At 42.7% G+C, this 144,179-nt stretch overlaps 1 protein-coding gene and 1 pseudogene across 1 annotated transcript; one reads left to right on the top strand and one right to left on the bottom strand.

Annotated features, from left to right (window-relative positions):
* Positions 1-61,502: 61,502 nt before the first annotated feature.
* Positions 61,503-115,186, top strand: LOC147610976 (tobamovirus multiplication protein 2A-like). Its single transcript, XM_086785624.1, has 7 exons — positions 61,503-61,835; positions 62,213-62,592; positions 110,195-110,294; positions 110,410-110,490; positions 110,572-110,676; positions 114,349-114,558; positions 114,680-115,186. Exons 2-7 carry the CDS (start codon positions 62,255-62,257, stop codon positions 114,785-114,787), a joined length of 942 nt encoding a protein of 313 aa, XP_086641750.1. The 5' UTR covers positions 61,503-61,835; positions 62,213-62,254; the 3' UTR covers positions 114,788-115,186.
* Positions 88,655-94,110, bottom strand: LOC147610977 (uncharacterized; annotated as a pseudogene).
* Positions 115,187-144,179: the final 28,993 nt, after the last annotated feature.

Below are 144,179 nucleotides of genomic sequence, written 5' to 3'. Positions count from 1 at the left end.
CTCCTAAGATCAATATCTAAGGAGGTAGAGATCCACTTATTTCATTTACTTTCTTTATAGTAACTTTTAAATCTTTTCAAATCAAACATATTTGGTCCTATTTTGTAGCAAAGCCAGCTAGCAACCTACACTTCATTGGATGTGGAGGTATTTTACAAAGAAATGATCACAATGATATTTAACAATGTAAGGCATTGAGACAAGAGCCCAATGATGCTTTTCGGTAGAGTAGTGTATAGCCCCCTTAGTATTGTAAATATTCAATTATATGTATTGAGAAAGAGGACACAAGGAAAAGTTATTATATAAGCAACAAAACATAAGAAGCAATCTATTACTTCTTATGGTATTGAATTTTACATAGATGTTTGACTATGAATTTGCTCTAATGGAATCCAGTTTCTTCTCACACGTTGTTTTCCTTAGAGCCATTGCATCATCTTATGATGTGCTATTGAATGTTTCCACGCTTTTGGTCTCCTTTGTTTTTGAAGAAGGAAAATTGTTCTTGTTACGTGTGATGACTTGTATTGATGACTTTTTTTCAAGTTAAAGTAAATTATTCTATAGAATCATTCAAAAACTTCAAGTAAATTGTTTTCTCTATTCCTTCCTCCTCCATGGCTTGCAGTATGTCTAAAAAATGCAGTACGTGCTTGGTAATGAGACTTCTCCATGCCTTGTGTGGACCAAATGGATGGACTTCCATACTCATTGATAAAGTAAGGAATATGGTTCTATATGATATGCTAGGAAAACACAAAAAGAAGAGTTAGAAAAATGTGATTTACGAGGAAGAAAGAAAATATAATAGAAATGATATTACTATATAATGCGTGAAATGTTGATCCATCCACGTATCCTTCTCACAGATGACCTAAAAGATTATAAACAGTTTTTGAATTCTTGAAAGTCTTGCTTATTTCACTTCCTTTTGTCGCAATGTCCAAATATCTTGTCTAATTCTTTCCAAACATTTTCTTTATTCTTTCTGGCTTTTTCATCATCTGCATCATTCTTCACTACATTATGAAGTTTCTTCCATACTTCATATCTAATTGTCAACTTGGGTCTTGGGCTGTTTGATGGCCTCTGTGCTCTTCTCTTTTGTTCCTCACCAGGAAATAATAGAAACCTTCTGGATTTTACTCCACCAACTAATGGTTTGGTTGGAACATCTTTTCCATTGGTAGACTTTTTTTGTGTCTGTCTCTATATGCACATTGTTACCATGAAGTCCCATATTAGATAGTACTTTCTCTATGATTTTGATAGCTTTCACCCCTTCTTTCTTTAGTTTCAACTTCCTTGAAAATCCTATATAGAAGTACACAAGCTTCTCCATGATTCTACATCAAGCATGCAAGATGCAAATGTGGACCCTTTTAAGAGGCATGTTAAATACCTACTTAAAGTCAAGATCCTTGAGGTGTCTAAGAGGAGCCTTATTCTAATACTTCTTGTCCATGACTTTAGAAGCTTCTGTATAATATAAGCATGGAGATAGACACATTGTACATGCATTGAGTGTCTTCAAATCTCCTGCCATGTGCAACTCCACATTGAATTCTCCTATCCCATCTATATGAAGTTTTTTACCATTTGTTTGATCTGATATTGTAAGCAAGGATAGAAGTATAATAAAAAATCTAGTATAAGATATCAAAGTCTTCATTGTCCACCAATCAAAAGAATATACTTTTAGGATAAGACTTCAATATTCATTATGTTAGATAATCATATTGATAAACACAGAACTTAAAATTAAAGAAATGCTTTGCATACCTCAAATGCGGCTAACCACCAAATGTTAACACACTAACATAACATGTGTCTGCAATTGTTATATAGGGATCAAGAGCCATGTTCATAAGTGTCACTAAAACACGCTCTTGTTTCTTTCCTTTGACAATGTCACATTCGTCAAGCTTGATCACAGATTTAAGAACACCTTTAACTTCATCACGTGAGTAATATCAAAATATTTAACCATTGAAGTCTCAATCACCACAACATCGAAAAATATATATTAGTGGATTTATTAAAAATAAGGTTTTTCTTCTTTCCATGGTAGATATCCTCTATATGATATGGCTCTCCAAGATATTGCATCAGTTCTCACTAGTATTCATTGCATGATGTTCTTGTCTTAGAAATATAGGTTTAGGTAGAATATTTGCTTTGATATTTTTTTCTCTTAGCTTGCCTTGTAATGTTTTGTAAACTTAAAAATACCTGTCACGGCTTATACCCACATTATCAAGTGTTTCTTGAAATATATTTGTGTCTATGGTATTTCTTTGTAAAAACTCTTCAATGAATTTGTTCTTAAGTTTTTTAATCATTTTTTCTCACACATATTTTACATAATCAAAGCATCAATAAGCTTACTATATCCATCAGTATCTTTGCATATCAATGTTTTCTTTACATGGTGAAGTATTCTCCTGTAATTAAAAATATAATTTATTTAAAGAGACTGTAAATAAATCTTAAAAAAATAACAAATAGTTAGTATAAAAAAATACCTCGCATCTTGAACTCTTTTTTTAAGGATTCCACCACTAATCTAGAGATTATCTATATTATTGAGTTTATTCTTTCTTAAATGAACACTAGTACAAAATTCTTTCACCTTGCTTCAATAAGACTCTTTCCAAATGTTTTTGTGTTTTACCTTAGCTTTTGTATAAGCTTCTCATTTTTTGCCATTAATATCTAGAATTCAGATATGCTGAGATGTTTCTCCAAACTTTAGGACATTATTTCTTGCATGAAGATACATCGTATATCCATGGAGGCCATTTATTCCATCACCCGTAAATCAAAGAAGACTTGTGACATTTGAGAATGGAGGTATAGAATTTGTAATAGGATCCTTTGGATAATTCCTTCTCGATATATATCCATAGATCCATGATCTTCTTTCCTTGCATTCTCATATTGGTTGCCTCTAATGGAGTCAAAGTACTCACCTTGTTTCATTTCTTAAGTGTCTAGTATTCTCTATCAATCTCTACATGATAATTATAGAAATATCTTCTATTGCTCACTGTAGTTTCTATGTTTCTACTTTTCAAAATGAGACTTAGATACTATGTAGAAAATACAAAGAAGATGATTGGCGCGAAAGTTTATACTTTGCTCACCATAGTTCTTATGTTTCTACTTTTTGAAATGAGACTTAGAATGCTCTACAAAGAAGATGATTGGTGCAAAAAAATAATCATCTTATAGTGATTCATACAAAGAATATATCTAAATTCATAACGACTTATTCTATGTACGTTCTTATTCAAAATTTATAAAATAATGACTTAGTTTATATACGTCCTTGAAAATTGATATATTAATGACACGGCCATTCTTTGATACTAGCTATTTCGTAAACGATTATAAGAATTGTATTATTTTATTATTATTTATCTATTTATATTAGTGTTCTTTACTATTTTTTATGTTTCACATACTCTCTCTCTATACTAAGTTGGACTTTTTTACACTGCCCAAAAGTAACCTCCCAAATCCCCGAATGTAATTTACACCGCTCCTAGATGCTCAACATAGCAGCATCTCCTTTCTTCTCTCCTTCTACTACTCTTCTATACCATACTACTTATATATATATATATATTTCAATACTGATAATGGCATACACCATGCCTGAATAACTGGAGACAGGTTTTTTGGGGAGAGTGGAGACGATATAACTAATGATTCCAAGTCCCGACGGAATAGAAGTATGAGCCAATGGGGATGAACCTGGCATCTCTCTAGAGACTTCAGCTCTCAGCGGATGAGCTGCTCTGGGCGTTGTCTGCTGAACGCCAAAGACAACGCATGGAGGTTTACAAGAAGCTGGAGGTTGAGGATGAAGCACGAAGAGCCTTGGAGAGAAGAAGGCCCAAATCGAGAATTTGAAGCCTAGCTATAGGCCTCACATGGCTCTTCCTAAGAGCTTAAATCCTCACTGGCTCTGCTACTGTCATATAATAAGTATAGAATCTAAAAGGTATATTTCTATACTCAACGACAGGGTGGTAGAGGCTTGGGATGATGTGTCTTTGGCGAGTAACGGGATTCGAACCATATTTTTAAGACTTCTTAGATGTTTTATCCCAAGTAGTAAGATTGTAGCACCTTTAGCGGCAAGGGAACAATTGTATCGTGGAGCATGGCTTTTCAAGAACTTGAAATAAAGGGCGAGTTCTCTTTATACGAAGTTTTCCATGTCGTACCAAACCTCTTACAAGTATCCATCTCCGGAGTGGATTTTACAAATATGTACCAGAAAGAATAGAGTGTGAATTACTTATCAAATGTCAAATTCATCAAGCATCGAAAGATCTATATCGTTCAAATGAAATAATAGAAACCTTTTGGCTTTTACTCCACCAACTGATGATTTGGTTGGAACATCTTTTCCATTGGTAGACTTTTTTGTGTCTATCTCTATATGCACATTGTTTCCATGAAGTCCCATATCAGATAGTACTTTCTCTATGATTTTGATAGTTTTCACCCCTTCTTTCTTTAGCTTCAACTTCCTTGCAAATCCTATAGAGAGATACACAAGATTCTCTATGATTCTACATAAAACATGCAGGATGCAAATGTGGACCCTTTTAAGAGGAATATTAAATACCTACTTATAGTCAAGATCCTTGAGGTGTCTAACAAGAGCCTTATTCCAATACTTCTTGTCCATGACTTTAGAAGCTTCTATATAATATAAGAAGGGAGATAGACACATTTTACATGCATTGAGTATCTTCAAAGCTCCTACCAGTTGCCAAGATGGCAACGGTGAGAGTTGTGATAGCAGTGGCTGCGTCAAAGAAATGGTCTTTACATCAGATGGATGTAAAGAATGCATTCTTGCATGGGGATTTGCAAGAAGAGGTGTATATGTTGCAGCCACCTGGATATGAGGATGTGGGTCACCCCGAGCATGTTTGCAGGTTGAAGAAAGCCTTGTATGGCTTAAAACAAGCACCAAGAGCATGGTCTGACAAGATTTCTAAATATCTTGTCACTATTGGCTTTCATGTAGCCAATGCAGATTTCTCGCTGTATGTGAGACATGGTGATAGAGGAGTTGTGCTTGTTGTCATCTATGTAGATGACTTGATCATTACGGGGGACCATGATGCAGAGATCTTTGATGTAAAGATCTTGCTAAGACAGAAGTTTGAGATGAAGGATCTGGGGGAGCTCAGATATTTCTTGGGCATTGAGGTGATTAGGTCACCACATGGTATTGGGTTACTGCAGAGACAGTATGGCTTGGACATGTTGTCCAAGTATGGTATGACAGGCTGCAAGCCTATTTCTGTGCCATTGGATCAAAATGGCAAGTTGAGTGCAGATTCAGGAGCGATCTTGGAGGATCCTACTATGTACAGGAGCATAGTAGGAAGTTTTGATCTACATGACGATCACCAGACCAGATTTGAGCTATGCTGTTGGGTTGGTGAGTCAGTTTATGCAGGTTCCACGGAAACCGCATTTGGATGCTGTGAGACGCATACTGAGGTATGTGAAGTCTACTTTACATTGTGGACTATTCTATGAGACTGGGATAGAGATATGTGTACATGGGTACACAGATGCTGATTGGGCTGGTAGTATCTCAGACAGAAGATCTACCAGTGGATTCATGTTTTCTTTGGGGAGTGCTGCTGTGACTTGGAGCATTAAGAAGCAGCCTACGGTTGCTCTATCGAGTACAGAGGCCGAGTACAGAGGAGCTGCTATGGCAGCATGTGAGGTAGCTTGGTTGAGAAAGCTACTTGCAGATTTGGGTCTATCAGTGGATAGACAAGTTGTCATTTTCTGTGACAACATTAGCAGTATACAGTTGGCCAGGAACCCAGTCTTTCATGCTCGTACAAAGCACATAGAGGTCCACTACCACTTCGTCAGAGAGAGGGTCTTGGCAGGAGACCTTGACCTTGTTTATGTCAGCACAGAGGATCAGGTAGCTGACATCTTCACCAAAGCATTGGGTACAGAGAAGCTCCGCAGATTCAGGGCTTCGCTTGGTGTACATGAGATGGAGTTGAGCTCGAGGGGGAGTGTTGAGATATCGAGCTCTAGTGAGGCGGTGGACACTGATGACCCGCCTGGGGGATAGGCCCCACACTTACACCACTGGCATGGTTGGTGAGATCATGGGAGATATGCGGCCAGTGGGATGAGAGGCTGTGTGACAGCCACTCTAGAGACTGGCATAGTTATAGCGCCAGCTCATTTAGTCGGGTTCACACTATAGAGAACCCGTGTATGTATTTGGTTGAGTACCTTTCATATTGTGTGTACTCTTATTCTTGTATATGGTGTGTTGAGTGTTGAGAAGAGAAGAAGAAGATTTTCAGCCTCTCACCTTGTGTGTTCTCTATTAGGGTTTTGTGAGTGTGTGTGTGTGCTTGCAAGAGCTCAAGCTCTCTTCCCCCCTGCATCTTTTCAGCATATTGTGTAATTACCTCCACAGCACTTAAACTTTCTTAACAGACCTGTATCTACAATATTGCAGCTAAGTATCTACATAGAATATTCATATTATTAATATTACAAAGATTAAACCGCTTACAATTTCATAGTTCCATGAAATCCCATATCATAATTAGTGTAGTAGCAATTTTTGGTGATCATATCAATAATTACCAATCTCCAATGCAAGCTACAAAAACCTATCTTTCATTAGACAATAGTATGATTGCTTAACTTATGACAACGAGTATATAGAGACATTTAACTTACCTTTCATTATAAGCCAAGGGAAAAAATAATGCTGTGTCAAAGTCCACTCGATTTAGGATCTCTAGGAAGCTCTTATCCTTATGGTGCAAAAAACTGGAGATGGTAGGGTCAAGAATAAAGATCTTTTGTTGCATATATTTTGGAAGGCCACTTATGATCATACTAAACACCATATACACATGTAAGTCACAAGGAAATACAAAATATGTCAATATATGTATAACATAACACTAAAGTCAAAACTTACCTAAGAAGAGTAATCATAATTGTGTCATTCATTTCACTCCTTGAGTTTTGGAAAATGTCAATTTATCTTTCATGTAGACTAAATTGTTGTGGTTCACTATGAAAAACTACCCTCACAATAAATTGGGGTCTAAGTTATTGTAGAGTAGTACTGTTTGCATGACCTACTTCCTTATAAAACATTTGCCTCTCCGATCTCTTTGCTCTTTTTCTTGTGCCTTTTTCTTGTTAGCCATGGTCTGTATTTTTTTCTCCTTCTTTGCATCACATAATCGAGTTTGTCTTTTATGAGTTAATTATTCCATCTTAACTTTGCCTTTAGGCTTTCGAGCAGGGGGCTTCTAAGATTTCATGCATTTTTTGATCTCTAATGTATGCAAGCTCTAGTGTTGAATCTCTGTGATATCTAATGCGGCACAAAGAATGCATATCCTTGTCCATGATAGTAACTCTATGTGCATGGGCCACCAAGATAAATCTATCTTGAAAAAATTCAACGTGTGAGTCTTCCACAGCCTCATGCAAGCATGCTGATGATTGCCACCTCATTGCTATGTTGTACTGCTTGCAAATTTACCTGACCGGTATCTGGAAAGGAAGCTTCGGCATAGCCATATTTGTGCATTTCTAGGCTCTTTTGAGAGTCTTCAATTCCTTCTTGAATTAAGGCTATCCATTGATTTCTCCTTTCCTACTTTCCTTTCCTAGGTGTCTTCGATAACTTTCTCATGGATGTCATCTTCTTAGCAACCTTTGGGTCCCCATTAACTTTTCCTATAGTTCTCTTGGTACGTGCTATCTCCATTAGATGCAATATAATGCGATTAGTTGGATAGACATAAGATGCATCAACCATTTTCGTTGTGATGAAATAGCATATGGGAAAGAATCACATGCATTACAATGCGATATGGTCGACAAACATGAGATGCATCAACCATATCATGTTATGATGAACTAGCACATGGAAACGAATCATAAGCAATAAAACATGATATGTTTGATAGGCATAAGATGAATCAACCATTTCATGTTGTGATGAACAAAAATGAAAATTGATTTTGAATGGATGATAGGAGAAACTCATTGAGATTTACAGACCAGATATAGCTTTAATGAGTGACATCACATTGTATCGTGCCATGACATGAAACAAAATCAGAAGCAATACAACTAACACATGAAGTAGAATCAGATGCAATAAAACACGATGAGGTGAACATACAATAGATACATCGTCCATACTATGTTGTGACAAAATAGCACATGTAAAAGAATCACATGAAATACAATGCGATATGTTTGACAAACATGAGATGCATCAATCATATCACGTTGTGATGAACTAGTTCATCACGTTGTGTGATGAACTAGTACATGGAAAAGAATTGCATGTAATACAATGTGATATATTTGACAGACATGAGATGAATCAACCATATCACGTTGTGATGAATGAAAATAAAAATTGATTTCGAATAGTGTTAGGAAATGTGGTGCCATATAGAGCATAAGAGATAGGGAGTGAGAATAAGTAGCCAAGAAAGTGCAAAATCTAGCATGAAGCCATCAGCAAGGGAATTATCCCACATTGATGTACAAGCCCAAGGGTGTACTTGCTCATATAAAAGGGGGCCATTTCAAGTAATGAACACAATCACTTGCACTTATCTCAAGTCTCTATCCAAGCTAATTCATCTTGGTGTCTAATTATACTTGAGTGCGTCTTAATTAGCACACACTCATTATGAGTTTTATTTATTTATATCTAACTTATATTAGTGTTGTTATTATTGTAGGATTAGTTAATGATTAGGTAGATGTCTTATAATTAGGAAAGCTTGATCCATACTTCTCAACTTGGTATCAGAGCTTAGGTATTGTTCTCTTAGCTTAGTATTTTTTTCTTCACTTCATTAGGGTTTAGGAAATTAGTTTTGTATTATTTTAGGTAATTAGGAAATGCATTAATCACCCTTGCAATGTAAACCGCCCATATGAACCTTCGCCTATCAATGCATTTGCTCCAAACTTTTTAGTTGCCTCTTTCAATTCATCCAATGATATAGCTGGTGCTTCTGGATTGCCATTGGGTATAGTACTGATGCTTCTGGATTGCCATTAGGTGTAGTAATGTAAGGATTGTCTGAAGGCTTCAAGTTCTTTTCTTCAGCAGGGTAGTAGAAACTATTGCCATTTCAAGAGGTTAACAATTCAGAATCTTGCATTTCATGAACATAACTAGTTTTAGAACAAGCATGGAGAGCGAAAGGGGAGAGCAGTAGTGCCTGCCACTGCTCGAAAGACAAAGTATTGTCGAGTTCATCACTACGGAGACCAGAGAAAGGCTACCTGCAGAGAAGAGGAGAAAACAACTAACTCTTGACACAGCTGTGAGAGAAAGCTTTGGGAGCAGCCTTTAGCACAAATGCCAAAACCTGAAAGGCGTCGACCTCCATGTGTTAAGTGGATATTTTCTGTTTTGAAAAAATTAAAAAAAAGAATTTTCAAAGTTTGAAAACCTTATCCCCTCTAAGCAGGTGTTCACATGGTGATTATCGTCTCATGAGCCTTATCAACCTTTCGAGAGGCAATCATATGGGCTTCCATGATTGGATCTTCATCCTTTTTCACAAGTTATCATCAACAAAATCTTCACCAAAATCAAACATTTGCAAAATCCTTCACAAAGTAGTAATTAAACCAATGTTCAAGCGGACCAAAGAAGCCAAAAATGATGAAGAAGACATCATTGACAAGAAAAACAAAAAGTGGAGTCAAGGTCATAGCAACCAAGAGGCTACCATGACATCGACACACATCGAAAAGAAGCAACAAACGAGCTACCAAAACCACTACCCATTTCTTAAACAAAAATTTGTTGTAAAAAATCATACTTCCTTTAAAAGTACTTGTAACTAGCCTCTGGGACCGCTAACATACCTAAGCTAGAAATTCATCCCTCACCTATGGCCAAAGTACCATTAAGGGGGGGAAGTGCCAAAGTTACTCATAGCACCTAGGGGAAGTGCTGCAAATGTAAAACTCTCGACCACGAGAGAGTAGCCAAAGCAACACCCTAGGGGAGTGAAAATCAACTTGACTATCTCTAAAATATCCTCTAAGCTAGAGAGTGACAAAGCTAAAGAGCCTCTGAGTTACCCAACCAAGTTAGAAATTAGAAGGGGTGAAAATATGTTGTGAAACTCACGTTTTGACCACCTTGCAATAGCCTAAGAAATTGGCACCAAGGGGGGTGTTGAGAAACGTGGTGCCATATCCTTGCGCCATAGAGCACAAGGAATACCTCCTCATATAAAAGGGGGCCATTTCAAGTAATGAACTTAATCACTTGCACTTATTTGAAGTCTTTATATGTATCGAAGCTAATTCATCTTGGTGTCTAATTATACTTGAGTGCATCACACTTATTATGAGCTTCTTTAATTTTATCCACCTTAGATTAATATTATTATTAGTGTAATATTAGTTAATGATTAGGTAGATATCTTGTAATCAAGAGAGCTCGTTCCATACTTCTCAACAAATAGATGATATGAGCAACACACTATGTTATACAGACCATATATAACTTTAATGAGAGACATTGCGTTGTATCATGCCATGACATGAAAAAGAATCAAATGTAATATAACTCAGAATCTAGATGTAATACAACACAATGAGTTGTATTACAACTCATAATCCAGATGCAATACAAAACAATGAACTATAGGGAGCATAGAGAGAGGAAACCATAGAGAGAGAGAGAGAGAGAGAGAGAGAGAGAGAGAGAGAGAATCGTATTGCATTTCAGGGAACACAAATCATTTTAAAAAACATTGCCTAGATTAGAGTAAAGTAAGCAAAGGACATAGTGCATACAAAAACTAGAATATGTCCCATAGAAAGTGATGCATGGTGTAGACATAAGCAACACAATGTATCGTGTCTCAGGGGAGGATGTGATACCTCACAAAGGTTGTTGAAACTGATGCACAAGATGGTGGAAAACTAATCACAAGATGCAATATACCTCACACAACTCGTTGAAATTGATACTGGGCACAGTGGAAAACTGAAAAGAAGATGTGACACAGAGTTTGCTAAAATTAATGCTCGAGGGTGGATACCCTTACACGAGATTAGGAGATGATGTGAATGATTAGTAAGGGTTACAATTCATTAGTGGTGCACTCTTCGAGAAAAAGTGGTGTGACAATATGTGAATTAATGGCCTCCTTTCCATGTGGCTTTCGTTGATTCAACTGGCAGTCGCTAATTCGGATGTACACCCATTTCTCAAGAACCGTCCTCGTTGATAGTAACCACCTTGATAATAGAAATCATTTTGTGTGATTTCACACGCACTTTTTACCCATCATTTTTGCCCATTTTTCCCTTGATATTTCGAATATTCCATTCGTTTTGGCCGTCTTCAAATACTTGATCTCACAGATATCACGCCACACTCGAGTTTTGACCTTTCCATTTTTTCCTTAAAACTCTACTCCGCACTCGCATTTGCTAATTGAAAGTCTGCTTTAGCATTCTAAAGCATGCAAGTACATGCCATATGGCTTTCAATCTCTTCATTGCCATTGATAGCAAAACTTTGTTAGGCTTTCAATTTAAGTTTGTTATCATGCATGTTTCAATACAAATCAATACCATTGTTTCATTTATATAGATTCGTCCATATCGCGTTGCTATACATCCATGTGAGCCTCCCTTTTCAGTCAACTCATTCTTAGATATAGATTCATTTTTTCTCCTCATCAATGTAATACAATGTGATACCGTTGTTTCATTTATATAGGTTCATTCACATGACGTTGTTATGCATATCCCTATGAAGCTCCCTTCTCGGTCAACTTAATCTTAAATATAGATACATGTTTTTTCCTCATTAGTGCAATACAAAGTGATACTATTGTTTTATTTATATAAGTTCTTCCATATCACATTGTTATGCATCCTTGTGAAGCTCCCTCCCTTCTTGGTCACCTTATTCTTAAATATAGATACATGTTTTCTCCTCATCCATGCAATACAAAGCGATACAATTATTTTGTTTATATAGGTTTGTCCATATCACGTTGTTATGCATCCTATGAGGCTCCCTTTTCAGTCAACTTATTCTTAGATATAGATTCATTTTTTCTCCTCATCATCAATGCTATATACAAAGTGATACTATTGTATAGGCTCATTTGTATCGTGTTGTTATGCATCCCTATGAAGCTCCCTTCTCAGTTAATTGTTGGTGTCCGGTCGATACCCGACAATTACGTGGTTCCAGACCACCTAGTGAGTTCCAGAGGAGATGCTACTAATGTAACTGTGCCCAATGCGATAAGCTAACGCTAGTGCATCGTGCTGCTGATTTGCCTAAGCTAGGGGAGTCAGCCACCATGACAGCGCAGAAGTTAGTTCCTATGTTTGACATGATTCCTGACCTCGAGGGGTTCCCCTAAAAATATGTAAGTGTAGCACGTGAGTTCATCAAGTGGGGTATATTAATTCAAAAAAGTTACAGAATTACATTTATAGGAGGGGTTTTTAAACCAATTTTGAAAAAAAAAATCGAAAGTTCATGAAGAAAATGGGGTCATTTTATTCATAAAAGTATGTAAGTGTAAGGGGGGTTTTAAATAGCCCTTCAATGCACGTGATACATAAAATTTCTTAGAGGTGAACCTCCAAGTTTCACGTCTAGATAGGAATGACTCTGGATCCAGATTCTAGTTAGAAGACATATTTCGACAAGAAGGTACTTAACATAGACTAGGAAACAAATAGACTTATACAGTATTGAAAATGGATAATTTCACAGATATATTTTTGTATCACTAGAGTGGAGGCTTAGCCCAATAGTACAATGTAGTACCACCTTACTTGTCACTCACTTCTCTCTTCTTCATCTCCCGTATCTCTTTAACTTTGGATAATTTCCCTTTCCTCTTTTACATCTACCCAGGTACTGCTCGTTGGCAAGATTAGTTACAAGGTTATTTACAAGAAAGAAGATTCATGCCCGAGAGTTTGTTGCCCACCAATGGATACACTAGGCGCAGCGATAAGGCTGGGCAGCGGGGCCAACGGTTGGATGGCCACCAACACCTGGCGATCACGGTGGACGTTGCACCAGAGCAACAAAGCCCATAATGGCATATTGTCATTGCTATCCACTTTGAAGATTCTCTAATCCTGAAGTTTGAGTGAGGAGATGAATGATCCTAGCCTTAATCCTATGCTATTAGAACCACTTCCTTTTTGAATGATCAAAATGTTTTTGTATTCAGAATCCGGATCCAAACTCTGTAGTCCAATCATCTAAGGCCTCTATTCTAGTCTCCCTCTGTGGGGGCAAGACCTCGTGAAACAAACTTTATGGGCTTGTCCTGGGCATATCTAGGCTTGTAAGCCCTCTTCTTGCTACTTACCCAGCATGCCCAAGCCTAGTCTTCTCATCTGCATGATGGAATTGCACATCAATGGGCTTGGCATATGGATACCTTTTTCTAGCCCTTTCCATTACATTGATGGCCATACCCACTGCAAAAGCATGTGGCTCTATTTGTTCTGGGATGATGTAAAGAGAATGTGGGGGAGAAAGAGAGCTTGAGTTCCTTGCAAGCAAACACACACACACAAAAGAGTGCAATTTAACACAAGAGAGATGGATGGCTGAATTTTCTTCTATCTTCTTCTCTTCTCTACAACAACATAACTAAAAGATAAGAGTACATAAATAAAGGGAAAGTAATATCCTACAACATACAAAGTGGTCGGTCTATATTGTGAACCTGACTTTATGAGCTGGCGCTATAACTATGCCATAACTCTAGTACTCTAAAGTGGCTGTCACATAGCTTGTCATCCACTAGTGGCATATCAACCATAATCTCACCAACCATAACAATGACATAAGTGTAGAAGCTTTCACCGAGGCGGGTCATCAATGTCCGTTAGCACTAGTTGAGCTCAATATCTTAACCTCATCTTAACACTCCCCCTCGAGCTCAACTCCACACACTGCACCCCAAGCAAACTCGTAAACCTGTGGAGCTTCTCTATGCCTAATGCCTTCGTGAATATGTCAGCCACTTGATCCTCTATGCTAACATATACTAGATCTACATCACGTGCTAGAATCTTCTCCCTAATAAAGTGATAGTGCAGCTCAATTTGCTTTATTCTGGCATGGTATACTAGGTTATTGGCCAACTAGTTACAATAAATGACAATTGTCCTATCCATGGGGTCACCCATATCACCAAGTAGCTCTTGAAACCAATCTACCTCACAAGCTGCCATAGCAGCACCCCTGTACTCTACCTCTGTACTCGGACAAGGCAATTATTGGTTACTTCTTACTACTCCAATTCACAACAACACTCCCAAATGAGAACATAAAACCACTGGTAGATCTCTTGTCTGCAACACTACCAACCCAATTAGCATCTGTGTATCCATGTAGGTGTATCGCTATACTAGCCTCATAGAAAAGTCCATAATCAACTATGGACTTTATGTACTTGAGAATCCATCTAGCCACATCCAAGTGTGTCTTCCTAGGGGTCTGCATAAATTGACTCACAAGTCCAACAACATAACTCAAGTCTGGCCTAGTAATGGTCATGTAGATCAAGCTACCCACTATGTGCATGTATATGTAGTCGGGTCCTCCAAAAGTTCGCGGATTGTGTTCTGCTTCAATGGCACTGAAATAGGCTTATAACCTGTCATACCATACTTGGATAGCATGTCCAAGCCATATTTCCTCTGCAATAACAAAATGCCATGAAGTGATCTCACCATCTCTATGCCCAAGAAATACTTCAGCTCACCCAAATCCTTCATCTCAAAATTTTGCTTCTGTTTTATGGCTCACCCTAACCCTCCTTGAAACATATCTAAAAAGAGATTACGTGGTGAACAGCAACTGTCATGAGGATCTTTCCAATGGCCGAGCTCATAACCCTTGAGGTCTCCAAGCTCTACAACTCCTTGAGAAGCAATTCCACCGCGTCTCCTGCACGAGCGTTGTCACATTACCGTGTTGCACTACGGATCCTCATCCCTCCTCTCACCTCACTTCACTCACACACACTCATTATTAGCATGCATTAGGGAGAGAGATTAGCAAGAGCAAGACTCAATTGCACAATGGGAGAGTATGTTGTATTATGAGAGAAATTCACTTATATACATGACCATAAGTGTTCACACTCACTTAAACTGTGGTCGGTCAGGCGCTTTAGGCTCATAAGAGGCCTAATGCTATTACAATGACTACTCTCATAAGAGGCCTAATGCTATTACAATGACTACTCTCATAATATATCCATGAAGTACATCACTTAGGACTTCATCCTATCTTGCTACCACTTGCTCTTGAATTAGGAATCGCCATAAATACTCCGTCACACCATTACGGGCACCTGTCCTCCAAGTTGTAGCTTTGGGTGCTATTGCTTCATATCTTGAATGTATGACCCTTTGATGTATCTACCATGACTCCTTGATGTAAGATAATGGCACTAGCTCTTGTTAATCCTAGAATTGGATTAACGTTCCCCCCTTCCTGATGGCGATCGTGTCCTTGTGATCGCATTGAAGATCTTTGTGTGGGGAGAACGAACAAGCTTTGGCGATGGCTTTAATGTTGAATGACGTTCAATGGTCTTTGTTCCTCTGGAAGAAATACGAAAAGCTAGTTAATGAATGAAGAGGTTAGTGGTTTATTGGAAATTCCTAAGGAGGTTAGTGGTTTATTGGAAATTCCTCACGGGGTGGTGGGTGGATTTTTTTACGAATGATTGCATTTTTACATTTGTGTGAGTCCCCCCTTTTTTTGGGCGCTCCATTTGTTTTTGGTAATCATCGTCAAGGTTACATGTGATTTTTGTTAGTGGGGACACTAAGAGATGTTAATAATGGGAGAGAAGAGAGAGAAGGATCCGGAGGAACATAGACTTAATCATCAAAACGAGATGGTGATTCTCAGTTTCTCATTTGATTCATTGAAGCGACATTCATCATTTGAAGTAATTGGCTTGTGATGATGTCCCTTTGTGTGGCAAGATTCTTGTGAAATGTTGTTGAGTAGGACCTGATCTTGTCTTCTTTTTTCCATGTGATTTTTATGTTTTAATGCATATTTAAGTGCTCTTATGAAGCAGATTTACATGAAGTACAAGAATTGAGTCATATAGACTCTTATTGAACTGCTCTGTGTTGAAGTAGCCACTTGTTGGTGAGGATTGAAAGAATTACGTGACTTGCGAGGCTAATATAGATATCTTCACTAAGGATTGAAGATCATTGATTTGTGAAGATGGTGGTGTCATTTGGAGAGGTTTGTAATTTGAAGGAAAATTCTAAGCGATGGGTTGTACCATTGACCAGGCTTTCATCCACCATGGCTCCTCCATCCACCAGAGATGTACTTGGAAGTTGTTGATGGTGAGGCTTTGGTGCAAATGTTCTCCAGTGCATGAGTATGGATATGTACTCATGGAGCAGCCGCTACATTAATTCAACCAAAAGAATAGTAAGCAATAAACTTAACAAATATATAATGGCTATTGCGTGATATGGCTTAATCCGAGATGAGGCTTAAATCATGAAAGTGCAGGTTCTTAAGCCGTGAGATGGAACTCCATGAATTGTAATTCTGTGAGATGGAATCCATGAATTTGCAGGTTTTGACCTCATGAGGTGCATGCTTTGACCTTGATTTTTATTTTTTTGGTCAGCTAGGTCATGACTTGCGAGCAACTGCTTCTTATGCAATTATTTCTCACATCTAGAGGGGTGACAAAAGCATTGTTATTTTGTCCTTGATGCGCTCATAAGTCTCTATGTTGTAGATGTGGGTATAGATGAAAAACAGGTAGAGGGAGAAGAGACACACACACACAGGAGCAAACCCTAATGTATATTACAAACCCTAACCATAGAGGGAAGCCATCTCCCTTCTCACACAATGCATAAAGCCATAATCCATAATACACAAGACACACTATGTGTTGTGTCCACACACTGCTAACCCTAGCTAATGTCCACACACTATGACCAGCTAGACGCGGTCATTTATGTCTCACACATGTTCCTACCTAACATGCCAGCACATAGCACAGCTGGCACACACTGACATCAAGCTTGAATCTCAATAGCCCCTCTCAAGCTCATGATGTACTGCCATAGATGAAGATGTAGATGAGCTTGGGCTATCAAAGCTCTCAACACTCCCCCTCAAGCTCATCCCACATACTCCCAACATGGTACGGAAGTACTCAAACTTATCCCTGCTGCTAAGTGGCTTTGTAAAGATGTCAGCCACGTGCTCTTGCCGCATCTGTGGCGTACTTCCATGTATGGCTGCCGTGGGTGTCTTATTAAGTATATACACTGCAGTAGCACATGCTTCTGCCCAATAATAATCTGGCATGCTCTTTTCATTGAGCATTGCCCTGGCCACTTCACAAATGACTCCACCTCTTTCTCTCTTGTTCCTCGGGTCATATTATGTTGTAACAAAAAATTAGGTGATAGTAGCATCACATTCACTGGCAATACACAGTCTTCTCCATACACCAAATGATATGGGGTATACCCAATAGCATTCTTTTCAGACACCCTGAATGCCCATACTGCTCTTTCTAGGTACATGTCCCAATCATTGGGATGGTCTTCCACTAATTTGAATAACAACTTCTGCAAAATTCCATTAAAGCTTTCAACCAGTCCATTGCATATTGGGGAATCTCATCTTAATACAAAACTCTTCTCACAAAATAGCATCATTTCCTTTATGATACAATATGTCTCCAATCAATACATATTTCAAAGCTCTTCTGACAACTTCCCTCCTTTTTGAAGCATCCAACTCTCTTTTTGCAAAAAAGGACCTACACTTCCTCATAGAGGGTTTCTCTACCTTGATATAATAGTCCTTGGATTGTCATAGCATGTAAATCCTTGAAGAAAACCTACTCTACCAATTCATGGGCTCTCATGTTGTCTTCCTTGGATACATGCCATATCTGAAAGGCCTGGAAACAATTTAGGAGCCTCCTCACCTTAAAAAACCAGGTCTTCATCTCATCTTTGTTAACTTTCCAAGTACTTTATACCTACCTTATAACTTTCCAAGTACCTTATACCTACCTTATAACAAGTAGAGAGTCACCCGTTATAACCAGTCTTCTAACCTTAAAAAACCAGGTCTTCATCTCATCTTTGCTAAATTTCCAAGTACCTTATACCTACCTTATAACAAGTAGAGAGTCACCCTTTATAACCAGTCTTCTAACCTTTCTTTGTTTACACTCCTCAAGACCCAAATTGAGGCTAGAATACTCAGCCTCATTGTTGCTTTTAACCCCTGACTGCCAGACCATAGCTCGACCTTGTTTGCTCACAAAAACAAACCCAGCATCCCAGATTTCTTTTAAAAGTACCATCAAAGAATAGAATCCCATCTACATCCTGCAATTCTTCATGCAACCTATGATCAAGAACCACTTTTCAACATCTCTAATGGGCTTAGGTTTAACCTAAACCTCTTTATAGGTTAGCATGTCTGCCATACGGGCCCTCACACTGTCTTTATAGGTTAGCATGTCTGCTAACCTATAAAGAGGTTTAACCTAAACCTCTTTATAGGTTAGCATGTCTGCCATACGGGCCCTCACACTGTCTTCCTTAATAAAGCTCATATCAAACGGGCATGTCTGCCATACGGGCATTATAAGAGTTTGATATGAGCTTTGGGTTGTCCCTAGGATATTTTATCACATGAGGTAGAAGATTACAAGAGGTAAGCACAACAAAAGGTCTATAAATCAAATAGGACTTCAGCCTTTTTGTGGCATATACAAGTGTCCAGACCAGCAGCTCAACCTCATGCCAGGCCTTCTCAATCTCACCGTCGTTTACCCTACTGATGTAAAAAACCAACTCATATATGATTGCTTTGCGCCTTTTTGTGTCAACATTGTTCCCACTACATGCTTCCCAACACTGGGACTTATATAAAAGGGTTAGCCCCAATCTGGGGGCATTATTGTTGGTAGGGTAGACAACTTATCTTTAAGGCTTTCAAAATCATCCTCTTATACCTGACTCCACTTAAAAGGATCTTGAGCCCCTCTACATGCAACAACCTATCACTCTATAAGCATAGAAATCATCCATGAATATTGTGTAAAAGTTTCCAAATATGGTGAAAGGATCTTATCCACCCAGCTTTGAAAACTGGCATATGCATTAAGAAATCCAAAAGGCATCACTCTGTAGCAGAACACTCCCCATGGAGTAATAAAACTAGTCTTCTTCTGGTCCTCAAGAGCTATTCTAATCTGATAGTATCCACTAAAACCATCACAAACTGAGTACCTTTCATGCCATGCACTTGATCCAAAATTTCATCCTAAAAGGGAAGAGGGTAGTGATGCCTTTTTGTTGCAGCATTCAGTGGTTTATAATCTACACAGATTCTCTACTTATTACCCTTCTTAGGAAAAATAACAATAGGAGACACCCACTAAGCATCATCAATTGGATAAATAAAACCAGCCTGTAGAGCAGCTTGGTAACCTCTATCTCTAAAATCTGCCTCTGTATTGTACCTAATCTCTAAAATCTACCTCTGTATTGTACCTAATCTCCTTAGTTTTTGAGCTATTGGCTTAGCTCCTTCCTTCAACTTGATCTCATGAATAACACTAGTGGTACCCCTCATCTAAGTATAATCCTTCGTAAAAAGCTTGAGATACCTGTCAAGCAGCTCTTCATATTGCTCTTTTTCCTCTTTGGTCAAATCTTTTGCTAGTATCTACATTAATTCATCCTTTGGAACATTTGGCTTCATAGCTTGAGCACAAGCTGACTCTGTTGTATGGTTAATCATCTGTACACCACAAATATCTACCTCTAACTCTAACAAACTCTGGTCCAATCCTAATTCCCCATCTTTTTCAGATGAACTAATAGAATAATCATCATAACTGTCAATAGAAGCTGAATCAGCTCCTCTCTCTATTTCCAACTTCTCTCCAATCTCTAGAATCTTATCTGTTTTCAGATCATATATTATCCTTTCCTTGGGTCTATCAACAAACAAGTCTATACACCCTCATTGCAATAAATAAGCCAAGGCCTTCCCTGTATGATGGGATATGCCCCAACCCCTGCTAGCATTACATGCATGCCAATCACTACCTTTTGCCCAAGTACATTCAACTCCATGGCCTCAATCACACCCAGGCATTTGAATCTAGTTGGCCATCTTAACACTGAATATGGATTTTCTTATCACTTTCAAACCCAAGTCATGAATTGCTTCCTATGTCATAACACACACTTGAGCCCCACCATTTATATACTCCTTGCTTACTTTCCTGCCCTAAATCCAGACATCTACTATAGGCAGAATGTAGACACTCTACTCAGCTCAACTACATTAGCTTAAGGTGTCTTAACCTTGACCCGTCTGACACTAGCCAACTTATGCCACTGTCTTCTTATGCGTGAGTTCAACTACAAAAGCTGACCATATGTATATTAAGAGACTAAGATCAAGTAAAAGGGTAGGAGAAGGGTGTGTGTGTGTGAATGGACCTATGGTCCACTAGCTCACCTATTTAAAGGCAAAAGCTAGAAGGTGTTTGTAGCCAAGTTGTGTGTGTAAGCAACTCAATAAGCAATATTTTTTCTTGTATTTTGTGTCTCTCTCCTCCACACTTTTTGAATCTAGAATGAGCACCACAAAATCTCAACATGGTATCACAGCTCTGGGTGAGGGTCTCTAGGTCACTGCCTTTTTTGCATGGAACTCTTGGTGCACTATGATTTTCTTTGCTCAATGCCAAGTGGTTGCTATCACCTCAGCTGAGTTTAAACAGCTAGTCGTGAAGGGAAAATCTAAGCAAATCTATGAGGTGGAGCTCATCTGTGAGTCAATCCCTTCCTTTGAGAAAATAGCACCGACTAAAGTCTTTGCGACTGTGGAGCCAAGCGGTGGCAGTTTTTTCTCTGTCGCATCTTATTCGCCTTCTACCATGTACGAGCTTGAAGGATAAGCAGCAGACTATATCATTAAAGCCCACCATACCAAGCAAGCTTGTGGGTGTGAAGCCTTGGTCATAGTGGACAAGGTGTTCTGCTCGATAAGCTGGAAGCCGTGTAATGTGACGGGTCTGAGGCTGAGTGGTGGAGATTTCTCACAGGTGCTCTAAGAGTGTTCTTAAACACTAATGGTGCACCTAATCACCAATGAAAGTGTCATTTGACACTAAAAAAAGGTGCTCTTAAGCACTAATAGTGTTCTTAAACACTAATGGTGATCATAATCACCAAAGAAAGTGTTCTTTGACACTAATGAAGCACATCTTCTTCAGAATTTGAGGACGAGCACACACCATAAGTGTCACACCATAAGCTTCACCAACATAATCATCTTTTATGCGACATCCTTGGCTTGATTAAGGGTTGCTGCACTCTCATAAGCCATTCCTTTTCTACTTAAGCCAAAATCTCAAAAAAAATTTGGTTTTCTTCTTCATAAATCAGCCCATTAATAATCATATAATCTCTCTTCAATACCCAATGTCAAAGGAAAACACCCAAATTAGCCCATTAATAATCATATAATCCCTCTTCAATACCCAATGTCAAAGGAAAACACCCAAATTAAGAAGTTCTCAGGAGAGGGCTTCCACACTTGGCAAGTTCAAGCTTGTCAAGCACAAGATGATGTCCAAAGGTTTTTGGCCATTCATTTTTGGCACTAAGTTTATTCATCTCACTAAGGCTGAAGACATTGAAGATGATGAGAGGGCACAAGCCATCATCATGCTCCATCTTGATAAGGCTCTTATTCATCATGTGGACCAGCTTCTGAGACTACAAAGGAGAAATGGGATGAGCTTGATAAGCTCTATGGAGCTCATGGTAAGAACTCCAAGATCTCTCTTAAAATTGAATTTTTCAGCTTGGAGCTCAAAGAGGAAGAGGGCATTGGAGCTTTCATCTCTCATTTGAAGGGCCTTATGGCTCAACTTGCATCAGTGAATGCAAGAGTGGATGAAGATGATGCAGTGGCTGTTTTGTTAAAAGCAATCAAGAAGGTGTACCCCACCTTAGTCACCACCCTCCTGAAGAACATACCTAATCCCACCCTTGAAGGAGTCATTCAATCTTGTCTTGAGATGAAGAAAAGAGGCCAAAGGGAGGGGTTGAATCTTCAAGTGCAACCACTTCATCGAATATCGAACAAGCTTTGTCACATCAAGTGAGCAAAGTAAGGCGTGCCCATTGCAAAAAGATGGATCATTTGGCAAAATAAGTGTTGGATCAAATATCCCAACAAGATGAAATGTAATAAGTGTAAACAAATGGGGCATATCACTTCTAAATGTCCTAACAAAGAGTCAGAGGCTAGCTTTGCATCAGCCTCTAACTCTACTGAGAAATTGTTTTAAATCTCAATGTAACAACACCTATATTCCTAGCCTTATAAGCCTAATGTTACAAAGGCAACCTATGACCAATACCACCTATTCTAATTTTTTTCATAGTTGGTATTGAGGGGGGCTATTAAGAGACTAAGGTCAAGTTAAAGGGTAGGAGAAGGGTGTGTGTGTGAATGGACCTATGGTCCACTAGCTCACCTATTTAAAGGCAAAAGCGAAGGTGTTTATAGCCAAGTTGTATGTGTAAGCAACTCAATAAGCAAGATTTTTTCTTGTATCTTGTGTCTCTCTCCTCCACACTTCTCGAATCTAGAATGAGCACCACGAAATCTCAACAATGTAACATCTGCCTTCTTACGCTTCACATTTAACAGGAGACTACAAGGGGTTTCCCTGTCACCCACTTGAAAGTCATCCATACCTATTTTCCTTCTTCTGGCTCTAGCTCTCCCTTGTTTGCTAGACTCTGGTTTCTCCATAGCTGACTTTCCTTTTTCTCTCTTCTTCTTAGCCCTTGTTTCCTTTCCATCACCTTTTTCTCTCTTCTTCTTAGCCCTTGTTTCCTTTCCATCACCTTTTGACTCCAACCTCTACAGCCTGGTTCTTTTATTAGCCAACATGTCCACTTCATCTTCCTCCTCTTCTTCAATGGCCTCAAGCATGTGTACATTCCCCAAAGGGCCTTGAGGCGGTACCTGCCCTTGTACCAGTTCTGATTTCCATTATTCACTTCCCTGCTTTTGACTCCTCTATTCCCTTCATGCTTAATTATTGGGTATACTCCTCCTAGCTCCCTCCTTGACTAGGTACAGTGTGGAGCTATATGCCCTCTCTCCCCATAGTTAAAGCACTGGAAGTTCTCCATTCTATTTCTCTGTGGTCTTTCCCCCTGTGGTCTTTTGACCTAATTTCTTATGACCTGCACAACAAGATTCAAATTCCCAACCTGCTCAATCAGCCTCTGAATCTTTGATGTGCACACTCAGCAAGCCTTGGAATTTTAGCATGACGATCTCTTTCTACATGAACTTCAACTGACAATGGCTCAACAACATGTCCACAAGTACCATGATCATATCTGGCTGACAAACCTAACTCCATTCTTTTTGGGCCAGCTCTTGTTTCCATAGCTTCTTCCTCCATTGTGTTCTGTTTACCAGTTTGACTATCTCGGCATAGGTATCTGGGTCTTTGGGCTCCACCTTATCCTTTATAACTCCATGTAGCAATCCTATAAACCTATCCTTCTTTAAAAAATTAGGTGATACCTGATTTTCCCCTAACACCCTCACAATCTTCCTCCAAACTCCTTAAAATCTATTCATAAAAGCAACAATCTCCTCTTCCTTCCCTTGGTACAACCTACTAAGCTCCTTCCAAAGCTCCTCTGGACTTTAGTCCTCCCATACTTCCTCCTTAATGCATTTCTTAAATAATCCCAATTTCCCCTTTGTTCCTCTATCAGACATCTTCATACCATTCCCTAGCTACTCCCTCTGAAATCAGTCCCATTATCCGAGCTTTATATGCATCATCATCCCTACTATTTCTCAACGCTGTCAACTCAACCCTCCTCGTTGGAACTAGGTGACATGTTCCCCTCTCTCACCTTTGAAAATATCATATGCAAGATTAACCATAAGTCTCGAGTTGATCTACAAGTGGTTTCTAACATGCAAATCAAAGCATTAAGCAAGATCATTCTGATCCTCAGTGGGGCACCAAAGCATGTGTGGTGGTTGGGTGATGGCCTCTACTACACCACCCAGCATGCACACAAGAAGAAAATGTATAAGGATCAAAATTTGGGGACACTAGGATCCCAGACCAAAATGCACTAATCAACTATGAATCAATCCTCTGACCTTCGAGACTGACACAAACAGACACCTCTACACCCCCAACTCAACTCGGCGGTTGTTTCATCCAACTATCCTCTCAGGTCAGATCAAACTACCAAGACCTCTGATTTTTAACCTAAATGCCTTGGCTGACTTCCTCTGATATAAAAAGATAATCTGAAACCCTCACAGGTAGCTGACACATAAATGATCTAATCCTGATTGTAGTCTAGAACGGATGCTTGCAACAAATTCTAGAAAAAAACACGTTCGCCTGACTCCAGAATGTCCTCCACATCAGCCAACTACAAATACTTGACCTAGAACTTCTCATAATCTATCAGTCCTCTTTTGCTGACACCATGTCGATACAAGTCTCATCTAGTTGTTTTGTAAACTAACTTGAAATACTAATGCATAATCCGATCCAAAATGCGTCCTCCCAGCTCTCTTATTGTCCTCCAGGTTCCGCTAACCTCAATCTCTCAAACTAACTTGAAAGACTAATGCATAATCCGATCCAAAATGCATCCTCCCAGCTCTCTTATTGTCCTCCAGGTTCCGCTAACCTCAATCTCTCAAACCCAGGTCCACGCTAAACATTCCCCTTATGCTTTGCGGATCTTCTGCTCTATGACATCAATCCGATGGGACTTGACGACTACTGATTTCAATAGAGACAAAACCAACCAACTCAGAAGCCTTACTTGGATTAGGAACTTTCTCTTACTTGTCCATTGAATCCTCCTAACCCTTAGACTACCCCAAGATATGATACCAAAGACACTTTGCTATCCACAGTCGACTTACTATCGCGGCTGATCTGGCTGATTTGATTGTTGATTCCTGATTGCTGACTTAATTGGATCAGACTTCCTTAGCCCTGTGTCCTACACCTCTAAACCCTCTAAACACTTTAAACACTCAAACCACACAAAGATTCAACTCTATAGACATCTAGCTGATTACAATCAACTCACAACTAACTCTGAATAACCAACCAACCCATAAACCTGGTTGTATAACTGCAGACTTTTGTCAAACTTTTGACTGCTAGACTCAACTCAAAACAACTTCCCTTGAATCCAAAAAGATCAAAACAACCCTTTTACCTCAATAGAGCTGACCCCCTAGAAGCACAATTGCCTATAGCTGACACTCTTCTGACCCTATCTGACTATATTCTCTTGACAGAAGATGACTACTTCAACTATGAGACAGCTCTGACTCCTAGGACATTAGACATACCTTCATAATTGTTTTATCTCAACAAAGTCAATCAGCACAACACATATCAAGCTCCATATCACAAATTCTCATCAATCTTAACATAAATTCAAGCTTTGAACTCTCAGCTTTCTTCACGAAAATAAAGACTAACTCTATCTCAACACCCTTGAGACAATGAGTCCAAACATATTAGAACATCACACTAAAAACTTGGGGATTTTCCACTGATAGAACCCAATGACTATTCAAGCTACAATGAATTTACAACCACAAACTGTAGGCCTTCCCTAAATAGATCCAATTCAGCACTCAACTGACTCATAATAGCAACAACAAAGGAAGAATTGGACTAAACCATGTTTCTAACAGAGTCGCCACACATAGAAAAGAAAGGGAATCATCTTCTAGTATGATTCCATGGCCCTCGGTGCATTCCCTGCTTTGATTTATTCAAATTTGCCTCCGCTGCATAGAACTTCACTCTGCAACCATCGAATTCTGTAAGACCTTCAATCTACAAGTAGTCTCTTCACTGTAGTCACTCACTTCTTCCACTCTTCACTCTCTTGCGTCTCTCTTCTATGCTCTTTCAACTATCCTCGTCTACTACTATGAAAATCTTCTTAATTTCTTGTTCCACGGGAACACTCACGGGAACATGGATTATGGAAGGAGGCCGGAAGCAATTAACGCGAGAGAGCAGGATTGTAGCCATGGGAACATAAAGACGCACATAATTTTTCCATATTTTTGTGCCAAAGTGCAGCCTCTAGATTGTTGTGTCACCAGCTTCCCTCAATCACCTATACACCTTCTGTTTTTGCTTCCCACATACCATGTTTGTTTTCTGCTCTAGGCTCCTCTCACAACATCACGCGTGTACAGGGATAGACAACAATTGTTGCACATGTATATAATCCAAGGTACAATATGATCTTGTAAAATTCCTAAAAATTGTGAACTTCATTGCATTTGTTTTACAACTACCATATGGTGGCATGCAGCTTGCAAAAGCTTATGACAGTTACTTCTTGTAAAATGATAAAAGAAGACAGAGTGTCACAAGTTCTATTCTAGGAGATGATTAACGATGTTGTGGTGCATTAAGGCTTTCCCAAACAAGATTTTTATGGCTTTATGGCTCATGAGGCAGGAACTAATTAGAGGGCATTAAGGACAGTCTATAACAATGGACCGGAGAATATATTGGAAGGTCTTGAGTGGTCGAGTCTTTTTTATTTGGGAATAAAGCTTGAACATCCATACAATCCAATACGTAGTTAAGAATTTTTAAGAAGAGCACAAGTGACTTTGCCATTTGTGGCATTGCATTGAGTGAAGAAGAGGCACTTTTAAAGTAGAGACACATTAGATCATGGGGGGATGAACGGTAAAGTCATTGATGTGAACTTGCCAGCTATAGATTGCTAGCTTAGTTGGTGACATACTAGATATCCCCATTGGAGGAAGCACCTTGTAGGGGTAAGTATTACTCTCTGGGTTTTCAAAACTCATAGCTTGCACTTTGGATTCTCAATTGTTAAGTTAATCTTTTATTATGGGTTGTGGTTGGAGCTTACAACTTGGATTCTCCATAAGTTAATTTAATCTCTTGTTATAGAATGTGGACGATGCCACTTTGTCACACATGCCAACCACCAATTTAGCTGGAATAAAACATGCAAATGAGTTGGCAGGAGAGGGTTTCAAGGGAACTATCAGTTTATATGATGTTATTGTTTCAGATCTCGCTAATACCCTCTTGCAATCCACAAAGAAGCATGCATTCATGCAAGTTGGCAGGAGAGGGCTTCAAGGGAACTATCAGTTTATATGATGCTATTGTTTCAGATCTCGCTAATGCCCTCTTGCAATCCACAAAGAAGCATGCATTCATGCAAGGCAAATATCACGAAGGTGGGCCCTATAATAACAAAGTTAATGGAGAAGGCTAGATCATCAAAAGCTCTAAGCCTGTCAACCACTAGCATTATCCATTTCCACATTGTCAAGAGTGTGCACGACTCGTATTAGGGGAAGCTTCACACATTTGTTGGCTATGCCGCTCTTACTTTCGACGATATGGCATGGGCCTAATGAAACAAATTGTGGGAATTACACCCCAACACCATAACCTTCTTGATGTGAGAGTACCAGAGAGAGGACCAAATCAACGTAGATTACCTGAGGAGGTTCAAGCACAATGGAGGGATACATGCATAAAGACTTGCAACCACCTATCTTGCAAGCCCTTCTTCCCCCAGCCTCAACATGTCAATTTTGGATCACTATGAGCACCTATATTGAGCAATTCCAAAATCGAAATTGTCTGCTTAACCTTCCCATAGAACCAATGCCATATTTTAGCAAGAAAGCACTCCTTCCTCTACCACCTTCTCCAGGCCACAGGGTTGTCCTTGCATCCTGAAGTGATTGATACCATCTTTCCAGCAGAAGTGGACACGGATCCACCGCCAGTGCAAGGGTAAGCTCATCAACTCCACAATAAGAGCAACAAGCCAGGGCACTTTTCTCCCACTGGGTTTTTCCCCTCGGCTATATTCGGTGATTGGCACCAATAATAAATTTTTATTCTTTTCTTTTCTTGTTTGTTAATAAGACATTTTGCAGAGATCTCAGCTAAACAAGAGCATACAGACACGCCCCAATAGTCCACCTACCGTGCACACAAATTAGGAAGGGGGGAGACATGCAATGCCTACAAAGAGCAAACAGAAGCAATCTGCACATCAGCAATGCATCAAGACAAACGAAAACATCAACGAGCACTACAACAGGTGTATTTAAATCATACTCTTTTGTTCTTTATGTGCTTTTCACTTTTGCATATATTGTTTGCATGTTCACACACAGTTGGCTGGTTTAAGTTTTAAATTAGTTGTTACCATGTGGTGAGTGATTTCTAGATTCTTAGAGGACTTAGTAGAAGGTATTTCTATTTAAAGACGGTGTAAGATATATGCCAACAGAGTATGCTAAGTTCTTATGCTCTCTCGAAGTATATTAGTTATCCCTAGTGGTAGCTACCTCTTAGGTATGGGCTAGGTGCTACGATTAATAAAAAAATTACGAAAATCATGCCCTAAAAAATATATACAAGTGAATCGAGACATGACGTGTCTACAGCCATGTGGAATGCTTGGTAGGACCTTGGGTTGCCTTAGCACCTTGGGGCCGATGACTTGGTTTCCATGGGGTGAACACTGACATCTAAAAGATTAAGAAGAAGACCTTCAAGGACTCTATCGCCTTGATAGATGCTGGTAGGACTCTGGGGTACATTATGGGCCCTCGAGACCGATGCCCTCATCTTCATGGGGTACTCCTTATGTCAGAAAGAAAGAAAAGGGTCTGTCACCCTTGAGATACTTAGCGACTTCTAGATTCTCTTGGCGGAGGACTCTTGGCCATTGCTTGGGTCTCATTAGGATGGAACCTTCCTCTTTATCATCTTTTACACACACACACACACACACACACACACACAAAAGAAAGAAAGAAAGAAAGAAAGAAAGAAAGAAAGGTCCAATCACCATTGCTCATATTTAGGAGTAGGGTTGCCACTTAGGAATAACTTAAACACTTATAGGACATTGAGACTACGGTCATAACCTACCGTGTACAAGCACACTTGCCTTTGCATAGCACTATCTACCACTTAGTCTCACTTTGTCTAGTCTTTACTCACTTCTTTTATCACTCTTTAAAACTCTAATCGGCCTTTCACTTGCATGCTCACGTGTGAGATTATCATTGCTGGTTTTTTTTTCAATAAAAGGCTTTACTTGTCTTCCATTGTTTTTTGTAGCTTTTGCTTCTACCGCGCCCGAGAATGCACCCAAAAAAAAAAATCCCGCTTGATTCGATTAAATTCTCCAAGCTTCTCCACTATGTTGTCAGATTCGAAGATAGAAAGCTTATCCAAATCTTCTTCCAACTTAGCCATCTTAACCGTTGAAAGTCTTCCATATTGCATTTGTATAGCGTGCCATAATTGTTGAGCCGTACTCCTTGTAGAAAGAAATTGAGACACAACCGGAATTATAGCCATGGGAACATAAAGACGCACATAATTTTTCCATATTTTTGTGCCGAAGTGCAATGTAAATCGTTTTAGGCCAATGTGGGTTCTAAATGAGAGTTCTAAGTGTATTAAGCAAGGCTCACTTATGGGGTTGTCCGCCCATGTGTGAAAGAGGCCTAGGGTTAGTGACATCTCTACAAAAGAGATGTTAGCTAAAGAAAGTGGACGTTTTTGGCCATTCTCATAAGCTATTGAGTGAAGCTCTTGAGTGAAGCTCTTGAGCTCTCAAGCTATGGCAACTCTCTAACTCTCTCTATTGTACTCTAATGAGCATCAAGCTCCAATGAGTATAGCTCCACTTCTTTCTCTTAATCTATTTTTGCATCATTGAAGTAGATTAATCTATGATTAGTTAATTGCTTCTTTCTTTCTCTTGTGTATGCTGCATGCTTGTAGTGTGTGTGTGTAGTCTCCATTGATGCAAGCTCTTGCCCACTTCATTGGCAATGAGTTATTCATGGATAGACTCTCTCTATGAGCTTGTGGGTTTGTGAATGTTACATTCTATGCTTGCTTAAGCTTGTGGGTTAGTAGATGCAAGCTTATGGATTTGCACGCATTAGGGAAAGCTAAGATTTAATCAATGTTTGAATGGAATTAAGAGATTGCCATGCATTGCTTATTCTCTTGATTAGTGTAGTGGATTTAAGAGATTGAGAGATTGATTGAGGTGTTGAATGGTTGAATCGTCAAGTGGTGGTTCGTGTATGTGAGCTCTCCCTCATGGGATAAGCCTTCATGCACTAATCGGGTCGAGTCCTCGGATTGACAATGTGTTTCTTAACACATTTGTTGATCGATAGTACTCTATGAGCACTATATTGCACGGTAGAGAGAACCGCTCTACAATGGCGCCGCTGTCAGGGACCGAGTGCCTACATTAGTTGAGCACCATACACACACTACCACTCCTTGTTAATCGGTTGCAAAACTGTTGGATAGGAGAGCAGGATTTGGGACTAATTTTGGTACTTATTTAAGACTAATCTGTTGGTAAATTCTCTTTAATTGTCTTGCAATTCGAGTGTGATTGGCTAGCTACGCTTCTCCCTTGAGGTCAAGACAAGGATTCAACACACGGGAAGGATTGGAGGTAGGAGCTAAACCTGCCAATTTCAATTAGTGTGTGAAAGAGAGAGACCTGTTTTGCATTTCTGTCATTCTGTCTATCATTCTGTTTGAGGATAATTTTTACAGTTTTAATTTTCTGCATGTTCATTTTATTTTCTGTTCTTAGCTTAGTTTAGTTTTCTGCATCTTAAATTTTGTGCATTTTAGTTCTCTGTTAAACCTGCATTTTAGTTCTGTGTTAAACCTGCACTTGTAGAGAAACTGAAATCTATACACACGCGTTGAGTTCCCTGCACACACGCATTGAATTCGTTGCAAATCTCACAGCTGCACATGCATTGAGTTCACTGCACACACACTTCAAAAAAGAAAAATAATAATAATAATAAAAGAAGGCGGCTGTGCATGAACAGCGCACTGCGCGAAGAGACCCACACACCGCACCATAAAGACCGCCACCGTACCAGATAAAGGGGTGCCAAAAAAAAAGAGTGGAAAATTTTTCATTCTCTACTGCAAAAAATTGGGAGGTTATCTAACTTTTCGAGAGGAGTTAGAAAACACCCATCGTCGAAATTTCGGTCCCGGAACCATTTTCCCATAGTGAGTCAGTATGGGAAACTGGTAAATTTTAGGCTATTTTGATCCGAAAAAATACGCTATTTTTTTGGCCTAATGTGTTTGAGGGGGTTCAAAATGGGTTCTGGCAAAGTTTGAGCCAACTTGAAAATTTTTGGATTTTTTTGAAAAAATTTAAAAAAACCTTAAAATTTGACCTTATGCACTTGCCGTCGGGACGTCATATAGACACTGCCATAGGGTCTAGGGCACCTTCTAGAGTACCTACGCAGGAAAGTGGGACCCAATCGGTAGGAAATTTGGCAGATATTGCTGAAACCTTTTCCGAATCCCAATCTGATACCCTTTCCAGGACAACTAGCTCATTGTCTATGAACAATCTAGGGCCGTCAAATAGTCATCCCTTAGCCCCAAATAGGACACCCACAAGATCTTTTAATCCATTTGAAGCCGACACCATGGGGTTACCACTCAATGTGAGACTTCAATATGTCTACACGAATGCTCAAGGAGCTGAGATCTTTAGGGATCCACAACAACGGTATCTCGTTAAGATCGCAGACTTTTTCTCAGAGCTTGATAGAGCACCTCTAGTCAATGACCAGGGTAACATGTACATGGGTGGAGATGGTGTTCGCTACTACGAAGTCACCTCTCTTCCAGAGAATGTAGACAAATTAGGGGAGCTCTCTAAAAGTGAGTTCTTAGACTTATCAAAGCCTTCCAGAGCAAGGGAGTCTAGAGATGATTGGCTCATTGAGCCGGACATGCCTGGACCATCCAATGCCCAGTCCTTAAAGCCATCCATAAATGATTTACTTTTTGTAGATCTAAATTTGGAAAGGGACAGGAAAGGCAAGAGCAAAATGGATCAGGGGGCTGAGAACCAATGGGAGTTTGTACAACAAATTCCAGTGACAAAGGTCTTTCAGGATGACCCACTTCAAGAGGTCTATAAGGACTCTTTAGAAGGATATTATGCCACAACTAGATTGCCAGAGCTAGATCTTCCTCTAGCACTTGTGGTGGTAGTCGAGAAGCTTGCAGGATACAAGAACCGAATCGTTGTTGATAAATGGGCCAATGAATACCGAACCTTAGATTGGAAGGAAATTCGTGAGCTCACGTGGAGAGGACAACCATTATTCATGGAAGTGTTCTCAACTAATACAGCTAAACCAGGAGAGACAGCCTTTCTTGGAGAAATTGTTGCTCCTCCCCTACGAGAGTTCACTAGAGAGGGACCCTCAACATCAAAGTGGACCACTGCAAGTAGTCCAACTCTAGCACCAAGATATTATCTTACACCAAAAGTGCGACCACAGACCACACCACAACAACGTTTCTCTCACTATGACAATCGGAGGGTAGGGGAGCCAACTCGGCCTCCCATAAATGCACCTCTTGAAATGTGGGTAACAAGATCTTTGGAGGGGGTTGGTGAGGCAGGTAATAGTGGACCCACACCAATTTGGGATGCATGTGGACCATCTTACCAAAGAGAGGAACAGTTCCCACTGAGAGTGAGAGGCCGTAGGCCCGATGATGATGAGTATTCAAGACGAGTAAGGCCATCAACTCTTTAGAAACTGGTAAAGAAGTACGAAGGATCGAGAGATCCATATGACCATGTCGCAGCATTTAGGCAAGCAGTTCGAGCTGAGCAAGTGACAAGCATATGCAAATCGAAGGATTTGGGCTCACTCTTGAGGGAAAGGCCCTTGCTTGGTTTCAGGCACTAGAGGCTTCAGACAAATCTTCTTTACGAGTTTTGGAAGAGAGATTCATTGCTGCTTTTTCCTTGATGGGGATTCAGCATGACACAGTAGCAAACATCTACTCTTTCAAGCAAGGCGAGACTGAGAGTGTTAGAGATTGTGTAAATAGGATGAAGCAGTACATTAATCGTTGCCCAGAAGATGAGAAGCCTGTTGAGATTCAAGCTCGATGTCAGTATGAGCCAGCTATGCTATGTGCTGGCAGATTAGGTAGGAACATGTGTGAGACATAAATGACCGCGTGTCCAGCTGGTCATAGTGTGTGGACATTAGCTAGGGTTAGTAGAGTGTGGACACAACTCATTGTGTGTAGTGTGGATTATGGATTAGTGCATTATGCTTTGTGTGAGAGTGGACATGGCTTCCCTCTATGGTTAGGGTTTGGAATATACATTAGGGTTTGCTCCTGTGTGTGTGTCTCCTCCTCCTCTACCGTTCTTTCAACATGGTATCAGAGCCTTGTGCTGTCTATTAGGGTTTATGAGGGAGTGAGTGAAGAGGGAGAAGAAGAAGCTGTGAAAAGAAGCTGTGAAGCTGCCATTGGAGCTGTGAAGCTTGGAGCACACCAAATACTATCAGATCTGAAAGCTAGGCCTATCGGGTAAGGTCTTCTAAACATCCTTGAGCGGATTGCAGGTGAAACAGGCAAAAGCAAAGCATTTTAGAGCAAATCAAAGTAAAGCAAAATTCTGGGTTTTGAAGCTTTCCATTAAAGCTTGGGAACATTGATGTATGGTGGAAATATGTGTGATTCTGGCAAAGCAAACATGTATCTGACAATGAGAGATGTATTGGCAACTTCTATGCAAGCCCTACTGTGATTTTGGAGCAATTTACATGCATTTAATTGAGTGAAATTACTGGTTTTTTGAGCTCTCACAAAACAAAGAAAAGAAAGTCAAAAATTGATGCATTTGGAGCCTATTTTTGGTGAAAATCAAAGCATTGGTGGATTGCACACATGCCTAGGTGTCTTGGGCACTTGTAGCACTAATCAATTAGCATCATAAAGCTTCCCAAAGGGCTCTACAGCAGGCGGCGCAGACTGCAACAGAGAAACAGAGCACATTTTGGTCATTTTGACTACGAGGAGGCCATTTACTCATTGGATGCTTGACATATTTCAAGTTTGTTTTAGCAATTGGATGCTTTATACATTGGAGAAGAGGGCTATATGATTTGTTTGGTCAATGATGCCTAATTGAGCTGGGAATGAGCTGATTAAAACAGGCTGTCCACTGGTTGCAGAGAAACACAGCATTTTAATCGAGCAATTAATCTTTGGTGTTTTATAATTGGACAAATTCCTCTTACATGGAGTTGATGGACACTATTGCTAAGCCAATGAATGCCTGGTTGCTCAATTTGGTGAAATATTGAAGAAATTAGAGCAAATTTTCTACTGGTTTTTCTGGTTTTTTCAAAAACAGAGAAAGGGGTTTTCAAAAATTGATAATTACACATGTCAAATGGAGTTGATACTCAACATTGAGGTTCATTAGGTGTAAATGCAAGTTGCCTATACTTGATTGCACCATTACATTGCGATCTGGAGCCTTGGAAGGCGTGTCAATACAGGGTATCCCGCACTGAGTGAGACAGTTCATCTTGGATGATTACAGGTTGATTTTCTACATCAAATTTGGAGTTTGTTGGCTATCTTGGAGTATCTGGAACATTAATTGGAGTGTGGTTGAGCTGAGGAAGGCTCATTTACAGATTTGAAGTGTGCGGAAGGTGTATGCATTGAGCAACATGTCGGACAATCCAGTTCAGATTGTTGGTGAAAAGCTGGATAGGAAGAACTTCCAAGCATGGAAGTACAGGATAAAGAGTTTCTTGAAAGGAAAAGGATTTTGGAATCTCATTACAGGTGCTGAGCCCGAGCCTGAGCTACCTCGGCAACCTACACAGCAGCAGCTTATTGCTCATAAGCAATGGTCAGAGAGAGCATTCAAAGTGCTGCATTATTTGTCTATATGCATTTCTGATGCTATGCTCATACACATTCAGGATGCTGAGAATCCCAAAGATGCATGGGATACTTTGGTCAAGATGTTTGATACAGATACGAGTGCTCGCAAGTCTCAATTGCGACAGCAGATACACAATGTGAAAAGGAATAAAAGGAGCATACATGATTATGTGCAAGAAATCAAGAAGTTTGCAGATGCATTGGCCACAATAAATGCCCCCATGCCTGATGATGATTTGGTGGATATTACCTTGCGTGGTCTTGGCAAGGAATACAAATCCTTTGATACATCTATCTCAGTGAGGAGTACAGGTCTACCCGACTTTGATGAGTTGGTTTCACTCTTATTGGTTGAGGAAATCAAGCTCAGTGATTCATTTTTGGATGCATCTACTAGCCATGATGATGGCAGAAATCAGGCATTTTACTCGCAGAGAGGTTTTAGAGGCAGGGGGAGATTTGCATCACGTGGACGTGGTGGTAATGGTCGTGGATGGCAGGATAGACCTCCACAACAGAATTTTCAGCCTTCTTATGGTGCTCGAGGTGGTCGTGGTTATGCACCTCAGCGAGGCAGAGGTACCCCCCGTGGTCGAGGACGTTGGCAAGGCCAACAAAATTCTATGCAAGATGTTGAATGCCATTATTGTGGCAAATATGGTCATATGGCGAGAGATTGCTTTCGCAAACAGAATGATTTGAGAGGGGGAAGAGCACAACGTGGTGGTCATTATGGTGGAAACTATGCACAACATGGTGGCAACTATGCATCAAGTAGCAATGATGGAACTGCAAATCATTTGTTTGCCATGAAGCATGTTGTGGGTTCTATGACGACAAATGCTGAGAATGATAATACATGGTATATGGACTCAGGAGCATCAAATCATATGACATGCCATGGTGAATGGTTTGAGCACATGAAGCCAATGGATGTCAAAGGCTATGTGGAAACAGGTGATAATACCCAGCGTGTCATTACACATGTTGGAAGTGTACCATTGGTCATGCATAATGGTCAGACAAAGTCTATGTCAGATGTGCTGTATGTGCCTTCAATCACTAAAAGCTTGGCCTTAGTTGGTCAAATGGTGGAACAGGGATTACAGGTTCGATTCAATGAGCATGGATGCTTCGTTGAAGACTTTAAACATGGATGTAGAGTGATTGCTAAAGGCAAGAAAGAAGGAAGACTGTTTAAGCTGGATGCTGGAATTCCTGAGCTAAAATCAGCCATGTTCTCAAATAGCAGGAATGTGGTACAGGATATTGATATGTGGCACAAGAGGATTGGCCATGTAAATATACAGAGATTAAAGAACATGCAAACAAGAGGCATTGTCAATGGATTGCCTAGGTTCAAATATGATGGACATATGCATGTTTGTGAAGCCTGTCAGTTTGGGAAGCAGGCAAGGTTGAGATTTCCTAGAGAAGGAAATATGAGTAACAAGCCACTTGAGATAGTACACAGTGATGTATGGGGTCCTGCACAAAATCCATCTATCAAAGGCAGCTTATACTATGTTACATTCATTGATGACTTTAGCAGGATGACATGGATATATTTTCTCAGGGAGAAGAGTGAAGTATTGGAAAAATTCATGGATTTCAAAGCTTTTGCAGAAAAGCAGTATGGCTGTTGGATTAAATGTCTGAGGACAGATGGAGGTGGTGAATACACCTCAAAAGCTTTTGAGCATTTCTTGAGGAAGCATGGAATAAGGAGACAGCTGACTTGCAGGTATACACCTCAGCAAAATGGTGTGGCTGAGAGAAAGAATAGAGTTATATGTGAAGTGGCAAGGGCAATGCTTAATGAAAAGAGCATGCCAGATTACTATTGGGCAGAAGCATGTGCTACTGCAGTTTATATATTGAACAAAACACCTACAGCAGCCATTCATGGAAGCACGCCAGAGATGCGGCTCACAGGTTACAGGCCAGACATTGGACATCTTAAAGTTTTTGGATGCATAGCTTATGTGCATGTGCCTGATGAAAGAAGAAGGAAGTTGGATCCTAAAGCAGAGAAATGTATATTTGTGGGATATGCACAGGATCGAAAGGCCTACAAGTGTTATAATCCACAAACTAGACAAGTGGTCATCTCACGTGATGTGGTGTTTGATGAGCTTGCTAGTTGGTATAAGGCAAAAGATGAAAGTGTTATTGAGTCACTTGAGGCTGATGTACATGTGAACTTGCCATCACAAGCAAGTTCTAGTTCTACTACTATGTCTGGGCCAGCAGCAGAAGCTGAGAGTAGCAGTGTACGTCCATGGTCAGGACGTTTGAGGCATGAGAGTGTAAGCACTGGGAGTAGTGCTATGGATAAAGGCAAAAAGAAAGTCGAAGGAATTGGAATCACAGGATATGAGTCATCCAGTTCTGAAAGTTTGGATGAGGAGCTTGGCATACCTGTTTTACGCACACCTGGTGCTAGGCAGGACAGATATGTGCCACCACATGCTAGAGTTACAGGTGTACAGAGTGACCCGCATGCATTGCGGAGATCCCAGAGGGTCAGATATCCTGTTGACAGGTTGACATACAGAGATTTTGCTATGCACTATGCATACATGACATCTATGGTGAAGCATGTGGAACCTACATGCTATACAGAGGCTATTGGAGAGCATGTATGGGAAAAAGCAATGGATGCAGAGATGGACGCATTGGTCCATAATGATACATGGGACTTGGTTGCACTACCAAAGGACAAGAATGTTATTGGATGTAAATGGGTTTACAAAGTAAAGTGCAAATCTGATGGTTCTATTGAGAGACATAAAGCAAGATTGGTAGCAAAGGGTTATGCACAGACCCAAGGATTGGATTATGATGAGACGTTTAGCCCAGTGGCTAAGATGGGCATAGTGAGAGCAGTCATTGCTATGGCTGCAGCTAATGGCTGGGAAATGCATCAGATGGATGTCAAGAATGCATTTCTGAATGGAGATCTACAAGAGGAAGTATACATGGCACAGCCAGAAGGGTATGTACACCCTAGATATCCCACTCACGTATGCAGGTTGAAAAAGGCATTATATGGTCTGAAGCAAGCACCACGTGCTTGGAGTGATAAGATGAGCAGATATCTTATCTCACTTGGTTTTTAGATTTCTACAGCAGATTCTTCACTGTATGTGAAGAAGACACAGCATGGGATTGTTTTACTAGTCATCTATGTGGATGACTTGATTATCACAGGTGATCATGGTGCAGATGTGATGCATGTCAAGAAAGCCTTGAGTGGGCAATTTGACATGAAAGATCTTGGTGAGTTGAGATATTTCCTTGGCATTGAAGTGGTGAAAGATCATGCAGGTACTTGGTTAGTACAGCGCCAATATGCATTGGATATGTTGGCAAAGTATGGCATGACAGGGTGTAAGCCTATGAGTACACCATTGGAGCAAAATGTGAAGTTGCGGGCTGATTATGGCGAGGAATTGGATGATCCTTCTATGTACAGGAAGATGGTTGGTAGTCTCATATATATGACTATCACACGCCCAGATTTGAGTTATGCAGTGGGGCTAGTCAGTCAGTTTATGCAGAGCCCCAGGAAACCACATTTGGATGCAGTGAGACGCATCATGAGATATGTGAAAACCACAGCACATTATGGTTTATTCTATGAGAGTGGTAAAAGCTTGGACATACATGGCTACACAGATGCTGATTGGGCAGGTAGCGCATATGACAGGAGGTCTACTAGTGGATATGCTTTTACACTTGGAAGTGCTGTGGTGAGTTGGAGTAGCAAAAAGCAACCTACAGTTGCTTTATCCAATACAGAGGCTGAGTACAGAGGAGCAGCCATTGCTACTTGCGAGGCTATATGGTTAAAGAGTCTCTTGGCAGATTTATGTGAGCCTCTTGATGGGAAAGTTGTCATTCATTGTGACAACATGAGCAGTATACAGTTGGCAAAGAATCCAGTGTTTCATGCGAGGACCAAACACATAGAGGTCCATTATCACTTTGTCAGAGAGAAGGTGCTGGATGGTACAGTTGATCTTCACTATGTGAAGACTGATGAGCAGGTGGCTGATATCTTCACGAAGCCACTTAGCAGGGAGAAGTTTGAGTACTTCCGGACTATGTTGGGAGTACATGGGATGAGCTTGAGGGGGAGTGTTGAGAGTCTTGATATCCCAAGCTCATCTACATCTTCATCGGCAGTACATCATGAGCTTAAGAGGGGCTGTTGAGATTCAAGCTCGATGTCAGTGTGAGCCAGCTATGCTGTGCTGGCAGATTAGGTAGGAACATGTGTGAGACATAAATGACCGCGTGTCCAGCTGGTCATAGTGTGTGGACATTAGCTAGGGTTAGTAGAGTGTGGACACAACTCATTGTGTGTAGTGTGGATTATGGATTAGTGCATTATGCTTTGTGTGAGAGTGGACATGGCTTCCCTCTATGGTTAGGGTTTGGAATATACATTAGGGTTTGCTCCTGTGTGTGTGTCTCCTCCTCCTCTACCGTTCTTTCAACAAAGCCCACCCAGAGCCGATTAATTTCTCTCTTCTTAAAAGGACTCAAAAATTCAACACTACACACACATCTCTATGCAAAGAAGCATACAAATTTCAATGAGTGCTGCCATGATGCTATGGATTTCACAAATAACTTCAAATTCTAAGATGGTACTGGCCCTGAGTTGCAACCTAGAGATCAGTGGGGTGATGACCAAAGTTCAGGGTCTAGAGCACTAGTAAATCCAGACCACATAGCTAACCTAGTACTAAGGAGATTGGGACAAACCTATCGCCCACCCATGCAGCCACAACAACAGCAGTAGGCGAATGAGGAGTGTACTACCTACAGGTCCTCATCTTTGTGGAGCATGTGGCAGTAACCATAAAACCGAAGAATATAATACCTTTTCTCCTCTAGTCACAAACCAACCCACAAAGAAGTGGTGCCAGGCCTATGCTTGGAATTATACCCACACCGCACTGGAATTATACCCACACCGCACTGGAATGTACTCGCATTGCAAGAATGAGACAGGAGCGTGAGTAGCAAAGGGGTGCAGTGGCTCCACAAATGCATCAATAGTATATTAATTTTGAACGTAAGCCACCGATGGCACAAGAGCAAGCACGACCTGTACTTGGAGCTGAACCTCCTGCTCCTAGGACTGCTCCTGTGAGGTTTGTTGACTACGACAATTCAAATATATGTAGAGACTTGGTAAACCCAAGCTATGTGGAGGAGGAATATGCTTCATATTCATCCAAGGAAAATCTCTTTGAAAGTGCCGCATATCCAAGCCAAGCACTGGAGCCTCAATTGGGGGAACAAAATTCTTTGATATTGCTAGGCGGCTACCAACCTAGGACTTCAGGCCGCTCAGGTCAATGGCAGCAAAGGAAAGTAGAAGCCAAAATACTGGGCCCCTGTTATGAGTGCGGAGAAGCCCATTGGGCTCGAGATTGTCCACATCGCCAAAGACAAGTAGCTCGATCCAATACAATAGTACCACAGTTTCCACCAATTGAAAGATATTGTCTAGGGTGTTGTGTAGAACACTTTCCAAAGGATTGTTTGCTGAAACCACATGAGGAAGGCACCTCTCAACCAAAGGTCTCACTCAACTTTGTAGAGCCACTTCCATCGCCACCTTCATCAGAGAATGAGGATGTCGTGCCACTTAGAGTCATGACTAGATCACAGACACAAAATGCCGAAATGCAGACTGATGAGACACCTCGAACTAGGGATGAAAAGGCAAATCTAGTGGACAAGACCCTACATTCCAATAGAAAAAGGACCACTAGGAGGAAAAAGAACTGCAACAACCAAACTAAGAGTGCATCCAGTAGTTCTCAAGAAGTCTCTAAACAAAACATGAAGGATCAAGCTTTTACATCCCAAGAAGTGCATGAGGAGCATCAACCTCAACCTGGGCCTAGTGCTAAACAAGATGAGTCTAGTACAACCGAGGATAGTTTTGGGGGTTCTATTTTTGTGGATAAGGTTAAGGAGACTCTAGATGCCATCATTGATGCTCATAGAAGTCGCATTGCAGCTTTATCTGAGCTACCCAAGAAGCTTCAAGAGTACCAAACCCTCGTGAGGAGAAGATCAATCTAGCTGTACATCAGCAACTCATTAAGGAAGCTCAATCAATACTTGAGGGCCCACCTCCACCTATCCCTCGAGGCCCAACCTCTCTTAAGCCAACATTAGAAACCATACCAGAAGTGTCATCAAGTTGGGAAATGAAAAGTGAGCTGATCTCACAAGCTCATAGCTCATAGCGAGAAGTCTGCTCCAATTGACACCCCATTGAAAGAAGGCATTCTACCACCACCTAGTCTTGCCTTCCCATGAATGATGAAGTTATTGATGCTAACGAGGACATGGCAAATGAGATGTGGGTAGCAGTTCATGAGAAAGTTAATGAGAATATGTCCTCTATTATTTCACCTCTATTCTCTGAAGTGGATTTTACTAGGGGCACAGAAAATAACTTTAGACACCCAAGCATCTAGGAGGAAGTTCAAACAATTGTTTCTCCTAGAAGTAAGCATACAATGAAAACCTTACCATCTTATTTGGGAGAATATGAGAACTGTTCTCAAACCTTGAGGATACCCTCCATGCATAGAAGGTTGACAAAGGAGATGGATATGGGTATCGTGCAAGCTATTTTGTCAGCACCAGTGGCTTGTACCTTACCTTTGCTTCATTTGATAAAGCTTCAACTTGTGTTGTGGAATGATATTGCCACATGTTTGTCAGAGCAGGTATTGCTACAAAAGGGTCACCATCATTGTACTATACACCCTGAGACAAAGCATGTTATGCCAGTCCCTATCTCAACAAAGTAGGAAAATTTTGTGAGGACGATCAGGGAAATGCTACCCTCCCATTAGAAGTGCGAAAAGTAGCTTCAACTGCAATACTTGACAGTGGTGCAGGAGTGGGCATTGTGACAAGGTGCATTTGGGAAAAGTGGGGCAAACCAGCTATTAGGAGTACCAGAATGCGCTTTCAGCTAGCGGATGGAAGCTTAGAACATCCCATTGGGCTGCTAGAGAACATATTGGTCACCACATGTGGGATTGAATATGAGCACACATTTGCAGTAGTGGATTTTGGAAAGCATCCAAACTATGAAGTGATATTGGGTAGACCATTCATGCGACAATTTCAAATGATTCAAGATTGGGGATACAATTATTTGTACCTCCGACATGATTCTGTCATCACAAGGGTCAACCTAAAGAATCACTCATATCGTGATGTAACGCGGTCTCCAATAGATGAGTTTGATTTTGCTTCATCTGAGGGCTCAAGAGTTACATTGTCAGATGGGTGAGAAGATCTGTGGATGTGTGGAGCCTGATGTAAGGATTTCAACACTGAGAGACTTAAGGGTAATCGAAGTGTATCAGATGAGGCATACATTCCACAACCCTTCCCTGAGCACTTAATTGATCCCCTAGAATGGAGTCATGTCCTTGCAACATTATCGACATGTGCTTTACCTAAGCCAATTCAATTTTGTGACTCGGATGGATATGACATTATTCCTATACGAATGGTACAACCACGTGACCTTCTAGATAATTTGTACTATGGGGTTGCATCCACAGCACTGTATGTAGAGGAAGTCTCAGTGGAGGATTTAACACTCGAATCGGCTAATGATGCTGATAAGGAAGACGGATGGGACTCTGATTTTGATGATGATGTGATAAGGAAGACGGATGGAAGAGTTAGGAAAGGCACACCTACTCTTGAGAGGAAGGGAGGTTCAAATAGAGATCCCTCGAAGCCGACCCAAACATAAATGCTGTAAGAGCCATAAGAGAATCCGTAAACAAGAGAGGGAATGACGTGAGAGAATACAAAAAGAAAACGAGGAGTTTAAGAATGAACACTCTCGACCACCACCTCACTTCTCAGGAAAGAATGGATATCTATACTATATCCAAGCACAAGATAGTATCAAAGACCAAGTAAAACGATCAGATGGATTCCAACCAGAAGAAAAGCTAAAAACTGTTAGCAAAAATCATAAAAAAACAAAGAGACCAAAACAAAAACTCAAGTCTCAAACCGAATCAAAAGAGAGTGTCGGAAGTGCAAAGATAATGGTTGAACAAAAAACTCTGATGCAAAATTGCAAAAGAGAGCTCAAAACCGCATGGTCTTCAATTAGTGATGACTCAAGTGGACAAGAACAAGGTCTCAATGTTCCTCCCAACTTCACACAGTACACTCTTTAAGATCGGAAGATTGTTCTTTAACAGCCCATGCGACAAAAGCCAAGCATGCCAGGGGTTTCATATGATGGTCCAGAAGATGCAAAAAATTTTGATATCGCTAAGCCAGGAGAAGAGCCTCGCTATGTGTGGATTGCCATAGACTTGTCCTTAGATGAGAAGAAGTTATTAATTCAAACAATAAAGGAGTATCGCGATGCTTTTGCTTGGAGTTATAAAGACCTCAAAGGAGTTGATCCAAGCATATGTCAGCATACAATTCCATTGCGAGAGGATGCAAAGCCTTCCAAGCAACGTCCTTATACTTACAACAATGAGAATTTTACATGAAAGATAAAAGAAGAAATAGACAAGCTCTTAGAGGCAAAATTTATCTATGAGATTGAACACACTGAATGAGTCTCCCCTATTGTAGTGGTGCCCAAGAAAAATAGAAAACTTTGAGTATGTGTAAACCTCAAGAAGGTAAATGCAGCTACTGTACGTGATCATTACCCACTTCCAATCACGGATCATGTTTTGGAAGAACGAGTTACAGGAAAAAAGGCATATAGTTTCTTGGATGGATTCTCTGGTTACAATCAAGTGTCAATTGATCCAAAGGATCAACACAAGACAGCCTTTGCTACTGAAGATGGCATCTTTGCCTATCGTGTTATGCCATTTGGTCTAACAAATGCACCACCAACCTTTCAGCGGTTAATGAGTCATGTATTCAAGGAGTACCTTAGGCTATTTCTTGAGATCTTCATGGATGATTTATGTGTTCACTCACAACAGCGTGATGATCATATAGAACACCTCAGACTTGTGTTTCAAAAGTGTCAAGTTTATCGTATATGCTTGAATCCTGACAAGTGCAAATTCATGGTAAGACAAGGGAAAATTTTAGGCCATATTGTTTCTCACAATGGGATTTCAACAGACATGGATAAAATTGATGTCATTGTCTCATTACCTCGGCCTATCAATCCTAAAGGGGTACAAATATTCATGGGACATTGTGGCTATTATCGTCGATTCATCTACATGTACGCTATCCTAGCCAGACCATTATATGCTCTTCTTGTAAAGTTTAATTGGACTGACGAGTGTGAGGAATCCTTTGAAAAGTTGAAGCAAGCATTAGTGTCTGCACCCATCTTACGGGCACCAGACTCGAACCAAATCTTTCATGTCCATATTGATGCTTCAAACTTTGCAATTGGATGTATTTTGGCTCAATCGGGAGAACATAATAAGGATTTTCCAATCTCATATGCTAGTCGACAGTTGAACAATGCTGAGAAGAATTATACCACAACAAAAAGAGAAGGTTTGTCCATGATATATGCAGTGAAAAAGATTCGCCATTACCTTTTGGCAAACAAATTTATATTTTTTGTGGACCATCAAGCACTGCTATATTTGGTGAATAAGCCTTGTGCAATTGGAAGGATTGTGAGGTGGTTTGTCATCCTTCTTGAGTTTGATTTTGAAGTGGCAGTCCGAAAAGGAACAACTTATCTTAGGACAGATCATTTGTCTCGAATCACCTCTGGAGAAGCTCCTGTGGGTGTGGATGATGATATGTTAGATTCAACACTTTTCCTTGTAGAGACAGCTCCTAAATGGTCTAAACCCATCTTAGAAATTTTGACAAGTAGGCAGATACAACTAGCGGGTCCTAATGTGGACCTATGGCGACTATTCAAGTTAATCTCAGGGAGATTATATCGTCAACGTAATGATGGAGTGTTGCGGCTTATACCTAACCCTAACCAATATGAGGAGATCTTGGAATGGGCACATGAGGGTATTGGTGGAATCCATGCATCAGCTACTACTTGTGTGCGACGTATAACTCAGGATGGGCAATGGTGGCCTACCATGCATGCGGATGCTGAAAAATTTGTTCGTAATTGTGCTTCATGTCAAATTCAACAACCAATTCATAAAGGCACATTATTCCAAATTTCAACTACACCAAGTTGGAGTAAGTATATTGTGGACTATCTTCAGCATGGTCATACTGATCGAACAATTCCTAAACATTGAAAGCATGCTATTGAAGTTGAAGCAGCCAAATATATGCTGATAGAGGGCCAACTCTACAAGAGGGGCAAGGATGGCAACTTGCGCATGTGTGTATGTGAAGCTGACTACTTGAAAATCTTGACTCATGCACATGCAGGTGTTGGGGGTGGACACTTTGCGGGCAATACCACAGCTAAGTTAATTAGGTGGTCTGGGCTTTGGTGGCCAACCTTACAAATGGATGCCAACGAATATGTGAAACGTTGTGACGATTGTCAAAGGACCAAACCTCCCATCACAAAGGACAATATGCCATTGCGGCCTATGTTAAGCACACGTGTGTTTGCCAAATGGGGTATTGAATTTGTCGGTCCCATTAAACCTCCAGCTCATCACATTTGTGAATGAGGTTATAGAGTTTTTACTTCAAGAATTTATGGTAATTCACAAGCGTTCTGCACCTTGTCATCCCCAAACCAATGGTCCCCAAAGTTGAGAGTACTAACAAGATTCTCTGCACAGCACTCACAAAGATTGTTGAGAGACATAGGACTGATTGGGAGCAAAAGTTGCACTCAGTTCTTTGGGCATATAGAACAGCCTATAAAACATCTGTGGGCACAACCCCATTTGAGCTTGCTTTTGGGCTAAATGCAATTCTTCCCATTGAATTTCTTGTACCTACTCTACGAGTTGCTAAACAATTGGACTGGACTAGTCATGAGTATTCTCAACGCATTAATGACTTGGAAAAGCTTGATGAGACCCGCTTATTGGCAGTAATGGGGATGTATGCCAAGAAGAGGAGACAAAAGCAATGGTATGATTGAAATGTAACAACTGGCCGATTCAAAAAGGGGGACCTTGTGCTCTTGTACACACTTAAGGGTGGTTGCAAGATCAGGGTGCCCAATTTTGTCCACTCAGGCACCCTTTAAAAAGTAAAAAAACAGGCATTTGTTTTCCTTTAGTGGCTAATCTCTCCTAGCTAACAAAGGTTTCCTTTCAAGTTCTTTTGTTAGAACATCACATGCAAAGTTTGGAATATAGTTGCATAATCTGATTAAGCATTAAATAGCCAAACGTCCTCATTTTCTTAGTTACAACATCAATGTATACACCCTGTCCCAAATTTGGACGGATTTCATAAAATACTAATATCTTTTACATATAAACTCATATGAGATTCCCACTTTGGACATTAGATCTTCACATAATATAGAGATTAACTTGATTTTTTGAAAAAAATTTAAGCTATTTGTCTATTTTCTTTAAATATTTCAAGGTCTTTTAAGTGTTATAATATATGGCACTTTTTGTACCCACAATATCTACTACTTAAAATGCTCAATTGTGTAGATCAAAAGAGTGTTAGATAAAGAGACATGAGTAGAATGTGGTAGTTAGTCAAAATTTCAAATCCAATGGTTGGATTTTTAATGATATCTTTTTCAAAATTCTTCCAGGCTATCAGAAGGCCTGCAAATATTAATAATCTAATTAGTAAAATTATATTTCTGAAGTAAATAATCTAAAACCTATAGGGAATAGCGTACTTGTAATGGTGCATCTATGGAAAAAAAATTGGATCACTCTAAGTATGAAAAGATTAAATTTTTATAATTTCAACATATTTTTGATAAATTTTCATTAATTAGACTAATTTATATTAATTTAAGTTTTATTGGGTCAATTTTAGTGCATGTGTATTTTCTATTAGTTTCTTGATCTCATTTGAATTACCCTGCCTCCCCGAATTTTCTCTCCAAGCATTGTCCCAATCCAGCATAAACTGGACAAAACTGGATACCCTGATCTTGCAACAACCTTTAAGAAGCATAAGCGAAAGCTCAAGAAACATGGCCTAGGACCGTTTGTGATTAATGAGCTTACTCCTAGTGGTGCAGTGCGTTTAGAGACATTAGAAGGTGAGAAAATGCCTAACTTCATTAATGGAAGTCGTCTCAAGAAATACAATGAACCACTAACTGAAGCCATGCTTCAACAAATGCATGCTGCCAACACACGGAAAGAAGCACATGACCTACTTAAACGTCAGGCTCAAGAAGAGACTAAAGCTAGAGTTGCAAAAGCCAAGGAGCGTCGCAAGGCTTCTGTGATGACCTTTCAGTTGGCTACTGATGAACAATATGTCGATCCTTTCAATATTCACGTGTGTCTTCATCTTCATGAGACTACCTACTTTGTCTCTGCCTTAATTCTCTGGTGCAGATTATAATGTTCTCTCATTTGACACATGGGTAGCCTTGGGACAACCAACACTTGTGCACATTCCTATTGACTTACGAAGCTTCTCAGATGAAGATAACCCTATAGAGGAAAAATGTGTCATTATGATGTCCATTCAGGGTCACCAAATGTCAGTTCCCTTTTATGTGGCTAGTAAGTCCAAGGCAGTGGTAGAGGTTGTTCTTGGTCGATCATGGTTAAGTGCTACCAATTGTTCATTAGATTGGAAGAATAGAAAATACAAATTGCAAATTGATTTTGATTGCATCTCGGGATCTGCTGCTCCACGAGTTTTATCATGTCAAAAGGGTGGTAGTTCTACCTTACCCAACCCAATTTCAACATCTGCTCTTCAAGCTCCAAGACAAATGATGTGGATAACTGATGAGTCCTCAATTGAGGGCCGTGGCTGGTATGTTCCAACTACTCTAGTCACTGCTCAAAAAAGGCCAGGTAAGAAGGAATTGTCAATTTGGCTACCCAAAGATGCGTACAAACTTGTACCATTTAGCCTAGTTGCTAAACCTCCTAAAAAGCATATCTTTTCCAAGCCTAAACCTCATATTGTTACTCATTGGGTCCCAAAGCATGTTCTTAAAGCACAAGGCTATTATGAGGGTGCAATAGTACTTTGGCTTCCCAAATGCCATGGTTTGCTAGAGCCAGAAGAGTGTATCAATAAGATTCCAAAAGCCACTCTTGGTTTTTCATATCAGAGGGTGCAAAGGAAATCAACACAACCTCTTCAAGATAGGATAGGTGGTTGTGATAGCACCTACAAATCTACTTGTGTTGACCTTCCCCAAACATGTATTGAATCACCAGCAGTTGTCCCAACTTCTCCTTGTTACACAATTCCACCACCCATCAACTTGTGTACCTAAGACAAATCCAACTTTACATGAGTCTTCTTTGAGCATAGATTCTAGCACTTCACTGCCTAAATCCTCCTATCTTGCTCAAATTCCTCGTCAATTGCTATCCTTCCCACCTCTTAAGGACATACCCAAAACCAAAGGTAAGGCATTAACACTACAATTGAAGCTCTTTGGTAGATCAGTGTGTTTGAATAGTCTCACTTTTACTAATGTGGTTCCTTATGCCTTTACAGGATTGTGTTCTTTTTGAAATGATCTTATCTACATTGTTTTTTATAGGGATTGTAATGATGGATATGAGTGTATAAAGTTTGAAGTTTCTAAATTTCATTGTTCTACGCCCAGATACCTCCTGATAAATACTTGGCAAGATACATGTCCACCATGCATTCACCCTAATAGTACTCAACCTGATCATCGCGGGGGTTATAGTGCTCCTCCTTTTCAAACTCATTCTAGGTACTTTTATGCTCCCTTAGGTGAAATTTGCTGTGGGCATCACTTTGTCACTTTATTCTATGAACAGCATTATCCATTTCCACATTGTCAAGAGTGTGCACGACTCGTATTAGGGGAAGCTTCACACATTTGTTGGCTATGCCGCTCTTACTTTCGACGATATGGCACGGGCCTAATGAAACAAATTGTGGGAATTACACCCCAACGCCATAACCTTCTTGATGTGAGAGTACCAGAGAGAGGACCAAATTAACGTAGATTACCTGAGGAGGTTCAAGCACAATGGAGGGATACATGCATAAATGACTTGCAACCACCTATCTTGCAAGCCCTTCTTCCCCCAGCCTCAACATGTCAATTTTGGATCACTATGAGCACCTATATTGAGCAATTCCAAAATCGGAATTGTCTGCTTAACCTTCCCATAGAACCAGAGCCATATTTTAGCGAGGAAGCACTCCTTCCTCTACCACCTCCAGAGGCCGGCTTTTGTACAGGGTTGTCCTTGCATCCTAAAGTGATTGATACCATCATTCCAGTAGAAGTGGACACGGATCCACCGCCAGTGCAAGGGTAAGCTCATCAACTCCACAATAAGAGCAACAAGCCAGGGCACTTTTCTCCCACTGGGTTTTTCCCCTCGGCTATATTCGGTGATTGGCACCAATAATAAATTTTATTCTTTTCTTTTCTTGTTTGTTAATAAGACATTTTGTAGAGATCTCAGCTAAACAAGAGCATACAGACACGCCCCAATAGTTCACCTACCGTGCACACAAATTAGGAAGGGGGGAGACATGCAATGCCTACAAAGAGAAAACAGAAGCAATCTGCACATCAGCAATGCATCAAGACAAACGAAAACATCAACGAGCACTACAACAGGTGTATTTAAATCATACTCTTTTGTTCTTTATGTGCTTTTCACTTTTGCATATATTGTTTGCATGTTCACACACAGTTGGCTGGTTTAAGTTTTAAATTAGTTGTTACCATGCGGTGAGTGATTTCTAGATTCTTAGAGGACTTAGTAGAAGGTATTTCTATTTAAAGACGGTGTAAGATATATGCCAACAGAGTATGCTAAGTTCTTATGCTCTCTCGAAGTATATTAGTTATCCCTAGTGGTAGCTACCTCTTAGGTATGGGCTAGGTGCTACGATCAATAAAAAATTTACAAAAATCATGCCCTAAAAAATATATACAAGTGAATCGAGACATGACGTGTCTACAGCCATGTGGAATGCTTGGTAGGACCTTGGGTTGCCTTAGCACCTTGGGGCCGATGACTTGGTTTCCATGGGGTGAACACTGACATCTAAAAGATTAAGAAGAAGACCTTCAAGGACTCTATCGCCTTGATAGATGCTGGTAGGACTCTGGGGTCTATTATGGGCTCTCGAGACCGATGCCCTCATCTTCATGGGGTACTCCTTATGTCAAAAAGAAAGAAAAGGGTCTGTCACCCTTGAGATACTTAGCGGCCTTTAGATTCTCTTGGCGGAGGACTCTTGGCCATTGCTTGGGTCTCATTGGGATGGAACCTTCCTCTTTATCATCTTTTACACACACACACACACACACACACACACACACAAAAAGAAAGAAAGAAAGAAAGGTCCAATCACCATTGCTCATATTTAGGAGTAGGGTTGCCACTTAGGAATAACTTAAACACTTATAGGACATTGAGACTGCGGTGTACAAGCACACTTGCCTTTGCATAGCACTATCTACCACTTAGTCTCACTTTGACTAGTCTTTACTCACTTCTTTTATCACTCTTTAAAACTCTAATCGGCCTTTCACTTGCATGCTCATGTGTGAGATTATCATTGCTGGTTTTTTTTTTCAATAAAAGGCTTTACTTGTCTTCCATTGTTTTTTGCAGCTTTTGCTTCTACCGCGCCCAAGAATGCACCCAAAAAAAAAAATCCCGCTTGGTTCGATTAAATTCTCCAAGCTTCTCCACTATGTTGTCGGATTCGAAGATAGAAAGCTTATCCAAATCTTCTTCCAACTTAGCCATCTTAACCGTTGAAAGTCTTCCATACTGCATTTATATAGCGTGCCATAATTGTTGAGCCATACTCCTTGTAGAAAGAAATTGAGACACAACCGGAATTATAGCCATGGGAACATAAAGACGCACATAATTTTTCCATATTTTTGTGCCGAAGTGCAATGTAAATCGTTTTAGGCCAATGTGGGTTCTAAATGAGAGTTCTAAGTGTATTAAGCAAGGCTCACTTATGGGGTTGTCCGCCCATGTGTGAAAGAGGCCTAGGGTTAGGGTTAGTGACATCTCTACAAAAGAGATGTTAGCTAAAGAAAGTGGACGTTTTTGGCCATTCTCATAAGCTCTTGAGTGAAGCTCTTGAGCTCTCAAGCTATGGCAACTCTCTAACTCTCTCTATTGTACTCTAATGAGCATCAAGCTCCAATGAGTATAGCTCCACTTCTTTCTCTTAATCTGTTTTTGCATCATTGAAGTAGATTAATCTATGATTAGTTGAATGCTTCTTTCTTTCTCTTGTGTATGCTGCATGCTTGTAGTGTGTGTGTGTGTGTAGTCTCCATTAATGCAAGCTCTTGCCCACTTCATTGGCAATGAGTTATTCATGGATAGACTCTCTCTATGAGCTTGTGGGTTTGTGAATGTTACATTCTATGCTTGCTTAAGCTTGTGGGTTAGTAGATGCACGCTTATGGATTTGCACGCATTAGGGAAAGCTAAGATTTAATCAATGTTTGAATGGGATTAAGAGATTGCCATGCATTGCTTGTTCTCTTGATTAGTGTAGTGGATTTAAGGGATTGAGAGATTGATTGAGGTGTTGAATGGTTGAATCGTCAAGTGGTGGTTCGTGTATGTGAGCTCTCCCTCATGGGATAAGCCTTCATGCACTAATCGGGTCGAGTCCGGATTGACAATGTGTTTCTTAACACATTTGTTGATCGGTAGTACTCTATGAGCACTATATTGCATGGAAGAGAGAACCGCTCTACTTTTCCCCAATGCTCGTCATTTCCTCGCCTCTAGATTGTTGTGTCACCAGCTTCCCTCAATCACCTATACACCTTCTGTTTTTGTTTTTTCTGCACATGCACTATCCACTCTAGTTGCCACGCGTTGTTTTGCCATCTAGGATCCATGTCATCCATCTTATGTACATTGAATGTTCCCACATACCATGTTTGTTTTCTGCTCTAGACTCCTCTCACAACATCACGCGTGTACAGGGATAGACAATAATTGTTGCACATGTATATAATCCAAGGTACAATATGATCTTGTAAAATTCCTAAAAATTGTGAACTTCGTTGCATTTGTTTTACAACTACCATATGATGGCATGCAGCTTGGAACTATCAGTTTATATGATGCTATTGTTTCAGATCTCGCTAATGCCCTCTTGCAATCCACAAAGAAGCATGTATTCATGCAAGGCAAATATCACGAAGGTGGGCCCTATAATAACAAAGTTGATGGAGAAGGCTAGATCATCAAAAGCTCTAAGCCTGTCAACCACTAGCATATTGGTGGAAGAAGTAGTGTGACCAACACACCAATGTATGTGCAACCAAACTATATTGGTGATAACATTATAGTTAGCTAGTGTCGAAAACCCACAATTATAAACCCTTGAGGATGATAACTCATCACATCTTCCAGAGTATATCACATAAAACTAACCATGTAAGAAACAGGGTCGGAGGTTAAACTTCCACCCGCTATTCCTATAGCTACACAAGGTGATCATCACAATGCAGAGGGATTTGCAAATTGAAGTTAAGGTGCAAGAAATTGGCCACCTAACCATCCTTGGCATACACGACTCAATGTGGGGGCTATACGTCAATAAACACCTCTACACAGCAAGATCACCTGCCAAGGATGGTTTAGTGGCCAAGATAAAGTGTTAGAGGAGCATCAAGAACTATGGGAAGGTGTTCCCGCTCCATCTTTCTATGGTATGAGAGAGTGGTCAAGGAGACATAGAAGTCAGTTCATGTGGTTTTGTAACAACAGTGTGGATCACACATGGAGAGTATATAATACTATCTGTAAATCACTTGCTAGACCCCCAGTTGTATGGTAAGTTGGATGAGGTACAAACCTTATTGTGGATGAGATCCAAGCATTGGAGACTGGAGGATTTGTGTTACAAAAGGGACTATACCAAGAAGCAAATAATGTAGCCCATCAGTCTCAACAAAGTATAGAAGTGGAATATCGAATATGGCGGCTAATAGAATAGATTTAGTAATTTCAAATATAGCTACGGTCTTCGAGAATTTAGTCATTAAGGCTAGGCAGATGGAAGTGTTTGGAATTAAGACCAAGAAAACACTACTACGTAATGAAAAATACAAGGATGGGAAAGAATCCATCAGGCACATGTTCTGATTTTCAAATCAGAGTAGGAGCTAATAGACCATATTACGCATACAAGCACCTTTATTCTGTATATTTGCACAATTTTGGGTTGGATACAAACCATTATATGTTTATACATCAACCCACTCTAAAAATGAGGACCTAATGAGAATATTCAACATTAGGAGAATAATTTGAAAAGGACCTCTAGGTTGATGACAATGTACTGCTGTTTTGAAAATGTCCTTAATTTTGCTAGTATAAAATTTCCTTGATATTATGGTTATATTAACTCTCTATGAAGGACTATTTACTATTCATTTTTTTAATGTCTTAGAGCAGGACAACCGATATGGTTGTATGTTGATGGTGGTTGGAATATCTTCATTCATTTATTATTTTAAGTTCTTTTTAATGTTGATGTCAACAGCATTTTATACATTATCAATTATTGGAATAACTTTCCTTAAATATAGCATTTATCCATGCAATTACTTTTCCTACTCAAAGTATGTATCCATGCAATTACTTTTCTAACTTTAGGAAATATCCATGCAAATTACTTTTTACTTTTAGCATGTTCTATCTATATAGATAACCCCATGGTTCTTACTCTAGCCCTCACTCCCATATCTCATTGCCTCCCTCTCTCTCACTATCATTCTCTTCCTCCCTATTTATCCTTATTTCCTTCTCTCTCTCTCACCATCATTCTCTACCTCACCTATCCTCATTCTCACCCTCACTTTCTCCCTCATTCTCACCCTCACCTTCTCCCTCATTCTTTATCTTCCCTAACTCATCATGTCTTCGTCAAATACCCCCAATTCTACTCTCAAGGATACCCTTGAAGCTGTTTACAAGGATTTGTGCAAGAAGTTGTTAAAATTACAGCAATGTGATGAGCTATGGTGGATCAAATGCTAGAATCAACATCATTAACAAAGTGATTAGTAAATAATTAAGACGTGATTAGTGAGTAATTAACAAATAGCTTAATGTAGGCATGGATAATAAAAAACCAGCGAATTCTCATTAGGCTAATGCCTCAATTTATAGAGTTCACATCCAAGCATCTAATCCCACTGATTTCTCCTTGATTCACTCCACCTCTTTTGCTTGATTCTCTCCACCTCTCCCAGAATATCTCCACACTTCCTAAATCTTCTCATGCTACCCTTTATTCTCTCCCAGTAGATTCTTCTCACCTTTTCACAGGTTCTTTCACATTTACAGATTCTCTTTTACAGCCTCTAACCAAGGGCTTGTTCCCGCACACACCCTATTCACTTGTATATTTCAACACCTCCCCTCAAGTGAATACTTCCTAACACACCTGGACCCTATACCAAGTTTCCCTCTCACTTGATAGTCAGCGGCCAGTGCCTAGCACACCTCCCCTCAAGTGAACTTAGCACGCCTGGACCCTATACCAAGTTTCTCTCTTACTTGATAGTCCGCGAGACGAGTGCCTCAAGTCCCTAAACTCATAGTCCTTGACACTCTCTCTCTCTATGTGTCCAAGGCTACTACAGGTGCCCACGACCTTGACTAAAGTTCTCACACATATATCTACCACATGGCCTACATCATCGATGGCTCAGAGGTGGTTTTACTTTGTTGGGGCAGGTTACATTGGGTTGTGGGGTCTCTCTCTCTCTCTCTCTCTCTCTCTCTCTCTCTCTCTCTCTCTCTCTCTCAAATTTTCACATGGCTCCTCACTCTTTGGAGCCTCACATCTTCTCTTGTCTTCAGTCTTCTTCTTGTGGGGCAGCTTCTCTTCACGCGTCCATGTCTTCCTCTTCTTTCAGTCTTCTTGTTGTGGCAGCTTCTCTTCTCGTATCCATGTCTTCTAGATCTTCTTGGTGTGGATCTTCCTCTTGGAAAGAGATGTTCTTCTTCTTTCATTACTGGGGCCATGAGCTGGTCCGTCAGGTCTTCTTGCTCCATGTGAGCAACATGTTTAAATGTTTGTTTGACAGTTCTTTTGGGCTTTTGATATTTATCTTGTGTCATTATGCAATGCAAACCCAAATCTATGTGGGAGGTCTTGCCTCTTGCCTTATTCTGGACAAGGGCAGTGTCTGATCCCATTTTTACACTAATGTAATGTTCCCAATACATAATGCATATAGCATTCATTCTTATGTACATTCCCAAATGCAACTCTGGCTGTGAATAATCTTGAATTTGAGTGTGATTTGCAGGTATTAACCAAGGGTTAAATGCAAAATGATGATTACCACAAATTTATCAGCATAATTTTACCAAAAATTACATTAAATCAAGGGTAACCAATTTGTACACGGAATGGTTGGAGTATCAAACCAACTCCGAATTGCAATCCGAAGTTATAGGGATCTGTATCAGATACCTAATGGTTAATTTGAACCCTCAATTGCACCAAAATACAGTGATTAGCACTGATTAATCACTGATTAGCAAATTAATCCTCTATTTTGCGTGCAGAAAACAAAGTATGCGGGGAGCCCAGATCTGAGGCCTTAGAGTTCAAATGAGCTCAAATCCTTTCAAGGCCATCAATAGCAATTAGTCTAGTAGAGGATTAAGCCAAGAAACACAAGATTTGACCAAACATTGAATGCTTAATCTCTATTTTACCAAAGTCACCTGTGCAGATTTGATGAAGAGCTTGGATCTCACTGTAGACTTGATCAAATCAATTTTTGACTTCACCAGCTTATAGAGCATGCTTGAAAACACTTGGGGCTAAGAGGAATTAGACCCATTTGATCTGGAGTAGCTGAAATGTCAAATTCTCTCAGAAAAAACAGCGCTGTAGAAAAAACGCTCCTGAATCCGCCGATGGTTTGCGCTTCTGATTCGATGAGCTGAATCGTGGAGAGGCTGGCTATGTTGAGCTAGAAGGGTTTAGGCTAATTTTGAGTGTGCAAGGAGAGGGAGCTCCTCCACTGGCTGGGGGTACAGAGGTTAGTTGAAAATAACTAAAATTTTTGGTTATTTTCTAATTATCTACTAATCTTAATTAACTAGATAATGGGCTCTTAAACTTGATGGATTCTAAGCTTGGCTCTGATACCATGTTAAACTTACATCAATGTGATGAGCTATGGTGGATCAAATGCTAGAATCAATATCATTAACAAAGTGATTAGTAAATAATTAAGATGTGATTAGTGAGTAATTAACAAATAGCTTAATGTAGGCATGGATAATCAAAAACCAGCAAATTCTCATTAGGCCAATGCGTCAATTTATAGAGTTTACATCCAAGCATCTAATCCCACTGATTTCTCCTTGATTCACTCCACCTCTTTTGCTTGATTCTCTCCACCTCTCCCACCTCTTTTGCTTGATTCTCTCCACCTCTCCCAGAATATCTCCACACTTCCTAAAGCTTCCCATGCTACCCTTTATTCTCTCCCAGTAGATTCTTCTCACCTTTTCACAGGTTCTTTCACATTTATAGATTCTCTTTTACAGCCTCTAACCAAGGGCTTGTTCCCGCACACACCCTATTCACTTGTATATTTCAACAGAAGTCGGGTGGAGTTATGCAAGAACATCTAAAAATTACAATAGAGGCTTGTAATCTTTGGACCAAGATTCTAGCGGATGAGCCCATCAATTCTAGAGATCTATATGTGTGGAACATGAAGATTTGTACCACCATCAGCTCTTGGTGGAGTTATAACTACATTGGTAAAGAAAAGGAGGAGCCCCTCCAAGATGAATTGAACAATAGAGTAGCTCGTAAAAGCACTTAGGTGTAGGAACCCTTGTGTAGTTATATACTTAGGTGTAGGAACCCTTATGTAGTTATGTCATGTTGTCTTTAGGAAATAATATTTAAGGCTGTAGCCCTTAAAAGTACTTAGTTGTAGGAATCCTTATGTAGTTACATGAGGGTGTAATGTTGTCTTTAGTAAACAGTATGTAAGGATGATGTTGTCTTTAGTAAACAGTATGTAAGGATGATGTAATAACGCTTTTGTTATTTTAACTATAATTCGCCTTGTCAACTTTATTATTCACCTTGTCAAATTTTACATTATTTGTTGTTTTTGGGAAACATTATGTAATCTGGATGTAATTTATTTTGTGGAAAAAAATTATATTTTTCCCACAATTGGCTACAATATTATCCTTTACAATTTTGCATTGCTCTTTGTTTTTTATGACATGAAGTCACATGCAAAGGCATCCAATGACGTCATATGCAAACACATCCAATGATATGTGCAGGCATGCAATGACGTGCAATACTTCTCAAGTACATGTAATGACATGAAATCACATGCATCACTATGCGTTATAAAGTAGTACCATGCAATGACATGCAATACTTCTCAAGTACATTTAATGACATGAAATCACATGCATCACTATGCGTTATAAAGTAGTACCATGCAATGACATGCAATACTTCTCAAGTACATGTAATGACATGAAATCACATGCATTACTGTGCGTTATAAAGTAGTACCATGCAATGACATGCACATGTAATAACATCTCAATGCTATGCCATGCCATGCAATGCATACATGCATTGGCATGCGAGAGAGAGTAAGTAGAGAGAGAGATAAGTGAGAGAAATTAAGACAAAGAGAAAGAGAGAAGGAGGATGGGAGAGTGAGAGGGAGTAAAAGAGGAGAGTGGGAGTGTGAGAGGGAGAGGGAAGAGGGTGGGAAAGAGAGAGAAAATGTTGGGAGATAAGGAGAGAGAGGAAAGAACAAAGAGTGAGAGGGAGGGTGGGACAAGGAGAAAGAGAGAGAAAGGGAAGGAGAGATTATGCATAGGGAGGGTGCAAGAGGGAAAGGGCAAGGAAGGAGTGAGGGAAGAGGATGGGAAAGGAAGGATAGAGGGTGGGAGAGGGAGAGAGAGGGAGATAGAAAGGGAAGAGGGGGGGAGAGGCAGGGAGAGGGAGGGAGGGAGGGTGCGAAAAGGAGAAAGAGTGAGAGAGAGGGAAGGGGAGATTGTGCATAGGGAGGGTGGGAGAAGGGGAGGGATAGGGCAAGCAAGGAGAGAGAGAAGAGGGTGGGAGAGGAAGAAGGAGAGAGAGAGGGAGAGGGAGAAAGAAAGGGACGAGGTTGGGAGAGAGAGGGGAGGAGAGATTATGCATAGGGAGGGTGGGAGAGGGAAGAGGGTGCAAGAGGGAGAAGGAGAGGGAGAGGGAGAGGGAGAGGGAGAGGGAGAGAGAAAGGAAAGAGGTTGGGAGAGAGAGAGAGAGAGAGAGATAGAGGGAAGGAGAGAGATAGAGGGAGGGTGGATAAGGAAGAAAGAGTGAGAAAGGGAAGAGGGTGGGAGAGGGAGAGAGAGAGGGTGGGAGAGAGAGAGAGAGAGAGGGAAGAGGGTGGGAGAGAGAGAGAGAGAGGGAGAGAGAGAGGGAAGAGGGTGGGAGAGAGAGAGAGAGAGGGAAGAGGGTGGGAGAGAGAGAGAGAGAGAGAGGAGCTAAGTTGGGCTAGAGTGGAGAAAGGGAAGAGAGAGGGAAGAGGGTGGGAGAGGGAGAGAGAGAGAGAGAGAGAGGGAAGAGGGTGGGAGAGAGAGAGAGAGAGAGAGAGAGAGAGAGGAGCTAAGTTGGGCTAGAGTGGAGAAAGTGGGCAGGGCTGAGGGGTGGTGGAGGTTGTAGGAGGAGATGGGAGGAGGTACTGGTGGAGGTTGTCCACATTTTTAAGAGAGATGGGAGGAGGTATTGGTTGTAGGATGAGATATTGGTGGAGGGAATGTTCACATTTTTAAGAGAGAAGAGTTGCCAACAAAAGTTCCCTCCACCAAGCTCCCTCAAAAAACACACTCGGCAAGGCGAGTTGTTTTGGTATGCTGATGTTGCTTGTCTTTGTCCCTTGGGTAAGACCTAACCTCTAAGTCTTTCACAAAGACCATGCTTGTTTAGCCTCGAGCCATGCTTGTTGAGTTCTGAGCCTTTTGAGCCATGCTCATTGGCCTTTGAGCCATGCTTTTACTGGCCTTTGAGTTTGAAGCGGGACCATGTCTTGTGTCTTTACTTGTGTTGGTGTACAGGACTATTAAAGGTAATGCATGAAACTTCACCATCAAAGGAGGGTTTGTTGGATATTTCAGAGTTAGTCTGGAGTCTAGTCATGTGGTATGAACACCCTCTTATTTTATTTTAGAAGTTAGGCTGGAGTCTAGTCATGTGTCCTTAGGAGTATGAACATGCTAGGTGTGAACACTCTCTTATTTCAAAGTTAGTATGGAGTCTAGTGAAGTGTCCTTAGGGGTATGAACACGCTAGGTGTAACACCCTCTTAATTAGGGTCAAAAGATAAGGAAAAAGCAATGTATATGGTAGAAGTATTCATATAATTCATTCATCATTGTGTTGTGCAATCTTGCTCTCTCTCACACTTGAGATGTACTATCTCTCTCTCTCTCTCTCTCTCTCTCTCTCTCTCTCTCTCTAGCCTTGGTCATATAACCTTCACCATGGATTGAGTTCCCATCTCCTTCACCACTCTCACCTCCCTATTATCTTGTCACCATGTTTCTAACAGACATTAGCATTTTGGTTGTGTCTTTTATTTTAAGATGTTGTTTATGTATGATCTCAAAAATCTAAAAGACACATTTTGGGCACTTAAACTCTCACGTCCTCAATCTGTCATCTTCATTCCCTCATCCTTGGCACTCTTTGCATCACCATTAGTCATATTAGAACCTTTTTTGTCAAAGAGTCATAACCGTCATCATTATCATCAACCATCATCGCAAGCATCATTGATCGATCGTCATTGTCATTTACATCCGGCATGCAAGTACTACACACACTTCTTGATAGCTTCTTTTCTCTAATGAGAGAAAAATACATATTATGCAAACATTGGCTATCCTCTTGTCCAATGAGAAAAGTGCACACCCATGCTAGAAGGAACTCTCATCCACCAGTGAGACTGTGTTAAAGCCTAAACAATCCAAACATGAAGAAGAGAGCTTTGGAGCTCTATGTGGATTTCATTGTCAACTTTGCAAGTTGTCGTTGACTTTGGAACACGTGTGTGAAAGGTTTATTGATGCCATCATTTTGTCTTGATTTTCTTATGCTTATCATTTTAAGGAAAATAGTCACACAACTCTTGCTAGAAGCAACACACCATAATCACATCAAAATTTTAATTAGCATTTGATTAGTTAGTGACAAGCATCACCAACTGAAGGTAACCAGTGGTGTAGTTAACATTTTTGTGGATACCTTAAAATTGAGGAATTTCAAGAAGTTTGTAATCTATTGGGGTAGGTAGCATTGTTATGGATATAGATACCTTAGTGACAAGAATCATGCTTGTAAATTGTTGGGGTAGTTAAAATTTTAGGGGATATATATACCTTAAAATTGAGAAATTTTAAGAAGTTTGTAGTGCTTATTGTAGCACCTCCGTAGTTGAAGGCAAAATACCCAAGCTATTACAAAGCAAGCGGCTCTTTGGTTAGCACCTTCTTGTAGTCCCACTAACACCATACTATAGGGTACCTTTCCCACGGCCCAGTTACTTGAGTCTTGCAAGGGACACGGGAATTGAATGCAATTTGTAGCCTCACTTTCTCACACTACAATGCTTGCATCAACCTTACCCAAATATGGCAAGTCTCAAGAGAAAAGCTAAATGTTGCGTTTTCAGCCAGTTAAGGATTTGAATGTTGAAAAGTGTGTTGCCTTCCCGTATTTATGCTTAAATGCATCATGGGAAAGCCCTAAAACAAGTCCTGTTGTTTCACTTGTAGCACTCTTGCCTCTCTAAGGAGGAGAGGTTCTAGGCCTCTAGAGCATCACAAAAAAGATAAAAAGAAAAATATTTTTTTTCTCGAGAAGAGCCTTAAAATTATATTAAAAGTAAAAAAATAGTACTGTTCGATTTTACAGAAAGTCTATGCAAGGCACCATTCTGTTACAAACAACTTATTTAAAAAGCTTAACTTAGTCATCTAATTCAGTTTGAAGCTGAACAAGTTACAAGATGTGCTTGTCCAACTTCCTATCTTTTACAGAGGATGCAACCACCTCTTTCTTCTTAGCTAGGATAACTGCTTCCAGAGAGTCTTCATCATTGGAGTTATTAGATACTCCACCGCGTGTAATTTCAGTACTCGGAAAAGAAAAATAAAAAAAATAAAAAAATAAAAATAAAAACCATGCCCCACGGCTGAGCGGGCGTCGTGTGTTGTCGAGCCGCCCAATTAGCTTTTCAATGGGCACGCACCTTCAATAAAGTGAAGCGAACATGCCACTGATGCCAGGATCGCGTGTTGTTTGCGAATACCAGACTGGTCGATGAAAGTAAGAGAAGGTTTGCCGTATCAGCTGTCAATAAAACTCTAGAAGCGCAGGTTTTTGAACCCTAGCCTTTTGAACAAGAAGAAAGCAACACGCCAGCAAACCCTAGCTCGGTCCGGCAAACCCTAGAAGTGCAGGCTCTCTCTCAGCAATACGCTGATATATTAAACACAGATCTGAAGTGGAAGACTTAACAGAGAACGGGATAAGCAGGGGCTCTCACGCAGAAGGTCTCTGTTTTCTGTCATACTGGTGAGTACAGAAGAATTTATATCTGGTTTTCTTTGCATGTGTCAGATTGTTTATCCTAGGGGTTTAGCGGAGTTCGAAACACATTACGAGGGATTTTTCCTGACGTACTGTAATGATGTACAGTATAGTTGTTTACCCTTCTCTAGTCACCCTGCCCCTATAGTTGCTTTGTTCTTTTCCAATATTTCCTGTAAATTTTTGCTTTTTCATCCACGGCCTTCTGCTTTTCCTTGATGTAACCATACTTCAGGGTGCTTTGATTCACCTGTAGCACATCTAGTGTATTGATGGTAGTCGTTTTAGCTACCTTTTTTCAAGCAGTCCTTTCTCATATGATTTGGCTTTTTTTTTTTTTTTTGTTTTTCTTTTACAAACAGCTAGAACAAACAGAGATTTTTGTACATATCCCATTAGATAAGATGGCTTGCAGAGGCTTCATTCAATTTTTACTGAAAGTCATAAACTTCCTTTTCACCCTGGTTGGGCTAGCCATGATTGGCTATGGCATATACATGGTTGTCATATGGAGTAATACTTCTCCGTCGCCTCCACCACCACCACCACCACCACCGCCTCCCTCTCCGCCCCCGCCGACTGGTTTTCGTTATCGTTCGCCACCAGCTCTTCTCTCTGTCAAGGATTTCAACACAGGTGGTGCCATCAGTGTCTTGCAGCCCAGGAGAGTTCTACTTCAAAAAGTTCCAAAATCTGAGTTTACCCGCTTGTCATCATTCTGGAGCCGCATTCCTTCGGCATGGTAAGTTTTTTAATTCTGCCAGCGTCTCTGAGGCTTAAATGACATTAAACTACAGAATGTGTAGGGATACATTTCAATATATGAGAATCGACCGTCTGTAAGTGTTTGTTCACTCACGTACCAGCTTGAGTCCAGGACTATAGATATGGAAGGATTTTAATGGTAATGATGAAGAATGGATACTTAAGCTAGGATAACACACACGGGAATTTCACCCGGCTACACACACACACACACCATACTAACCACACAGACACCTTAGTACCACAAGGGGAAGGGACGGGGGATGGGGACAGGGACGGGACGGGACGGGGGACGGCCATAAGTAGGGAATGGGGACGGGGGAGGGAACGGCACTCAAAAAATACTTTTTTTAAAAAATTTTCCAGTAACATAAAATGCTGTCAATATCCCTCTAGAGAGTTGGTCGGCCAGTTGTAGCGGGTCAATAGCTGTCTAGTAGCATAAAATGCCTAAAAAATGGTAGAAAAATCCCAAATAATATCTGCTAAAATATTCAAATGCAGGGTCTCATAAAATGACCAGTACAAGCATGAAACGGTGACGTAGACCCTCTCGAGGTGATATATTCCAACACCTCCTCTTCAGTACCAAAGGGGCGGTCCAATACCATTACGTTGAAGTAACACCTCCAAAGTAGCTCTCGGAAGTGGTTTGGTGAAGAGATAAGCCACATTGTCCTTGGTAAAACAGTAGGCCAGCCGAAGAAGTCCCAACTCGATCTAGTCACGTACAAAATGATAATGCACCACGATATGCTTGGATTGTCCTCGTATCACATGATTCTGATGTTACGTGCATCCCGCACTTGGATGCCACGTAGACATTTCTGTACAGAAGGTGCAGGACCTGGGATGGTGAACTGGTCCCATGTGAGCCCAGTCCGGGACGAGTCAGCCAGGGATCCATCTCAGATGTCCGAGGTCAGGTGTGCATTGTCCTGCACAGGAGTCTAAGGTCAGGTGTGCACTGTCCTGCACATGAAACAGTGCCAGCCCGCGCTGTGAGTCTCCCTCTAGAATGATGTCAGTGATTCTGTGTATCTGGTATGGTACTGGATGCCAGATCACTGAGTAGTTAGTGTTTAGGACAAGGGGCTAGTCCATAGGGCTACCCCGGATCTTAGTGTGGGCATGGGAATGGTGTGGAACCACCCCCATGAGGGCCAGGAAGGCCCAGGCTGAAACCACCAGCCATGGAGGGGCTGTAGGACAGCCCTAGGGCAAGAATAAGGCAGATTCCAGGAGTTTACAGCCTTTATATGGCTGTAGGGCAAGTATGGGGCAGCCCATACAGGCTGCCCAGCCCTTGGAATGTGGGCAAAGGCTGTGCCTAGCACTCTGGAAGCAGGCGCATCACCTCCTAGCCAGTTTGGAATAATGCGCCGCATTTTAGGTGATTTATTTTAGCATTTATTGTTGAATTTTCACAAGTCGTGGGATATTTGTGCTGGCCATCTGGTTCTATGCTAGCCGATTGCTGTAGTTGGGCTAGTATAAAAGGGAGAGCCCATGTTCCCATTCATTCATCTCATTATTCACCAAGAGCTCAAGCAAATCAAGGGCTAGACAAGCCAAGGGAGTTGCTAAGCAAAGGGGTGGAGAACTGAAGGTCAAGGGCAGGGATTTTCCCAGCCAAGAAAGGTCAAGAGTTCTGTATTTTCTTTTCAGATTCACATCATTCTAATAAAGCAAAGACACCATCCGTGGTGGAGGCCCTACAGAGGGTAATTGGGACCCAATACTGTGTCCTCTCCATCTCTCCCTCTCTCTCTATTTTCTGCACATCTCCTTTCAGTTTGTGCGTTAATTTCTGTCGCGAAAAGAGTGCTGAATTGTGGGTATTGAAGTTACCGATTCTTCTGTAAAGCTTCCGCATGTTACAGTGGCATCAGAGCCTACTTCAAGTACAAAGATTCAGCAAAGAAACCAGAATTTTTTCTCGCTCATGTGGTTGGTTTTTAGACGCCGGTGGATTACCCCTTTCAGAGTGACTCTTGTCCCTCGAAGGACGGTTGGTTTTCAGCCTCCGGAAGCCTCCGGATGTCTCCCACACAGATAGTGGATGGTCGGATTGCGTTCCGGAAAGGAAGTGCATTTTCCTGCTATGGCGAGCTTCGATGACGAGAGAGACCAAGAACCATGGGACGAGAGTGCACCAGGCAGCCCAGCTTGGGCACCAGGCTTGAGTGTCACAGACATGTTCCAGTAGATGATGCGAGCAATCGCAAAACAGACAGCCAAGTTGGATGAGCAGAAGGCGTAGATCTTGGCTCTAGAGGAGCGTACCCGCTCTCCAGTGTCGCATTTTCCATCTCCTCCTCCCTCTCCTTCTGTATCCTAGATACCAGATACTCGACACAGGAACCCTCTCACAGGGTCACAGCCGCAGCCAATCTCTTTGCTTGAGTTGCAGATGCGTGCATTGGAGATCCGACAACGAGAAGACGAAGCCATGCGACGCGTGGAACACGAGCGTTACCTCAAAGCATTGGACGCCAGATTGACACCGGCGGCGCCCTCGAATCATTTTCCTGAGAAAATGAATTTCAGTAAGTATAATGGTAAACTTGATCCCACAACTCTCTATTCATGGTTGCATCAGTTTCAAGCTTACTTTGCTGCAGTTAGAAAGACAGATACTGACAGAGTGATCTTAGCCAGTTGGTACTTGGAAGATGAGGCCATTCCTTGGTGGACTCAGTCGGCTCAGGCCCACACCAGATTAGGTATGGCAGCTTATGTGTGGGACGAGTTTGTCCGCGACCTTAAGTAGCGGTTTCTACCACCCCACTACCTTGAGTGACTCGAAGATGAGTTCAAGGGAGCGCGCTACCAGTCCTTCAGTTTGCCAATAGAATTTTGACTTTATGTTTGCAATTGGGCTTATCTGATTCAGACAAGAAAGGGTAGTTTTTGTATGGCCTTGACACGCAAATCCAATGGGAGGTGCGTATGTTTAGGCCTGCCACCTTCGAAGACGCACTCTCTCTTGCGCATAGTGCAGAAATGAAGCATAATGGTGGCAAGTCCAAGACTTCCCAGCCGGCTTCTCCCAGGGCTATCGCCTCGGGGGGCAAAGGCCAGAACTAGACGGGGTCTTTCCCCGGTCAAAGCCCGGGAGCCTCTGGCTCCAAGAACTTGAACAATGCGTCTCAAGCTTACTCTAGACCAAAAAGCGGAGGCAGGCAAGACAGGTGGCAAGTTGAGTGCTCAGGAGCTTTCTCAGTACAAGGAGGAGGATAGATGTTTCTTTTGTCATACAAAAGAACATACTTCTTGGGAGTGTCCTAAGAAGCCTCCAAAGCCCGCCACCGCTACCTCCACAGCTTCCGTGGTGAGCTCAGCTCCCACACAGACCCCAGTGGCTGTCCCTAGTTTTTCAAATCTCGGTGCTTTAGTTGGAGCAATTATTAGCCGGGAGCTTGAAGATAAGCAGAAGGGTGCCCATGACTAGGAGTATGAGCGCAACGAATTGCTCAAGTCCTTTGGCTACATAGGTGGCCAAAGAGTCGTTGTCTTGTTTGACAGCGGCAGCACGGAGGATGTGGTCATGGAACAGGCCGCTAGGCGTGCCCGTTTCGAGCTGACTTCAGTGGACAAACAAGTCGAGGGTTTTAGCACAGACATGACAACGAGCGTCAAGTATGAAGCTCTAGGTGCTAAGTTAGTGATTCAGGGCATAGAGTTTGTGCGTGACTTTATGGTTGCCCCTCTTGTCGGAGCAGACATAATTTTGGGTATTCAGTGGTTTCACAAGTTTCTTCCTGATGTCAAGTGGGACAAGCACACGTTCCAGATCAATCGGAATGTGTCAAACGCCCCAGTGACCATTAAGTGTGAGCCAGGAATTCCGAACTTTCCGCTCATAAGTCACTTGCAGGCTAAGCGAGGAGTCAGGAAAGGCGCACAGTGTGCGATGATATACATCCAGACAGCCTAGACGTGGCGAGTGCTTCCGAGAAGTACTCAGCTCTCCATGAAAAGTTCAAGAAGATTTTTCTTCGAGACAGTCTCCCTCCCAGCTCCCCCCGTCCAGACCGGAGGACCACAAGATTGACCTCCTCCCAGGCTCGGAATCCCCGAGCAAGTTTCCGTACCGCTTTTCCAAGGCAATGGGATCGGAGTTGGACCGCCAACTCCAAGAATTGTTGCAATCTGGCTCCATCCGCTCCAGCGTGTCGCCATTTGCAGCACCGATTTTATTTGTCAAGAAGAAAGATGGGTCTTCCCGTTTGTGTGTCGATTATTGTGCACTGAACAAGCTGACTATCAAGAGCAGATTCCCGATGCCTCGAATTGATTATATTCTCGAAAGGCTGAATGGAGCAAAGGTGTTATCGAAACTTGATTTAAAGAGTGGGTACCACGAGGTGCAGATTGTGGAGGGGGACATCCCCAAGACAACCTTCTGTATGGAACGGGCCCACTATGAATTTGTGGTCATGCCATTTGGCTTGACGAACGCCCCAACTACATTTAACCGCATGATGATGCGTGTTTTTCGGGATTTGATTGGAAAGTGTGTTCATTTTTCTGGACGACATATTGGTATTTTCAGCTACGGTTGAGCAGCATGACATTGATGTGGAGAAAGTTCTTAAGTTGCTGGAAAGCAACGAGCTCTATGTCAATGAAAAGAAGTCGGAATTTTATGTGTTCCAGGTACATTACGTGGGACACATAATTAGTGGAGAAGGCATTCGACTTGATTTGGCTAAAGTGGCCGAGATTGTCAACTGGGAAGTACCTCAGACAGCCTACGACATTAGGTCCTTTGTGGGTATATGCCAGGCATACTCCACCCACATAGACAAGTTTTCTGATCTCTCGGCGGATCTCACCGATTTGCAAAAGGGTGTGAAGATAAGAAGGCAAAAGATTCGACCAACTCCACGACCGTTGGAGGCATTCAAGAACCTCAAGGTGGCTTTATCAGAAGCGCCTTGTTTAGCACTTGCCTCGTGGGACGAACCATTTAAGGTGATCAGCGATGCGAGCAACATCGCAATTGGAGGTGTGTTACAACAGAATGGTCATCCAGTAGCTTACATGTCTCGTAAGTTACTGTCCGCAGACAAAAACTACTCAGTCCACGATCGTGAACTCCTTGCAGTTATACAGGCCTTGAAACATTGGAAACATTTTTTGTATGGCCGTGACTTTGAGGTTCGCACTGACCATCAGGCATTATGCTGGATTCAGACACAATGCCAAGTGCACAGTGGAGTGATCGACAACACCGTTGGAGTCGGATATTCCAGCAATTCGGTGGTATGATTGAGTACCTTCCAGGAAAGGCTAATCCAGTGGCCGATGCTTTGAGCATGAAGGGACAAGTGACTTCGATTCAGACCACTACACTCGATCTTGTTGGTACAGGACTAGACGACATGAAGAATACGTACGCGGATTCCGAGGAATTTGGTACACAATGGGAACATGCATTGGATACCACAGGACCATGCCACTTTCTGATACGCGATGGTTGGCTTTTCTACAAAGGCCGATTGTGTGTCATGAAGTCGTTCAGGGCAGCTCTTCTCCATAATGCCCATGATGCCATTACAGGTGGTCATAGGGGCATGAATTCGACTCTGGAGAAATTAGAACGGCAATATTATTGGCCAAAGATGAGGCGGGATGTGTTTACATATGTACAACATTGTGATATTTGTCAAAAGGTGAAAGCTCCTCGTGGAAAGAAGATAGGGTTGTTACAGCCCTTGCCAATTCCTGAGGGTCCTTTCCAAGATATTTCAATGGACTTTGCCGCGAATCTGCCTCCCAGTCCGGGTAAGCGTAATACGCAGTGCTTAACTATTGTTGATAGATTTAGCAAAATTGTTATGCTTATTCCTTGCAAGGTCAATGTGACCGTTGAGGATGTTACCCAGTTGTTCATTCGGCATTGGTACTCGATTGGCGGGATTCCTAGGACCATAGTGTCAGACCGAGATGCCAAGTTTACCAGTCATTTTTGGAGGGCATTGTCTGATAACTTTGGTACTGAAGTGTTATGTCCACGATCAGCAAGGTAAGTGGGAATCTTATTTGCCTTTAGTTCAAGCTGTTTTGAATGATTCTTTTTCTGCAGTTATTGGCAGGACTCCATATGAGGCAGCATTTGGAAGACCTTTCGAGTCATTGTTGACCAGGACCTCGTCTTCAGTACCTGAAGCGAACAGAGTGACGGAGTCTTACCAGGAGATTTTAGAGTCAGTCAAGCACAGGTTGGCTAAAGCGCAAGAGGCCTACACTCGACAAGCCAATAAAGACCAAAGGGATATGAAGTTTTCGGAAGGGGATTGGGTTTATTCGGATTATGAAGCAAAGGTTGAAACAGGTGGGCAAGCGATGCCCAAAGTTGTCTTTCAGGAGCTTCGGACCTTTTTCCATCAGGAAGAAGATTAATGAGGTGTCTATGCAGTTAAAGCTACCTTGGAGTTGGACTATGTACGATGTGTTTCACGTCAGTTGGTTAAAGCCATATGCAGGTCCTATCCCTTCAGAAGTTAAAGATGAGGCGGAACCAGATATTGTTGATGAAGCAGAAGTTATGGTTCCAGAACAGATCCTTCTGCACCGTTTCAAACATGGCTTAGGCCGAAGACAAAGACAGTTCCTCACGGAGTTTCAGGACCGAGGGACCCATGAAGCGGTATGGCTTGACAAAGAGTTTTTCGAAGACTATCCGGCGTTATTGACGGATTATTTGGAGGCTATGCAGCTTCCGTCAAGTTAAGCAGAAGGGGATGTCACGTGCATCCCGCACTTGGATGCCACGTAGACATATCTGTACAGAAGGTGCAGGACCTGGGATGGTAAACTAGTCCCACGTGAGCTCAATCTGGGACGAGTCAGCCAAGGATCCATGTCAGTCGTCCGAGGTCAGGTGTCCATTGTCCTGCACAGGAGTCCAAGGTCTGGTGTGCACTGTCCTGCATATTAAACAGTGCCAGTCTGCGCTGTGAGTCTCCCTTTGGAATGATGTCAGTGATTCTATGTATTTGGTATGGTATCGGATGCCAGATCATTTTGTAGATAGTTAGGGTTTGCTTTTAGGAATAGGGGCCAGCCCATAGGGCTACCCCAAGTCTTAGTGTGGGCATGGGAATACTGTGAAACCACCCCCATGAGGGCCAGGAAGGCCTTGGCTGAACCCACCAGCCATGGAGAGGCTGTAGGACAACCCTAGGGCATGGCAGGGGCAGCCAACAACACATCTAGTGTTACGAGGGCTGTAGGGCAAGTTTGGGGCAGCCTATACAGGCTGCCCATGTCAAAATACGCAACGGAGATGATAACAAAATCTGAGACCACAAGAGCAAGTAGAGTGCAGAAAATAGACAGCACAAGAGGAGATAGATAGGCGTGTAACTCTTCTCTATACACAAGATCCCGCAATGAAAACAAGATACAATGAGTAGGGGGGCCATGGGGCCATTTTATATGGTCCCATATATGCAGTCGGCCTGCAATAGGAACAGTCGATAGGACTTAAAATGTCCACGACCAGTGAAAATCACCAGTCGGCAACCTTCTTAGGGTCGGCCCTCACACGTGTGGAGTCGGCCAGCAACAGAGAGAATCTGGGACTGCATGTGACCACTTGGCCAGCATCTGGTACAGCCGACAGGTCCTACACTGCCTCCCATACCCTGGAAAAATAGGGCAAAATGGAAAAAAAATACGGGGAGTGAGGAAAAATGATAAAACACCTACAAAGGGTGGGCACACCCACAACAGAGGCCCTGGTGTCTGATAAAGACAGGAGATGACTTCTAACACTCCCTCTCAGCTCTTGGCTGGGAAATCAACCCTAGGGAGCTGGAGTGCCGCCTGAGCGTAGCCTGAGGTAGAGACTTCGTGAAGAGCTCCGCCGCATTGTCCTCCGTCGAACAATAAAGTAGCAAGATGTCACCAGCCTAGATCTTCTCACGTACAAAGTGATACCGTATCTCTATGTGCTTGGTTCGGGCATGGGGGCATGGAAGACCGGGTTCCGAGCAATAGCTATACAACTCTGGTTATCACACTGGATGACTGTGGGCTCCTTCTGTGGAAACCCAATCTCGCCTAGCAGCCTCCGCAGCCACACAACCTCGCAAGCAGCACCACAAGCAGCCCAGTACTCTGCCTCTGTCGAAGATAGGGCAATAGTTGGCTGCCTCTTACTGCTCCAAGAAACTGCTTCTGAGCCGAGAGTAAAACTGTAACCAGAAGTAGATCTCCTCGTGTCTTGATCTCCTCCCCAATCTGAGTCACTCCAACCTTGGAGTCCGACTCCTTCCCCTCCTGTGTAAAAGAGTCCTAGATCCTTCGTACTCTGCAGATACCGTTAGATCTGCAATCCTGCGTCCCAATGAGACTTCAATGGCGTCTGCATAAAAGAGCTCAACAGCCCCACGGAGAAGCTCAAGTCCAATCTGGTGTTCAGCAACCAGATCAATGAACCAACCAACTTCCGATAGTGCGAGGCATCAATTGGCTCACAAGGATCATTAACAGTTAACTTTGTGTTTGGGTCCATCGGCGAAGTAATAGGCTTGCAATTCTCCATCCCAAAGGCCTCAAGCAACTCATGAACATACTGCTGCTGAGAGACAAAAAACCCCCTCTGGGTCTGCCAGATCTCCAATCCCAAAAAGAAATGTAGTAAGCCTATGTCGGTCATCTCAAACTCCTTTGACAAGGCAGCCTTCGTCACGCTAATGTGCTCCACATGACCGCCGGTGAGAATGAGATCATCCACATAAAGGATGATAATTGTAACCATGCCGCGTTCCTGAAAGAGATACAGGTTGGGATCTGCAACCGATCTTTGAAAACCAGTCCGAACAAAGAAAGAATCAATCTTTTGATTCCAAGCCTTGGGAGCCTGCTTAAGACCATACAACGCCTTACGTAACCTGTAAACCATTCCTTGTGATCTTGGAACAACAAGCCTGGAGGCTTCTCAACATACACCTCCTCCTGCAGGTCACCATTAAGGAACGCAGATTTTACATCCATTTGATACACTGGCCACCTCTGAGAAGAAGCAAGGGTCATCCGTGCTGTCAGTGCAAATGTATCCTCGTAGTCGATGCCTGGTCGTTGAGCATAACCTTTAGCCACAAGTCTGGCTTTGTGTTTGTCCACCGACCCATCTGACGCATGTTTGGTCTTAAAGACCCATTTGACACCAATGACTGACTGTTTCGACGGCCTCGGTACGAACTCCCATGTTTTGTTCTTCTCGATGGCATCAAGTTCCACCTGCATGGCTTTCCTCCAAGTATCCTGTGAAAGGGCTTTCTTAATGGAAGTGGGCTCCTTGTTCCGCATAATACGAGACATCAAAGCATAGTTTACTTGAAGAAGCTTCGTTGTATTGCTTTTGTCGCGGACTCTGTGCGATTTTCGAGGGCCGTCTGTTGTGGTCCACTCGGAGGGTAACTCCGTGACACCTGACTCCCGAAGGGTGTCCAACAACCACATGGGTACTCGAACAGATCGTGGAGCCTCCTGTCGTTGTGGGGGCTCTACTCTAGCTACGGGCTCAACCTCCTGTACTGACTGAGGTTGATCAACCAGAACAATGGTCTGGGAATCATCATCAGACTCTTCTGGATCTCCAAGAAGTGGCGGCTCCTCGACAGTGGATACTGGAACATGCTCATCAAAAACCACATCCCGGAAGACAACAATCTCATTCCTATTTGGATCTTACAATCTGTATTCCTTGGAAAGAGAATTATACCCCACAAATATAAGCTTGCGGGATTTGGAGTCAAGCTTCCCCCTCTGCTTCTTCGAAATATGTACATACGCATCACTCCCAAAAACACGGAAGTGCGAGACATTAGGTTTTCTGCCAAAGTATGCCTCAAACGGAGTCATATTAGGTACTGAAGTCGTTGGAGACCGATTGAGGGTATGGACAGCTGTTGCCACAGCCTCTCCCCAAAGTGGACGAGAAAGATCACGATGCTCCAGCATGGTCGTCGCCATCTCCACCACAGTCCTGTTTTTGCGTTCTACAACTCCATTCTCTAAAGGTGATCCTGTATTGGTCAGTTCCCTCTTGATGCCATGATCTGCACAAAATCTGAGAAATACATTCGAGGAGAATTCACCCCCTCTGTCAGCCCTGAGAGTCTTTACCTGCAATCCAGACTCTTTTTTCCACCATCACGTGCCAATCCTTGAACCGTGCAAAAGCTTGGTCCTTCTGTGAAAGAAAGTAGACCCACGTGAATCTGGTACAGTCATCAACAAGCAGCATAAAATAGAGAGATCCTCCCAGTGATGGTGTCTACTGAGGTCCACACAAGTCAGTGTATATCAACTCCAATGGTTTTGAAGCCCGCTTGGAAGACTGCTTCGGAAAGGATTCCCTATGCTGCTTACCATGTATGCAAGAACTGCAACGTCCTTGCTTGCTGCCAACATCTGGCAAGCCAACCACCATCTGGTCCCAGAAAGCTCGCCGCAGTGCATCCACATTTAAGTGGCCAAAACGAAAGTGCCACAGATCTCCGACCTGAGAACCTGTCAATGAGGAGAGTGCAGAGAGCTTGTAGATACCATTCTCCACACTGCCTTCCCAAACAACCTGGCCAGTCTCACGGTCCCGTAGAGCAACTGAGTGCTCCTCAAATTCCACCCGAAAGCCAGTCTTGCATACTTCATGCATTGACAGAAGATGAAAACCAAGAGCAGGGACGTAAAGCCCCCCCTTGCCATCGGGAATAATCTCCATCCGGCCCTCACTGTGTATCGGAATGGTAGAGTTGTCACCAATGAAAATGTGACCTGACTGCTGTTTCAGATCCAGAAAGAAGTCACGAGACGGAGTCATGTGCCTGGAAGCACCACTGGTAAGAAGCCATTCCCGAGTATCCTTTGCGGCGAAGCCAACTGCCTCCTCGCTCGAAGACGATGAAGCATCTGAGTCCATCATCTCTAAGTACACAAATGCTGGAGTCTTTGGAGCGAAGGCTGAAGAATCAGCACTCTTCCCAGTCCGCTTAGGACACTTCCTCTAGTAGTGGCCTTTCTCGCCACAATCATTGCAGGACCGCTCGGCCTTCAGTTTCTCTCGTTCTGTTTCAGGCTTCTTCTCAAAAGACTTCTCCGATGAAGCCTTCCCTTTGCCCTTGTTGTTATTCCGGCCTTTCAGCCGCCGTTGGCCAGTTAAGGCCTCGGAACCTCCGCTGTGAGGAGGGTTCGTGAAACATTCCTCCTGGTCCAAGACCATGGGCACAAGCTCCTCCCAGGTAATGGTGCTGAGCCTGCTACTAGTAATCAAAGAGGAGTAGAAAGCGGAATAATGAGCAGGCAAGTGGGACATCAAAGTAATGGCCATATCTTCTGATGATATCTCCTTCCCAGCTTGGAGGACTTCCTGCTGGAGGGCCTGCAGCTTGTTAATGTGCTCCCGCATCATCGATGACTTTGCAGGGTTCATAACCCGCATCTGCACTTCCAAGGAAATCCTCTTCATGGGTGATATCCTGCTATAAAGAGAAGCCAACTGCTGCCATATGCCTCTGGCTAGCGTCATATGCTTTACGTGATTGATTACTTGTGGTGTGCAGTTGAGGAAGATAAATGACCGGACCCTGGCGTTGACACGATCCCACATTTGTGCCTGTGCCTCGCGGTCCTTTTTCATTGATAGTAATTCCCCTTCCTCTGCTTCTGGCCGTGGAACCCCGATAACGATGAAATCAGCAAGGCCATATGACTCCAGCACAGACTCCATCATCACCTTCCAGATCTGTAATTGTTCCCGTCCAACTGACGGTCCGCTGGGAACATGGGGAGAGTTGGGATCTTCACATGCTTCTCAGCCAGCTCTAACAAATCTGCCATCGCGGGGATGTAACTGAAAAGGGTGGGTGGGTGGGAAAAAAAAAAACTTTAAACCTGCAAGTGGCTGTCCAGCAACTTAGCCCGCCTTCCTCTTGCTACTTCTCTTCCCGAACAGTCCCGAACAGTCCACCAATCAGCAACGCAACAATCCCCCTCTTGCTTAGAAAACTCCCAAGATCTTTCAAGAGCCTAGGGCTTTGATACCATGTCAAAATACGCAGCGGAGATGATAACAAAATTTGAGACCACAAGAGCAAGTAGAATGCAGAAAATAGATAGCACAAGAGAAGGAGAGAGATCCCACACTCTTCTCTATACACAAGATCCCCCAATGAAAACAAGATACAATGAGTAGGGGGCCATTTTATATGGCCCCATATATGCAGTCGGCTTGCAGTAGGAACAGTCGACAGGACATAAAATGCCCACGACAAGTGAAAATCACCAGTCGGCCAGCTTCTCAGGGTCGGCCCTCACACGTGTGGAGTCGGCCAGCAGCAGCAGAGAGAATCTGGGACTGCTTGTGACCAGTCGGCCAGCATCTGGTATAGCCGACAGGTCCTACACTGCCTCCCATACCCTGGAAAAATAGGAAAAAATGGGGAAAAAATACGGGGAGTGAGGAAAAATGATAAAACACCTACAAAGGGCGGGCACACCCACAACAGAGGCCCTGATGTCTGATAAAGACAAAAGATGACTTCTAACAGCCCAGTCCCCAAAACAGCATAGATTCAGTGCCCAGCCCCTAGATTCAGCCATGGGACAAAAAGGTGCTGGCCGCCTGGATAAGAGCTGGCCGACTGCTATTTATTGGGAGTATAAATAGGTGAGCCCACAAGTCATTGTGTTATCTCATATTTCACCAAGAGCCAAGGCAAACAAGGGCCAGACAAGCCAAGGAGTTGCTAAAGCAAAGGGGTGGAGGACTGCACGTCAAGGGCAGAGATTTCTCAGCCAAGAAAGGTCAAGATTTTTGTATTTTCTTTTCAGATTTACATCATTCTAATAAAGCAAATACACCATCCGTGGTGGGGGCCCTACAGAGGGTATTTGGGACCCAATACTGTGTCCTCTCCATCTCTCCCTCTCTCTCTCTCTCTCTCTCTATTTTTTGCACATCTTCATTCAGTTTTGTGCGTTAATTCCGTCGCGAAAAGAGTGCTGATTTCTGAGCATTGAAGTTAACCGATCTTCTCCGAAGCTTCTGCATGTTACACTTTGCGAGTGAAATCATCACAAAGAGAAGAAAATATTGAGGCCCTCCAAGGGACTCAATCTCCATGGGTCCAGCAAGATGCTCATCCTGCCCATGATGGGCAAGCATCATTGAGATGCATTTCCAGAGGAGGCCACTTATCGAGCAACCCGACGATTAGAGCTTATACATGCAAAGATGTGTGAAAGAGACCTGAGTTGAGGTAGTCCGTTGACAACGTGTTGAGAATGGAACTTCTGTAAGGCAGCAATGGGAACATGACCGAAGCGTGAATGCCACAGAGAAGTATCTGCCTTAGAAACCAAAGCCATCAAGAGGAGAAAACTGATGAATATGAGTCAATGAGGGATCCGGGAAGAAAAGTTGGTCATCTTGTAGAGAACTCCATTGGCAACAACCGAGAGAGTTTTCCTGTCGATCACTTCAATGACATCATCATCAAAGTATACACCAAGTCCCTTATGAGAAGCTTTGTATACAAAAAATTGATTTTTGGAAATCCATGGTACATATAAAACATCATGTAAGGTGGCAGAGGAACCCAAAGAAACATTACCAACACTGGTGATAGGAAGCGAAGAGTTGTCGTGGATACGAATTGAAAAAGAGAGAGTCTGGTAGTCCTCCAAGATATGGGCTTGATTGGTCACGTGGGCAGAAGCACCACTATCACCAACCCATTTCACCGCTTCAGGTTTGTCACTGACCTCTTCTGGAGAAGTCATCGCTGTGATCACGAGGAGTGCCTTGTATGCAACTTTGGCAAATCCCGCCTCTGAAACTTTGTCCTTGCCCTTGTTTTTGTTGTTGTTCTTGTCAGATGCTTTGGAAGCATCTTGGGCTTTATACTTGGCTTTGGCTGCTTGAGAGTCATCACGACGAGCAAAGCAACGAGCCTCAATATGACCTGTCCTGCCACTACAGTAATCACATTCATTGCTTTTGTCCTTTGTTGTTGGAGGTCCCTTTTTCGCCTTTGCCTTTACCTCTGTCAGAGACAACAAAAGTAGACTCCTTCTTTCCTTTTCCACAAAGCATGCACTTGTCGTGGAGATAACTCATAACTTCCTCAAAAGGGGGGAGAGGATCACGGAAATAAATATTATCCTTAAAAGAATCAAAGGAAGCAAGCAATTTACCAATAAGTTTATGGATGGGATTGTTGATGGTGCTCCCGTACTCCTCAAGCTGCAGCTTGATATGGGTGAACTCTCCAATCTTCACAATCAAGTTATCTGACTCATTGATTGTAAGCTTCTCCAGATCTGACTCCAATTTGGCAATTTTCACTGTCGAAACTCTCCCATACCTCCTTTCGATCTCTGCCCACATCTGATGAGCATTACTTTAGGTAGAGACAAACTGTGCCTGTATAGATGGAGTCATGCAATGGATGATGATAAGACGAGCCTGAGCATCCAATATGCTGGGTCCACCCGGAGATAGCCATCCACACACCGGCTCATAGTCACAAGGGACAGGGGACGGTAACGGGGATGGGGACGGGGACGGGACGGGGGACTGCCATAAGCAGGGAACGGGGATGAGGGAGGGAACGACACTTAAAAAATACTTCTTTTAAAAGTTTTTCTACTATGTACTTATTCTATTTGGAAGTACATCAAAATGAGCACAAATTTACACTAAAATACTAAGCTTTTGAGTCATGTTAACAAAATACGTCGATCAAAGAGTGAAGGCGTTGATGGTTGATTGTATTAAGTAGATACAAAATGAGTCATGACTCAAGAGTCAAGACTAAGCCTTAAGGAGGCACAATACATGGAAGGACAAAAAACTTAAAAAGGCTAAAGCATGGAAAGACTCAAAAGTGCTAAAGCCTAGAGCTAAGTAGTAAGGCCCATTAATCATGATCCATGAATGATCATCCACGTGAAGAGCTCACCTCATGGTCATGGGTAGCTTGTGCCAAAGGAACATCAAGCTCATCTTCACTGGCATGTTGCTATTGCACCTCATCCTCTTGTTGCTCTTCTTGTTGAGACTCCCTAGTATTCGACCCAACCGACTAATCGGCTATTCCAAATAGCCTCCAATTCTATGTAACGAGATGTCTTTATTCATTCTTCAATGATAGGAAGAGCAGGTTCGAGGAAGGATCCTAGAGTGTATAGGGTTGAGCGGCGAGGATCTCTCGACGCCTTTCTCTCTCTCTCGTCCATTGAAGTATCTTTCCAGCCGCTCCGCCCTTGGCTACCCAGTATTTACCGTGGGCACGATAACTGGTACACCAGAGGTGCGTCCTTCCCGATCCTCTCGCACGCATTGAGACTTAAAAAGAGTCGAGCAAAAGAGGGAAAGGGCAAACGCTCTTGCAAAGCATTCGCAAGTTCGCGTTGACGAAGACAAGGTCATTGGCACGCTCTACCCCGAGTTGGTTCCTCTTCCTCGAGGCAACGTGGCTGTAGGTACTAGGTGCTCCAAAGTTGCTCCAAGCAAGAGGAGTTGACCGTCTGGCTAAGTATGCGAATGGCCAGCTGCTGTAGCTCCAGTCCATCCGAACCAAAGTCCTCGCGCCATAGAGTAGCACCAACTTTGGAGCGGTCGATCTGTGCATCATGACAACCATAGGAGCCATGAAATGACCCGTACATGGAAAGCTGTTTTCTAATCTTGCGCCTAACTGATGCATCAGTTACAAGACGGTCCAAGATGATCCTCCACCCAACGCTCACCTCTCAGTCGCTCTCTTGCTTGTTGCAAGAGTAGTAGGAATTCCACCTTCCTAGACACAAGGCATGTATCTTGTATTTGTCTTCGTTAGGCACAAAGTCTTTCAACTTTTGTATCATGCGATCCATGGCCTCGTAGACCTTGCCTATGCATGGTTGCATAGCGTCTACAATCCTCAATAGGTGGACTATGGGCCTCACCATAGCATCCGTGGTCTTTACACTCTCCCACCAAGAGGCGTCATTCGCCCGTAACCTACTCTCTCGGCCGATGTTTGTACGGGACTCTTGCATGTCGACAAACTCATCGCTAAGGAAAAGCCCCCTCAAAGCACCACTACAATCCTTCAACTGGCCCAACACGAGGAAGTTGTAGGCAAATCGGGTGTCGTGAGGAGAGAGAGAGAGAGAGAGAGAGAGAGAGAGAGAGAGAGAGAGAGAGGACCTCTTGTTGAACTCATGCCGAAGTTGTTGGTGTTTGAGGACAAAGGAGACCATGGTGTTGGCCTCCTCAATGAGTGGGCTGATCCATGGCAATGCCCCTATGTCCTTGAGGAGGTTATTTAGGCAATGGCCAGGCGTTTCATGAAACGTGTTTCATAAACGTTTCATTCATTTTCCAGAAGTTTCAAAAACGTTTCATTCATTTTCCAGAAGTTTCAAAAACGTTTCATACAAAAAGGAGGGGTACAGGCCTCAAAATTTATATACAGGTTTATAATATGTTAAAAATATGTTGCCTTCCTTGCAAAACAATATTAAACATGCATCATTTACACATTAAAACATGTTTGCAAGCTAAAACTAAAGAATCTGGGTGACCCAATTAGAGTGGGCACCCAACTGAGTCACTGACCAATTGGCATAAATAAACTGGCAACATCAAGAATCAAGATCTGGATTTCATCATCAATAATGGCAACTACTCAATAATGGCACTCAAAGTGATCACAAAAAGTTTGAATCCTGAGTTGTTACAAAAAAAGTAAACTGAAGTCTGAAATACACAAAGTAAAGCATGTTGAAGCCTGATAGACGCAATCATGCATGAATGATGACAATAGTAAACTAGAGGAGTTGATTTGTGCAAGGCAGGAGTTCCTTCAATCAGTTTCCCAGTCACTTGTAGACGTTTTTTTTTCTCCCCAAAAACGTGCTCTCTGGATAGAAAACGTTGAAAAACGTAGGTTTTCCCAGGCAACATTGCAACTATGGCAATGAGCCATACAAAGGACATCGTGACATATCCATACATACCTTGGAAGATAGCTCTCATCGCCCTATTCGAAGGCTCCCCATCCGCAACAAAGCCCATTACATGCTCGGGGCCAATGATCTCCATGGTGGTAGGCTGGTAGCCCACTCTATTGCAAGCACATCCGCGCTCTTCTCGGTGCGGGATGCATCATGAGATGAGATGAAGTACATCTATCCGCAGTAATATGCAACCACACCATGAATACTTCTCTTGCGGGTGTCGCTCCATCCATCCACAATGAGGGAGACTCCGCTCCTCTCCCATTGCCGCTTTGTGTTGTCGGCTGCTTGCTCTACAATGCGCTTTTCCTTCTCGAGTAATGTAGTGTGCAAGCTCTTGGACGAGGGGGCGTATAGGTTGAGCCAGCCATACTCCTCAATCTTCTTAACCATGGCCTTGAAGTATTCTGATGAAACTCGCAGCAGGTGCCCGGGGGACTAGGGCCTTTGACACACTTGTTGATACCATCAATGCATATTAAAACATTTAAACATGGCCACAGCCTTAACACATATCCATCATCACTTTGTATAAAACATAAAGCTGGACAAAACATCCACAAATGCTGAAAATGGAGCTTGCACATGTGACACCGCATAGAGGCCGGAATGGGCCGACTCCTCCCTTGGAGTATTTTATTACCCAAGGAGAATAATATCATGTACAAGCTTTGAGGGCCTTACTCTCCCCACGGGAGATGCCGGATTATCCATATACAAATGCCATAACACAGCCCAACACGAGGCAACCAAGCCGGAACGTAGGCTGTAGAAATGTCGAGCCAACAATATAATCCATATACCTCCGTGTGGGTACTGATTCTTTCCCAAAAACCACCGGTCTTCATGCAATAGAGCTGGTACAACAAGTACAACTCTCCATTCAGTCGGTACAGCCGGTACAGTGGTTGGTACAGTCGGTACAGTGGCTGGTACAGCCAGTATGGTGGCTGGTATAGCAAGTACAAATGTTGGTACATCATGTATAGTGACTAGTACAGCAGGTACAATGGCTGGTACAGCAAGTACAAAAGCTGGTACAGTCGGTACAATGGGTGGTACAACAAGTACAAGGACTGGTACAGCCAGTACAATGGCTGGTTTAAATACCCTTGCCTTCAGTATTTCTTCGCGATGGAAGCCTCCAAAACAGTCCCCAACAGCCGGTATTCTTCATGGGCAGCCTTAAAGAGAGAGAGAAAGTGAGTAGCCATCATTAGGGCAGCCTGTAACGGTGGCAGGGGCTAGTGTGCAGCAAGAGAGAGCCTCTATTAATGAAGAGAGAGGACTCCAATTTATAGATTTGGGCCTCCCATGAGCTAAAATGGCAAGAGAAGGCTACAATGTACACAATAGCTGAAGTGACAAGTGTGAGGCCATTTGTCTCACTTTGATCCACTTTCTAACAAGTGTCAGGCCACTTGTCTCACTTTGGTCACTTTCTTGCCACATGTCCCAATCTAAGAGATGGATGCTTCCATGAACTTTATCTCTAAAAATATCCCAACTGGTAGACATTCTGTCATAGGCACTTTGCCAACTCTTAGTATTTGCTCAATTCCAGATGTAATGACGCGAACAGAATTTCCATCGGAGACGGGCCAAAAATAGCAACTCTCCTAAATTTTAGGAGTGTGGTCCTTTGTAATTTAGGATAATCCCCCATTCCCAAAGCTTGTACTTTCCAAATATTTAGACATCCTGGAGTCCACTAGACTCCTTTCATACTGGGAAATGTCCAGGCTGGTGACATCCTTCCCAACTTCTTAAAAGTTGTCCGCAACTTTAAGGTTCAAGCCATATATTCAAGATATAATCATGTCTGATCAAGTGGGCGAGACGAGACAGTCTCAAAAATCTAATATAATTGAAGAATCCATGTCCCAAAGAAATGGGTGAGACTAAATAAGTCTCCATAATACCAATATCAAAATCATGTCCCAAAGTAAATGGGCGAGAATTCCATGGAAGATATGCTAGACACAGGCACAAGAGCCAATTGTGTCTCAATCACCAATATCAATGAGATAATCATATGCCAATGAGAATCACGAACCAGGTGCTAAGACACTTAAATAAGTGCCATGCACAAGAAACTAGTGCCTCGCACAGAAACATGTGCTATGCACACAAACTGGTGTCATTCAAGAGCACAAACCATGGTGACAAAAAAGCTGGTTCTCCATAGTTCTGGCAATCCTTTCTCCCAATCCCAACAGTTCCCAAGTTCTCCCATACAATCCTAACTCTGATCAACAAGCATGGTGTGGAAACAATGAAACGCTCACTCCACAATCGCAACACGAATCCCCGTGTATGGTGGAGTGTTCATTGAATTGCCCTCTCACAATCCCAACATGAATCCACATGCATGGTGAGATGAACAATGAACCTCTTGGCCTCTGTATGGGGAGATAGTGATTCTAATATGGCTTTAAAAAATAAATAAATCGATGTCCCAAATAAATGGGCGAGACAAAACAGTCCCATAAGGCCAGATATCATAATCATGTCCCAAGTAAATGGGCGAGACATATCAGTCCCATAAGTCCAGATATCATAATCCATGTCCCGGGCGAGACAAAAGAAGTCTCCTGCCAACAAGGCATCGGTCCACATGACCCTGGGCATAGACATAAGTCCCGTGCCAACCAGGCATCATGTCCACTTTACCACTTGCACTCCGTGTTGGTACTCTGACCACAGACCTTGGATGAGAGGTGGGCACAAGTAACAAGATAAAACAATCACTCGCAGGCATAGATAGCCTGGTGTTCCATAAGCATTTCTGCTACCAATAGTTTGTAGGCATTTCGGCCACCAACTCACACTACCCTCTCAAGTGCCCATGTTCCCTTCCATCTGCTCTCTATTGTTCCACCCAGATATGGTAGAAACAATCTTCAAGAGAGTACGTAGGACAAGAGAACACTACACACGGTATGTTGTGCTCGACACTACCCTCTGAAGTGCCCTTGTTCCCTTCCATCTGCTCTCTATTGTTCCACCCACACATGGCAGAAACAATCTTTAAGAGAGCACGTAGGACAAGAGAACACTACACAGGGTATGTGAACAATGAGTTTCATAAGTCCAATGCATCCCAAATTAAGGGAGCCAAAAAGAATAATCCGTAAACCATAAACCTGAGGATAGATCCAAATCCCTAGAAAAGAAGTCCAGGAATCCATAGACCTGTATACCATAACTCTTACCACATACTCTGTGCTAAACACACACCTTGGAGTAGAGGTGGACTTTTATCCATAAAAGCATTATATTATCCAAATATTTCTTCTCTATAAACTGGGACAGATTCGTCCATAATCTTGTCCAAGAAAGAAATCTCCATATTTATAATCCATCCCAATAAAGGGAGCCATAAACAATGTTTTCCTGAAACCATCTCAAGGCAAACAACACCACCTTTCTCCTTGCATGGCTACACAAGTATTAGTGAACATAAAAAATACTTCATAGTAAATAGCCAAAGCACCAACTTTGCAAACTCAAAGTATACTTAGCTTTTCTTTGCCAGGTTGGTCATGAAGCCAAAAGAAATATCTCGTCACCATATCCTTAAGATATCTTGAGATATATCTCCATATAGCTTGCTTGTAAGCTTGATAATATAATCCACAATATCCATATGGAAAGAGTGCTAAACGTGTGCACATAAAGCCAACTCCATACTTCCAAGATAAATTTTATTAATTCATAAATCCTTAAATCAACAAGCTGTCTACTGCTCATGCTCTTGTTTCATAAGCTATGAAGTGGCTAGCCATGCTTAACAGCAATGATGGTAAGTGTGGTCCCCACTTGAGATTTTTTCTCTTTCTTATTGATAGAAGGAAGCCTCCGCTTCCAAGAAAGCCTATGCTCTGATACCAATGTAACTCGTGGCGGGTGCCCGGGGGACTAGGGCCTTTGACACACTTGTTGATACCATCAATGCATATTAAAACATTTAAACATGGCCACAGCCTTAACACATATCCATCATCACTTTGCATAAAACATAAAGCTGGACAAAACATCCACAAATGTTGAAAATGGAGCTTGCACATGTGACACCGCATAGAGGCCGGAATGGGCCGACCCCCCCTTGGAGTATTTTATTACCCAAGGAGAATAATATCATGTACAAGCTTTGAGAGCCTTACTCTCCCCACGGGAGATGCCGGATTATCTATATACAAATGCCATAACACAGCCCAACATGAGGCAACCAAGCCGGAACATAGGCTGTAGAAATGCCGAGCCAACAATATAATCCATATACCCCGTGTGGGTACTGATTCTTCCCCAAAAACCACGGGTCTTCATGCAATAGAGGTGGTACAGCAAGTACAACTCTCCATTCAGCCGGTACAATAGGTACAATGGTTGGTACAGCCGGTACAGTGGTTGGTATAGCCGGTACAGTGGTTGGTACAATAGGTACAGCAAGTACAAATGTTGGTACAACATGTACAGTGACTAGTACAGCAGGTACAGTGGTTGGTACAGCAAGTACAAAAGTTGGTACAGTCGATACAATGGGTGGTACATCAAGTACAACAAGTACAAGGATTGGTACAGCCAGTGCAATGGCTGGTTTAAATACCCTTGCCTTCAATATTTCTTTGCGATGGAAGCCTCCAAAACAGTCCCCAACAGCCGGTATTCTTCATGGGCAGCCTTCAAGAGAGAGAGAAAGTGAGTAGCCATCATTAGACCATGTCATCATTGCCACGTGGCAATGCAACGTGTCATGTCCTGCGGAACATACTCTCAAGTAGTACATCCGCTGAGACACTGAAGTCTTCAAGGGCTCTATGGAGAGCTAATGATGTGTACTAACACAACATGTAAAAACAGTAAATTTTTGGATGGGGCATATACTCTTTGTTTTAGGGCTGTTGAAGTACTGTTGAAAATGAAAAATTGCCTATAAAATGACCAAAACTAACCTGATTTTAACGTTCTTTAGCTTGTTGGGATTGTCTTAGCAAGTACTATCATCTTCCCAAAAGGTTTGACCGAAGTCAAAGTGAAAGTCAACTCTGTTTTGTCTTTTGCCAAAAAGTCAACTATGTCACTTTGACGTAGCAAACGATGTCGGAATCGGAAGGGTAAAGGCTTGTTTGGAAGGTCTAATGGAGTACTAAGAGGATGTGTAAAGATACAACACAATCTAGGGTTTATGACTGAATTAGGGTTTGGCAATTTTTGATAAAAGCAGTCACATGGGATGGGGACAGGGAACAGTCAAAGGCAGGGAACGGGGGGACGGGGATGGCATATGGAATATGCAATTTATTGAAGTATTCTTACATAGACTACAAATCACACTAAATAAAAGAACATTTATGTTTTTACACTTTGAACTTTGAAGGCATCACTTTAAAGTTTAAAGTTTTGAGTTATTTAGTAAATGCGCATTGCACAATGCAAACACCGTACATGCGCTAATAAGGACACCGACAAACCAATATATAAGCATGGAATGATGATCACTATCAAATAACAAAAGAATAGTGTCTACAATGCACATAAAGTACTGAGTCAAGACTCAAAAGTCAAAACAATGAAACATAGCTAAATGATCAATCATACAGCCTGCAATGCTCAATCGGAGGTTGGAGCGTGAGAAGTACTAGTCTCATGATCATGGCTGCCTACATGACCAGTCTGAAAGGTAGTGGCATCGACCTTTGGGCTCTGTTGTGTTGCCGCCTGCTCATTTCTCTCCTCTTGCTCCATCTCCCACTGGGTAAAGGGATCTGCCTTTGCACTCGCACCCTTGCAAAGCATTTGCAAGTTTGCACTTACAAAGTTAAGATCATTGGCCTTTTCTACACCAAGGCAGCTCCTCTTCTTTGATGCAATATGGCTGTAAAGACTCCAAAGGTGCTCCAAACAAGAGGAGCTTACAGCTTGGCTGAGAATGCGGATAGCCAAGTGTTGCAGCTCAGATTCATCTGAACCATAGTCTTCCCACCACAAAGCAGCCCCATTCTCCTGTGCATCCGAAAGGATCTGTATGTAGCAAGCTGGTCTCTAATTTTGCGCCTAATGCCTCCATCCGGCACTAGACGATCCAATATGCGTCTCCAGCCACTACTGACCTCTCTGTCACTCTCCTGTCCATTACCCTGAAACTCAGGGTCCACCACATATGTAGCTGCATGCAAGGGAGAGGTATAGGAGTTTCACCTCGTCACACATAAGGAACGAATCTCCTCGTATCTGTCCTCATCGGGCTTTAACTCTTGCAACTTCTGTATCATTCTATCCATCGCCTCATACACCTTCCCGATGCATGGCTGCATAGCATCTACAAGCCTCAACAAGTGGACGATAGGCCTCACCATAGCATCAATGCGTTTCACATCCTCACAAGAGGAAGTACTCTCTGCATGCTCCTTGCATAATCTGCCTATGGCTGTCGAAGCCAATGTAGAAGTGGTGAACTCGTCGTTGATGAAGAGCTGCCTCAATGCACCATTGTACTCCTTCAAGCGGTCCAGCATCAAGAAGTTGACGGGTGTCAGAGTATTTGAGAAGTGAGAGCCTTGATTTCTTGGAGAACTTGTGGCGGAGGAACTAATGGTTCAGGACAAAAGTTACCATTTGATTGGCCTCTTGAATGATAAGCTCAATCCATGACATCTTTCCAATATTCTTTAAAAGATTGTTCAAACAATGTGCCATACAATATGACATAGTCATGTGTGGATACATGCCCTCAATGATAGCTCCAGCTGCCCTATTTGCAGCCTTACCTTTTGCAACAAAACCCACCACACATTCTGGGTCCATGAGCTCAATGCCACTTGCCCACTCCGTTGCAAGCACGTCTACACTCTTCCCTGTCCCTGAGGCATCATGTGAAGCAATAAAGTACATCTCGCCATGGGAATATGCAACGAGGCCATGGATGGACCGCTTTCGTGTGTCACTCCATCCATGTGCAATGAGTGACACTCCATTCTTTGCCCATAGCCGCTTTGTGTCCTCTGCAGCTTGCTCAACAAGGCACTTCTCCTTGTTGAGCAATGTGGTGTGCAAAGACTCCTATGATGGGGGGGTGTAGTTTGGACCATACTCCCCAATCCTCTTCACTATAGCCTTGAAGTACTCGGATCTGAACACACAAAGAAACAAGTGTCAACTTTCAAGAATGAAACTTGGAAAAATCATGTGAGTCGTGACATGGAGAAGAGGGAAGAGTCAAGTCTTACCTAGCAGTATGGTCATGGAAGAAGAGGCGAGCCACAAGTGTATCAACCTCTTCCTTCTTCTTAGGATCCCAGCTTCCCTCAAGTGTACTCTGTCGCTGCGTGGGTGTGGGCATCGTAAAGGAACCTACACCATGTGGCCGTGGTGTAGAGGTTGACTCTGAAAATAGATCCCTCGGGCGGTGTCACAAATGCTGTAGGATCCACAGCCACACGTGCCGGCCTTGCAGCCCTCAAAGCCTCATGCTCGGCAATGCGCTCAAGAAGCTCTCTTCTCTTCTCCGATGTAATTCCTGTGCAAAATCGAACCTCGTGCCCGGACTCATGCATAAGGTGGGCTCTCACTTTGTCTGACCCACTCATTCGCCTATAGGGGCAAAGCTTGCAAGACCACGGGCGTGAACCTTCTCCACTTCCAGGGCGATTGGCATTAACCTCTTCCCACCATGACCAACCGTCGGTTCTTCTAGCACCACCATGACCATGGTCACCATGAAACTCGTTTCGGTGGCTTTGAAACTCGTTTCACGTTTCAGTGTTGAAACGTTTCGTGTACACATTGAAACCATATCGTTTCATGTGGGGAAAAAGGCTGTGATTTTGTGTGCTTTTTAGCTTTTATAATTCTCACTCTTTCCTTCTTTCATCCTATTTGTTCTTTTCTCTTCTCTTTTGTACGTCTTCTTTGTTTATTGATGACAAATATGCTAATATCATCTTATAATTATTGGCCAGTACCTTCACATTTTATGTATATGATCGTTTCGGTCCAACGTTTCATCGTCCACCTACCTGGTGTTGAAATGTTTTGTTCCAAAATAAATCGTTTCAGCATGTTTCGTTTCGATAGTGAAATGTTTCACGGTGACCGTGACCACGACGTGCGGAGCCGAGGCTGCTTGTGAAGAAGATGCCATGAGAGGGTGAAAGTTGAGAGAGAGAGAGAGAGAGAGAGAGAGAGAGAGAGAGAGAGCTTAAGGCTTCAGTGGCAAGTACCTTTGAGAGAGAGAGAGAAAGAAAGAAAGCTGTATTAACGTCTACTAGAGGCCGAACTCGACCTATGAGACAAATCAATGTACAACTGTCAATGTCCTCTGGATGTCCAGAAAAAAGGACAAAATAAACATGAAATAAATAAGAAAGTACTGAGCTAGTGGGGGGGTGTGATGGATGGAGCACTACTGCTAAAGGCTCAGTATGCAACCTATATGCAATGCAGATCTGTCTAGCTCCAACCAATACCATAATGGGAGTGTAATATGCAATACATAGGCGATGGTGAGGCAAAAATCCCTTGGAGCATGATCTCCGGGTGTGAGTGTAAGTGAGCTAGCCGCTCCTGGATATGGTGTTGATGTTGAGCCCGTATCTCTGTAATCTCCCTCTGACGTAGTCTGGGAGTCTGGTAACCTGGTGCTCTCGGTCTCCTTCTGGCTTGGAGGTCCGCAGCATGCTAAAGTGTAATCCCCTCTTGTGTCAGGGTAGGCACAAGAGAGCGCTTAAGCGACGACATGCAAGCCGCTTGTGTGTGTGTGAGAAAGAAAGAAAGAAAGAAAGAAAGAAAGCTGTATTAACGTCTACTAGAGGCCGAACTCGACCTATGAGACAAATCAATGTACAACTGTCAATGTCCTCTAGATGTCCAGAAAAAAGGGACAATAAACATGAAATAAACTATGAAAGTACTGAGCTAGTGGGGGGGGGGTGATGGATGGAGCACTACTGCTAAAGGCTTAGTATGCAACCTATATGCGTAGGGTATACAAGAATGCAATGCAGATTTGTCTAGCTCCAACTAGTACCATAATGAGGGTGTAATATGCGATACATAGGCGATGGCAAGGCAAAAATCCCTTGGAGCATGATCTCCGGGTGTGAGTATAAGTGAGATAGCCACTCTTGGATATGGTGCTGATGTCGAGCCCATATCTCTGTAATCTCCCTCTGATGTAGTCTGGGAGTGTGGTAGCCTGGTGCTCTTGGTCTCCGTCTGGCTCGGAGGTCCGCAGCGCGTTGAAGTGTAACCCCCTCCTGTGTTAGGGTAGGCATTGGGATAGATCTCTGGAAGAAATCAGTGAGTTGGAGCTCTCGCCCACCTCTCCCTATGGTATGAATCTGTAGCAGTGCCTCTCTGTGGCGCTGTGTCTCTAGCAAGAACTGGCCAAATCTGCACTGGTCTGCGGATTCCATGATCTGGTGGAGTGAGGGATGTCCACTAAAGATGGTGGTGTATCTCTCTCTAATGTCACTATATGCTCTGCATCTGCATACATAATGCTCCTCACTCTCAATCTCCTCCTGGCATAGTGTGCATATCCTCTTTGCTCTAGGGATCCGTGTTGCCCTACCTGCCTCAATCTCAAGCTGGTGTGATGACACTCTGAGCTGGCCAATCGCCACTCGGGCACTGTGAGGCATGTACACATCCATTTATCCGGGTCGCTGAATAAATCCATCCTCAGAGATGCTCATAAAATAATCTCTGTAGTATAGCATCTTCGTAGGCAGGGGCTGGTGGGGTGTGATCCATGTCCGCCTCATATAGCGCTGCAATAAGTCCTGTCGCATAACTCTGTTCCTCTCACTGTGTGAGAGCTGCATATGTGGAGCATTAAGATCATACTGAAGAGGTGGTAAGTGATCTATGTCCTACCCACACTGGGTCAATAACTGTATCATCTGTGCATACCATGATCCTGTGTCACCAGCCTCAGCTAATTGTCTGGATGCCTCAAAAGGTCTATGTGACAATCTGTCTGGAGCCATGGCTCGCACTCGATGTCGATGAATAAAGCAAACCACTTGGAAGAGAGCCTCTACTAGCATGGGTGGTGCAGCAAACTCTGCTCTGACAATGTCATGTGGTACAGATGGTTTGTTGCGAATCATCCGTGAGAGCATCAGAACCTGAGGTCTTTCGATCTGTGTCCAAGAGGAGGCCGAGAGTCTGGGTGCCCATACTGCATCTGCGTACATCAGTGCGGGTGTGACCAGAGTGTTGAATAGCCACCCCTTCGTGCGGGGCTCCTGAAAGTGTGCCTAGTGGCACTGTCGCTCAAGCATGGCCAGGGCAGCATATACAGTCACAGGGGACGGAGGGGACGGAGCCTTGCAACGCCGGGACGGCGAAACGGGACGGGGACGGACAGACGTCCCCCGATGGACGTTTCTCACAGGGGACGGCGCTGTGCGGGGACGGCAGAGAGCCGTTGCGCCTGCCGTTGCTGCCGTTTTTGGCCGTTGCGCTTGCCTGCCGGGTGCCCCTTTCTAGCCGTTTATGGCTGTTGGGCCTTGGCTCTTTGAGGCTTGGCCCTCTCTCTCTCTCTCTTGCCCTTGAGGCTTTCCTCTCTCTCTCTCTCTTGCCTATCTATATAAGAACAAGCCTCTACAAGGCTACAAGCACACACAACTTCACAACTCTCAAGGCTCATTGCTCAAGCTTTCAAGGCTCAAGCTTCTTGAATCTTCTCTCTTCCAACTTCCAAGTTCCAAGCTCTAGGGCCTAGGCTCTCACCTCCCCCTCAAGCCTCTTGAGTCTTGACTCTTCGAGTCTTCCAACTTCCAAGCCTCTAGGGCCTAGGCTCTCTCTCTCTCTCTCTCTCTCTCTCTCTCATTCCTCAAGGCCCAAGAGTCAAGCCATCTTCAACCATGGCATCCTCCTCACGTGCCGGGGCTTCTCGTAGAAGGACAACGGGATGGACATGGTGGGAGGAGGTTAACTACACCACATCCGTTCATGGAGGCGGTTCTCGGCCATGGGTATGCAAGCTTTGCCCGTACCGGCGAACGGGTGGCGTCGACAAAGTGCGAGCCCACCTCTTGCATGAGAGTGGGCATGAGGTGAGGTTTTGCACGAATGTCACGCCCGAGAAGAGATGGGAACTTCTTGACAAGCTTAGCGTCTACGAAGCGGTCGAAGTGACAAGGACACCACGAGTGGCCGTGGATCCCGCGACGATGGGGAGAGGAACTCAAGCCTCTACAATGGAGTCATGTGGTGGATCGGGATCATGCACACCATCAAGTCGGAATGTTACTCCATCCACGACACCGGCACCCTCCATCTCCACGGCCTCTCAATCATTACGTGGCCCACGGCGACAATCTACACTTGGGGAGAATTGGAACCCCAAGTTGAAGGAGGAGGTGGATATGGCGGTGGCCCGCTTCTTCTTCCACGACCACATTGCCTTTCAAGCGGCTAGGTAAGTGCAATCGATCATTGCCAATTCATCATTCATGTTTTCATCATCCTAGTTCCCTTCTCATTAGTAAATTACTTTCTTGAATAGATCGGAATACTTCAAGGTCATGGTTAAGAAGATTGGGGAGTATGGCTCAACCTCTACGCCCCCCTCATCCGAGAGCTTGCGCACTACATTGCTCGACAAGGAGAAGCGCATTGTAGAGCAAGCGGCTGACAACACAAAGCGACAATGGGAGAGGAATCGAGTCTCCCTCATTGTGGATGGATGGAGTGACACCTGCAAGAGGAGTATTCACGGCATGGTTGCATATTCCCGCGGAGAGATGTACTTCATCTCATCTCATGATGCGTCCGGCACTGGGAAGAGCGCGGATGTGCTTGCGGCGGAGTGGGCTACCACCATGGAGATCGTTGGCCCCGAGCATGTAGTGGGCTTTGTTGCGGATGGGGAGCCTTCCAATAGGGCGGCGGGAGCTATTCTCCAAAGTATGTATGGACATGTCACGGTGTTCTTTTGTATGGCTCATTGCCTAAACAACCTCCTCAAGGACATCGGGGCATTACCATGGATCAGCCCGCTTATTGAGGAGGCCAACACCATGGTCTCCTTTGTCCTCAACCACCAAAGACTTCGGCATGAGTTCAACAAGAGGTCCTGTCTCTCTCTCCTCAAATATTCCGACACCCGGTTTGCCTACAACTTTCTCATGTTGGGCCGGTTGAAGGATTGTAGCGGTGCTTTGAGGGGGCTTTTCCTTAGCGACGAGTTTGTCGCCATGCAAGAGTCCCATACAAACACTGGCCAAGAGTGTAGGCTACAGGCGGATGACGCCTCTTGGTGGGAGCGTGTGAAGACCACAGATGCTATGGTGAGGCCCATAGTCCACCTATTGAGGATTGTAGATGCTATGCAACCATGCATAGGCAAGGTCTACGAGGCCATGGATCGCATGATAGAGAAGTTGAAAGACTTCGTGCCTGACGAAGACAGATACGAGGAGATCCATGCCTTGTGTCTAGGAAGGTGGAATTCCTACTACTCTCCATTGCATGCAGCAGCTTATGTGGTGGACCCAGAATTCCAAGGCAACAAGCAGGAGAGCGACCGGGAGGTGAGCGCTAGATGGAGGATCATCTTGGATCGTCTTGTGCCTGATGCATCGGTTAGGCGCAAGATCAGGGACCAGCTTTCGATGTACAGGTCATTTCATGGCTCCTATGGCTGTCATGATGCACAGGTTGACCGCTCCAAAGTTGGTGTTGCTCTATGGTGGGAGGACTTTGGTTCAGATGGACCGGAGCTGCAGCAGCTTGCCATCCGCATACTTAGCCAGGCCGTCAGCTCCTCTTGCTTGGAGCAACTTTGGAGTACCTACAGCCACATTGCCTCTAGGAAGAGGAACCGACTCGGGGTAGAGCATGCCAATGACCTTGTCTTCGTCAGCGCGAACTTGCGAATGCTTTGCAAGAGCGTGACCAAGAAGGCAGATTGCTTCACCGAGTGGGAGATGAGTCAACAAGAAGAGCAACAAGAGGATGAGGTGCAGGAGCCGCATGCCAGTGAGGATGAGACTGAGGATGAGCTTGATGCTTCTTTGGCACAAGCTACCCATGACCATGAGGCGAGCACTTCACGTGGATGATCATTCATGGATCATGATTCATGGGCCTTACTACTTAGCTCTAGCCTCTAGCCTCTAGTCTTCAGCACTTTTTTGTCATTGACTCATTTGAGTCCGTCCATGTATTTTGCCTCCTTAAGGCTTAGTCCTGACTCCTGAGTCATGACTCATTTTGTATCTACTTAATTATTAATATGACTCAAAAGCTTACCATTTTAGTGTAAATTTGTGCTCATTTTGATGTACTTCCAAAGTAGAATAAGTGTAGAGTAGAAAAATAAAAAAAAAAGTATTTTTTGAGTGCCGTTCCCTCCCCCGTCCCCGTTCCCTACTTATGGCCGTCCCCCGTCCCCGTCCCCGTCCCCCGTCACCGTCCCCCGTCCCTTGTGACTATGGCAGCATATCCTCGTGTCAATTTGTCTCTGGCTGCTCGTATCATAGAGAAGCGCCCTGCTGTACTAGCAAATGTAATCCCCAGGTATACATATGAGTCCACCATCTCAACCTGGCCTCTTGCAAGAGCGAAGACCGCCTGTCGTCGGATCTGCCCCAACGTATGGAATATCATAACCTTGGTTTTCCCAAGGTTCACTGTCAGCCCTCTCTGTGTACAGAAATCATCTGAAGCCTGTAGATGTAGCTGTAGTCCCTCCTGTGACTTAGACACTAGAATGATGTCATCAGCATATAGCATAATGTGGACGGGTGTACCTGAGATCTCGATCCCGCCTCCTCCTCCGCGTAGAATGAAATTAGCCACCTCATCGATGTAGAGCCCAAGGAGAGTAGGGGAGAGTGGGCATCCTTGCTTCACACCAATGGTGCCAGCAATGGTCTCAGATAAGCCTTTTGGGCATCGTACCCGTCCCAGTACTTACCTGCTCATATAATGCATAGATGCCCCATGTCATCTTTGTGGCTATCCCCAAGGACTGAAGTCGTTGGAAGAGTCGCTCTCGTGGCACTGTATCAAAGGCTTTGCGGAAATCCACAAAGCAGCAGTAAAGCCTCCTCTTCCGCGCCTTCGCTTGATCAATCAGGCAACGCAGAGTGAAGATGTGGTCGATAGTAGAGAAGGCCCGTCTAAAGCTTGCCTGACCAGGAGCGTGTAGCCCCTTGCTCTCCACATATGTACTCAGCTCTGCCTCCAGCACTGCTCCAAATAGTTTGGCCAGTGTGTGGCCAATCATTATCGTCCTATAGTTGCCGGGATCTGTCATGTCCCCAGCTTTGTGGATAGGCGCTATAGTGTGCATGGTCCACTCAGCTGGGAGACCCTTTGCTAGTGCCCTGTTAAACAAGTGAGCAATAAAAGGAGCAAGTGTGTCAACTGCATATATAAGGTGCTCACTCTATATACCTGTATGATCCGACGATCTCCCATGCTGTAGACGTCGAATGGCTCTCTCTACCATGGAGTCAGTAAAGAAGGTCGATGTAGTGGGGTGTGATATTGATGGCTGGGGTATTGGTGGATGGTGAGTTACATGGTAGAGACTCTCGGCATAAGTGTGCCATATATGCGGGTCCTCTATGGGGGTAGAGGGGCGAGGCTTCCTAATCCTGCGCCAAGCTGTGGCGGCATCTCGGCTCATAAGTAGATGATAGAGATCCCAGTATTGAGCCTCCTCATATGCTCTCCGTTTGCGGCGTGTAAGGGACCGCATCTGCCGTCTGGCCTCTCTCTGAGTGATCTCTCCCAATGCCTGTTGTGTGCGGAGGTGCCTGTAAAGCTTCCTTCACTCATCATCATACCATCGGTTCTGGGGCATAGTCCCAGATCTCACTGTGTGGCCTGTTTATGTGTGGTGGGGGAAACTACTAATGGCTGCTGTGTGTAGCAATGAGGAGAGATGTGTAGTGAGTGTACTCATAGGTGCTGTGGGATCCATCTGAAGTAAGCCATCGTAAACATGGTGCTCATATACGTCAGCGAGATCATGTGTGAAGTAGACAGTGGTGTGAGGTGTAGCTCTGGGTGGGGTAGGTGTATATGATGAGCTTGCTAGAGATAGTGAAAGGTATGTGTGGTCTGCTCCAATCGGCAGTGTTGTCTCTCTGGATCCAAGGACATAATCTGCTGTGCTACCTCCTCCTCCCAGTGGGAAGCATGTCAGTGTGCCGGAACCAGGCCACTGTGTCATCCCGTTATAAATAACGAGATGGTGTCGGGCGCCTAGCTCTAGCAAGTGGTGTCCGTATCTGGTGCTATCTGGTCCTGTGTCAGCAGAAAGCCGAGTGGCACCTCTATCCTGTTGAGCTACCTTATGTGAGGGATGTATTCTTGGTAAAATGCATCGTAATGCTTTCCCAAAAGAGGGTTCAATGAGGGCTGTTTGGAAATTACAGCTCGAACACAGCGAGGTGTGTGGTCTCGAAAATCTGAGGTGTTTGTGTTTTCAGCATTATGTTGCAAGGGCTGAAAATCAGACAGGTTACAAAGTGGAGACCCTTTGTATAGATCGAGGGGGGGAATATATGTTTGATGTTGTTAAAGCATACTTGGTTGAAAAAGGCATTAAGCATCAATATACCATGCCATACACACCACATCAGAATGATGCGCAAAAAGAAAGAATAGGTCTCTAATGGAGATGGTTTGATGTATGGTCAAAAGCAAGGGTTTAACTCATAAGTTCTGGATGGAGGCAAGCATGTGTGCCACAAATGTTTTGAATAGGTACCCTACAAAAGCCTTGAAAACCATTACTCCGTTTGAGGCTTGGTACGGTAGAAAACCTAAGGTTGAATACCTCGGGACATTTGAATGCCTTGCCATATGCACATGTGCCTTTGCAGTTGCGAGGCAAATTGGATGACAAGGTTGTAAATACATATTTGTGGGCTATAGCAAGTGGCAGCAAAGGATACCATCTCTACAATCCCCGCACACATAGGATTTTTGAGAGCATAGATGTAGTTTTTGCTGAAAATTCAGCACAACCATTGGCTGAATTCAGTAGAGACTTCAAAAATGGCTCACAGGATATGTTTGAGGGACTATGTCCATTGGATATAGATGTTAGACGTGACCAGCCACTAGAAATGCCTAATGGACAGCATGTAGGTGCTGAAAATCAGGCCCTAAACCAGCCCATTGCAGATCATGACATAGAGGATGCAGTTCATGAAGAGCGGGCAGCTTTGGAAGAGGCAAGAACAATGCCTTATTGGCTGGTGCATACTTTGGATGAATTTTTGAGTATCCAAATGAGGGAAAAGGGAATGTAAGATAAGAGCTATGGTTATGATGGTTAATGGGGATCACCCTGCAGTTAAGTGTATCTTCCGGTATCTTTAGGGTACCGTGGATCTTGGCTTGTTTTATCCCAAGGGGGGCAGCTTGCAGTATTGGGCTGCAGACTATGACACCCGGTAATCAACGAGTGGGGATTGTTTTTTTTCTTGGCAACTCATGCATATCTTGGTTGGGTAAGAAACAACTCAACGTTGCCACATCTACCTGTGAGGCTAAGTTTACGGTAGCCTTCACTACTACAGTAGATTGTGTATGGCTATGGAGGGCACCTGCAGATCTTTGTGCGTGTCAATAGACACCCACCACCATACTCATTGACAGCCTGTCATGACCCTGTGAAAGTGGAACAGCATAAGTGTGAGCATGGTGGTTGGTGAGCAAGATAAATGCCAGATAAATTTTTAAAGATGCATACTTGGGTGTCTGAACAAAAGTAATATGTGTGAACAGCCCCAAGTGTGAAAGGGGACCAAGGTTTTTAACTTTCTAAGGTTAACAAATCTTGGGTGGCCCTTAGAAAGTTTAATAAACTTTAAAGGGCCACTAGGATATTTATGGAGAGAGGGCTACTCCACTTTTGGAGTACACGCCTCCCTCTCTCTCTCTCTCTCTCTCTCTCTCTCTCTCTCTCTCTCTCGCTTTTTGGAGAAGGAGTCGACTGGCTGCGTGGAGAACAAGTGGAACTGGTCGCCTGCAAGAAACCGTACACACGTGTGCTGCAGGTACAGACCTGTACGGACAGGTACAGGCGGGTACAGACAGTTCTGTCCAGTAGGTATAGGCGGGTGCAGTTCAGTCCTGTCTAGCTGGTACAGGCGGCGCATCACAAGGGCGGCTGCAAGTGCATACGGGTATAGACAGGTTCAGTTCGGCTGCTGCAGACTGGCTGACGTAGGCGGCTACAGGTACAGTTTTGAGGCGGTTGTAGGTGCAGTTCTGTACAGACGGGTACAGACGGGTACAGTCCAGCCCAGTCCAACAGAATAGGCGGCGCATCAGTCAAGCGGCTGCAGGGTGAATAGTATAGACAGGTACACATGTGTGCTGCAAGCACAAATCTGTACGGACAGGTGCACACGTGTGCTGCAGAGTTGTTGACACAGGCGGCTGCGAGTACGGACTGGTACGGTCAATCCATCCGGTGCAGAATTGTGCATAATAGTTGGTAAACTCTGAACATATCTTTCTCTCTTTCTTTCCACTGGCTTATGTCTGCTACAGAGTTGTTTCTTCTGGCCCTTTGTGAGAGGAGGGGTATGGTAGTTTGAAGGGTGGAAACAGAGTTGGACAGTGGATTTGTACTTGAATCCATGAACATGGAACAACCAGATGCGTGCTCAAGGTTGCCTTGTTGTATTGTCTTGGTTGATTAGAGGAGAGCACAGTATTGCTTTTGTGGGACACAAATCTGTATGTGAATCCTCTATGCTAAGAGGTCTTGAGGGCTGCCAAATTGGACATGCAGGTTCACTTTCCTTGATTGGCTTTGTTGTACTCAGTTAAACTTTCCATTGAATTTGAATAAAGAAATACCGAAAGGGGCGCCAAGCTTTGGGGCCAACAGGTGTCGTTTTCCTTTTGTTTTGGAGCATTCTAGCTCCTGTTCATTTGTTATTTGTCTGGATTACAATTGGATTGGTGACTGCTAGTCTACCGCACTTTGGTTTCTACCAGAGGCCGGTTTCATAGCCAGAGTGCTATGGCCGTGGCATGGAATCCAATTTTCCATGCACGCACAAAGCACGTAGAGATACATTATTACTTTGTCAGGGAGAGGCTTGTGCAAAGGAGATCACTTTGACCTACTGCTCTACACAGGATAACATTATAGATTTAGATACCAAGGCATTGCCTTGAGAGAAGTTTGAAGCTCTCCGCAAAGCTTTGGATGTACTCTTCTACAGAGGAGTGATCTGCATCCTTTGTACATGTTCACATTATCACTACAGGGGGGGATTTGAAGCATATGCTTATATGTAGTGTTGCATATGAACATGCACTAACTCGAGGGGCACTTTTGTCCTATGGGTTTTTCTCCCTGGACATTTGGTGCGAAAGGACACCTAGATTAGGTTTTATTATTATCACTTATACTTGTCTCTTATCTTCGTTGTGTGAATATACGTGCAAGAACTTCTCCCACTCTTGCTTTGAACCATCAAGCGGACTGAAGACAATTGTGAAGCCACTTCAAAAGCCTTTATGCACACCCAGATTTGCTGAGGGAGATGCAAGACTGAAGGTTGAATATTGAAGAAGACTTCGGGATGCCGTGGACTAAAGCACAATGGAAAAGTATGTATGCACAAGTCAAGAGACCAAGCACACATAATTCTTCTCTTGATCATTGCTGAATTGTGAAGGAATGAGATGATTTTAGCATGGGACTGAAGACGCCTTACCAATTTTTCATTGCCAATAGGCCCTTAATTATCCACTCGTAGGTGATGCCGTTGAGGAAGCACTGAGGGGGGTTTTGAACCCAAGACCTCTTGGTCCTAGGCAAACACCTTCAACCACTTGAGCTATCACCTCATTGGCATGCTATCCATTGCTTCTACATGCTTGCTATTGACTCCTATGCTAGGATGACCTACATGGACTGATTGTTCTCCAAGTGGGGACTCTGGCACGCTTGGAAAGATCTATGTAGCTTGTGCCTGACATGTCCCTGGACTAGGGCTCACAATGGGGTCATGGCCTATGACAAATAATCCCTAAAAAGGTACTAATTCTGTACAAGTATAGCACTGCTGTTGAGTTAGTGTCACATGGCACCTCAGTACAGGGGTGCATGTGACACGAGCTCCTCATGAGGTGGCCAATGGGGCCTGGGCTAGTGCCTTGCACATGTGGAGTCATTTGGGATTGAGCATGCCCTTTTTGAAAGCCAACCGACTTTGCTCTCTGAGATCCAGCTCTTTTGCTTGCTAGCTCTAGATTTGGGATAGCAGCACTATCCCTAATGGTTGACATTGGTTCCATGCATACTTTATTCGAGGAGGATGACACATGATGAGTTCCATTGGTCTCACTTGCCTGTACATGTAGGGCCTGCGTACTACGTGTGCTTTTTACCTTTTGGAACTTTTTTGTTTCCACATTTATGATTTCTCATAGACTCAGTGGGTCTTTAGAAAATGTTAATAAAATCTCTCTTAGAGAGAGCAGTGTTTAGACCCAGGACATCTCACAGCTAACCATCACTAGCTTCTTTTAGGTACAAGATGACATTAGGAGATGACGATCTCCTGAGGTGCTTAGCTCTGTTAACCCATCTAGGAGGTGCTGACACCACACCATGTTGCTTTGTGGGAGCGGCTTGACCCTCTGGAGTCACATTGGACTACACTTGTTAGCTTCAACGCACTCGGTGTGCACGGGCTCTTTGGCCATTGGGCCATGATTGCCTCGGAACAATACACAGACACCTCAGATGCCAAACTAAGATATGAACACACAGCGGAAATAACCATAAACAATGCTAAAGGGAACACAACACTGAGCTGGAATGGTCGGCCCCCTGTAGGAATTGCTTTATTCCAACAAACAGGTTACAATCAAACCAAGGTGCGGGTGCAATACTGCACCGGATTTTCCACAACCTTCCTTAGCAAACACTTGCACAGGAATCAAAGCACAAACCGCTCCAAGAAGTAATACGAATCAACCGCTCGGTGCGGTGTCAAGCCCAACACCGAACTCTGTGCCAAAACAGCCCTGAAAAGGCTCTCAAACAGTACCAGGTCTCTCCAAAAACAGTCCCTGATTCCTCCAAACACAGCCCCTAAACCAATGATCCTAAGGGAGTGGTGAAGAGAGAAAAAATGGCCCAGCTGCTGTACCACTGTACAACCTAAGCAAAAAAAAAGGAGAGAAGAATCCACCCGACCACTGTAGCACTGTACGGTCTGCACTTCAAGAACGAGAGAGAGAGAGAGAGAGAGAGAGAGAGAGAGAGAGAGAGAATGTCAAAACTGCTGCCCACCAGTCGCCCAAAAGAGGGAGAAGGTGGCTGTCCATGCTGTACCATGCTGCTGTACTTGCCATACAGCGCTGCTGTACCTGCTGTACCGCCTGTACCAGTGCAAGAGAGAGAAGGTGAGTTGGCTGGCCTGCTGTCCACAATACAACCAGCGCAAGAGGAGGAAGGAGCTGACCGCAACTGTACCTGCTGTACGGCCAGTCCCTTAGGAGGGAGAAACAGAGTAGGTCGGCTTGTACAGAGAGAGAAAGCGCTTGCAATTGAAGGTCCTGTATGGCCAGCAAATTCAGAGAAAAGCACTGCTGTTCCCCTTCCCTTTTGATGCGCATCCCTTCTCCCCCTTTTCATAGAGTCGACCTCCTCTATTTCAAGCATATGCTTGCTTTGCCCTTAGCTAAAAGTGGCCTTCCGTGCTAAAAATATCCAAGTTTGTGCTTTATATAGCCAATCACTCTATAAATGACCAAACTTGCCATCTTTAGTGTTGAGACTATAAAAATATGTCATAAAAGGTGGGCGCCTAGCTTTTTATCGACTTTTTGGGCTACAAGCTGTGCCGCATGTCCATAAATCCATGCCCAAATAATAATATGTCTGGCCAAACTTTAATGATGTGTGAACACACCGACTTGTAAACATTATAAGTCATTTTATTGAATAAATTCTCATGCTGCTCATGCTGTATGGCCATCTTTCAGGCCAAGCTTTGCCAGTAAGTGCTCTAGCTTTCTTTCGTGGAAAATCGCTGTTCACACCTTGGTTCCGTTCAATGTGTGAATCATTGGTCAAGACTGGTGAAGGGACCAAATGGTGACACCCCTCCATCTTATAAAGCAGTTGTCCGCAACTGCATAAAGCTGATACCATTGAGATATCGTCCAAGTATAGCAGATCCATTGCCACTCCATAATATTTCATAATCCATGCATTAAAGCTATAAATCCAGATTCCACAATGTGAATCCAGATACGGGTACAAGAGCCAACCGTATCAAGAAAAAAAACTTTATCCATATCTTGAGTCAACAATTCTGATAATAAGTAGACATAGGCACAATAGCCGACCGTGTCTCAAATATCCATAAATCCATAAATCCATAAACCACTTTTTTGAATGTTCAGGGATGTTGAATCCTTCCCAAAACATAAGTATGAAGTGAGCACCGGGGTTGCTAGCCTTGAGAAAGATCACACCATGTCAGGCTGCATTTGCCATACATGTACTGTAAGTCAAACACAGCATGTAATGTTATATTTGCCATACGTGTACTGTCATGTCAGGTTCTATAAGCCACATATGTTTTGTCATGTCAAGTTTCACAAGCCACGCATGTCTTGTCATGTCAAGCCACACATGTCCTGTCATGTCAAGCCTCAGAAGCCATACATATTCTGTCATGTCAAGCCTCACAAGCCACACATGTCCTGTCATGTCAAGCCTTAGAAGCCATAGGCCATACATGTCCTGTCATGTCAAGCCTCACAAGCCACACATGTCTTGTCATGTCAAGCCTCAGAAGCCACACATGTTTTGTTATGTCAAGCCTAACAAGCCACACGTCCTGTCATGTCAAGTCTTAGAAGCCATATGTTCTGTCATGTCAAGCCTCACAAGCCATACATGTTCTGTTGCCATGTTAGTGGGCTCACACCAGAGTCCTTCATGGGAGATCCATCCACATACATGCAAAAGACATAAACTCCTGTTGACATGTGAGTGGGCTCACACCGGAGTCTTTCCGGGGATCCATCCACATACATGCAAAAGGAATGTGCCATGGCATGATCGATGTGAGAAAATCCTTCTCCGCAAAGTTGCCAAAATAAGCACATGTTCACATAAGCCAGGGAAGCTTAACTGGCACACTGTTGTCCGACAGTCTTGCATATCTTTGACCAACCATACGAGCGCATAATACTTGCCATGTTGGGTTCAAAATAGCTCATAGACTAGAATCAGCCAATCCATGATACTGATAAATAATTCACAAGTTTGTAACCGCATATGCGACATATTCTAGCATCCCACACCCCTAGAATATTTCCCATATGAGATCCTTGTATAGGTGACAATTCTAGCATCCCATACTGCTAGGAGCCTCCAATACACAAGACCAAAACCATAAACTATTTATCAAAACCATAGAAAAGCGTTTTCCAGAATCAGAATGTTTTCCGATGCCTTTCAGAAAAATAAATTTCTTGAAACACATCTAAAGATAGACATGAGAAACATTCTCCACTTGTGTCAGCCAAGGAGTTCAACATGTACAAATTTCCAAATATTGGCAAAAAGCATCAACTTGGTAAAACTCAAAGTATACTTAGCTTTTCTTTGACAGGTTCGTCATGAAGCCAAAATAAATATCTCCTTAGCATACACATAAGATACCTTGAGATATAGCTCCATATAATTCGCTTAAACAAAATTTGATTTAAAATCCAGAATAGTCCATATGGAACAAGTGCTGAACATGGGCACATAAGACCAACTCCATACTTTGAGGATAAATTCTGTGAATCCATAAATCCTTATGCCAAGCTGTCTACTGCTCATGCTCTGGATATATGACTGCTTCCATAAGCCCAATAGCCAAATAGTTGATCACTGTAGTCCCCACTTTTGATCTTTTCTCTTTCTCATTGTTGGAAGGAAGCCTTTGCTTTTGAGAAAGCCTAAGCTTTGATACCAATGAAACCGAATGGGAACCCGGAACAATACACAGACACCTCAGATGCCAAACTTAGATATGAAAACACAGTGGAAATAACCATAAACAATGCTAAAGGGAACACAACATTGAGCCGGAACGGCCAGCCCCCCATAGGAATTGCTTTATTCCAACAAACAGGATACAATCAAACCAAGGTGCGGATGCAATACTTCTCCGGATTTTCCACAAGCTTCCTCACCAAACACTTGCACAGGAATCAAAGCACAAACCACTCCAAGAACCAATACGAATCAACAGCCCGATGCGGTGTCAAACCCAACACCGAACTCTTTGCCAAAACAGCCCTCAAAAGGCTCTCAAACAGTACCATGTCTCTCCAAAAACAGTCCCTGATTCCTCCAAACACAACCCCTGAACCAATGCCCATAAGGGAGTGGTGAAGAGGGAAAAAATGGCCCAGTTGCTGTACCACTGTACAACCTGAGAAAAAAAAAAAGGAGAGAAGAATCCGCCCGACCACTGGACAACTGTACGGTCTGCACTTCGAGAGAGCGAGAGAGAGAGAGAGAGAGAGAGAGAGAGAGAGAGAGCAGCCCCCTCCTCTGCTCCGCCTGCTGTTTGCACACAGAGAGAACAGTTTCTCCGCCAGTTTCTCAACACATGTAGCCAGAGCAAGGAAATACGCCGGAGCAGGATGTGGTGCAACTAGAGCAAAGCAAATCGGGTTTGAGCACTCGCCATCCACTGTGCAAGGTTCCGGCTCTAGGGTTTCAGGCAGCAGTGGAAGAAGATTAAAAAAAAAATAAAAAATTTCAGGTTTGCAGGTTTTCTCAAGGGTGCAGCAATGGTTCAAGCAACTATTTAAGGGTTTGCAGGTGCTGAATTAGGGTTTTCAGGTGCTGAATTAGGGTTTGAGAGAAAGGGTTTTCTTTGCTTTTGTACATGGATTTGGATGACCTGGTTGCTGTTGTTGGTGGCATGGCCGCCAATAGCCTTAACATGGATCTTATTGAGGAGATGATCGAGAAGGATGTAGGTTATGCTTCAGATGCCTCGGAGCAACAAAAACGTCAAAGGCTTGATGTTGATGCAAGTTACGCTCTGGTGAATGTTGGAGAGAATGCAGAGGAAAGTTCTCAGGTACCTTCTCCAGAGTTTGCACGTTTGCTCTGCAGATCACTGGTGAGCTTCTGCAAGAATATGTGAAGGCAAATAGCGTGCAAATGGCTGCAGTAGATAATGATAGTGTGGCTGATGTATGCATGGAGACTCCTTTGTTGCTACAACAGCTAGCAGATTTTCATGATCGTGCTGCTATCTTCTTCTTTATTGGGCGTATTCCGTTGTTGCCTCGTCTTAGAGCATGGTTGGGCCGCTTGGTGTCGCCTGAGGCACTTGAGGAGATTTATGATGGTCCGAGAGGCTTTTATGAAATACTTTTTCGTACTTTGGAAGCCCGTAGGGCAGTCTTGGAGCAGGTGCCACTCTTTTTGGATGGGCAGTTGGTTCATGTGGTTCCGTGGAAGCCTATGGCAGAGTACCAAGATATGTTGCGCCAGGCTTGCCCAGTTTGGGTTGAAGTGAAACAATTCCCACCAATGTTTTGGCGTGTTTTACCAGATCTCATGCGAGGTATCGGTGATGTCTTGGTGGTACCTCGAATGACATCTAGAAACCGAAATCGTCTATGCATGTTATGGGATACTGGGAGACCTAGGCCGACACATTTGCGTGTCAATATGGCTGGGCTGCAACCTTCAATGTATCAATTGAGGTGGGATACATTTGCTGGCCACTGTTTCAAATGTGGTAAGATGGGCCACTTTGTCTCCGAATGTCCTAAGAAAGAACAAGTTGTTGCTACCAAGGATATCGTTGACGGGCAGTTGCCCGTGGAAGATGAGCATGATGCTCCTTTACATGATGCCCAGTACATGGATGTACATGTGGATGTTCAGAATGAGGTTGAGCAGCCATGGGTGGAAGTACGTGGTAAAAAGACATGATTTGTTGTCCCGTGGGGGAATTTCTCAGATGCCGTTTGGCGGGGGCCTTTGCGTACTCATCAGGGGCCCTTACATACATATGCTCGTCGCCCTTTGGGTTCAGGTGCCCAGCAAAAAACAGACCAGGATTGAGAGGCCGGAGGCCAACTTTCTCAGGGTTCAGGGGCTCTTGGGGTGGATAGAGTAGAACGCTATCCTATTAGAAATCGCCTAACAAAAGAAGCACAACAACAATTGCCTCTTATGTTTGGTTCGAAGGGTGAGGTCATCTCGCCATGGGATGGTCATTACCCTTTGGCACGTGCTCGGGAACTCCAAGGGCAGTCTGAGATCACAAATACCATGTCTAAAAATGCAATGCTTCAAAAGGTTCGTGATTTGGCAGATTGTCCTGGGCCTAGTACACGGCCTTGTTGATTCCTTTTTTGGGAAGGCTTATGAAAATTGTACAATGGAATGTAAAGGGTATTTCTTCGCGCCAAAAGCAGTTCAGGCCTTGGCGTACAACTTTTTATCATGGTTGGGATGTTTTGTGTGCAGTTGAACATAAGCAGCATAAGTTGGCTGGCAAAGCCTATGTATATAAGGGGTTTCATGTTTTCTACAGCGGACATCCTGCTTCGCAGTCAGGTGTTATGTTTGCTGTTCGTTCGCAGTTTCAGCCTTCTCTTGTGATTCAAGATGTTCATGGAAGATTTCTAGTGATACAGATTGTTTGGGATGATACGCCTTTATGGTTATTAGGGGTGTATGCTCCAAATAATGCTCGTGCACGCCGTTTGCTGTGGAATGACTTGTGTGCTCTTTCAATCTCTCATCTTGGCTTTGTGATGGGAGACTTTAATATGTGTGTCTCCGGGGAGCAAGCCACGTCGCATCATTCTATAATGGATGGCCTGGAGAGAATGGCGTGGGAAGCTTTTGCAGCAAGGTCGCTAAAACAAGACATGTGGTCTTGGTTGCATCTAGATGAAAGGGGTTACACTTATGCCTCACAACAGTTTCGGGGCACTTATGCTAGATTGGATAGGATGTATATTTTACATCAAGATCTCTTTTTGCCAGAGGTTCTTACTATGATGGTTGACTAGCAACAGGTTTTGTCGGGTCATTGGCCGCTTGTGTTTGAAATGGTCTATCATCCTGTGGATGCATATAAAGGCTTGTTGGGACGCTTGCCTTTGCGCTTAAATCACACTTTTTTGGAGCATGAAGTTTTTGATGTTTATATGCGTCAATTGATACGACATTTCTCCACAAGAGTGTCCATGGCTGATTATCATGCTTGGCCAGTGTTCCTTACCAACACTCGGAAATTGGCGCGGCATTATGGTCTTGCTAATGCCTGTATACAAAAACAGCATGTGGCTCTTCTTGAGCCGCTTTTAAAGGGCTTGCAGGCGTTTATGTTTACTGACTCTATGGATGCTGAAGTTGTGGATGCCATAGAATGGCTGAAAAAGGAGCTATCTAGGGTGCAGGAAGCACAATATGTTCGCTTTAAACTACTTGCACGTCTTGATGCTTTGCGGGATGCTAACTGTCAATCTCATCGCTTCTATGATAAGTTGCATCAAAAACATATGCGTGAGAATATTGTTAGGCTGATGGATGCCCAAGGCAACCTTGTTACTCAACCTTCTGAGGTTATTCAGCATTGCATCAGGTTTTATGAAGATTTGCTTGCCCCTCTAGAGGATGTTTCGCCGGCTGTCCTGGCTGCAAGGGAGTCATTGTTTGCTGAAGTACGATATCAAGTTGACCCTGATGTGGCGGTTCAGCTTGATGCTCCCGTTACTCAAGGGGAAGTGGAAGCTGTTCTCTCCAAACTTCCCATGGGAAAGAGCCCTGGTTGGGATGGTTTGACAAATGAGTTTTTTCGAAAATATGCTGATCAGCTTGCAGAGCCTTTGACACTTATTTGTCAAAGGGTTTGGGATGAGGGATAAATGCTTGCCGATTGGAAGTTGGGCATACTTCGTTTGTTGCCCAAAGTCCCTTCGCCTACTTCTTTGGCTCAATGGCGCCCAATCTCACTTATGGGTATTATGTATAAAATCTTTACAAAGATTTTTGCCAATCGCTTGCAGAAGGTGCTTCCTACTCTTATTCATCCATATCAATATGGATTTGTGCATGGCAGGAATATTTTGCATAATATTCTTAATGTTCAAATTGGAGTGGATTATGCCAAGGCAAAGAAGCAAGAGATTGTGATGGTGCAGTTGGATCTTGAAAAAGCTTTTGATCATGTCAGCTGGTCTTTCCTTTCTCAGTTAATGACAGCCATGGGCTTTGGTCCCAAAATGGCTAATTTGGTGCATTTACTTGGCTCTGGCTCTATCACGCGGATTATGCTCAATGGAGGACTTTCGGATGGTATTTCTCTCACCCGTTCTCTCCAGCAGGGCTGTCCTCTTAGCCCTCTTTTCTTTGCCATTGCCACTCATCCTATGTTATCTCGCCTAGATGCTATGGCATCGCATGGTGAAGTGGTTGGTTAGCATCTCCCTCATGGCAAGCAATTGGTTGCTCAAGCCCTTGCGGATGACACTTTTATGTTTCTCAGGGCCGAAAAAGCCAATATAGATCCAGCAATGGAAGCTTGGAATAATTTTGCATTGGCTTCTGGGCTGAAAATAAATTCAACAAAATCAGCCCTCATTGTATGCACGGAATTTGATCTTGAGGCATTAGGGTGGCAAGGCCGTGTGGTGCATACAGGAGACATTGTTCGTCATCTTGGGTATCCGGTGGTTGTGGATGTGGACCCTCAAGCGCTTCTTGCTTGGATTTGTACTCGGATCTCGGATAAATTTATGTATTGGAAAGCTCAAGGGTGGCCTATGCACGTGAGGGTTAAGGTAGCTCAGGTTATTATGCTTAGCATGATTTCCTATTTTTTGCCTTTGCTACCTTGGACGCACAAATCTCTTCTCCGTTTGGTTGCTCCCATTCGGGTTATGCTGTGGAAGAGGCAAGGAAATATTATGGATCAAACATGGATAGCTTGGAATCACATTACGATGCCCAAAAGAATGGGTGGGGCTGCTTTACTGGATGTCCGCTTGCATATGGTGGCGCGTAGGTGGGCGCTTTTTCAGGATATGTGTTTGCAGGAGCAGCCTTGGGTATTCATGGCTCGTGACTTGATTGAGTTGGAGGGATTGGACGGACACGTGTGCAGGCTTCATGGTGGGACATTGTGAATGCGGCTCATCCTGTCCGTATTCGCTCATCTCACATTTTATCGCATATTCTCCTTTCTTGGCATGAAGTTCTACTATTGGCTCGGTGGGATCCTGGTCATGAAAGACTACTTTTGAACTCTTTGTAGTTCGAAACATTTGTGGAGTCACGTGTCATTGTTTGGCCAGACAGAGATGCTTCACGCATACGACTCAACCGCATGGTCAGGTTAGGCTTGGTTAGAATCCGAGATGCTGTGATACCTCGTCGTGACAGGCCATATTCGTTTTGTCGTATTTGGCAGCACTTTAGGGTTCCTCGGACATTTCAGCCACTATGGGTTGACATCATGCATGCAGTTGAGCCTTTTACTCCATTGCCTCGGCCATCTGCAGATCAGCCTTGGCTTGATTGGGCACTATGTAAATCTGGTGACTTGATATCACTTTCAGCTAACCAGGTCTATCATAAGCTCGTATCAGAGAAAGATTGGGTTTCAGCCAAGGCCAATAAGGTGTGGGGATTGCACAAGTCTAAATCATGGTGGCAGAAAACTCTTATGCGTGGTTGGCAGTCTAAACTCCCTTACCAAGGTAAGGTTTTCATTTGGAGGATGTTGGTGGGAGGGTTACCTACACGGGATCAGCTCAGCCGTCGTAAAATTACATTGGCCTCTTGCTTCTTCTGCACGACATGCAGTGAAACAGTTATGCATCTATTCATGAGTTGTCCAGTGGCCCGTCAGATTTGGTCTTTTGTCTCTCGCGTTTGGGAGGTAGTAGAGAGGTCTACTGTTTCGGCTCATCCGTGGATATTTGGGATTTGTCCTCAAGTCATTACTTCGGACAGTCACCTTGTGATATTCCATTTCCTTAGATGGACAGGACTTTGGCATATTTGGACTACACGGAATGGGTTCATCTTTGATTCCTTGTCTGGAATACATGGGCACATTCTACGTATCCGCAGTTTGCTGCTTTGGCAGTTTTCTTCTCTTCTCTCAGCTCAGCTACTGGATGCAGATGTTATTTCGTTATGGTCTAAGGCGGCTCGGCTGGCTCATCTTTGATGCTTTTATCTGGGATGCTTATTTGGCTAGGAGGCTTTCTTATTAGTGTACAGGTTTGCATGGTCATAATCCTTTAGAGGATCTTTTGTGGGGGGTTTTTTGGGGCCATAGGTTCTGTGTGAGCCATGTGGCTGATGTACATTTTTACATATAATATAAAACACCATTTCACGGAAAAAAAAAGAAGAAGAGAGAGAGAGAGAATGTCAAACTGATGCCTGATAGTCGCCAAGATGAGGGAGAAGGTGGCTGTCCATGCTGCTGTACTTGCTGTACAGTGCTGCTGTCCCTGCTGTACGGCCTGTACCAGTCCAAGAGAGAGAAGGTGAGTTGGCTTGCTTGCTGTCCACAGTGGGACCAGCACAAGAGTGAACTGGCTGGCCTGCTGTCCACAGTATGACTAGTGCAAGAGGAGGAAGGAGCTGCCCGCAACTGTACTTGTTGTACGGCCAGATCATAGGAGAGGATCTGTTGCTGTACGGCCAGTCCCTAAGGAGGGAGAAACAAAGTAGGTCGGCCTGTAGAGAGAGAAAGCGCTTGCAACTGAAGGTCGTCTCCAAACTTGCCATCTCATAAAAGGTGGGCGCTAGCTTTTTATAGAATTTTTGGGCTGCAAGCTGTCCCGCATGTCCATAAATCCACGCCCAAATAATAATAATGTTTGGCCAAAATTTAATGATGTGTGAACACACCGGCTTATAAACATTATAAGTCATTTTATTGAATAAAATCCTATGTTGCTCATGCTGTATGAAGTGCTCCAGCTTTCTTCCGTGGAAAATCCCCTTTCACGCCTTGGTTCCGCTCAGTGTGTGAATCAATGGTCAAGATTGGTGAAGGGACCAAATGGTGACAACTTGTGAGTCATTGACTCACCTATGTTGGACGTTGTGGATGGATGACCCTTCGGATCTTTTGAAGACATTTAATAGAAATTTCTCTCTCTCTCTCTCTCTCTCTCTCCCAGCACCTTGCCTCCATAAGAAGTTTTGGGCATCACAATTTGTAACATTTTAAGTTTTCTTATGTTATGTATTTTCATTTTATGCCTTGGAAGCTCCTCAGTTTTTTCGTGAACTGAAAACCTAATATTACTCGCATGAATATTTTGCCATTTGTCTGCTTGTCTAGACAAGTGTACATAGCATAATGGAGGTATTGATGGTGAATAAAATTGGATATACCAAAGACGTAGCATACTCATAGTTTATGGAAATAGCTGAAAAGAAATTGCAAGATGATAAGGAAGTGAGGAGCATGGATCATTGATTGCTTTGGCATACCTTTTGACTCGCATCGAACTTGATTTTACAGGTTCTTGTACGTGTTTATTGCTGTTGGGGTCGTGATTACTTTTATCACATGTTCTGGTTATATTGCAGCCGCTACAACAAATGGGTGTTGTCTTTCTTGTGTATCCACTATTTAGGCTAATGCTGGGTTGTTTTGTTATGTTCCTTGGAGCTTTTCATTTCAAGAATTTCTTCATTCTTTATCTGAGCTTTGTTTTCTTTAAAACTAGAAAACAGTATTCTGTTTTTGTTGGGCTTTTCATGATCTTAGAATTGGCCCTAGCTGGGTTTATTTTCTTTGATCACAACTGGCAAGAGGTAATATCTAGTGGTTTAGTCCTATTTGCTAGTTTTTGTAATCTATCATTATTGGTCTAAGAATACAATTTTTAATCGCAGATAATACCGGATGACACAACTGGGGAACTGGACAGCATAGAGGAATTCATTGAAGATAGAATCGATATTTTTAGGTGGGTGGCTTTGGCGGCAATTATTGTGCAGGTATGTGTCAAAAATCAACGTAGTAGACATTTTGTGATGTTGTATTTTGCTTTTAATATTAAGCAGAATTGTTTGTGAGTTGACTTGCCTTTAATATTAAGCAGAATTGTTTGTGAGTTGAAGTGGGGAATGGCAGTTAGGCCCCCCAATTCCTGGCCAGAAAGGGGTGGTGGGAGCTGAGCAATTCTACGACCTCAATTCATGCCGAGTCATTCTGTGACCTGGAATTGGGTGGCCTACCTGTGATTCCTGGTCGTCATGTGCACAGAGGCCAGCCGTAGGAGATTCCAGCAATCCCATTTGTGCCACGTATAAAGCGCTTCAATTATGTTGGTTTGTAGTTGCCTGCTTCCTGATTGGCTGGAGTGTATGGGCTGTGCACATGACGGGGTTGCCAGTGAAGAAAAGAGAAACATTATCAAGGAAGAGCTTAACTTCTGGATAGTTGAAATTTCTTATTACTCTAGGTTTTCAACATGCAAAGTGTTCTTGTGCAGTGGGCTTTTCAGTTGCTTGCTTTTCTTTATAAAAAAGAGCTGATTATAGATAGCTCTCTAGCTGGCAACAAGAAAAAAGGGATGTGTTAAGGAAACCTGGTCAAAAATCAACTGTGAAGATGTGAGGTTTGGAACATGAGATTCTGTGCTATAGGATTTGGTTATGCAAGTCGAAGGAGTGTAAAGTGAATATCACAATGCTCCTTTGGAAGCTGGCAAGCTTTCTTTTGAATAATCCACTTTGGATCAGATTTTGAGGTCCTTTGGATGTTGGCAAGCTTTCAGGGGAGTATTGCCTTTGTTGATCATTTTAGACCACTCACATGCTTTTACTAAAAATCAGCATGATGGTGCTTCTTTTTATAATTAATGTTAGGTTTTGCTCGAGAACAGGATAAAAAGCCATTATTTGCTGGGCATTTTGATTTGTTATATGCCGGCTATTTACAATTTGTCTCAGTATATGCATTACTGCCCCGTGTAATAGTATGGGAAGAGGCCCTGTCCATAGTGAAAGATGCGGAGAATCCGTTGCCAAATCTGCCGAGCCTTCGGGCATTCCCAAAGACAATGTCGCAGAGACTCCTGGGGACGGCCACATCTCGAGCATGCTGCTGGTCTACTTCCAATGGCCAACCACGTGCCAACAATCAAACTCCTTTGTGCCAACATCCACAACAAGAGAGTGATCTTCTGAGGTCGAAAGTTGTCCTAGAGCCTCTTCCAGAAATCTAAGAGAAAGTGGGGTGAGAGGCCTTGTGATTGCCAGTGTCTTGCTGCGGCCAGAGTGCCCTCGACTTTGGCCATCTGGATCCTACGGCCAAGCCATATAGTGTATGCAAAAAATGGGGTGCCCGGAGTCTCCTCGTTTGCAGGATCACACCAAGTCCACTCCCTCGGGTCCCACTGAAGGGGCGTGATGGGCCGGCTCTCCCAAATCCATACACACTTGAGTCTCTCCTTGGCCACCTTGGCCGGTGGTGGGTCAATGTGCCGCTCATGTGCATGGAATCTGATCACCCTCACCCTATATAGCATGCATCCCCTGAAGTCCTCCAAGGGGAGATCTGATCTCACTAATCTGCCATTAAGTCCAATTGTTAAAGTGAGCAAGGCGAAGCTCTCATCCGTGCCATGAATTGCCAGGAGAATATCATGTCTGGTAAACACTCCCAGCCATTGCAGGGGAATAGGGTCAGGTATTGGGATCAGCCACTCCGGAGGAATGGCAGAGTTGATGTCGAGGCTGAGACTGTCTCTGCCTTAGATCCAAGTCAAGCCTCTCTCTTGAGCCACTGGGGGGAGCTGTCGGAATGTAACCCCGGCAACAAATAGAAAGAGATAACATGCTAGAGGGCAGCCATGCTGGACCGAGCGACAAAAGGGGAAATCTATCACCTCTGGCTCCTTGAATGAGAACGTGGCTGTGAGAGGCCGAGTAAAGTCCGGAAACACCATGGATCCACTCTAGAAATTCAATCTGGCCCATCGTCCCCTCTAGAAAGCCCCAATGAACTCTATCATAGGTTTTCTCAAAATCTAGGAGCACAATGAGATCTTGCTAGCGGATCTTGGCCAAAGTTGGCGCCTCCTAGAAAGTGAAGATGTCCAAAATGCTCCGATCATGAACAAAACCTATATGAGTATCATGAATCAAGTCGGGGAGGAAGGGCAGAAGTCTCCGGTGATGGCCCTGACCAAAATCTTGTAGGCGGTCCATGGGTCTCCATTGCCGATCTCCAATCTGTCACCACCCTCCTTAGGAATCAAGTGTATCAGACCCTCTGATAGCCTCTTTGGCATGGCACCCGGAGTCATAATCTTGTTGAAGGCTGCTCTATTTCACCTTCCATGAAGTCCCAATGAAGAAGCAGGAGTATTTGCTTGTATTACTTTGGAGAACTTTGTACAATGATGTGAATGATGATCGAGGATTGCCAAACGCAAGGACGAGGAAGACTGAACGCAGGCTGAACCATATGCTGACCCAATAGCACTGTAGAAGACTCTATGAAGCCACTTATGCAAGTCTAAAAGTGCTGAGGATATGCACTATATGCTGGCTGAGGATGAGAGCATCTTCTATGCTGCCTGGGGGATGAAGCACGGGGTGCTTGAAGGCTGATTGTATGCTCTAGAAAACCCGGAGGCGTTTAGGCACACATGCACTTTCTACTTGATGGAACATCTGTGAAATGAGATGATTTATGCAAGGGATCTATGGGCTGCTTATATAGTACCACATGCTGCTGGTTGGCTGAGCTTTACTGTTGTCGGCCAGGAGAAAAAGTCCCACGACTTGATAAATAAGCATGTAATGCTGTTATTTGCTGCGCCTAGTTCACATGCGTGATGTGATTTATCACGAGGCTGGCCGACTGGTGTTTATGTGAAGCCCATGCTGGCCGACTGCACTAGGGGCTGCCCCATGGGCTGGCCAATGGCCTGAGCCATATACCCATGCATCTACATGCCTTAATGTGGTTTATTTTATGCAACTAATGGACTGATTTAACATGCCTAGCCTTAGATGACTTAAATGCTTGTTCTCCAAGTGGGTTAAGGGACCGACCTGACACCGAAGGCTGAGATACTGAACTATGTAGCTCGTGCCTAACATGTCCCGGACTGGAGCTCACAATGGGGCCATGGCATATGACAAATTCCTAAAAAAGGGTACTAATGATGTCTAGTTACATTGAATGCTAAGCCAGTGTGTCACATAGCACCACTGTGCAGGGTGCATGTGACATAGATGAACCTGAACCTCTAGGCTATGTACTTGGTGAGTGAACATCTCTGCTATCACATCAATAGAATCTATCATGGAGTTGTGCAACATTTCTCCTTCTCACCTTCTTCCATGGACATCATAGATAATCCTTTCTGATCCTGCAGCCCTAACCAAGACTATTACTGTTGCCTTTAGCTGTCCACCAAGTAAGCCAGTGTGGAGGATTATACCCTCGATCTTACCAGATTGACTTACAATTTCTCTGTGGTGGCACAATTTCTGCAAGACATCACAATGGTGTTGCAGTCTCTTTGGATATCTGAGAAAGTGGTAAGAGCACTACATTTTATGCAGCAGCAGCAAACGAAAATCAGCTTGAGAGAGAGAGAGAGAGAGAGAGAGAGAGAGAGAGAGATTCCATATGATGTGTTATTTGGACAGGCCTTTGCTTTACTTCTGGCTGTCATTTTGCGTGCATTGGGAGCAAAACGGGAAAAAGATTATGACAGTGATGATGATTATCTAGCTCCGAGAGCAAGCCGGCAACCTTTATTGAACAGGCAAACGACGTCAGGAACTGGTACTTCTGCTGCTAGTGCTGAAAATCGTCCTGCTCGCACTGATGCATGGAGTACAAGGATGAGAGAAAAAGTACGTGATCCCTCGTAGTGGTGTTTGAGGCACTTTTTTGTTGATTGTTGGTCAGCTATGTTTTTTTCTTACATCACACATTCATAGCCTTATAATTTCATACATGTGTTCTACCTTGCAGTATGGACTGGACACCACAGAATTTTCATACAATCCATCAGAATCAAACAGGTTTTCACAGCAGCCTGTAGCTGCGGAAGGGAAGAAAAGCTTCTGCACGATCATGTAGAATGCAGTTTTGCCAAGATTGGTTTATTATTTTAGTATATAATCAGAGTGTTGTAATATGTCTGGGAGGTAGGCACAAGCGTTGTGAGGACGCCTAACAAGTTGGCCATATGAAATGGGCTGCTGTAGGTTCTCCTGTTTGCTCATTATTTTGTAGTTTTAAGCTTGACCCATAGCAAGGACTTTGGGGAATGGTTCAGAAAGGATCTAGCAACTTGTTTGTGCTTGGTGAGGCACTGACTGCAGTTTGGTGCTATATCCTATCGTCGGCTTCATCTAGAAGCCAGTTGAAGCAGTCCTTTGATTACTTACATGTTTGTAGGCTTGCAATGCACCATGGAACAGACTTGTAACTCACATGTTTTGGAGTGTTTCCGTAAATATGTTATTTATGTTTGTATGGATACTATATTCCTCAGCAGATGGGATAGACCAGGCAATCATGTGCTGAAAGCAGTACTTTTCCATGTCGAACCCTAAGCAATCAAGCGCTGCCCCCCCCCCCCCCCCCCCCCCCCCCCCACACACACACACACTTCTCTAAAAGAAAAAGAAAAAAAAACCAAAATCCCACCCCCTCCCAACCAAAACCCAAAAAGAAAAAAACCAAACCTTTGCCTTTGAAGTGGATCACGCAGCTTTTAAAAACTTGTGTTTTAACTATCCAATAATTCATGCATGGGAGAGACAAGTTAGTCCACCAATTGCACAATTATATCTTTGAACTAAGACCTGCAATTGTTCCTCTTTGAAGACCCAGTTCATTGTGCACAAGACCGCTTATGCCTGGTGCACTGCATTTTTAACAAAAAGGTTTATATTCTTTTTCTCGGTGCTTTTGTTTGTAAGGCTAGGTTTGATGGAAAAAGGCGACTCAACTAGATGTGAATACAACATTATAGGTTGGAGACCTTTGATGCTTTGTAGAGTTGGGAGTAACAAACAGGAGTTTTGGAGTCTCCTTAGCTTGATAATGCCAATAAATGCTGGTGCTATGAAGTCTCTCTTGGAGAATCAACCAATTGTGGTGGTGCTCTTAGTCTTCGGATTGTGAATGCAGCTTTTTTCTTGGAAAGTCTTCTCTCAACTTAATCACCAATTATTATTATTTTGGTAGTAATGAGTGCAACAACTGCGGCCCTAAAAGCAATGATATATTTGTACCCATCTGAAAACTTAAGCTGTGCTCACCTGCTCTCAAAAGATTCAAAGCTAAAATATTAGGAAACTTTTACTAAAAAAAAAAAACTTCACCTTAAAGGAGGCTGGCTCCCAACATCAGGAATATTTTGAGGTTAATTTTGAGCAATTGAAAGCATGTGTGTTGTTGAAATTACCCAAAAGAGATGGAGGTGTCAATTGTGGGTGTTACTGATAAATTGACATTCAAGTCAGACGTGTGTGTTTGAATTTGTCGTTCTATTTTGTTGCAAGATACTCTAGGCTGATATGATAAATGTAAATGAGCTGATGCATATACATATGCTATTGGTAGACAGACACGAAGTATGTTTTTTCTATATATATATATATATATATATATATATTTGGGTTGCTCAATGGAGACCATGATGGGAAAGCGGGCTATGTAGAGAAGGGTTTGATGGATATGGTATGGGGTGTGTGCATGGTGGACATGTCATGCTTTGAGTTGATTGTCACCTGATGTCGGTTTTAGTTTAAAATTCCTACATTTTTAGAGGTTTTAGTTTAAATGCCTTACACTCATTTAAAACTAGTAAGAGGTTTGCCTTCAAATCATTTGAAATTAGGTGATAAAAAACTCACATTCTTTGTATTGCAAGACTTGGTACAAAATTACATGCCATCACTTAGAAGGTGCCGTTACCATTGGGTTATAGCCCTCGAGGCAAAACCTCACATTCAAGGGGCCTAGACAGTCATATTTTATCTTTCAAGCCACTTGAGGGTCCACACAAGAATGATTAGGAAGTACAAGCATACTGCCTTTCTCTTGCAAAAACATTCGTCATTCGATCCAAAAGCTGAAGGGTACGCTTCAAATGCCTTAGCCTTGGCTTTCACGGAACCTTGCAACATCATCTGTAAGCTTGCCTTTTATCAATACAGAAGACAATTTCCATCTGCATGTGCTTTCTTTCCAATTAATAGCAAGAAAACAAGGTGGTTATGAGTCGAATTGATGCGTGCCAATCTAATGAACATTCTATAAAAAGCATGACGAGATAAATTAGACCCAAACTATCTATAGAGGTAAACAAATCAACTTAGTTCATTGCATACAGTGGTCATAACCACCGTTAGCAGTAGTAGAGCTCTTGCAAACCATCTCCAAGTTGGGTGCCACATGATTGGAACGAGCGTGCGCTCGTCTCTCTCTCTCTCTCTCTCTCTCTCTCTCTCGTACATTTATTTAGAGGGATGAGAGTAATTCCAAGTTTTTGTTTTAATTCATCTCTCCCTGTCTCTGTCGCACTCTCACACAGACACACAAGAGAGAAAGAGAGATTGAGAGATTACAAGATAATTTTAAGTATCTTTGCCTCTACTTAAGTTTGAGCACTCACTCACCCACCCACACACAAGAGAGGGAGAGAGAGATTAGAAGAGAATTTAAAATATCTCTGTCTCCACTGAAGATTGAGAGAGACACAGAGAGGAGAGAGACGTCATGAGTGGTAGGCTGAGGAGTTAGAGGCTTGTAGCATGGGGAATGTTGGGGCAGTCGGTGGGAGAGTTGGGGCACCGCCACAGTAAATGTGCATCCCTGTACACGCTTAGTAATCTCACATTGAGCCGAGCTTCGAGATACTGCTTCCGTGTGGTTGTTCCAATCCCTTAGTTGACTCTGTTGGCATGCTCCCCTTCTTGAAGGAGGTTTTCTCTTCGAAGCCTTGATGATGGTGGGCTGTAGTAGACAATGCTGTGTAGAAATCAATGTAGTGGCACAATTTGCTGGTGCTCCCTGATGTTCTTATGAAAAGTGGTGGGCAGTGGAGAAGTTATTCATGTGAGACCTCCTTCTACTTGTGGACAGTGCCATGTGGAGATGGCATGGACCCTTCTAAATTAGATAGTTGGTAGAAGCAGACCACACCTTATGATTTGGAAGAATGAGTGCCAGAACCCTCATGGAATGATTTGCATGGGTAGATGACGGTCTGGGTCTTCTTGGCATAATATGACAGTATGTCTCAAACTCATAGCATGGTGCCTAAAGATTAGGTGGCTTCATTACGAATACGTCAGCCAGGTTGGGTTGTGTTGGTGTTTAAGTGGAGTCAAAAAAGCAGAGGTTATACGCATTGAAGATCTTTGGAGGTTCCTGCAAGGTTGAGGATTCTTGACCTTACAGGTACCACCGCCTCGAGGGTTCTCGAGGCGATGGGTTATTTCATGGGCCAAGCTTCGCTCGCCATGGTCTCCCCATCGAGAGATGTTTCTAAAGATTGGCATTGACAAAGGTTAGTTACAAGTGCACGTCTGCATGCATAGGTGCGAGATGTAAAAAAAATGTGATACCCATAGTGAAGAAGTATGTAGGTGATGTGACTGGGTAATGGATTGAATGTGCGCCTGTGTGTGTACTCCTTCAACATGAAGTCTCATCTAAATCAACTACTCTCTTTGGTGCTTTCTTTGACATTTACTCAGCATCCCTTTTATTGGGGTCAAGATCATTAGATTAGTGAGGTAGGATAGCTAGCTTTGCGTATAGCTACAATGGAGCTAGGTAGCCACAATGGCTCAAGTGATTTCAAATTGGTGAGAAATAGGGAAAGAGGAAAGGTGGACAAAGAGTTGGTGCGGTCAAACACTAGACCATATGACATTTCTGTTGATTTGAGGAGGATCTAGGTGATGGGTTGTACCTCGGGCTAGGCTTGTCGCCATGGTCTCCCCATCTAGAAATGTACCTAGACGACTGTCGTTTTGTGGATGAGACTTAATACAGGTTCTTGAAAGAATGGTGCCTAGTGTCTATTATATGTAGAGCCTGTGAATATATTACACATATGGTAGGCATGTGTGGCTAAAGGTGTGCCCGTATAGAAGCTCCTTCCGGTGAAAACTCCAACGCATTGCTTTCTTTGACTCTTTTAATTTTTCTTTCTTTGACTCTTTGGTCATGCAGCTTATGTGTGAGCATCCCTAGAAAAAGGTATTGTAACATGCACATCTTCAATAATAATATATGTCCATTTAATAGATGAAATTATGGTCCTTTTTATAGTGTAAAAATCAACATTTTAATAATTGAGCTATTTCTAGTTGGAATTTTAAAATTCTGAGTTCAAATTTGAAATCTACGCGTGGTTATATCCTAGTATAGGATTTTATATCACTCATAATGGACACTAGAATGAGCCTCTACGTAAATTTTTAGTTAAATTACGATAAACTTCCGACCTTAATAGATGCTTGTTGGGGTGTCCGATTGACTGTGTTGCGATATCAAGCTCAACTAGTGCTACGACAGACATTGATGACCCACCTGGGTGATAGCTTTCACACTTATGCCACTTGCATGGTTGGTGAGATTTTGGTCAATATGCCGCCAGTGGTGGATGACAGACAGCCACTTTGGAGTACTAGAATTATGTCATAGTTATAGTGCCAGCTCATAACACTATAGACTGACCATATTGTATGTTGTTGTAGGAGAGTACTTTCCCTTTATGTATGTACTCTTATCTTTTAGTTATATGGTTGTAGAGAAGAGAAGAAGATAGAAGAAAATTCAGCCATCTATCTCTCTTTTATGTCTTGCACTCTCTTGTGTGTGTGTGTCTTTGCATGCAAGGAACTCAAGCTCTCTCTCTTCCCCACATTCTCTTTATGGTATCAGAGCTCCGGTTCGTGTGTGAGAGGTCGTGTGTGAGAGCTAAGGAGGCAAGCAAGGAAGCCGTACATGGGTAAGAGTATCATCTCTTTTCCTTCTTGGTTTAGGTACAACACCCCTCAATATCCCCAGGAGCTACACATCTTCAATTGAGGAGCTCTCTTTCGCAAGCTTGGAGAAGCCTGTGTGGTACCCAATCAAAATAACGTTTTGTGCCAGAATCATGTTTTGAGCGCATCTCGATCTCCGTTCTATCACTGCAAGTTATTTTCAACAGTTTTGGGAAGTTCTTATTAAGAACTATCTTTGGTCGAAATTTGGTTACTGTTGCAGTGTAGTAGTGCATTTTGGGAGTGCAAGCAGTGTTTGCACATGTATTGTGACATTGGGTGTACGTACATGTACTTTGGTCAGATCTAGCGACCTACAGGTTATGCTAAAGTAACGTTGTAGTAGTCATAGAAGATACTACTGTGTTACAGGTTGCATACATAAATTGTCTGTTACAGTTTTTTGATTGTTGTAGGAGAACATGTCTGACGGAATCAATTAGATTGTTAGCGAGAAGCTGGATAAGAACAACTTCCATGCTTGGAAGTTCAGAATGACCATTTTCTTGATGGGTAAAGGATTTTGAGACTATGTGGAGGGAGACAATGAGGAGTCTCCAGAGTTGTCTAAAGAGAATGCCACTCCAGTAGATATAAAGGCATTCAAGGATTAGAATCAAGGTGCAAGGAAAGTCATGTATTGGCTTTCAATTAGTGTCATAGACAAGATGATAGGACACATTCATGATTCCAACACTCCAGCAGTTGCGTGGAAGAATCTGTTGGCAGATGTTCTAGACCAAATAAAGGCAAGGAAATTGCAGCTAAAGCAAGATCTGCATACTGTGGAGGAAAAGAAAAGCATGTCTATCAATGAGTATGCTTCAAAGATCAATGGCATTGTTGAATCCCTTAGGTCCATTAATATATTGGTGGAAGATGATGATTTGGTGAGTTTTTGTTTGAATGGGCTTGGCAAAGAGTACAAGCCATTTAAGACCTCCATTGCAGTTAGGGAGAATATTCCCAACTTTCAGGCCTTGATGTCTATCCTAATAATACAAGAAAAGTCATTAGGTGAGGACTCTTCTTCACAAAGCAAGAACACATCAGAACATGAATTTTACTCTACTTTAGGTAGAGACAAAGGTCGTGGTCGAGGCCAAGGTGGTGTGGCCGAAAAGGAATTTATAATTTTGGACAACAATAGTTCAATGATTCACAGCACATGCAATAATCATACATAGGTGGAAGAGACCAGTTTAGAGGCAGGGGGAGCCAAAGAGGCCAAGGTGATTGGCAAACAAATCAAAATGAAAATAGCATAGAGTGCTATTAGTGGTAAACCAGGGCACATGGCAAAGGACTGCTATAAAAAGCAAAATGACATTAAAAGTGAAAAGTTGTAGCAAGGCAACTATGCACCATCTAGTAAACAGGGAGGTGATGACAGAAGTGAGCAGTTGTTTGTGATGCGGCACATGCTCAGTTCCATAACAGGGGATGTGTCAAGATCTCAAGATGCATGGTATGTGGATTTTGATGCCTCTAACCATATGACCAGTCATGCTGAGTGGTTTAGAGATATGTAGAAAATGAAAAAACCAGGTTATGTAGAAACATGTGATGATACTCCGCATGTTGGTAAAGTACCATTGTCTATGACGGATGGCAAAATGAAATACTTGGTAGATGTACTTCATGTCCCAAATATTACAAAGAACCCAGTTTCTGTTGGACATATGGTTGAGCAGTAGGGTCTGCAAGTGACATTTAATCCTCAAGGATGTTTTGTGGATGACTTCAAAAATCAGTGTCGCTTGGTTTGCTAAGGGTAACAGAAATGGCATGATGTTTACTTTGGATGTGAACATGCCTAAAGTAAAGGTAGCCATGTTTGTGCATGGAACATGTGTCATTGCAAATATTGACATATGGCTCAAGCACATTGGTCATGTGAATGTACAGTGTCTGAAGTCTATGTAAGCCAAAAATATTATTGCAGGTGTGCCAAAGTTTAAGGTTGATGGTATGCATAAAGTATGTGAAGCATGCCAGCTTGGTAAGCAGGCCAAACATGCTTTCCCACATGAAAAGCATGTCAGTGCAAGGCCATTTAGATGTTATGCAATATAGAAATTGGAGCCCACTTGTTTTGAGCAGGCACTTGGAAATAAGAAATGGGAAGATGCCATGAATGCGGAGATGGCAGCATCGGATTTAAATTCAACATGGGAGTTAGTGCCTTTGTCTAAGGGAAAGAAGGAAATTGGATGTACGTAGACTCAAGCATAATGCTGATGGTTGAGTATGCAGGTATAAGGCAAGATTGGTGGCCAAAGGCTATACGCAGACTTATGGCATTGACTATGAAGAGACATTCAGCCCGATTGCAAGAATGGCAACCATGAGAGCTGTCATTGCTATGGCTGCAACAAAGGGTTGATCTTTACATAGTTGGATGTAAAGAATGCCTTCTTGCATGGTGATTTGCAAGAGAAGAAGTTTACATGATGTAGCCACCAGGTTATGAGAGTGATATACACCAGATTTTGTGTGCAGGTTACATAAAGCCTTGTATGGCTTGAAGTAGGCACCCAGAGCATGGTCAAACAAGATCGGGGAGTATCTTGTTACCATTGGATTTCAGATATCCAATGTAAATTTTTTACTTTATGTGAAAAGGAAAGATAGAGGGATCATGCTATTAGTCATTTATGTGGATGACTTGATTATCACTAGTGATAGTGATGTTGACATACATGATGTCAGGAGGCTTTTGAAGCAAAAGTTTGAGAGGAAGGATCTGGGTGAGCTGTGGTATTTCTTGGGCATAGAGGTGGTGAGATAACCTCATGGCATTTTGTTATTGTAGAGGCAATATGGCTTGGACATGTTGTCCAAGTATAGTATGATAGGTTGTAAGCCTATTTCAGTGCCATTAGAGCAAAACACAAAGCTTTTTCGTAGATATAGGTGAGCTTTTGGAGAACCCCACTACATACAGACACATATAGACTTGAGCTATGTTGTTGGACTTGTGAGTCAGCTTATGCAGGCCCCTAGGAAGCCATAATTGGATGTTGCTAGACGGATTCTCAGGTACATAAAGTTCACAATTGATTATGGACTTTTCTATGAGGTTGGTATAGAGTTGCAACTACATGGGTACATAGATGCTGATTGGGCTAGTAGTGGTTCTATGTTCTCATTTGGGAGTGCTGCTATGAGTTGGAGCAGTAAGAAGCAGCCAACAACTCCCTTGTCGAGTACAGAAGTAGAGTACAGGGGCGCTGCTATGGCAGCTTGTGAGGTAGCTTGGTTTCAGAAGCTACTTGGTGATATGGGTGAGCCCATGGATAGGGTAACTCTCATTTATTGTGACAAAATGAGTAGCTTACAGCTAGCCCGTAACCCAATATACCATGCTAGAACTAAGCACATTGAGGTGCACTATCACTTTGTGAGGGAGAAGGTTCTAGCAACAAGTGATGTAGATTTGGTATATGTTAGCAGAGAGGATCAGGTGGCTGACATCTTCACAAAGGCATTGGGCACAGAGAAGCTCCATACATTTAGGAGCTTACTTGGAGTGCAACGTGTGGAGTTGAGCTCGAGGGGGAGTGTTGAGGTATCGAGCTCAACTAGTGCTAAGGTGTGGAAATTGATGACTGGCCTGGGTGACAGCTTCCGCACTTATGTCACTGGCATGGTTAGTGAGATTATGGTCGATATGTCACCAGTGGATGACACGTTGTGTGACAGCCACTTTGGAGTACTAGAGTTATGGCATAGTTATAGCACCGGCTCTCATATAGTCGGGTTCACACTATAGACCAACCATTTTGTATGTTGTTGTAGGAGAGTACTTTTCCTTTATGTATGTACTCTTATCTTTTAGTTATATCGTTGTAGAGAAGAGAAGAAGATAGAAGAAAATTCAGCCATCCATCTCTCTCTTGTGTCTTGCTCTCTCTCTTGTGTGTGTGTGTGTGTGCTTGCAACAAGGAACTCAAGATCTCTCTCTCTCTCTCTCTCTCTCTCTCTCTCGCACATTCTCTTTAGACCGCACCCCTGCGACCAAGAAAACACCCCAAACAATTTCATTGAAATTTTTTTTGGCAGTTTCGTGGGATGCACTGGCATGCATATTAAGGCCAAAACCCCAAAAAGGAGTCCTCGCCCCAAAAAGATGTCTCCTTGGAAAACGTGCATCAAAGGACTTTACCCTAGACCATAAACATACTAGGCACCCACAAAAGAACCAAAAACTGACCACGTGGATACCCATGCGACCTCCCATGTTTGGAAGGTATATGCGTATCCCACCTTTATCCCGCCTACAGGCACCACTCTTTCTACAGGCCCATGCAACCACATGCCAGCGTACGTTTCATGTACACCATCCTTTCCACCTCTCTTTGCTCCCTCCTTACCCGTATACATGACCCTATATAAACCTCCTAGCCCCAGTACCCCCTCTACCCCTAGTAGGCCACCTCTCTGTGTGGAGGCTCTTCGTGGACAACCCTCTCCAACCAAGCCCTCTCTAGCCAAGCTCTCATAGCCAACCCTCTTGTCTTGTGGAGGGGGTGTCCTACACTTCTCTCCCCCCCGATAGACTTAAGGGGAGAACCTCCTCCACCGAGCCGCCCTCTTGTTCAGTTTCCAGCCAGAGCTTAAGGAAACTCTACTTTTTGCTTCCCCCCATATAAAGAGACTTAAGCAAACACACTTTTTCTATAAGAGGTGGTTTTCCACGGGTGAGTCTTTTGCTTATAAAGTGAGCAAACCAACTCCAAATTGCAATCCGTTTCGAGCATTGAGTTCACGGGTTGTGCGAGCTACGAGACAATGGATAGTATGGCTCCTCCTTGAGACGTTAAAATGCTACCTTGAGAAGCATGCATGATGACACAAGACAGAATGGTTCGAACGCAGCCCCAACTCTTCCCTTGGGAGTTCCTCATGGAGGAAATGGCCAGGTTAGCTTAAAAATAATTTAAAAAGAGGTTTTTGGATTAATCCTTGATGTTAGCATTAATTAAAAAGATAAAGGACGTTATATTTTTCCCTTGTTTTGAAAATATTAAAATTCTTGTAAAATTTTTGCTTTCTCGAAAAGATAATATGGTTTCTTGTATCTTATGAGTTTATGTTAAATGATTGTATTACTAACTTGCTTAAATTAAAGATAATATGGTTTCTTGTATCTTATGAGTTTAAGTTAAATGATTGTATTACTAACTTGCTTAAATTAAAGTAGAGGTACATCTTCTCCTTACCTTGATGCTAACCCCATTTCTGTGTTCGTGTAGGCAGGCGCCAACGTTAGTGAGGCCCGGAGTCGGCCCAAGGTATCCCTCATACCATTGGAAAATTGGAACTCACCCCTTTGGGAGGAAGAGTTATGGATGCTGTCTAGTTCTCCGGGCCTAGGCTAGTGCGCTAAATAAGCCCACGCTAGCGTGTAGGCATCCCTCCGAAGGAGCGGAAGAATCACGTGACGGAGTGGAGAGGGCGACATGCCGGCTTGAGTTCTCGTTGGCTACCAACAACGATGAGGTGTATGGTCCCATAGGGATTTCCTAGTCGATGGAGATCGAAGGACGAATCATAGATTATCGGTAAAATAAAACATGGAATAAGAGAACTTGGATTTGGCTATAGTTGGATTTAAACATTTATAATTATTATAATTATTTTATTAATTCCTTTGTTTCTAGTATTGTTGTATCATTATTTTAAGTTAAGTGGCTGTTTTAATGAACAACGTGTAAGATTCCAAATTAATGAACCTGTCTATATATGTCATAAAGTGTGGTAGGATTAATTAGAAAACAAAAATAACGAGTGAGTTAGGTGGGACGTGGGAGGGTGGATCACCCTAATGGCACCATCCTATGGACAGGAGGGGGACTTGATTAGTTGGGTAGCTTTTTAACAAATCAAACGAATCGAACTACGTTGGGGGGAAAGTGGGTGGATCGCCTTGATGGCACCATCCTATGGACGGGTGGACTCGATTAGTCGGGTAGCTTTCTAACAAATCAAATCAATCGCACTACGCTAGGTAAATAATTCCCTGGGCAATTCTATTTTAGAGGATTAGGTCAGCGGCCATATGGAGAAAAACGCGTTGCTTCTAGGAATCAAGGATAAAGGTTACCCAAGATAGGTCGATCACTCTATGGGTGATTTGATTTTTAGAACTATTTAGGAGACCATGCTCCCCCTGCTGCGATAGAGCTAGGAGTCATATCCTTGTATCTCTACATGGTCAAGGTGTTAATAGGAGACCATGCTCCCCCTGCGTTAGAGCTAGGTCTTATCAGTAGTCATATCCTCGTATCTCTACACGGTCAAGGTGTCGTTGACTAGGAAATTCTTTTAAAGGCTTAGTAGACTATCTTAAGGATTCCCCTTTTTAGGTTGGAGACCTTAAATTGGTATCAGAGCACATTTTTAGTCCTTAGGATTTGTCATTTAGGGTTGTTTTAAAATATATATGTTTTACCTCAATTAGATGTTGCTTGATAAAATACATTACTAGTACAACTTGATTTGGTGAATGAATGATTGTAGGAGGAGGAAGACACTTAATCTAGATTCCTAGTCTTCCAATGCATCTTAAAGACAGCTTGTTGTTCCACGATACAATGATGCAAATACTCGAGAAATTATCCCTTTTACCTCAATTAGGTGTTGCTTGATAAAATACCTTACTAGTACATATTGATTTGGTGAATGAATGATTGTAGGAGGAGGAAGACACTTACTCCAGATTCTTGGTCTTCCAATGCATCTTTGAGATAGCTTGTCGTTCCTTGAATTTTAAATTCCGCGATACGATGATGAAAATACTCAAGAAATTGTCCCTCCTTTATCCCTCTCATATCCAAAGAGGGTGGGGTAGAGACCACTTTTGGAATTGTAGGCCGAGGTACTTCATCATTCGACCAAACTGAATTGAGAATCTCACCTATCGATTTGAAGCGGGTTTGTTGGATTGAGAAGCTGAAGATGGTTCATTTATTCTGGTTTATGGGTACCCCTAAACCAGATAGTTACGTGACCATAGAAGGGAACCATATACCATAGAATGGTTGGGTGTATGACCAAGTAATGCAAGTCTTACCTACCAACCAAGTAGATGTTACGGAATGGTTGGGTGTATGACCAAGTAATGCAAGTCTTACCTACCAACCGAGTAGATGTTACGGAATGCAATACAATCCATAGTCTACCTCCCCTACTATCAGTTTTCCATATCCTAGAAACCATGGTGGTGGAACCCCCATATTTCACCTACGTGAACCGCTCAAGTCTTATGCCCTAGTTAAGCCTAGAAGTCTCTTTTTTTTAAAAATGAATAATACTAAATACATTAGTCTCAAATCCTTGTAATCAATCTTGTGCTTGTAAATATTTGAATTGAGAAATAAAATGATTTCAAGGTTTTACTTTTATATCATGAGCATAGTGTAAAGTATAAGTCTCGTGATCCTAAATTTAATCTTGTAATGATGGCCAAGATGATCACTTTCCTCCCCCCAATGCTCTATACATAGACACACAGGAAAAGAAGCTCCTACTAAAATAGATGCAACTTCCCTCCTTTAAAGGGGAAGGTTCAAAAATTGAGAAGCATGCGGAGGTATGGATTGAAGCAATGGATGATTACTTCTTAGCCGCCAGGCACAATTTTGCCTCACTAGGAACACTAAGCTTTGGTGGAAGCAATGGTGCCACAATAAGGAAGTTATCAAACATTCCCAAACCTAGGATGACATCAAATAAGATGTGAAGTAGCGGTATCTTCCCCCATCTCATGAATCTATCAAGATGAATGAGTTCATTAGTCTCAAGTAGCTCACCTTAACTCTAGAGGAGTACTACTCTAAGTTCATCACTCTATGGAAATATACCCCACCCATGATTACCTCCTAGCAGGTAGCCCACTTCTTCTGCAAAGGCTTGAATGAACCTTTGGATTCTCACCTTGAAGCAATGAGGCAGAGTACATTACAAGATGCTCTCATATGAGTCAAACCTCTTGTGAAGGAGCTAAAGTCTCGTAAAGCTAGGCCCTAGAAGAGATCGCACTCTCAATCAGGACATCATTTTTCAAGCCTGCCCAATGATAGCTTCTTTTTAGAGAATTCAAGGTCTTTGCATATCTTGGGTGCCCTACCGGGCGGGTCTATCATGAGCTTCATCGTGGAGGATTAACTTCTTTAGTGAAGCGTCCTTATTAGGAATACATAGCCCGTGATTGAAGTAGAGGCACCCATCATGGGTGAAGTAACCCTTGATTATATTTTTCTCCTTCTCTGAAGTTCCCCCTTCTTTGACTAAATTCACCATCCTTTGGTAGTTAGGATAATGAAATGTGAATTCTTTCACCTTGACCAGTATGGGATCATTTGGCATAGAAATTGCACTCAAGAAAGATTTGTGGCTAAGTGCGTTTGCTACCACATTATCCTCCCCAGGGAAGAATTTTATGTCGAAGTCATATTCTTGTAGGATTTCAGAACTCTACACACATGCTCCTCATGCTCTTCCACCGACTTGTAGGATTTCAGAACTCTACACACATGCTCCTCATGCTCTTCCACCGACTTGGAGTAGACTAGAATGTCATTAAAAAAACAAGAATAAATTTATCCACGTAGGGATGGAATATATCTTGCATTAGGCAGTTGAAAGTTGGAGGAGCATTGGTTAACCCGAATGACATCAGTGAACTCATAGTGGCCATAATGGGTATTGAAAGCTATCTTGGATATATCTGCTTCCTTGACTCTGATCTGATAGTAGCAAGACCTTAAATCTATCTTAGAGAAAACCTTGGCCCTATGAAGCCTGCCAAGAAGCTCGTCGATGTGAGGGATAGGGTCCTTGTTCGACAGTCATACAAATCCTTGCTCAGTGGCAAAGTTTGTCCTTGAGCTCAATGGCTTCAGGGAGAGACATCTTATAGGACCTTTTGGGGATAGTTTGAGCACCAGGAATTAGCTCGATTTGATGGTCGACTTCTCGAGGGGGTGGTAGTCGTGTAAGCTCTCACAGGAAAGATGTCAGAGAATTCTTGGAGCCAAGATGGTTTTGATCATTTACTGGGCTCAGTAGCTTTGTTGAGCTTGACGAGGAAAACTTGTTGTCCCTTACATGCTTCCTTGAGAAGATGTTTAATTTGACTACCCTAGACTTGGCTTTACATGTCTTTCCCTGAACTAGTACTACTTGGCTATGCTCATTGTTAAAAGTGATACTTCCCTGGTTATAGTGAATACTAGCATTGTTTGTGACAAACTAGTCCATCCCAAGGATGCCATCATAAATGCCAAATGGTGGGACTCTAAAAAGGCCATGAGTATGTTCACTACCCAATTCAAAATCAAGGTTTCCTACAGAGTGATGACATATTACTTCCTTCTCTACAACAATTTTCCTAGTTGGTTTTTGATCTAGGTCTGATTTCCGTAAACACCTTGGAGAAATAAACGAATGGTTTGGGTATTGCCGCAACAATCAATCAAAAAATGGAATGGCTTACCATGATGAGTAGCTGGGGTTTGAATAACACCATATTCCTCATTAGGACCTTGACGCTCTACCACTGCATAGATGGTGGCACACTCTTCTTTCACCATTTCCAAAGTTGGTTCTTCATTTAGAACATTGGCGGGGGCAACTACTCCGCGACCTATGCCACATCCACCATCTCTTGCACCTTGGTGGATGGGGGTTCCACGGCCTTGATTTACTCGACCACTTTGAGGAAAGGATGTTGCAAGCTTTGGGAAATTGGCTTTAAAGTTGCTCTACTCATTGCAATGGAAACACACAAGGGCCTCTCTAGTAGAAGCAGTATATGTGCAAGGAACAAAGAGGATGGTTGGCCCACCTCGGGTGTAGTTGGGAGAATTTGGTTGGGGCTTCTTGTAAGACTGATCCTTAGGGTTTTGATACTTGAAGCAATGTCTCTCATTTCAAAGGATCAAAGCTGGAAGAGTCAAGATGCCTAGAAAGCTTGAACCCTTGGAGAGTCAAGATGCTTGGAAAGCTTGAACCCTTGGATATTCCTCTAATGAAGTCGGAATGCATTAGTATGGATTTTGTCACGTCTCCCCACTGTGCAAGGAGGATATGATTCCATTTTTATAGTGGTGGACTTGATCACCAAAGTAGCTCATCTTATACCGGCAAAGAAAACCTTCAAACCTTCTGATATTGCCCGATTACTCATCAAGGAGGTCTTCAAGCCTCATGGTTTACCAAAAAGGCTAGTTAGTGATCGGGACTTTGACTTCACTTCAAATTTATGGAAGTCCTTATTTTAGGCCTTGGGTACTCAACTTTGCTTTAGTATAGCTTACCATCCACACTGATGGCTAGACTGAGAGAGTCAACCAAGTAATTGAGGACATTCTCAAAGCATGCTATGGGCGGGACCCAAGAAGATGGATTCAAAATCTTTCTCTAGTAGAATTTGCCTATAAATAATACATCTGATCACCAGAGAATAGGGATGTCACCATTTAAGGCACTCTATGGGCAGTAGTGCTTATCTCTTTTAAATTTCTTTGATCCAACCTTAAGAGTCAAAGCCTCCAGAAAAACGGTAGAGGAGATGGAAGAGTAGACCAAGGATATAGAGAGAGATATTAAAGCTACTCAAGCCGACACAAGTGTTGAAATATACAAGTGAATAGGGTGTGTGCAGGAACAAGCCCTTAGCAACAAGAGGATGTAAAAGAGAATATGTAAATGTGAGAGAACCTCTTAAAATGTGAGAAGTATCTATTGGGAGAGAATAAAGGGTAGCATGAGGAGATTTAGGAGGTGTGGAGATATTCTGGGAGAGGTGGAGAGAATCAAGCAAAAGAGGTGGAGTGAATCAAGGAGAAATCAGTGGGATTGGATGCTTGGATGTAAACTCTATAAATTGAGGCATTGGCCTAATGAGAATTTGCTAGTTTTTGATTACTCATGCCTACATTAAGCTATCAGTTCATTGCTCACTAATCACATCTTAATTATCATCTAATCTCTTTGTTAATGATATTGATTCTAGCATTTGATCCACCATAGCTCATCACATTGCTACAAATTTAACATGGTATCAGAGCCTAGCCTAGAATCCATCAATTTGTGAGCCCATTATCTTGCTAATCACCTAGCTAATTAGGATTAGTAGATAATTAAGATTTTTACCTTTTTTTAAGTAGCTTCTGTACCCCCAGCTAGTGGAGGGGCTTGATCTCCCTCCAAGCTTAACAATAGCCTCCAAGCTCTTAGCCACACATAGCCATAACCATTGTGCTTCAGCCCATTCAAATAAAACGTCAAACCGCCAAGCGCAGCTCTTGATTTTTGCTAATTTTCCAGCGCTATTTTTCTGAGGAAAAAATGAGATTTCTTCTTCACCAGATGCAATGGCTCTAATTCCTCTTGGCCCTAGGCATTTTCAAGGGTGCTCTACGAGCTGGTGAAGACAAGTTTTGATAGACTAATTGCTATTGACGCCCTTGAAAGGATTTGAGCTCATTTGAACTCTAAGGCCTCAGATCTGGACTCCTCGCATGCTCTATTTTTTGCACACAAAATAGAGGATTAATTTGCTAATTAGTGATTAATCAATACTAATCACTATATTTTGGTGCAATTGAGGGTTTAAATTATCCATTAGGTATCTAATATAGATCCCTATAACTTCAGATTGTAATTTGGAGATGGTTTGATACTCCAACCATTCTGTATAGATTTGTTACCCTTGATTTAAAGTAATTTCTGGTAAAATTATGCTGATAAATTTGTGGTAATCATCATCTTGCATTTACCCCTTGGTTAATGCCTGCAAATCACACTCAAATTCAAGATTATTCACAGCCAGAGTTGCATTTGGGAATGTGCATAAGAATGAATGCTGTATGCATTATGTATTGGGCACACATGGGTGATTACATCATTGTAAAAATGGGATCAGACACTGTCCTTTTCCAGAATAAGGCAAGAGGTAAGACCTCCCGCATAGATTTGGGTTTTCATTGCATAATGACACAAGATAAACATCAAAAGCCCAAAAGAACTATCAACAATACATTAAAACATGTTGCTCTCATGGAGCAAGGAACTGACGGACAAGCTCGTGGCCCCAGCCATGAAAGAAGAGGAACATCTCTTTCCAAGAGGAGGATCAACACCGAGAAGAAGAGCTAGAGGAAGCATTGAAGGAAGACATAGACACGTGAAGAGAAGCTGCCACCATGACAAGAAGACTGAAGACAAGAGAAGATGTGAGGCTCTAAGAAGTGAGGAGCCATGTGAAAATCTGAGAGAGAGAGAGAGAGAGAGAGAGAGAGAGAGAGAGAGAAACCCCACAACCCAATGTAACCTGCCCCAACAAAGTAAAACCACCTCTGAGCCACCGATGATGTAGGCCATGTGGTAGATGTATGTGTGAGCACTTTAGTCAAGGTCACAGGCACTTGTAGTAGCCTTGGACACATAGAGAGAGAGAGAGAGAGTGTCAAGGACTATGAGTTTAGGGACTTGAGGCACTGGTCGCGGACTATCAAGTAAGAGGGAAACTTGGTATAGGGTCCAGGTGTGCTAGGAGTATTCACTTGAGGGGAGGTGTTGAAATATACAAGTGAATAGGGTGTGTGTGGGAACAAGCCCTTAGCAAGAGGCTGTAAAAGAGAATCTTTAAATGTGAGAGAACCTGTGAAAAGGTGAGAAGTATCTACTGGGAGAGAATAAAGGGGGTAGCATGAGGATATTTAGGAGGTGTGGAGATATTCTGGGAGAGGTGGAGAGAATCAAGTAAAAGAGGTGGAGTGAATCAAGGAGAAATCAGTGGGGTTGGATGCTTGGATGTAAACTCTATAAATTGAGGCATTTTCCTAATGAGAATTTGTTGGTTTTTGATTACCCATGCCTACATTAAGCTATCAATTAATTTCTCACTAATCACATCTTAATTATCATCTAATCTCTTTGTTAATGATGTTGATTCTAGCATTTGATCCACCATAGCTCATCAGATTGCTGCAAATTTAACAACAAGGAGGTCTGAAAGGATCTTCAAGGAAGGAGACGAAGTTCTTTTGTGGCAGGTATGACCTAAGTATAGCTCTCTATGACTTGGGAAATATAAGAAACTCAGCTCGAGATATTGTAGTCCCTATACAATCATCAAGTGTTTGGGAAGAAGTGCCTATAAGCTACAGCTCCCACTCCATGTTAAGGTCCACAATGTATTTCATCATAGAAGCTTGTTTTGAAGCCTTATGTACCCAGCCTCAATCATATTCTTGATGATAATGAACAAGTTGTAATCCTAACTCAAGGAGTCATTGAGTTGCAACCTAGTAGAATCATAGATTCTAGAGAAAGGCAGCTCTGTAATAATCGAGTCCTTATAGAACATCTAGTGCAATGGAAAGACTACCCTGAAGAGGATGCAACTTGGGAAGATGAAGCTACACTCTTAAGAGATTACCTCGAATTCATGACGAGATCAGGACATCTCGATTTCTTTGAGGGGGCAGGATGTAATAAGCCCATCTTCAATAATAATATATGTCCATTTAATAGATGAAATTATGGTCCTTTTTATAGTGTAAAAATAAATATTTTAATAATTGAGCTATTTATACTTGGAATCTTAAAATTTTGAGTCTAAATTTGAAATCTACGTGCAATTTTATCCTAATCTAGGATTTTACAACACTGAAAACGGACACTGGAATGAGCCTCTACGTAAATTTTTAGTTAAATTACGGTAAACTTCTGACCTTAATAAATGCTTATCTGAGTGTACGATTAACAAATAGACTGCACCCCTGTGACCACGAAAACACCCTAGACAATTTTATTGAAAACAATTTCGGTAGCCGTCGACGCGTCGGTATGCATATCGAGGCCAACATACCAAAAAGGCATCCTCACCCTAAAAAGATGCCTCCTTGGAAAAGTGCATCAAAGGACCTTACCTTGGACCGTACACATACCAAGGGGCCCACACACAAACCAAAAACCAGGTGCCCTAGCATATGGTCTCTTGGCTGCCACCCATGTGACCACTACCCTGGAAGGTACATGTGTACCCCACCTTTGGCCCGCCTATAGGCACCACTCTTTCTATAGGCATATGCAACCACAAGCTGACATAATTTTCACGTACACCGTCCTTTCCACCCCTCTTTGCTTCCTCCTTACCCGTACGAGACTCTATATAAATCCCTTGCCCTAGCACCGCCCTCTATGCCTAGTAGTTGTCTTTGTGCACATAGGCTCTCCTCGCCAACCAAGCCCTCTCCAACCAAGCTTTCACAGTGAACCCTGGAGAGACGGAAAACTCTCTCGCTTGTAGCAAGAGTAGTATGATCCACACTTAGCTCAATCCAATGGGATTTTCATCCCTTTCGGAGCTAGGGATTCAACCCGTATCGGTGCACAAAAGCTTATCCATTTGATGGAGAGAATGTGAAGAAAACTACTACTATTGACATAGACTCAACACACACTCAAGCTCAATCTTGCTATTACTCACTCAACTCCACATTCCATTCATCCATACATCCAAACAAGAAGAAAGCCTAGCTATTGCATACACAAGCTCAAAGCATCCTTCACTCTCAAACTCTTACTCCCTAGCATGCACACAAACCTTGAAGCTATCATCAAAGAAACATGCATACTAGAGAATAGACTTGAGAAGAGAGTCAAACATCACTCATTGCATTGAATTAACAAAAGAATAGAACTTACAACAATGTAGATGGGGAGTGAGAAGAGCTTGCACCTCTATGGAAGAAGAGGGAGAGCTAGTCTCAAGAGAGCTCAAACATGAGTTTGCCCAATGTGTCCATGCTCTCAAATGAGCCACCTTTTATACAAAAATTCTAGAACTCTCAAAAGTTCCCATGTGGGATTATTGTGAAGCCCTCTCCCACATTCATCTACAAAGTGGAACTCTTTACAAGAGCCCTAAGTATCTTTTTTTTGTTGCATCCTCGGCATCCTTGTATTGATCTTCATTTGCATGCAACACTCCCTCCTTCCTATTTTGCGCACGTCCTCGAGCGCGGTAGTAGCAAGAGCTGCAACAAAAAAAAACATGGATACATTGAAATATTTTATTGAAAAAGAAAAAGAAAAGAAAAGAAAAGAAAAATCAGCAATGATGATTTCACACGTGAGCATACAAGTGCAAGGCTGATTAAAGTTTTAATGAGTACTAAAATAGGTGAGTAAAGACTGGTCAAAGTGAGACTTAAGTAGTAGATAGTGCTACGTAAAGGCAAGTGTGCTTTGTACACCGCCGGTTATGACCGTAGTCTCAATGTCCTACCAGTATGTAAGTTACTCCTAAATGGCATACCTACTCCTAAATATGAGCAAAGGTGATTGTAACTCTCGTTTTGTCTTTTTTTTTTTTTTTTGGATATGTGGGTAGAAGTTGATGAAGATTAAGGTTCTATCCCAAAGAGACCCAAGCAATGGCCAAGAGACCTCCGCCAAGAGAATCTAAAGACCGCTAAGTATCTCAAGGGCGACAGACCCTTTTTCTTTCTGTTATGACCTAAGGAGTACCCCTTGAAGATGAAAGCATCGGTCTTGAGGGCCCATAGTGTACCCCCGAGTCCTACCAACATCTATCAAGGCGATAGATTCCTCAAAGTTCTTCTTCAGAGGCTTTTTTAGACATCAGTGTTCACCCCATGGAAACCAAGGCATCGGCCCCAAGGTGCTAAGACAACCTCAGGTCCTACCAAGCATTTCTCATGGCTGTAGACACGTCATGTCTCAATTCACTTTGTATATATATATATATTTTTAGGGTATATTTTCATAAATTTTTATTACTCCTAGCATCTAGCTCATATCTAAGAGGAACCTACCACTAGGGATAACTAATATACCTTGAAAACATAAGTACTTGGCATACTCCCTTGGTATATATCCTACACTGTCTTTGGATAGAAATATCTTTTACCAAGTCTTTTAAGAGTCTAGAATGTACTCACCATATTTTAACAACTAATCAAAAACTAAAACCAGCCAATATTGTGTACATGCAAACCATATATTCGAAAGATAAAAGCACTTAAAGAAATAAAGATTAAGAGTTGCATACACCTGTTGTAGTGCCTTGTTGATGTTGTTCGTTTGCCTTGATTAATTGCTGATTTTGTGCAGATTGCTCCTCCTTGATCTTTGTAAGCGTAGCATGTCTCCCCCCTTCCTAATTTGTGTGCAAGGTAGGTGGACTATAGGGGCGTGTTTGATGCTCTTGTTTTTTACGGAGATTTCTGCAAAAAGTTTATTTAACAAACAAGGAAAGAAAACAAAAGAAAAAAAATTTATTAGTGGTGCCAATCACCGAATATAGCCGAGGGGAAAAAACCCAATGGGAGAAAAGTGCCCTGGCTTGTCGTTCTTATTGTGGAGTCGTTGAACTTACCCTTGCACTGGTGGTGGAGATTATCTCAAAAAGAACATAATCCTTTAAAGGCGTAAGGCACCACACTATTCAAACATTGATCGACCAAAGAGCTTCATTTGTAGTGTTAATGCCTTATCTTTGGTTTTAGGTATGTCCTTCTTGGGTGGGAATTTTATCAATTGTCGAGGAATTTGAGCAAGATAAGAGGATTTAGGCATTGGAATACCAGAATCTATGCTCAAATGAGACTCCTTTGGACTTGCCTTAGGTACACCAGTTGATGGTTGAATTGTGAAACAAGGAGAAATAGGGACAACAGGTGTCTCAATACATGTTTTAGGAAGATCAACACAAGTTGTTTTGTAGGTGCTATCACAGCCACCTTTCCTTTCTTGAAGAGTTTGTGTTGATTTCTTTTGTACCCACTGATATGGAAAATTAAGGGAGGCTCTTGGAACCTTTCTGAAACACTCTTTTACCTTTAGCAATCCATGGCATTTTGGAAGCCAAATTGATGTTGCACCCTCATAATAGCCTTGTGCTTTGAGCACCTGTTTTGGGACCCATCGAGTAACAATCCGAGGTTTGGGCTTGGAAATGATGTGCTTCTTAAGAGGCTTAGCAACTGGACTAGATGGTACAAGTTTGTACGCAGCTTTTGGTAGCCACATTGATAATTCCTTCTTACCCGGCCTTCTTTGAGCAGCAACTAGAGTAGTTGGAACATGCCAGCCATGGCCCTCACTTGAGTACTCATCAATTATCCACATCATTTGTGTTGGAGCTTGTGTCTCTTTCTTATCAGCATTATTAACAGATTTGAGTGTTAAATTCTCAACTGAGACTTCCTCGACATGCATAGCTGTTGTTTTGGATGTATCCCTATAGTACAAATGATCTAGAAGAGCACGTGGTTGTACCATTCGTATAGGTATAATGTCATATCCATCTGAGTCACAAAATTGAATTGGCTTCGGTAAAGCACATGTCGATAATGTTGCAAGGACATGACTCCATTCTAATGGATCAATTAAATGCTCAGGGAAGGGTTGTGGAATGTATGCCTCATCTGATACACTTCGATTACCCTTAAGTCTCTCAGTGTTGAAATCCCTACATGAGGCTCCACACATCCATAGATCTTCTCGCCCATCTGACAATGTAACTTTTGAGCCCTCAGATGAAGCAGAATCAAACTCATCTATTGGAGACCTTGTTACATCACGATATGAGTGATTCCTTAGGTTGACCCTTGTGATGACAGAATCATGTCGGAGGTACAAGTAATTGTATCCCCAATCTTGAATCATTTTAAATTGTCGCATGAATGGTCTACCCAATATCACTTCGTAGTTTGGATGCTTTCCAAAATCCACTACTGCAAAGGTATGCTCATATTCAATCCCACATGTGGTGACCAATATGTTCTCAAGCAGCCCAAGGGGATGTTCTAAGCTTCCATTTGCTAGCTGCAAGCGCATCCTTGTACTTCTAATAGCTGGTTTGTCCCACTTTTCCCAAATGGACCTTGTCACAATGCCCACTCCTGCGCCACTATCAAGTATTGCAGTTGAAGATACTTTTCGCACTTCTAATGGGAGGGTAGCATTTCCCTGATCGTCTTCACAAAATTTTCCTACTTTGTTGATAGGAACTGGCATTACATGCTTTGTCTCTTGGTGTATAGTACACTCATGGTGACCCTTTTGTAGCAATACCTGCTCTGACAAACATGTGGCAATATCATTCCACAACTCAGGTTTAAGCTTTATCAACTCAAGCAAAGGTAAGGTACAAGCCACTGGTGCTGACAAAATAGCCTGCACCATACTCATATCTTTCTCCTTTGTCAACCTTTTATGCATGGAGGGTATCCTCAAGGTTTGAGAACAGTTCTCATATTCTCCCAGATATGATGGTAAGGTTTTCATTGTATGCTTACTTCTAGGAGAAACAATTGTTTGAACTTCCTCCTGAATGCTTGGGTGTCTAAATTTGTTTTCCGTGCCTCTGGTAAAATCCACTTCAGAGAATGGAGGTGAACTAATAGAAGACATGTTCTCATGAACTTTCTCATGAACTGCGGCCCACATCTCATTTGCCATGTCCTCATTAGCATCAATAACTTCATCATTGCATGGGAAGACAAGGCTAGGTGGTGGCAGAATTTCATCTTTCAATGGAGTGTCAATTGGTGCAGACCTTTCGCTATGAGCTTGTGAAATGAGCTCACTTTTCATTTCTCTATTTGAATTCACTTCTGGTATAGTTTCTAATGTTGGCTTAAGAGAGGTTGGGCCCCGAGGAATAGGTGGTGGTGGTCCCTCAAGTATTGACTGAGCTTCCCTAATGAGTTGCTGATGCACAGCTAGATTGATCTTCTCCTCACGAGGGTTTGGGTATTCTTGAAGCTTCGTGGGTAGCTCAGATAAAGCTGCAATGCGACTTCTATGAGCATCAATGATGGCCTCTAGAGTCTCATTTACTTTATCCACAAAAACAGAACCCCCAGAACTATCCTCAGTCGTACTAGCCTCATCTTGTTTAACACTAGGCCCAGGTTGAGGTTGATGTTCCTCATGCACTTCCTGGGATGTAAAAGTTTTATCTTTTATGTTTTGTTTAGAGGCTTCTTGAGAACTAGTGGATGCACTTTTAGTTTGTTTGCTTCGGTTCTTCTTTCTCCGAGTGGTTTTTTTTCTACTGGACTGTAGGGTTTTGTCCACTAGATTTGTCCTTGCGTCCCTAGTTCGAGGTGTCTCATCAGTTTGTATTTCAGCGTTTCTTGTCTGTGATCGAGTCATGACTCTAAGTGGCACGACCTCCTCATTCTCAGATGAAGGTGGCGATGGAACTGTGCCTACAAGGTTGAGTGAAACCTTTGGTTGAGAGGTGCCTTCCTCATGTGGTTTCAGCAGACAGTCTTTTGGGAAGTGTTCTACACAACACCCTAGACAATATCTTTCGATTGGTGGAAACTGTTGTACTGTTGTATTTGACCGAGATGCTTGCCTTGAGCGATGTGGACAATCACGAGCCCAATGGGGTTCTCCGCACTCATAACAGGGGCCCATTGGTTTGGCCTCTACTTTCCTTGGCTGCCATTGACCTGAGGGGCCTGGAGTCCTAGGTTGGTAGCCGCCTAGCAACATTAAAGAGTTTTGTTCCCCTGGTTGAACGTCCAGTGCTGGGCTTGGGTATGCGGGACTTTCAAAGATATTTTCTTTGGATGAATATGATGCGTATTCTTCTTCCACATAGCCTGGGTTTACCAAGTCTCTACACACATTTGAATTGTCATAGTCCACAACCCTTACAGTTGCAGTCCCTGGAGCAGGGGGTTGAGCACCAAGAACAGGTCGTGCTTGCTCTTGTGTCATCGGTGGCTTACGTTCAAAACTAGTATACTGTTGATACATTTGTGGAGCCACTCCACCCCTCGGCTGCTCACGTTCCTGTCTCATTCTCGCAATGCGAGTACAATCCTGTGTGGTATGAGTAAAGTTCCATGCACAGGCTTGGCACCACTTCTTTGTGGGTTGGTTTGTGACTAGAGGAGAAAAGGTATTACAGTCCTCTGTTTTATGGTCACCGCCACATGCTCCACAAAGATGAGGGCCTGTAGGAAGTACACTCCTCATTCTCTGCTGCTGTTGTTGTGGCTGCATGGGTGGACGATAGGTCTGTCCCAATCTCCGTAGTACTAGGTTGGCTATCTGGTCAGGATTTACTAGCGCGCTAGACCCTGAACTTTGGTCATCACCCCATTGATTTCTAGGTTTCACCTCCAGGCCAGAACCATCCTGGAATTTGAAGTTATCGGTGAAATCCATAGCATCATGGCAACACTCATTGAAACTTGTATGCTTCTTCGCATAGAGATGTGTATGCAGTGTCGAATTTTTGAGGCCTTTTAAGAAGAGAGAAATTAATCGACTTTGGGCGGGCTTCTCATCTTCTGGGCAACGATTAATGTACTGCTTCATTCTATTTACACAGTCTCGAACACTCTCATTTTCGCCTTGCTTGAAAGAGTAGATGTGTGCTACCGTGTCATGTTGAATTCCCATCAAGGAAAAAGCAGCAATGAATCTCTCTTCCAAAACTCGTAAAGAAGATTTGTCTGAAGCCTCTAATGCCTGAAACCAAGCCAGGGCTTTTCCCTCAAGAGTGAGTCCAAAGCCTTCAATTTGAGTATGCTTATCAGCCACTTGCTCAGCTCGAACTGCTTGCCTAAATGCTGCTACATGATCGTATGGATCTCCCGACCCTTCATACTTCTTTACCAGTTTCTGAAGAGTTGATGGTCTTACTTGTCTTGAATTCTCGTCATAGGGCCTACGGCCTCTCGCTCTTAGTGGGAATTGTTCCTCTCTTTGGAAAGATGGTTCACATGTTTCCAAAATTGGTGTGGGTACCCTATTACCAGCCTCACCAAACCCCTCCAAAGATCTTGTCACCCGCATTTCAGGAGGTGCATTTATAGGAAGCCGAGTTGGCTCCCCTATCCTCCGATTGTTATAGTGAGAAAGATGTTGGTGTGATGTGACCTGTGGTCGCACATTTGGTGTAGGACGATATCTTGGTGCTAGAGTTGGGCTACTAGCAGTGGTCCACTTAGATGTTGAAGGTCCCTCTCTAGTGAACTCTCGTAGGGGAGGAGCAACAGTTTCTCCAAGAAAGGCTGTCTCTCCTGGTTTGGCTGTATTTGATGAGAACACTTCCATAAATAATGGTTGTCCTTTCCACGTGAGTTCCCGAATCTCTTTCCAATCTAAGGTTCGGTATTCATTGGCCCATTTATCGATTATTCTGTTCATGTGTCCTGCACGCTTCTCAACTACCACCACATGCGCTAGAGGAAGATCCAGCTGTGGCAATCTAGTTGTGGCATAATATCCCTCTAACGAGTCCTTATAGACCTCTTGAAGTGGGTCATCCTGTAAGACCTTTGTCATAGGAATTTGTCGTACAAACTCCCATTGGCATTCAACCCCCTGATCCAGTTTGCTCTTGCCTTTCCTATCCCTTTCCAAATTTAGATCTACAAGAAGTAAATCATCTATGGATGGCTTTGAGGATTGGGCATTGGATGGTCCAGGTATGTCCGGCTCAATGAGCCAGTCATTTCTAGACTCCCTTGCTCTGGAAAGTTCTGATAAGTCTAAGAACTCGGTTTTAGAGAGCTCCCCTAATTTGTCTACCTTTTCTGGATGGTAGGTGACTTCGTAGCGAACTCCATCTCCACCCATGTACATGTTACCCTGGTCATTGACGAGTGGTGCTCTATCAAGTTCTGAGAACATGTCGGCGATCTTAACAAGATACCGTTGTTGTGGATCCCTAAAGATCTCAGCTCCTTGAGCATTTGTGTAGACATATTGGAGTCTCACATTGAGTGTTAACCCCATGGTGTCGGCTTCAAATGGATTAAAGGATCTTGAGGGTGTCCTATTTGGGGCTATGGGATGACTATTTGTCGGCCCTAGATTGTCCATGGACAATGAACTAGTTGTTCTAGAGGAAAGGGTATCGGATTGGGATTCAGAAAGGGTTTCAGCAATATCTGCCAAATTGCCTACCGATTGGGTCCCACTTTCTTGCGTAGGTACTCTAGAAGGTGCCATAGGCCCTATGGCAGAATCTACAAGACGTCCCGACCGCAAGTGCATAAGGTCAATTTTTTTTTGGTTTTTTTTTTATGTGTTTTTGTTTTGTTTTGGTTTTGGTTTTTGTGTTTTGTTTTTTTGATAAAAAAATATATATATATATGTATATATATATATATATTTTTTACCCTACCTAACCACTAAAGGCAACTAAAAAGAATATGTGTAGTGTACTATCTACCCTATTTTTTTTTATTATTTGTTTTTTAAATGTTTTTTTAATGATTTTATGATTTTTACTTTTTTTAACACAAAAATTATGAATCACACTAAAAAAGATACTAATTATGCACAAAGTTACAAAAATTAAAAAAAATGCAAGTTAAACTATTTATGCAAAAAATTAAAGAATGAAGAATTACAAATTATACAAAAAAGTGGACTCCTAAAAAATACTCAAATTTTTTTTTTCTCTTTTTATTTTGTTTTGTTTTTGTTTTTGTCTGTTTTTCTTTTTGTGTGTTTTTTTTTAAACTTATAAATTTCGTGCCAACTATAAAAAATATGAATTTACTAATTATGCATCTTTTACAAAAATTCTAAAAAAATAAAAAATGCAAGCTACCTTAATTATGCAAAAATTTAAATGATGAACAATGGTTTCAAATACAAAAATAAAAATTGTTTTTTTCTTCTTCTTTTTTTTTTGGTTTTGTTTTTTGTTTTTGTCTTTTTTTTAATAACAAAAAGTTAAAACAATGCAAATCACTCTAATTATGCTAAAAATTACAGAAATGAAAAATAAAAAATATGCAAACAATATGGACTCCTAAAAAAATAATTTAAATTTTTTTATTTTTAATTTTTAATTTTTTTAATTTCTTTTTCTCAATTTAATTGTTTTTCTTTTTTTTATTCTTTTTTTTCTTTTTCTTTTTTTAATATCTTTTTTCTTTTTCTTTTTTTTAAATCTCTTTTTTTTAATCTCTTTTTTCTTTTTTTTAAATCTCTTTTTTCTTTTTTTTAAATCTCTTTTTTCTTTTTTTTTTAAAATCTCTTTTTTCTTTTTTTATAAAAAAAAATATTATTTTTTTTGTTTTTTATTTAAAAATACAAAAAAAACATGAAAAAAAAAATAAAAAAAAAAAAATGAAAAATCCACTAACCTTATCCGCCTCGCCGCTCGCCGGATTTGCCGCTGGCGCACGTGGTCGTCTTCAACGCGCCAGCTGCTCTTCTTCACCGCCTTCACTTCCTTCGCACCTTTTCTTGGCCGCCTACTCCTTTCGCTTCCTCCAGCCGCCTTTTGGTGCAAGCAGCAGCCTTCTGGTGCAAGCTGCGCCCGCCGGCCTCTCGTCTTCTTTCAGCAGACGACCACGTTGTGGCTTCAGCGCTTCTTCGCCTCCTTGCCAGCAGCTTCTCACCAGCCCTTCACAACTGCAGCAGTCGCCACCTTACCAAGAGTCGCCTCCCCCTCCTCAGCCACAGCCCATGTCTCCCCCACCAGCTTACCACGTGCTGCCGCCTCCTCTCTACAGCCCGCCTCCTCCTTCAGCCCGCCTACGTTTCAGTTGCAGACGACGCCAGCATCCACGTTAATGTATAATATATATATATATATATATATATATATATATATAAAAGCTGCTTTCGCCCGCCGGCCTCTCGTTCGCTTCCCACTTCTACTCCAACGCCTTCGTCTGCAGGCTGCGCTCAATGCAGCGCTCAATACAAGCCGCGCTCAATGCAGGCCGCGCTCAATACAAGCGACCCCCTCCAGCTGCCACGTCAGCTACTGCTGCGCCCAACCACAGCCACTTCTGTCAGGGTGCTTCAAACGCCTACCACAGCGCTCTGCCTTCCGCCTCACCGCTCGCCTTCTACAGCTGCAGCCGGCCACCCGACACCTTTGCCTTAGCTTCCAGCCGCCCGCCAACACCTTCGTCTCCACTTTCAGCAAGGTATAAGCCGGCCACCCAACCGCTACAGCGTTTCTGCAAATAAATAAATATATATATATATATTTATCTATTTCTTTGCTGCGCAGCTACCTCTCGATTGTATATTTATATATATATATATATATAGATATATATATATATATATTAAACCGCCTTCACTGCCATCTCCAACACCGTTTTACAGCCACATGTAATAGATAGATATATATATATATATATATATATATATATATATATATATATCTATTTTTTTCTTTGCTATGTTTGAGGGAAACACCTCCCCACACAATAACAACAAAACAACAAAACAATATCACTACTTCCTACCTATCTCACGCCAACTTGCAACAAAAATACAAAAATAGAAAGTGCGTAAATTCTAATTAATGGCGGGATTACTCAACCGCAATGGGGTTTAAATTTTTTTCTTACTCATAAAAAAAAAATGAAAACACACAAGGCGCCCTTGAGATCACACACTCAATG

The sequence above is a fragment of the Cibotium barometz genome, chromosome 48 (genome assembly GCF_041138505.1).
Source record: "Cibotium barometz isolate CiBa-2024 chromosome 48, ASM4113850v1, whole genome shotgun sequence".
NCBI classification, from domain to species: Eukaryota; Viridiplantae; Streptophyta; class Polypodiopsida; order Cyatheales; family Cibotiaceae; genus Cibotium; species Cibotium barometz.
Note: the sequence above shows the minus strand (reverse complement) of the source record. Positions and strands in the feature narration are given on the sequence as shown.

Bases quoted from the DNA above. Each gene is read 5' to 3' on its own strand.
- LOC147610976 (XM_086785624.1), top strand. From the start codon at position 62,255: ATGGCTTGCAGAGGCTTCATTCAATTTTTACTGAAAGTCATAAACTTC. The intron at 110,677-114,348 runs GTATGTGTCAAA...TTATTTGGACAG, and splicing joins TGGCGGCAATTATTGTGCAG to GCCTTTGCTTTACTTCTGGC. The intron at 114,559-114,679 runs GTACGTGATCCC...TCTACCTTGCAG, and splicing joins GTACAAGGATGAGAGAAAAA to TATGGACTGGACACCACAGA.